The sequence below is a fragment of the Anolis carolinensis genome, chromosome 1, assembly GCF_035594765.1.
Source record: "Anolis carolinensis isolate JA03-04 chromosome 1, rAnoCar3.1.pri, whole genome shotgun sequence".
Lineage (NCBI taxonomy): Eukaryota > Metazoa > Chordata > Lepidosauria > Squamata > Dactyloidae > Anolis > Anolis carolinensis.
Window position 1 is genome coordinate 18,352,745 of NC_085841.1, and position 119,032 is coordinate 18,471,776.

The 119,032-nt window shown below is 40.8% G+C and overlaps 2 protein-coding genes across 2 annotated transcripts; both read right to left on the reverse strand.

Moving 5' to 3' along the window:
• Nucleotides 1-6,000: 6,000 nt before the first annotated feature.
• apmap (adipocyte plasma membrane associated protein) lies at nucleotides 6,001-25,984 on the reverse strand. The gene is made up of 9 exons (XM_062970482.1): nucleotides 25,810-25,984; nucleotides 19,834-19,950; nucleotides 16,091-16,206; nucleotides 13,749-13,841; nucleotides 11,165-11,281; nucleotides 9,594-9,768; nucleotides 8,882-9,016; nucleotides 7,875-8,067; nucleotides 6,001-6,754 (listed from the first exon to the last, which is right to left on the reverse strand). Exons 1-9 carry the CDS (start codon nucleotides 25,899-25,901, stop codon nucleotides 6,545-6,547), a joined length of 1,248 nt encoding a protein of 415 aa, XP_062826552.1. The 5' UTR covers nucleotides 25,902-25,984; the 3' UTR covers nucleotides 6,001-6,544.
• Nucleotides 25,985-36,584: 10,600 nt separating this feature from the next.
• On the reverse strand, nucleotides 36,585-100,704 carry acss1 (acyl-CoA synthetase short chain family member 1). Its single transcript, XM_003216121.4, has 14 exons — nucleotides 100,381-100,704; nucleotides 81,381-81,477; nucleotides 72,452-72,651; nucleotides 69,921-70,096; nucleotides 57,413-57,565; nucleotides 55,960-56,107; nucleotides 54,480-54,617; nucleotides 53,699-53,791; nucleotides 46,078-46,190; nucleotides 44,757-44,883; nucleotides 41,570-41,697; nucleotides 41,111-41,174; nucleotides 39,510-39,628; nucleotides 36,585-37,726 (listed from the first exon to the last, which is right to left on the reverse strand). The coding sequence occupies exons 1-14, from the start codon at nucleotides 100,643-100,645 to the stop codon at nucleotides 37,550-37,552; spliced, it is 1,998 nt and encodes a 665-aa protein (XP_003216169.2). The 5' UTR covers nucleotides 100,646-100,704; the 3' UTR covers nucleotides 36,585-37,549.
• Between the last annotated feature and the right edge of the window lie 18,328 nt (nucleotides 100,705-119,032).

Sequence of the window (119,032 nt, forward strand, 5' to 3'; positions counted from 1 at the left end):
AATGATTGTTAGTTGTTCATTGATCTTTTGTTTTGCCGGAACTGGAGGAATACTGCACAAGGAAGAAAATATCTTCTGGAACAGGCATGGGCAAACTTGGGCCCTCAAAGTGTTTGGGACTTCAACTCCCATCATTCCTAACAGCCTCAGGCCCTTTCCTTTTCCCCCTCAGCCACTTAAGCTTAAGCGGCTGAGGGGAAAAAGGAAAGGGCCTGAGGCTGTTAGGAATGATGGGAGTTGAAATCCAAAACACTGGAGAGCCCAAGTTTGCCCAGACTTGATCTACACTGTAGATCTACACGTTACGTTCTGCTAAAATATCCATGAGATTGCAGTGTGTAAAAGCTCCACCTCTTCAAGCCTGGTTTCTGGGTGGAGACCTGCCATGAGTCACAAATGTCCGACTTTTCACACTTCATAAATTAAAACATCATCAGATTTCCCAGGGGCTTAACAGAGAAGGCAGACATAGGAGCACCTATATTTCTGTTTGACCCATTAACATAACATGCCAAGTGATTATTATGACCAGTTAAACATGCCTAAGAAAGTGTGACTTCTCCAAAATGTACGTATGGGGTTGTTGCTGTTGTTAGCTGCCATCAAGTTGACTTCAACTTATGGTGACCCTATGAATGAGAACTGTCAAAGGCATTTATTAATTGCCCTGGTCAAATTTTGCAAAGTCAAGGTCATGGCTTCCTTGAGTCTACCCATCTGGTAATTGTTTCTGACCCTTTTCCTACTGTCTTTTACCTTACCTAGCATTATGGTCCTTTCTAGTGAGTCATGTCTTCCCATATGTCCAAAGGACAACAGTCACAGTTTAGTCATCCTTGTCTTCTAGGGAGGGTTCCAGTTTGATTTGTTCTTGGGCCATCTATTTGTTTTGAGTGATTTTTTTCCCCTTAAGCTTTCTTCACTGTTTAGTTTTCACAATTGTACGTGGACAATCCTAACTTTAATATTCCTTGTTATATCCTTTTATGATCTGGTCTAGTTTCTTCACAGCTGCCCTTCCAAGTCCTAGCTTTCTTTCAATTTTTTTAATTTTAGTCCCCATTCTGATTTTTTTTTCATGTCAGTACAGTAGCAACTAGAGAAACTGCAAGTCATTTCTGGTGTGAGAAAATTAGCCATTTGCAATGACCTTGCCCACGGGACACCCGGATGTTTGATGTTTTACCATCCTTGTGGGAGGCTTCTCTCATGTCCCCACATGGAGCTGGAGCTGATAGAGGGAGCTCATCCACGCTCTCCCCAGATTTGAATCGCTGACCTGTCAGTCAGCAGTCCTGCCAGAATAAGGAGCTCATTCTGATTAATGACTAACCCAAAATATTGCACAATGATGCTTTACTTTATGAAGTGTGAAAAGAAGCACAAATTTTCTGAAAATATTTTTTACCATATTTGATTTAGAATCATAAAATCATAGCTTTGGAAGAGACTGCAAGGTCCATCCAGTCATACACAAAGCACTACCAACAGAGGGTCATCAATCCTATTTAAAAGCGTGCAGATGTATTTAAAAGCAGGCAGCATATTCCACTGCTGAACAGTTCTTTCCATCAGGAAGTTCTTTCTATTTTCAAATGGATTATCTTTTCCTATAGTATGAATCTATTGCTTTGTGTACTTGTCTGTAGAGAGAGGAAAATATGCCTGCTCCATCTTCAACGTGACATCTTTTCAAATATTGGTCCATTTATTTATTATGTCATGTCTTAACTGGCTGTTCTCTAAACATACCCAGCTCCCTTCTCATAGTATTGAACATATCTCAGAGTAAGCATTTAAATTTTGCTTAGAATCTTGTAAACTTGGCTAATCTGAATTTCCTGTTTCCTTGTCTGTCTCTGCCTCCTTCCTTCCAAAGCCAGTAGTGTCCCACATGTTCTACAAAACAAAACCTTAACACATAAGAGTATGAGACGGGAACTCCCCCTTTGATTTGTAGACTTTATCGCTAACATCCCATTTTGGGGTAAGATTCTGAAGCATGCGATGGCCTCCCAGCTCCAGGGATTTATGGAAGAGAACAACAGATCCATTTTAAACGTAGCTATTGGAGAGCAATCACTTTTGTCAACATGCAATACATGCAGTCCCCATTACAAACATCTGACTTACAAACAACTCATAGTTAAGAATGGGGTTGAGACAACAGGAAGTGAGAGGGATCTACCCTGAGGAAGAGAAATTCACTTCTGGAAGAGTTATCATGGGGAAAAGGTGTCTCCACTGAAGCTTTATCACCAATCCTTTTTTTCCACAACAAGCCATTTTTTCAAAATCCAATTATCACAGGGACAGAAAGTGAGGTGAAATCTTCTGAACAGGGGCACAAACTGCAAAACAAACATCACAGGGGTGTTAATCCTTCCCTATGCTATCCAAACCTATAGAAACTTTCTTGTTTATAGCTCAATGACTGCCTGTAGTATGAAAGAATGGATAACTGGATTTGTTCTTGGTTCCTTGTGTGTTTTTCTGTATCTTTCTGAAGCAAATGTATTAAATGTATGCCGATCTATTTTGCTATGAAGTGGGGTTAATCTTTATTGATTGCCATCTTACCTGGTTGTGCTCTGATGTTTTCAGAGCTGGTATTAAACAGCTGTTATTTAAAGAGCTGTTTTCTCCTAGATGGCTTCCTTCCAGCATTGGACATAACAGCATAAAGTATGGGTTGCTGTGAGTTTTCTGGGCTGCATGGCCATGTTCCAGAAGCATTCTCTCCTAACATTTTGCCCACATCTATGCCAGGCAGCCTCAGAGGTTGATAGGTTGTTGAAAACTGTGCGAGTGGGGTTTATATAACTCTGAAATGTTAAGGGTGGGAGAAAGAACTCTTGTCTTTTTGAGGCAGGTGTGAATATTTCAATTGGCCACTTTGATTATTATTGAATGGCCTTTCAGCTTCAAAGCCTGGCTGTTTCTTGCCTGGGGAATCCTTTGTTGGGAGTTGTTAACTGGCCCTGATTGTTTCCTGTCTGGAATTCCTCAGTCTTCTGAATGTTGTTCTTTATTTACTGTCCTGATTTTAGACTTTGAAGCTGCCAGGCTATTCAATGCTAATCGAGGTGGCCAATTGCAACATTCACGTCTGCCTCAGGCAGCCAAGAGTTCTTTCTCCCATCCTGGACATCCCACAGATATATAAACATCAGTTGCCTGGTTTCCAACAACCTCACAACCTTTCTATTCTCATTAAAGACATATGAAGCACATTAGGTTGAAAGTGGTACTGTTGTGTGGCAGTCTATTGAGCCACATTATATGATTCCAGGGCTTCTCTGTTCAAGCTCAAATACTAGCCAAAGTCCAGTTTCCAATTTTGGGTTTACAATTTACAATATTGTGTACAAGTTTCCAATTGAAGCCTGTACGCATGTTTTCGGCAGCACCTCTACAAATGGCCATATCAAAAATATTATATTAAAAATGCACAGCAGTGTTCAGAAATCTTTATTTTGCAAACATAAACTAAAAATTTGGCCACAATGGGCTATCCAAGACAGCACTGGATAGCTGACAAAATGATGAAGTAAGCTTGCAGCACATCAGCTACGAAATCCAGTTTTAACTTGGTTCATTGCAGACTGAATGTGAGATGGCCCTGAGCATTTCAAAGACTGTCCTTCCCACACACTTTTTCACTGCAACAAAAAAACTGAGCCAATGTGTTGTTTGCTGCCAAATGAGCCTTTCTCCTTGCCTTAGAAACTCTCATTGCACCTGCGTTGTCAATAATTAATCCCAACAGAGGATGAATCACAAAGAGGCTGTTGAATGCAACCTGTGGAATTTGCTTTCTTGCTGAAAAGGCTAAAGACAAGCGAGGGTCTCCAAATTAGCCCAGAGATAAGTCCACAGTGAATGCCAATTGCAGAGAAGCAAGTTTTTCCTTATATTTTCTATGCATATATAACATACTAGATGTGCCCGGCCACGCATTGCTGTGGCGAGGTATGGTGGTATGGGAAATAAAGTATTGAAGAATTGGTGGTAGTTAAGGTAAAGGGTAAAGGTTTTCCCCTGACATTAAGTCCAGTCATGTCTGACTCTGGGGGTTGGTGGTCATCTCCATTTCTAAGCCAAAGAGCTGGCGTTGTCCTTAGACTCCTCCAAGGTCATGTGGGATGACTGCATGGAGCGGCGTTACCTTCCCGCCAGAGCAGTACCAATTGATGTACTCACATTTGCATGTTTTTGAACTTCTGGTTTGGCAGAAGCTGGGGCTAACAGTGGGAGCTCTCTCCGCTTCCCCAATTCAAACCTGCGGCCTTTCGGTCCAGAAGTTCAGCAGCTCTGCGCTTTAACACGCTGTGCCATCAGGGGATATTATTTCCTAAAGCTTGTGAATATACAATATTTCTGATTGGTTTTGTTTGTTTGTTGGAGGCAAGTATGAATGCTGCAATTAGGGGAAATGATTAGGATGTAATGGCCTTGCAGCTTTAAAGCCTGGCTGTTTCCTCCCTGAGTGAATTTTTTGTTGGGAGGTATTAGCTGGCCCTGATTGTTTCCTGTGTGGAATTCCCTTGTTTTCAGAGTGGTGTTGTTTGCGATATTTTATGTGCTTCTACTGTCTGTGGCCCTGAGGAAACAGAGGATTTGGCAGACTTTGATGATGGGAATACTTTGTTGGGAGGTGTTAGCTGGCCCTGATTGTTTCCTGTGTGGAATTCCCGTTTTCAGAGTGTTGTTCTTTATTTAGTGTTCTGATTTTAGAGATTGTATTGTTCTGTTTTATTATACCACAGTAATTTTTATATATTCTGATTTTAGTGTTTTTGAATACTTGGAGCCAGATTGTATTCATTTTCACGATTCACAGCAACACAATAATAATAATAGTAGTAATAGTAATAATAATAATAGTAATGATAGTAATAATATTGACTTTGGTAATACACACTGCTTCACTCCCTTTTCAGCTTCCTTTCTGGAAGAATCCTTTCTTGGGAGGTGTTAGCTGGCTCTGATTGTTTCCTTTGTGGAATTCCCAATTTCCCTGCTTTCAGAGTGTTGCTCTTTATTTACTGTCCTGGTTTTAGAGATTATATTGTTCTGTATTATTCTATCACAGTAATTTTTTCATATTAAAGTAGAATCTCACTTATCCAACATTTGCCAGTCACTCATTCTTTCTTCAAAAACCAAGTTGCCTTAGAGTTGCCATAAGTCAGAAATGAATTGAAATCCAAAACGTAGAAACAGTTTGAAATTTTTAGTCTCCCATCTTGGATCAGCTGGCATGAGGGAATATCCCAACGCTCACAAATTACTTCTTCATCCCTCCTGAGAATACTAAAATGTCTACATCGTAGAAGCACTTAATTTTAGATGCCAAAACCATAGAATAAAATGTCCATAAAGTAGTAAATATGAGTTCATTATGTGTTTACAGAAGTCATTCTGGTCATAAAGTTAATAAACACTGATGTCTATTGCTAGGTGAGTGCAGCTTTTGGACAATCCAGGACAGAAATGAAAACTGCATTAGAGATGGTTAGAATTAAGACAGTATTATACACCATATTATATACCAATCTTGTAAAAAATCTCTAAAGTTCAGGATGTAAAAACATGTGCTGGTAGCGACTGCATCAACAATTCAGTAATTAGGTTGGCTGTGAGTTTTCCGGGCTGTATGGCCATGTTCCAGAAGCATTCTCCCTGATGTTTCACCCACATCTATGGCAGGTATCCTCAGAGGTTGTGAGGACCTCAAAGATGTGGATGAAACGTCAGGAGAGAATGCTTCTGGAACATGGCCATACAGCCCGAAAGACTCACAGCACCTCAGTGATTTTGGCCATGAAAGCCTTCGACAACAAATTCAGTAATTTATTTAGAGACAAAATAAGACTCTTCAAAAAATAGTTGCATTATTCTGAAAGGACATTTTCAGATTTTGTATAAGCAATTATGCAATGAAGTGATTTCATGCCATCAAACATATCTATGCAAAAAAACAGCATTGACAGGAAATGGAATTGTAATATAATCCAGTTTATTAATACATCTATATGTACATAGATGTTACAATATGCGTGCTTTTAAAACATGCCTAGAAAGACCCAAGTTGGAAATAAATGCATGCAACATACCTAAGATTAACAACTTGATTTCACCAATTTCCAGTGTAATAGTTTGATGTACTGAAAGCAAATCAAGTGTATGTATGTACAATATCCTTCCATAGTGGAAGCAGCTTCTAAATAATGTTAGTAAACATAAAATTCCGTTTCATGAAGCAAATTTTTGTTTGCCTTGAAGAGATGGAAAAAGGCCATAGGCCTGCCAATTTAAATGCTAATTGCACAAAAAGTAGTGGATTGTGTCCACAGGTCTAAAGGTATAGCATGCTTTTAAATTAAGCGTTGAACCTTCGTATCTTTCTAGATAATAGTGCTACAGTGCTCGTGACTGACTGTGCTTTCATTCTTCTTCCTTGGCTCAAATTTGTCATTAATCCTCTTTTGCTCTCCAGAGTATTGCAAGACAACAGCGGTGTTGCTTTTGGCTCAGAGATTTAAACATCCTTAAGATTCAGTCTACAAATGAAAGGAGACCGGAAAGAGCCCAAATAGAGATGTCCATTATGTTCATGTGCTTCACTGATGTAGGATGCCACCATTCCATTTGGATCATGGAAACTTCTTCGGTAGGATCCAGTGTCACTTAGTTCTACCAGAAGGCTGTACTTTGGCACAAATTTTATCACAGTTTCTTGACTAAGAAGCTGAAATACAAAAAATCACTTTATGGATAATGTCTTTTAGCCATAAGTATTACATGTTTATTGAGCTGATAATTTAAGAACAGTGATGTAGAAATTCTCTCTTCAGATGTGGATAAACTGAGACTAGCTGCAATGTGTCTACATGCTATCATTAAATGAAGAACATGGCTTTCAGAGGCCAAATCCCACTCAGCTCACCAAACACCAAGGGAGCAATATGTGCCAGTTACAATCAGTGCAACTATCATAATTATTACACTGCAATTTGTCAGACTGGACTGTTTTTACTGCAGATGCAACAAATGAGTGAAAGTATAGGGAGGTTGTTAGAAAGGATCTTTAGCAGTTTTCTGGTCCAGGTCTGACTTAATGAAATACAGCCAGCCTTCCACATTTAATGGAGTAGGTGTACAGTGAATGTGAATGCTGTTTTTTTTTAATCTGAGAGAACACCTCTAGCGATTTTTAGGTCATTTGCACAGTTCTATGGTCAAACTTTCATTGAAAGATGCACACAATGACATTAGAAAATCTAGATTCCCAGAATGTTCTTTAGTAATCTCCAGGTCCTCCACCATGACTGGAGGATATTGACCACATAGTCATGCTGGAAGATATAGAGATTCCCAAAGAAGGCATTTTAAATCAAATCTAGGAATAATCAAATCCCCCAAAGTCAAAACTGTAAGTGTGGAGGGGTGAGTGCAGTTCTTCTTCTTATTATTATAGTTATTATTGTTGTTGTTGTTGTTGTTTATTTATATCCCATTTGTCTCTCCAACAAAGAGACTCAAAGTGGTTTACATTACCAAAATGAGTTCTAAATTCTTAGCATTTATTACAAATCTTCCAAAAAGTGATGCCCCTATCCAAGATATATTAATGTTTCCAAAAGACTTCACACCATTACAACAGGCAAGTTACAGATCTGTTTTAAAAAGCAACAGTACCAGTGATAGCAGCAGGAATATTGGTGAGATTGGAAAAAGGAATGAAAAAGTCTGCCCCAAATACACTTCTTTGCCAGTCACAATTAACAAAAGGGCTAAAGGAGCTCATTCTAACATAAACACCAAAAAGAATGGAAGTAGACTTAATTTTTGAGTTGATTCGTTTTTACCTTAAATATTATTCTTTTAATCCATGGCTTTTCAGATAAGAAATCCATCATAGAAAATCCAGGGTTGGCTCGAATAGCTGACATAGCCACCCAATAACCTCCAGAGCTGCTTAAACGAATGTTGTCTGGAAAGCCAGGCATATTTTCTACAAACATATCTTCTCCACCTTTCATTAAGCCAGACACATAATATCTAAAAATTTAAAACACATAATATGTTTTACATCACAACAAAATAAAAGAACCGTAGAAATAAAATCTACGAGGGAACAAATACAGTAAGAGTAGTGGCAGAACACTTCATAAAGACTGAATACATTCACAGGAGTTAGGGGCATAGGACCCCAATGAAAGTGGAAAAACATGTATGCTACAGACCTCTTTCTGACCAACATCCCCAGCCTCTCACTTCCACAATGAAGCCTTAGCCAACTTGTAAATTTCTTTCCTGTGGAGCCCTTGGTGGCGCAATGCGTTAAACCCTTGTGCCAGCAGGACCGCTGACCGAAAGGTAGGTGGTTCGAATCCAGGGAATGGGGTGAGCTCCCCCCCCCTTTGTCAGCTCTAGCTTCCCATGCAAGGACATGAGAGAAGCCTCCCACAAGGATGGTAAAACATCAGGATGTCCCCTGGGCAACATCCTTGTAGACAGCCAATTCTCTCACACTAGAACCAACTTGCAGTGTATCATTGGTAAAAATGTTTAAAATCAGGCTGAGTGTTTGTGATATGTAGGTGGTAAATTGATTAAAGGATTTGTGCTTTTGACACAGAAAGACAGGCAGAGGAGCAGCAGAGTGGGACAAAGAAGTCAAGCTAGTTAAATTATATATGTTAGGGTTGATAACGAATATGAATGTAAAACCAAACCACTAACCACAACTCCACACAAAGATCAGAAAACCTTGTACCAACTTTTAAAAAACAGTTGAACTCAAAGCATATGGCTAATGACAAACACACACATCCATTTAGTATACAGTAACCCAGGCAAGCATCCCATTTACCTTCGTATTCTTGCCATGGTTGTTTCAGCCACCAACACAAAATCTTCAGAAGGTGAAAGCTGCACTCCATTTGCAAATCTGAGTCCTCCCATTAAGACCTTCACTTCCTTTGTCACTCTGTCATATTCAAACAATCTAAAGGCATAATCATTACCCCAGCATTAATGATGAAGGCCACAGGATTAGCATGACATTTTCCACTTTCTACCTTCTCTAATCATAAAAGATTCAGAGAGCGAGCAGTACATTACTTTGTATCTATTTACAAAGAGCAGGAATACATAATTTTGAATCCAAACACAATGCTAAGACTTCTTGCAGCATCCAAGATGTTTAAGTGTAGTAATAACTCAAATGGACTCTCAATAAATATCAGAGATAAATTTGTTGAATACAGTCAATAGTCATATGACATCATGAACAACAACCTCTTTTTGGCACAAGCATCTGTGGACCTGAAGCCAAATAAAACATATGATGCCACAAGACTCTTTGTTGCTTTCTCTGCTAAGGGAATAATACAGTCCTCCCTCCACAAGCCTCTGGGAATGTTCTTCTGCCAGGTTATTTTCATCTTCAGACTTACATTGTCAATGCCAGGTCACAGCCCTCTTGCTAATATAAGGACTGACACATTCATAAATCTGTGGCCCTGACTATTTTTGCCCATAGTTTCTAACACCACTTCCAGCCTAAGGATGACTTCACTTACCGTCCATCATCTGATGCCTCCATAATTAATAAGGAGTAGTCTTTTCTGTGCCATTTACTGCTAGAGTCAGTAAAATAGATTTTCCTTCCATCTCGAGTCAGTGTAAGGTCATTAATGAAGGACAGGTTCTTCCCCTCAATTGGAGTCTTTGAAGACACAAGTGGTATCACTTCACCTGATCACAGAGAGAGAGGTTTTTATCTCCTACAGCTAAAACTGAAGGAACCATGGTGCTACATGTTTGAAAGTCAGAATTGGATACTGGGAGACAGGATTCAAATCCCCATTCAGCTACGGAAACTCAACTGAGTGACTTTGAGACATTCACACTCTCTCAGCTTCAGAGGAAGGCAAGAGCAAATTGCCTCTGAACAAAGCTTGCCAAGAAAATCCTGTGGTAGATTTATTAGGGTCACCATATGTCAGAAGTTACATGATGGCACACAAGTTATAACTACTGCAGACCTAGTCATTTGCTTTTCATCAATAAAAAATCTCTGCTTATGTATAAAAATGGCAGAAACAGCAGAAAAATAATTTATCCATATATATGTCAAAAGCATGTGTTCATATCTGGGCTAAGACAAAATGTGTGCATAGATGGATAGTTACCATTTTAAAGTTTACATTTTCTCTTGAAGTTCTTAAAATATACAGATCCATTAAACTTCCTAGCTTCACAAATCAGTTGCTGTCAAAAGTTCAGAGAACATTGCATGGGCTCTAAAAACAGAAAGGTTGCCATTTTCCCAGGAAACCCAAAATATTTACGCTAGTTTAGTGATGGAAATTAAAATTGCTCATCTCTATTAGAAACTAGAAAATTAAATGTGAGAAACAGTACACATTTCTTTTAGACAAGAGGTGTGTTTTTCCTGTGCTTATTCTGGGACATAACCACAAGAAAAAAAAATGACAGAGCAGGGAGAATAATAAAAAGAAGCAGTACAAAATGAGAAGCAGGAGTAAAGCCTCAAAACCATGCTTCTTCATTTTATGCAGGATGCTGACGCTTCTTCAGGAGCAATGTGATGTTACATCAGCTTACTCAAGTACGTTACTAAAACAGATTACACTCCAACACTACATCTGCAGACATGTGCAAGAACACTTATGTAACTTTTGTGCCATAATAAATATATTTTACACCTTCACAATGCTGAGTACCTTATGTACTCTAAGAGGTAAATCTCAATTAAATCCATTACATTTCCAGGTTGTAACACAACAAATGAGGAGATTTTAAAATTGGTTAAATACTTTTGCAAGGCACTATAGCAAGGCTTCACCATTGAGACAACCTTTATAGGAGCTGGTCTTTATGTTGTGAGCCTATGCTACAAAAAATCAACACTATCAACCAAAGCTTCATTCATATAAACTACAAAAAAGTAACTATTAAGGGTGAGCTGTTCAGGTCTACTTAATTAAGTGCTTTTAAAAAATTATTTATTATTTCTGGACTCAAACAATGACAAAAATTGAAATCAGATTGAGTCACAAAAAGTCAAAGAAGCTACCAGAATCATTAACAACTAACTGGGTAGAGAAAAAGAAGAAGAAAGTCATACCTGACACGGGATTAATTTCAAAGATTCCATAGTAAGCATCAGCCACAAATAATGTGTTCTTTGGTCCAACGCGGATGCCAAGAGGTCTCCCACATGTTGGTTCGTCTTCTCTGCCAGCTTTTAAAATACATATACTGATGGTTCATAAACAACAATATATACATAAAAAATTCTATTCTCTTCCAAACAAATAATGACAACAGTCTAGCATTAAATCCATAGACAGACAAATGAAGACAAATTTTGAAGAACATACTGTCTCAACAACAATACTGATAGTATATGGAATCACTACGCTCCAAATTAAGAATTTTAGAGAATTCCAAAGGCAGGCAAATATATAAATTTACCCCAGCAAAACCAAATCATTTTGTGATATTTTAAAGATAAGCTTTTGTTATTAAACATTGCTTGTTTTACACATAAGTTTTTGTTACTAAACACTACTTGTTTTACACATAATAATTTCTAGTTATTCGCTTCAAGTTGACTTCTACTTATTTTCCATTAGTGCTGAAATCTGAGTTTCAATCTTTTTTGGATTGTTTTCAAAACAGATTTTCTCCCCAGAGGCAAAATGAATATAAAACCAGGGAATCAGTAAATGTTTTGAACTCATAAATATGTAGAGCCCTCTACTGGTGGTTTCAAACTGTTAAGAAATTGTTAAGTGCCATTAGCAGCACAAAATCTAAAGGAAGCAAATGACACTATATTTTCCCAAGTTATCCATTGATACCAACACACTTCCCTCCACTTAGGTACTTGAATACCTAAGATGATATTAACTCATATCACAATCAGTCACATTCAACTGATCCAATGCTTAAATGCCTTAAACCTACACCTGTTGATAAACTCTACAAGTTAGCTGGCATTGCCCCTCCTGACGTGCGACGGGAAGTTGCTGCTAATGGTGAGAGAAAAAAGGTCGAACATTGTGAAAGCCACCCACTGCATGACTATCAGCCTCCTCCCACCAGACTCAAATCAAGGAAGGGCTTCATGAGAACCACCACTCCTCTTGATGTTCCTCCAGCAGCTGCAAGGGTGTCTCTCTGGGCAGCTAAACCTGGCAATTCTAACTGGATGCCCCCCCCCCCCCATGAGGGTCTTCCTCCAGGAGCAAACCAAGAATGGGCAACTTGGAAGTCCCTGAACAGACTCAGAAGGGGAGTGGGCAGATCAAAAGACAACTTGGCAAGGTGGCACTACCTGGAGGAATCCTCCACCTTGTGTGACTGTGGAGCTGAACAAACAACTCAGCATATGTATGCTTGCCCACAATGCCCTGCCTCATGTACAGAGGAGGAGTTGTTTAAAGCTACAGACAATGCAGTTGCTGTTGCCCGCTTTTGGTCCAAAACTATTTAGTTGCTTGTGATTTCTTTTTTTTCTTTTTTTAATTTTTTTTTATTTCCATTATTTGAAATGTACAATGCTTTTGACACAAAATAAATAAACATTCAACTGATGTTTATTGAATTCACAGTGCACAACACATGAATCACACCTCCCAGCAGTTTTCTTTCTTTCCTGAGTACATGGTGCACTTCTTGTTTCCATCAGCAGCATCTGAGTGCTACACTGCCTGGACTACCTGCTCACCTCATTGACCCATCAACCAAAGGAAGATCAAAGCTTCTGTCATCCTTGCTCTCTTGGGCTGCCTCAGCCCCGTTTCTCAGCCAGAGAAATTTAAGGCAAAGCCATTTGCAAGTAATGTTTGGCTGCAGTTCAGCAGGACAAACTCACGTGGCCAGAAAGTTAATGAGGCATTACGAATGAACAGGCTGACACTTGCTTAGAATCATAGAATCATAGAGTTGGAAGAGACGTTATGGGCCATCCAGTCCAACCCCCTGCCAAGTAGCAGGAAAATCGCATTCAAGTACTCTCGACAGATGGCCATCCAGCCTCTGCTTAAAAGCCTCTGCTTAATTGAAACAACAATGGATGAAAATGTGTAGTTTGTTAACCAGATGTGTTATCTACAAGGATATCTGTTCTTAATTATTTCTATTCAGTTGTTGGCAGAATTTGCACACTAAACCTCTAAACCAGATCATTCCAAAGAGTGTGTTGCAACACATTAGTGTGTCAGCTGGAGTGTGTTGCCCAAACATAACGGGAAACCTGTGAGTCTATGTGAAATAAGCAATAAATCATATATTTTAAATATATAAATGAAAAGTTTTCATCTGATATGTTGTGTCTCCATACATTTCATTACTACAATTTATGTATGTTTCTATATGTCTCATAAGGGATTGGTTTTGGTTTTCTGGTAAAACTAAATCACTATGAGGCAAAATAATGCAAGTCTAAAAAGCGTGTCACCAACATGAAATGTTTGGAAAGCTCTGCTCTAAACACACGTCAAAAGTGAATTCCAACTTCTACAGAAGAATACTATCCTTATTGTTTCCATATAGAAAAATGTCATTAGTATACTTTCAAGTTATCTACATACAGTACATCTATGTATCCATCCCATAAAGCTAGACATGTGGAGAGAGAGAGACACACACACACACACTTCAGGTTACAATGTAACATCAATGAATAAACAGTGTTGACTTACTACATGGACCGTGTCCAAGTCGGGCTAATGTGTGTATTTCCCCATTTTCTATCTTCAGAATTTTTCCATCAGCAGTACCAGTGAACAGCACATCTACAAAAGACAAGTAACAAGATGAGAAAAAATCAGGATGTTGAGAATACTAATTGTGAAAAGCATGTGAAGCGTAAATATTATGCCAAAACAAATATTCCTCAAATATGAGGTCTACCAAGTATCCACTGGTCAAAGCTATATGGAGCTCAAGGATTTATAATTACAGAATAAGTCTATCTTTTACAGTAACTGTGATTCACAGTATGGGGCTAACTAGATAACTTATTGAAGGAAGAGCAGGGGTCTGGTAAGTATAAAAAACAAGTCAACTCATCCATGGAAGTTGTGAGACAGAATCACATATATGTTTTTCCAGAGAGCTATAAAATCTTGCCAAAATATGGGAATGTGACTGTTTACATTTCATTCCACTAATAAAATTGTTGTCCCAGTAATCTATATAGTAAGGGACACAGCAAAAGAGTATTCTGGAGCAGTGTTAAAAATACTATCTAACAACTACTCCAAAATAGCCAATTGGGATGCTCTCATTCCAAGAATATTGTAGTTGATCCTCTCAGGATGAATCATAACTTTATGTATGACCGCTTTCCCTCTGGAAATCTATGTCCTTATTGTGAAAGACCACGTAGATCCAGAATAGGTCTCCACAGTCACTTACGGATCCAGTGCCATAACTCTTATCCTTGGAAGCCAGTCATACTCAGTCACAAGTGATCGCCTATAGACATAGTATACTTTAGAATGCATGTTTTCTACATGTAAAGAACCAGTTTCTTGCCATCACTATTTTAAAAACACCTCAAACAGAAGGCTTGTGAATAATCTGTCAATATCATGAAAAGCCAAGAAGAGTCAACACAGATAACACTAACCTAAACAATCTAAAAGGCACGTCTGACCTTAGAAGTCAGACGTGATTACTACTTGGATAAGGGACCTCTAACAATACCAGATGATGAAGATTACATTTCAGAGAAGGAACTGGGAAAATCACTCCAGTATTCTTTGCTAAGAAACTCCTATGAAATTCATGCAAACCAGAGTGTGGTTTGTATTATGTAGTTTAACAGTTTTTAATGATTTTGTCGGTTTTAACTATGCATTTTAATAACCCCTATATGTAATTCTACTTTAATGTTTATATGCTTTATGTTTTAATTTAGCCATTGTGTAATTTTTAGTGTCAGCCACTTTGAGTAACCTTTGAGAGAAAGCAGGATATTATTATTTATTTTTTTATTTATACCCTGCTTTATCTACCCTGCCGGAGACTCAAAGTGGCTTAACATAAAAGCATCAGCATACAATTTAAAACATACAAACCTGCAAATATGCAAACTAAAAACTTGGCTCTGCACCCAGGCATTCAGCCAATAAGCTCATTGGCTGATGTAATCGGGTCGCAAATCGGTAATTGTAGCAGTATTGAATGACTGAGGATGGTGCAATATCGCTGCCTTGCAGCGTTTTAATTTTTGTATACTTTTTATCATGTTTTAAATGTTTTGTTTTATAGTATACTTGTTGCTGGCCCTCGTGGCAGAATGTAAGCTGCTCTGAGTCCCCTCGGGGAGAAGGGCGGGGTATAAATGCATGTAATAATAAATAAATAAATACATACATACATATTTAAAAGGATTAAATGTAAACAGTATTAAAAATCCCAGTTAAAAACCATTAAAACAAATTCAAAGTTAAAAATATATGAATACTACAAATACCTAAATAATATGTCAACAAATAATTTGAAGGCACATACACACACATACATATGAACTAATAGTGTATGACAGTAAAGCAAACTACATTCACAGGTCAGTGGCAAATTCCCTATTAATATATTAGATTAAGTTAAGTCTTTCTTGCACTAAATATTTTACTCTGTCACTGCACTGCTATATAATTTTTTGAGAAACCAATTGTACTATGATTTAGATGAAGACATGCTTAGTTATGCTACGGTAAATAACTATTGTAACAGACATTGGGGAAAAGCAGGATCTGGAACAGGTCTTCACAACCAGCTGCTCTCCAAATATTTAGGACTCCTATCGGTTCCAGTCAACAGTTATGATGGAAATTATAGTCCAAAGAATCTAGAGCATACTAAGTTGGGGAAACAACTTTTAAGAACTTACGTTTCATTCAAAATTCAAGCATTGAGAGGATAACGCAGAATCCTTTACATGCAGCATGCAGAAGTTGTTTTTGGAAAAAAAAAACCTTAACTATGAAGCAATGATTAAATAAACACCTTAGATCACCATTTGTTATGTGCTTACCACCAATATTTGCAATGGACTCTGGTCCAACAAGCTGATTTTCAAATAGCCTTTCTGCTTGTCGAAGTTTAAAGTTTGGTTCTAATGGTCCAGTGAGAACGGGAGGTTCTTTGAAACTAGAAAAAAAGAAGAAATTTCATCAGTGTTCCTCTAAGTATGTTAATTGTCAAGTGCTCTTGAGTAATATGGAACAATCTCTTCAGTAACTCAGTCTGCAAGCATCAAAATATTTTCAAAATATCATAGCTGATTTTCTGAGGTGTCACTTGTTTAATCTAGCATTTTTAAAACATCCCTACAGTTGAAATAGTGCACAGATAAAGTGCACTTGGTAGTTAGTTGGCACAAACAGTTTGGAAATAATTAGTAATCAGAGTTTGGGTAAGTTAATTTTTGGACCATAAATCCCAAAACACCCCCACTCCCATCTCAGCTAGCATCACCACTGGGGCATGTAGTTCCTAGTATATGGAACTATTCCAATTTAATGAATGCTATACCATCCACTATAAATATAGTATGCCCCACGTTTCACCAAGAAACCAAATGTTTAATTTCTGTAATAAGATAAATTAATACTTTAATTGAGGTTCAGGTTATATAAACAATCAATAAAATCATGGTATCCAAATTAACCTAAGCAAGTGTATTGCAAGATAGTAGGGTAAAAGAAAAAAGCAGGTAGAACGAGAAGCATCCAACTAATCCAATGTAAGAGACCAAGTCTCTAAATGTATAAATGATTGTATGCCTCAAATTAGCCTAATGTCTTTCAACCAATAAATATTGGTGATCTGGCTGTCTTGTAGGGCTAGGATTCTTAAAAGAAAAGAAGAGGAGACAACACAATACATATGCACTAACAATTATAGGAAGATATAGACTAAAGAATTACACACATTACAAGCACACGCATTTCTATGTACTGTATATATAAAATTGCATACACATATATGCTTCATATCAAATAACTATACATACAGAGTTACAGCAATTCAAAATAGTCTCTGTGTGTATATATATATATATGTGTGTGTGTGTGTGTGTGTGTGTGGCTGGTTAAGTGAAAAAAATCACTGCTATTTCCTTTTCTGTTTTTTTGTCACAAAGAAACCCTGCCACTACAGATGGCAAAAACTGGCCTCAGTTGATATTTTTATTTTTTCCATTTCTTCTTTCCAAATTCATTTTATCATCCATAGGTTCCTTACATTCAAACTGTACTGTATAACACAACGTGATTACATTACATACCATCCTACATTCAACATTACATGCATAAGTGCCTACACGTATGTAAAACAATACCACAAAAGTTTATTACCTATCTAATACAATACAATTTCCTAGTTAAATTTACCTGACCCTCCACCCATATTCATAAATTTGGTCTTCCACTCTCTGGGCAAATATATATTAAAAAAGATAAAGCTGAGAAAGAAACTGGAAATAACCTATAGATATTTTGAAAGTGTATCTCCAAAAGCCTGCCAGCCGACAGCTCCCAGATCAGGAGGTAATTTTTCCTCTCCAGTGGGAATATGGAAACACCTGAACTCCAAAGTAAATGGACTTGTACCTCTAAATTTAGCAAGTCCGGAAAAATATCTGAAATAGATGCCCCAATATCTAAGGCCATGAAGTATGTTAGTGACAGAACTAGAATAAGAATGTTAGCCCAGGCCAATGTGGAGGTATGAAAGCCAAGAAGAGAGGATCAGGAACAAAACGTAAGTCCAAAATACTTTTCTTTATTTCTTCCAGGTGGAAGGAGAAGGGGGAAGATTTGCAACTACAATGAGAGAAATGAATACTTCTTCTGTTTCAATACAGTAATATTATACACGGTGTTTGAAAAATAACTCATGATTCACCATTTATTCACCAGCTGGGCTGCAGTTAAACATCAAGAAAACCAAGATTATGGCAACCAGACTGACTGATAACTGGCAAATAAAGGGAGAAAGTGTGGAGGCAGTGACAGACTTTATATTTCTAGGCACGAAGATCACTGCAGATGCAGACTGCAGCCAGGAAATCAGAAGACGTCTACTTCTTGAGAGGAGAGCAATGGCCAACCTTGACAAAATAGTGAAATCACACTGGCAACGAAGGTCTGCATAGTTAAAGCAATGGTATTCCCCATAGTAACCTATGGATGCGAGAGCTGGACCATAAGGAAGGCTGAGCAAAGGAAGATAGATATTTTTGAACTTTGGTGCTGGAGGAAAATCCTGAGAGTTCCTTGGACCGCAAGAAGATCCAACCAGTCCATCCTCCAGGAAATAATGCCCGGCTGCTCACTGGAGGGAAGGATATTGGAGGCAAAGTTGAAATATTTTGGCCACATCATGAGAAGACAGCAAAGTTTAGAAAAGATCATGATGCTGGGGATAATGGAAGAAAAAGGAAGAGAGGCCGACCAAGGGCAAGATGGATGGATGGTATCCTTGAAGTGACTGGCATGAACTTGAAGGAACTGAGGGCGACGACGGACGACAGGGAGCTCTGAAGCAGACTGGTCCATGAGGTCACGAAGAGTCGGAAACGACTGACCGGAAACGAAGAAGAAATTCACCATTTAATTTAAATGGTGAATAGGGAGTTCTTTTTCAAACACCATGTATTTACACTCAGATCTCTGTATCCATAGATTCTTACCCATGGAAGTATTTTTTTAAACTCCAAAAAACAAACATTTCTTTTGCCATTTTTTATAAGGAACACTGTTTTACTATGCCATTGTATATAACGGAACTGGAGCATCCACAGATTTGTGTATTGGGTGGAGTGTGTTGGAACAAAACCACAATGGATACCAAGGGCCACCTTGAAGACTTCTTACAAAATATATTCAAGATTATGTACTTTTTCTTTCACCCAGCCTCCACTTTTTTATGGCAGGGATTTGGACTGGGTGGCTTTTGCAATCTCTTCCAACTCTATATAAATCTATTTCATCAATATATATCAAATAAATAATACTTTACGAGAATAGTAATATGGTAATGGTATTATCTGTAACAAGTTCTTAACCTGTGGTCTACAGACCTCTGGCACCCCCCGCAATGTCTTCCTAAGAAACCGAGGTAAAGTCTTGAAAAATTGTTATGAGCTTCTACAACAATAGGGAGGAAAGGGGGGGGAAGGGGGGCAAGACATATATCATAATGCATCTCTTGCTCTTGAGCTTTTCTCATCAAATACACCTGTACCTCCATTTGTTTGAAGTGTAGAAGGCTGGAAAGTGGAATGTAAGGTGGAAGGAGGAGGAGGCAAGGAAAGAAAAGAGCTGGTAGGAGCTGGCAGCATCTCCTTCATATGACTTTGCACAACCCAGGTGAATCTGGGGTGAGGGCTGGGTGGGAAGAAAGGGGTGCAGATCACTTTCCACTGATTTTTCTTCCTATTGGGCACCCACCTTCAAAGAGCTTTTTGAGGAACCTGGACAGCCCAGTCATAATTCACACTTTCACCATGAACTACCTATCAATTAAGAAAATTATTTTGACTCACCCGTGGCTTCTTGTGAAAATGTTAAAATATCAAATTCATGAAAGCTCCTCATTTAAGAAGATTACAATGATTACCTGTTTTATTTCACCATTCCTCCTTGCAAATTCCCTAATCAGGAAGGACCAGGGACATTTATTGCTGGGTGAATTTACATATTTTAAATACAAATTAACAAGACAAATACATAAACTGTATGCTAAATTCAGACATCATATTTAAGCACTCACCTAATGGGTTGAGGGTCTATTGGACATTTCAGAAGAATTATTGCTCCAAATAAAGGAATAATTACAGCTACAGCTAAAGACAAAAAAGTCACACTGAACACTTTGTTGCTGTAGGTACTGTAACAAAAAAGAAATAAAAAATTAGAATCTCAGTGCATCATTAATGACAAATATTACAATAAAACTGCCTGTCCATATTAGGTCAAAATGAAACTAGTTTATGAATGCATAAAGGTTGTATGGTACAAATAGGCACAATAATAAATGCGGAAGGGTTGCGTATACACAAAAGTCCGTTTATATATGCCTTTGCTTTTCTAGATGAACATTTATGTTAAAAATGCTATTCCACTAATTTAATATAATTACTGGTCATAGCACAGTTCAAGAAATCAATTTTTAAACAAATTAATCTGTCAATAAATATAAAGCTAAGCAATACATTCATAAAATAACAATGCAAGCTATTAATAAGCTGTTAATACTTCCCAATAACATTGAAATGCTCATACAGTCAAAAATCTCTGTGTGGAAACTAATTTTCCTGGAAAGTCTCACCCATCCCTGTTTGACACACACATCAGATTTCCACAGATAGGGATTTCTTTATTTTTATATGGGAGATTTCTAATTATAATTGATCTTCCACCTTCATTTAGTAGAGGTACAATCCCATATAGTACTGAATGGTCCGACTTAAGATGCAAAGCATAGCTAAGTTTTATGTAAAGTATCAGGATGCAAATATTATTATGATGTTGCACAAAACAACAGAACTCTTTACTACTGCTTGCTTGGTAGCAAGATGTCTACTGACACAGTCACACTCAATAATGAATTGTGTTAATAATATCTTGCAGAAAGTAAAAACAGTTTCTGTAATAAATAGAAAAATACCTCTTTTCAGTATACAAGAGAGGAGGTTCACATTCATTATGTGCTTCCTGCTATTCATGGGAAAGCCATTTCTATGCTAGTATATAGAGCAGGGACATTTTTTGGGATGCGTGTGCTGATTGAAAATTCTTAAATGGATTTAACAACCCCTCACATTATATATTACTTGATAAATCTGTTTGAAATAGTAGTTACAGATGCATCAATCTCACAGCTTCAACCCAAATATTCTTTATATCTGCTAAAAAAAGATAAGTACAAGAAACGGGACAGAGGTTCTGAGGATGAAACCAGCTTAAACTTTCTTTCTCAGGGCAAAGGTTGTATTTCTGACCTTTAGTGAGCATTTTAATTACCAACAATGATTAGAAAAAGGAAAAGAGGCAAAGAAAATGGACAAATCTAACTCAGAACTTCATTTTCTATTATATTTATCTTCAGCTTAGCACAGTGAAACACACTGAACTGCTCTTCAATAAGAGACAGTGGAGTTGCTCAGATGTTTGGTGCTGATCACAATTTTTTTTAAAAAGAGATCAAACTGTTCAAAAACACTTCAGCTACCTGAAGACCACCAACAAAATGGATTTGTAGAGGCCAATTCAGCAAGAAAAACACAAATGGAGCAAAAAGCCACTGTCCTGTTAAAGCAAAATAGCACAAATACACTCATAATTTTGTCCCATGCACACTGAAAGAGCAATACTAGCCAGTACTACAGTATCACTATAAACAAGACAGCAACATTTCTCTTGAGGACTATGTCTGTATTGGTGCTCAGGTGTTCCAGACTGAGCTACAAAGATCATTAGATAGTTTTCTACAAGTCTCCTGCAATCATATTTTAAACCTTCAACTGGTCATTAAAATGCTGCTTTAAGAGAATGAAGAATTACAACTATATGCCCAGGAGTAAATGTGATAGGTTCCAGGGTCACCCGCAATAAGTGAAAATTTGCGAAGTAGGGATGCTATATATTTATACATTATTTTAGTAGTTATACACTATCTTAAATCTTTATCAACCAATGTGTTGATAAATCACCTCCTTCTCCTCCCATTGCCGCTTGGGCTCCTTTTCTCCCCTTTCGGCTTCTCGTTCCTCTCTTCCTTGTGCTGTAAATTGTAATTTTTTATGATTTATAATATTCTTTTAGAGTTTATTGAAAAACCGCAAAACAGCGAATCTGCAAAAAGTGAACTGCAAAGTAGTGAGGGAACACTGTAAACACATTTCTGAAATACTTGAGTTTTGATCAAAGGCAACCTTGCTTAGGCAACTAAATTTGGCATTTTCTATAACAGATCAAAACCTCTTTAGCTGTATCAACCATAAACCTATAGCTGCAACAAGTTATTTTCCCACCATTACAATTCCAGCATGATAAAAAGGTATGCATGACTCAAAAGCTTCCTTCCAGAACTTTAAGAAATAACCAGTTGACACTGGCAAACAAGAGTTCCAAATAATTTTGCCTCATTATAAACTAGTTGTATGCTAGTGTAAACAGCCTCATCATTCCTGCGCTTGACCCCTTCCCACTGACTAAAAACTGGCCAGAACCTTTACATGTATTCAAAACCAGATCTACTTGGCTTACCTCATCCCTATAAACCAGGATCACAAACAGGAAAGGCAAGTTTTAAGAACAATTTTTAAAAAGCATATCAAATGCACTTACCAACAGTGCCTAACATTTCATATTGAAATTATGTAATATTTGAGAGAGAAAAAAGTTTTGCCCCTCTTCAGGTTCTTCACTTAAGTTTCTGAAACAGGGAAAGCATTTCGAAATGTAGTCACATTCTAACCTATTCAAGTAACTTTAAGTTCTCCCTTAAGAAAGCATTTGACCAATGAAATTAACAAGGTTAACTCAAAAGTAAAGCCCACTGAGTTCAGTAGGATTGAATTCTATATAAAAAAAGTAGCCACAGTCCACACCTAATCAGAAGTGAGACATTTCTTTGCATTATATTCTTCGTAACCTCTTACCCAGTTAACTCTCCCAGTCCAGGCTGCACTGCTTCCTTTTAGTGTTGAAATCATATTGCAACACCAGAACTCTAACCCCTAACATGCATAACACATCTTCCTCTTGCACCTACAACCAGCTACCACACATTTGGAACTCAGAAATGATGCATTCTGCCAGTATGCTGCAATTTTATTACTATTTTTATTGACCTTATCATAGCATTGTTTCTATTTGTTTAGCACCAACTTTTTTTCCAATTTACAGGCTCCAATAATATTTTTAGAAGTCAGGCTTACTCATCCTAGCAATCTAGCTTCAAATGGGTGGCACAGGGGTTAACCAGTGAAGGGGAACAATTGCAGTGAGACACCTGCAGAATAACTAATTTATTATGACTTAGGCGTGTAGTGATAGTTGTGTTGGACGAGGACTCTGGAGACCACGAATCGAATGCCTGCTCTGTCATGGAAACCCACTGGGTGAGTCACACACCCTCAGACCCAGAAACCATGTGATATTGCCTTAGGGTCCTAACTAGTCAGAAATGTCTTCAGGGAACACATCGACTAAGTATCCATTAACAAGAACGTATTTCATCAGATGCATGGAATCTTATCTTTGCTTGGCGTGCATGTGCAAAGACAGACGTGGTATGCATGCACACATTAGATATCCATACACACATGGCCCCAGGGAGAAAAGTAAATATGTGATAATGCAATGTCAGGCACAGTACCATTTGTGCTTATTTTACATTATTTCCTTTACAGCATTTTCAATTAGTGTTGAAAAGAAGTAATTCAAATAAGGTAAAGAAAGAGGCCCTCAAGACAGGCTTGATTTCTGAAATATTTCATAGGTTCTGTAGCCAACTCAATCCAGAGAAATCCCATTTAGGTATGTTAAGGTAAGTCATGTCCCATGTTGGTTGGAGAAAGACAGAAAGCAAGCCATCCGCCCAAACCAGTCCCTAGATGGGCCGAAAGATGTCCCTCCCTCAGGCAACAGCCTCTCTTTGGGGCCTAAATATCCTAAATATCCCAAGTTTGATCTTGGAAGCTATGCAGGGTCAGCCCTGGTTAGGACTTGTGTAGGGAAACCCACAATGAAATACCTGGTGCTGAAGACTATATGTCAGAGGAAGGAACTGACTATTCCTGTCACCAAAAATTGAGACAATGTTTGAAGGTAAACATACATATACACTCAGGGGAGGTTTGCAGCTTATCAGCATCTGGATGCCAGAGTTTAATTGTAGTTTTAAATTTATTTTAAGAATTTTATGTTCCAAGACACAAAAGCTTTAATGTTCATAGCCACATTTTAAAGTTGGTGGGAACGAGAGAGCGGGCCTTCCTTCTTGCTGGCAATGCCCTTCGACTCTGGAACTCCCTTCCTCCCAATAAAGCCAGAACTGTCCTTCTGTCCTTCCAGCGACAGGGTAAAAGTTTTCTATTCAGGCTGGCTTTTAAAGATGAAGGTGTTTGAGATCTATAGTAGATCTGTTGGCGGGGGGGGGGGGGGGGGGGATGCTGTGGATTTTGTGTGTGTGTGTCAGGAGCGACTTAAGAAACTGCAAGTTGCTTCTGGTGTGAGAGAATTCGCCGTCTGTAAAGATGTTGCCCAGGGGACACCCGGATGTTAGATATTTTTACCATCCTTGTGGGAGGCTTCTCTCATGTCTACACAAACACAAGATGGTCTATGTACAAAGAAAATATGTCCAAATAGCATATAGTATTATTAAAGTTTCCCGTACAAAGTGATTATGTATCCCTGAAGCCTATATATATTGGAACCATTATCAGACTTGGATAACTTTTGTGTTAGAGCTGTTGCTCCTTTTCATTTTGTCTGATACTACCAAATTGAGCTTTGTACGGGGAACTTTAATAATACTATATGCTATTTGGACATACAGTAGAGTCTCACTTATCCAACACTCGCTTATCCAAGTTTCTGGATTATCCAAGCCATTTTTGTAGTCAATTTTTTCAATATATCGTGATATTTTGGTGCTAAATTCATAAATATAGTAATTACAACATAACATTACTGTGTATTGAACTGCTTTTTCTGTCAAATTTGTTGTAAAACATGATGTTTTGGTGCTTAATTTGTAAAATCATAACCTATGATTTTTAATAGGCTTTTCCTTAATCCCTCCTTATTGTCCAAGATATTCGCTTATCCAAGCTTCTGCCGGCCCGTTTAGCTTGGATAAGTGAGACTCTACTGTATTTTCTTTGTACATAGACCATCTTGTGTTTGTGTAGATACTTTACAAGTATTCTGGGATTTTGTATAGTAGGCTTCTCTCATGTCCCTAGCATGGGGAGCTGTAGCTGACAGAGGGAGTTCATCCGTGCTCTCCCTGGATTTGAACAGGCAACCTTCAGGTCAGCAACTTAAACCTTCAAGTCAGCAGTCCTGCCAGTACAAGGGTTTAACCCATTGTGCTACTGGGGGCTGTGGTTTTAACTTTGCATATATTTGATGGTTTTTAACAGAACTTTTAATACTGTATGTGTTTAATTTTGTATGTTTAAATGCTTTTAAGTCAAGCCGCTTTCTTTGGGGAGATAAACTGGGGTATAAACAAACATCATAATAATAAGCATATTTTAAATTGAATACCAATGTTTTTAGGTCAAGCTCTTTGGGGAATACTGTGTCAAATACTGCTGTTAGAGCAGGCCTGTGCCAACTTGGGGCCTCTAGGTGTTTTGGACTTCAACTCCCACCATTCCCCACAGCCTCAGGCCCCTTCCTTTTCCCCCTCAGCCGCTTAAGCGGCTGAGGGGGAAAAGGAAGGGGCCTGAGGCTGTGGGGAATGGTGGGAGTTGAAGTCCAAAACACCTAGAGGCCCCAAGTTGGCACAGGCCTACAGTATCACGTACTGGACGCCATACAAAATCAAGTAAATCCATAATAATAAACATATTTCTGAGGAAAGCCCTATCCAGATCCTCCTTCCCCGCCTCAGGAAGCAATGTGCAATCCATGACAGGTCGCCATGACAGGTGCGTTCCCTCCCCTCAGCAATGGTAACAGTGGGAGCGGGAGAAAGACAAGGCGCTCTTGGAGATCATTCCCTGACCTGACGCTCTTGGTCTGCTGGGCCGCGCTGTCCTCGGTCACCACTTGTGGGCGGGCAGGGCGCCGCTGCCGCAGGCCTTCCGCCTCATTCATCTCGCCCCGCGCTGCTTCTCGCCCTCACTAGAAGAGGGCCCGGCGCGCGCCCCCGCGGAGCCCCGCCCACCTGCCGGCGCCCAACCAACCCGCAGGCTCCTCCTCCCTGCCCCGCCCACCAGCCATCGCTCTCGCGCTGTCTGTATAGTACAGTCCTTTGCCTCAGCTCTTCGCTCCTCCCCTTTCTGAGCTACGTCACAAAGTAGTCTCCTCCCCACTACCACACAGCTCGGCTTCGGCCCAAAGGCCACGCCCCCAGCTGTGTACGCTCTTTGATTGGCCCTTGCTGTCCAATCGCAGCTTGAGTTATTTGTTCGGGGGCGGAGTCAAGTAAACGCGCCTTTTCTTTTTCCATTCATTTTATTGGAGCCTGCGATGGCCTAGGGCAGGGGTCCCCAAACTAAGGCCCGGGGGCCGGATGCGGCCCTCCAAGGTCATTTACCTGGCCCCCACCCTCAGTTTTATAATATAATATTTTATATCAGTTTTAATAATATAATATATTGTATACATATAATATTGATAATAATCTTATGTTATACAATATAATACTAATAGTAATACCATATAATAATATTAATTATATGTTATATATTACATATTATATAATAGTATAGTGGTATAGTTCAATATAGTAATATATAATGCTAATATTGTGTTATGCTAATAATATAATATTTTGTATGTACATACAGCTGCTCTGAGTCCCCTTCGGGGTGAGAAGGGTGGGATATAAATGTAGTAAATAAATGCAGTAAATAAATAAATAATTTTAGACTTAGGCTCAGCCAAAGTCTGACATGACTTGAAGGCACACAACAACAACAACAATCCTAATTAACTTGACTATCTCATTGGCCAGTAGCAGGACCACACTTCCCATTGAAATCCTGATAAATATATGTTGGTTAAAATTATTTTTATTTTTAAATATTGTATTGTTCTTTCATTGTTGTTGTTGTTGTTGTTGTTTTTGCACTACAAATAAGACATGTGCAGTGTGCATTGGAATTTATTTGTATTTTTTTTAATGAAAATCCAGCCCCTCAACAGTCTGAAGGATTGTGGACCGGCCCTCGGCTTAAAAAGTTTGAGGACCCCTGGCCTAGGGGATAAAAGCCTTGTGACTTGAAGATTGGGTTGCTGACCTGAAGGCTGCCAGGTTCGAATCCCACCCCGGGAGAGCGCGGATGAGCTCCCTCTATTAGCTCCAGCTCCATGCGGGGACATGAGAGAAGCCTCATAAGGATGGTAAAAACATCAAAAACATCCGGGCGTCCCCTGGGCAACGTCCTTGCAGACGGCCAATTCTCTCACTCCAGAAGCAACTCCGGTTGCTCCTGACACGAAAAAAAAATCATTTTATTTATTTAGATCCCTCCTGATAGATCTCTCAATACTGATGGTATATTATGCTATACTAATAATATAATATATTGTATATACTGTACATATAATATTGATAACATCATAATGTAATACAATATCATAATATACTATTATAATTGTATATTATATATTGCATGTAATACAGTAAAGTCTCACTTATCCAACATAAACGGGCCGGCAGAACGTTGGATAAGCGAATATGTTGGATAACAAGGAGAGATTAAGAAAAAGAAAAAGCCTATTAAACATAAAAACATCAAAAAAACATCACCAATGGACGCTCCAAGACCAGAGGAACGGGGAGAGCCAGGAAGATAGTTCCATCTTGTCTCCTGTGCCATAGCAACATGCTATGTTAATTTTATATACATATATATAATATACAATAATTTATAAATATACGATATATTGTATGTACTTATAATATTAATATTATAATGTAATACAATATACGAATTAATAATACAATATAATATTAATTATATATTATATATTAAATGTAATATTACTAATAATATCAACATAAAATTATATAGTACAATATAGTAATTTAATGCTTATATTGTGCTATGCTAATAATATATTGTATGTACATTTGATTTGTAAGCCACTCTGAGTCCCCTTTGGGGTGAGAAGAGCGGCATATAAATGTAGTAAATAAATAAATAGGTTATGATTTTACAAATTAAGCACCAAAACATCATGTTAAACAACAAATTTGACAGAAAAAGTAGTTCATTACACATTAATGCTATGTAGGAATTACTGTATTTATGAATTTAGCACCAAAATATCACAATGCATTGAAAACATTGACTACCAAAATGCGTTGGATAATCCAGAACGTTGGATAAGTGAGACTCTACTGTATTACTAATAATATTGCAGTATAGTGGTATAGTACAATATAGTAATATATAATGCTTATATTATGCTATACTAATAATATAATATATTGTATATACATATAATATTGATAATATCATAATGTAATACAATATCATAATATACTATTATAATTGTATATTATATATTGCATGTAATATTACTAATAATATTGCAGTATAGTGGTATAGTACAATATAGTCATATATAATGCTTATATTATGCTATACTAATAATATATTTTATATACATATAATATTAATAATAATATTATAATGTAATGCAATATAATAATACAGTAGTCTCACTTATCCAAGCTATACGGGCCGGCTGAACGTTGGATAAGCAAATATGTTGGATAATAAGGAGAGATTAAGAAAAAGCCTATTAAACATCAAAATAGGTTATAATTTTACAAATTAAGCACCAAAACATCATGTTATACAACAAATTTGACAGAAAAAGTAGTTCATTACACATTAATGCTATGTAGGAATTACTGTATTTATGAATTTAGCACCAAAATATCACAATGCATTGAAAACATTGACTAAAAAAATGTGTCGGATAATCCAGAACCTTGGATAAATGAGACTCTACTGTATTACTAATAATATTGCAGTATAGTGGTACAGTACAATACAGTAATATATAATGCTTATATTATGCTATACTAATAATATATTTTATATACATATAATATTGATAACATTATTATATTGTAATACAATATAATAATAATACACTATTATAATTGTATATTATATACTACATATAACATTACTAACAATATTGCAGTATAGTGGTACAGTGCAATATAGTAATATATAATGCTTATATTATGCTATACTAATAATATAATATATTTTATATACATATGATATTGATACTAATATTATAATGCAATATAATACTAATAATAAAATATAATAATATTTATTATATATCATATATTAAATGTAATATTATTAATAATATTGCAGTACAGTATAGTGGTATTGTACAATATAGTGATATATAATACTTATATTGTGCTGCGCTAATAATATAATATATTGTATGTACATATCACTTGTAAGCTGCCCTGAGTCCCCTTCCGGGTGAGAAGGGTGGGAATATAAATGCTGCTAATAAATAAATAATAAACGGAAATATTTCCTCATTGTGTTGTCGAAGGCTTTCCTGGTTGGGATCACAGGGTTGTTCTATGTTTTCTGGGCTGTATGGCCATGTTCCAGAAGTATTCTCTCCTGCCATAGATGTGGGCGAAACGTCAGGAGAGAATACTTCTGGAACATGGCCATACAGTCCGGAAAACATACAACCCTATCTTCTCATTCCCTCAAAATAAACTGAACAGTTTTGTAAACAATTCACATAAATAAATAAATAAATAAATAAATAAATAAATAAGGTGTTGTGGTATAATCATATAGTGCAATATAATAATATATAATGTTAATAATATATAATGTTTAATAATAATAATAATAATTATTATTATTATATAATTATATATCATACTAGCTTGGGGTCCCAGCTGTGCCTGGGTTATTAGAAGAAGGCCTTGTTTGTTTTGGGATGTTAGGTAATATCACTGAAGTTTGGTCCAGATCTGTCGTTGGCTAGGTTCAGGGCTCTCTCGATAAGGGTGAACTACAACTCCCAGATGCGAGGTAAATCACCCCCAAACCAGGCCCATATGCACTGTTAGCCATGTTGGGTCTGTGTGCCAAATTTGGTCCAGATCTGACATCAGGTAGGCTCAGTGCTTTCTGGATGCAGGTGAACTATAACTCCCAAAATCAAGGTCCATTCCAAGTAACCCCTACAGTATGTTAAGTTGGTCATGGGGCTTCTCTGTGCCAAGTTTGGTCCCAGTCCATTGTTGGGGGGGGGGGGTGTCACAGTATCAGCGAAGGCACTGCAAGTCCCATTATCCATGGCCAGTCTGGTCCAGATCTATTGTTGGTTGTGTTAATAGTGTTCTCTGGATGTAGGTCAAGTACAACTCCTGTAAATCATGATGAATTCTCCCCAGACCTCTGGTTCAGTTGCTGATCAATTCCTCTGTTCACTGTGTGCCATAGGAAAGGGTAGGAAAGGGTTAAGGGAGAGGCAGTGGGCGGGGTCATCCAAATTAAGGAACCTTGGGATGTGCATTCTGGAGGAAAAACAGAACATCTAGGATGAAATGGTCCCGCATGAAAGCCTTCACTTGGGGGGGGGGGGGGGGGCAGAATGGTGTTTGTGGAGGACACGAGCAGGGTTTGGGCTACATGTTCATGGCACTCACTATAAACTGTATGCCAGTGGGGGGAATGCCATGGGTGTCTCCTGCCCAGTGGGAATTATTGCTGTTTGTGGAGGTGGGAGGTTGTCTGTGTAAGTGGACACCTTCTCCATATACACATATACACATTTTCACTTTTATTATGTGTATAGAGACTATAGAGATTATGTGTATATAGATATTACATTACATATATATATATATATATATATATATATATATATATATATATAAAAAATATATATTGTATTTATTTATTTATTTATAGTATTTATATTCCCCCCTTCTTACTCTGAAGGAGTAGTCTCAGGGCAGATATATATATATCGCCTAAGATAGATAGATAGATAGATAGATAGATAGATAGATAGATAGATAGATAGATAGATAGATAGATAGATAATTACTTAGGCGATCCCTCGTAGTTCGAGGATGATGGTCCTCCGTCTTCGCTATCTTGGGGGTGTGTCCGTAGATGGCTGAAGAGACCTATTCTCAACCCGCATGTTCTCCCGCAGTGAGGACATCGGTTTCCAGGTGGAAGGCAGTCTCGGTCAGGGTTGGCTTGACGGGCCTTCCTCTTGGCATGTTTCTCCCTTAAGCCCTCCATTTGTGCCTCTTCGAACTCCGCAGCACTGCTGGTCACAGCTGACTTCCAATTTGAGCGCTCAAGGGCCAGGGCTTCCCAGTTCTCAGTGTCTATGCCACAGTTTTTAAGGTTGGTTGCTTCTGGAACATGGCCATACAGCCCAGAAAATTCACAGCAACCCAGATTCAGCTTGTGGTCCACTATGACTCCTATCCCTAGAAGAGGAACCTTTTCTGAGTGCACCATTCATGGGTTTTGCCAGAATCCTCACAACACAAGAATTGCAACTACACAGTGACCATTGAAGTTTAGATCCGGGACACCCCCAACCTTCAGATGATATTCAAGTCCCATTTTCTACATATAAAAGAGCAAATCAAGGCTTTTTATTAAAAAAAATGTCAAGCCATAAATACAAAATATGAAAGGCTGACTGTACAGGTTCCTGCTCAATAATGTACTTTAGGTCCCGTCTACACTGACCATTTCATGCAGTTCATAAATAGCTTCAGTGTGTGGTATCCAAACAAACTCCCACAGCATCACTTGGAAAAAGTCCTTAATGTGCGTCAATAGTTGATGGTTTGTGTAAACACCATCTGGGCCTCAAACTGGGTCCAGGATTTCCTGGGTAATAATCTGGACAGCAAAACCACTTACTTCAATATCAGTTCAAATGATTAAATTGTCATTGTAGATGGGGCCTTAAACTTAAATAGCCCTCCTCAGTATACAGATTTCTGCAATTTTGAATATATGTGTAGTGCAGCTAGCAATAGTACTTTTTATTTAACTTCCTCCAACATTTTGGGTAAGGACATGATTCTGATACAGAAACTTGTCTGAATGTGCCTACTTGGCTCTAAACAGAATGAGAAATTATCAAAATTAAATTTATAGCAGTTTTTCCTGCACATATCACCTGAAAAGCACAAGATTCTTTAATGAACATTTTCATGAACATAGTCCTAAAATTTGGTTACTAAGCATTAAATATTAAGATTTGCAACTATGATTGTCACAGGGCCAAACATGTGCAAGAAATGTTACATTTTCCACATAAAAAGACTATTTTAAAAGAGAACAGTTTTGCTCAGATTGGCATCATGTTGTCTATATACAAAATATAAAAAGGGTTAAAAGTTGCTTTCAGTTGCCAACAATTCAGGTGTAGAATGAAAAAGTCAAATCCAGAGTAGGAATGAATAGCAATCATTGGGATTAATATACATAATTTTCCCATGAAAAAGTTTCTTTCAAACGTCATCTCCATGAATGGCTGATACCTATATTTTTCTATAATTTTCCAGATTATAAGAGGCAGGCTGCTTATTTCAGGCTACAAGGACAAGCAGGAGTGCCTTCTGAGCTGTTTGTTTGCAAGTTGGAAAGGGTATAACCCATCATAAATATACATAAAAATAAATCTGTACAGCAAAACGCTAATTAAAACAATGATCTGAAATCTGAAGTCACATAAAGGCCTGAGGAAATAAGGCACACTTTAGGAAGGTGCTTAAAAGAACAGGATACGTGCTAGGAAGGAATCTCCAGGGAAAGTATGACCCGCCTCACCACCAACGGCATGAAAAAAAGCTTAAGGTAAAGGTAAATGTTTTCCCCTGACATTAAGTCCAGTCATGTCTGACTCTGGGGGTTGGTGCTCATCTCCATTTCTAAGCCAAAGAGCCGGCGTTGTCTGTAGACACCTCCAAGGTCATGTGGCTGGCATGACTGCATGGAGCGCCATTACCTTCCCGCCGGAGCGGTATCTATTGATCTACTCACACGGGCATGTTTTCGAACTGCTAGGTTGGCAGGAGCTGGGGCTAACAGCGGGTGCTCATTCCACTCCTGGGATTTGAACCTGGCACCTTTTGGTCCGCAACTTCAGCAGTTCAGCGCTTTAACACACTGTGCCACCAGGGGCCCCTGAAAAAAAAAAGCTTAGACAGACACTTATTTAGGACCCTGATCCTCTCAAATATAAAGGTCAGCACCAGTATACAGTTCTCAAAAATAACTGGTAGATAGCGAAGTTCTTTTAATACTGTGCAAACTGGTTTCCCTTTATAACAGTGCAAGTAGTGACTGAGAAAATCCCGAACCCTTCCCATTATTCATTGGGTGGGATGGGTTCAGAAATGTGTTCATACATGTACTGCTTGTATCTTGACACATGGTTTATGCGTCTTGTTTCAAAACCGTGACTTCAAACATTATTTTAATAAATGGCACTATAGGCTTGCTTAAGGAATGTTTAATTTTTACCATATAGCGACAGTAGAGGCAATTTTTGTTACAGCAACTTCACCGGACATAACAAATATTAGAGAACCAGTATGGTATAGTGGTTTGAGCCATTGGTCTATGGGAGCATGTTTACCAGGCATGGGCAAACTTGGGCCCTCCAGGTGTTTTGGACTTCAACTCCCACCATTCCTAACAGCCACAGGCTTTTTCCTTTTCCCCCTCAGCCGCTTAAGCGGCTGAGGGGGAAAAGGAAAAAGCCTGTGGCTGTTAGGAATGGTGAGAGTTGAAGTCCAAAACACCTGGAGGGCCCAAGTTTGCCCATGCCTGATGTATACTATAGAATTAATCAAGTCTGACACTTTACCTGCCATAGCTCAATGCTATGGAATCCTGAAAGCTGTAGTTTGTTAAAGATCCGCACTATTTGGCAGAGGTTAAAGACCTTGTAAAACTTCAACTCCCATGATTCCACATCATCTTTTAGCCATGACAGTTAAAGTGGTGCCAAACTGCATCAACTCTACAGTATACATGCACTCTATGAGGTGGTTGCTGAGGATTATGATTTACTGGACTGGGACTAGGATTTGTAAGACATGTATCAAATGACGCCACTTCTTTTTTACATGAAGTGTTTTTGGTTATATGATAATGGTCCAGTAGAGGGTGCTCCTGTCATTTATACAACACACTAGAAAAAGCAATCCTTTCCATCTGCTAATTTTTGAGTCCCTGCATAAAGGCAAGTTTTACCTCCTCACTCACTGCCATATAAATTGAATTTCTATGCATTCCCATAATAAACATAAATAGAAAAAGGAGCATTACACCACAAACTTTAACATCATTATTTTGCGTTGAGCCAATGACATTGCTCAATATGTTCTTGATATTATGATACTTTCATAGACTTTTGAGTCTATGGAAATTCGTCCCATTCATAAATGGCTAAGTTAATTCAGAATACCTTTTTCTGATTTAAAACAAATGGAAGGTACAGTACCAAACAACAAAATAGGACTGCTTTATACTTAATCAGGCTATTTTGTTTTGGAGAAAACAAAAAGCAGGTGCAGCATTAACAAGTCTCTAATTGATCCCTCCTCCAACTGATCTACAAGAAATTCATTTTATCATATACTAAATTACTGTAACAGCATGGAAAGTTTTATTTTGGACGATAGTTTTCAGAATTAGTCTGCACGCCTCCTGAAGGGCTGATTCCAAAACTGTAGTCTGAAAAAGTAAGCATCATTTATTATTTTTAAAAATAGCCACAGCTAGGTTTAAAATAGGATTTGATTAGCTGCCGATACCTAAAAACTAGAAAAATGTTTTCTCTTTGTAATTTCAAGACAGTGAATGCCATACTTCCATAACTGTACTGGTGCAGTTAGAAATTAGAAATTCCTGGTGTGCTAACAAATATTCAAGTATTGAAACATTCAATATACCTGAATGGCTAGGAAAGGAATGTTTCTGTGATGTGTTTGATTTCAGAGTTGATGGAGGATATCTTTTCCTTCTGCCAGAAGAAAGCTTCATTGAAATTCTGCAGCAAAAAACCCTACCAGTTGAGAAGGATGTTCACTTTTCTACTGCTGAAAATTAATGTGTTGAATATAGACATTCCTTTCTCCAGAGCTGGAAAGAGGACATGAGGACATGAAATATACCAGAGCTTCCCAGAAAACAGTGTGAGAAGATTGCTGGTGCCTGCAGGATATATTTATGCAGTTCTAATAACTTGCCAAAGTACATGACCACTGAAGAAGAGTTCGTCAAAACAGACATATCCAGCTTGTATTGTCTCATAACAGACATGGAAATAGAAATTCACTTCCATGTATTTGGCTCTACATGGACGAAAACTTTTTTTTGCAGCACCTGATGCTCTCTTGTAGGAAAGGTTACTGTTCATTTCATGAGAAGCCTGCTACAATATCTCCTTGCTCAAATATGGATCTTTGACTAAAATGAATAGGGCCGAGACTCCACTCTTAGAGGGGAAGAACATGTCCTAACTTACCAATTAATGTGTGCTTTTGCAATAATGTTTGTGTGGACCAAGATACCTTTCAGCTATGTGAGGATCATAATCCCAGTAACCATGTTCTATGGTTTCCTGAATCATGTGTACTTTCCCTTTCTTGGCTTGTGAATCAAGTCAGAACTATCACCTTAGAGACTGAATTACAGGCATTCAGTCTGGTGCTTGTAATCACTACAGTTGTCTGGCATGGAAATGAGCCCCAAGGCCAGTGTGTCTTCAAACTCATTGGGATCTGCAACCATGACCAAAGGAGGGGATCCGAGCTGGCAAAGAAATCAGAGCTGTCCATTTAGCAAAGTCTCTGGATTCTTGTCCACAGGATGAGAAACTGGACCAGATTCTGGGTGAATAACTTGTGCAAGCCGCTGTATCTTCTACAAAGCAGAGACGTCTCTTTCCAAGATTTCTAAAGAAACCAGGTTCTGAGAAAGATGTTAGCATCACACAGATGATGTTTGGAAAGTGATCACCAGGGCTTATTTTTTTCCACTTCCAACCCCTTTCCGCCCAATAAATTTTTACGCAACCCCAGGTATATAAAATATTTACTAATAATAAACCAGCAATTTCAAGGCTTACTAAACTAGCTGATTTTCCCTTTTTGGAGAGTACATCTGAAGCATTTTCTCTGCAGAGTTCAATGTAAACTCTGCACATTATTGCTGACTGATTTGTGTAAATGCATGGCACCCTAAAACTTTTTACTGTTGCCAATTTTTTCATGAACCTAACATTGAGCTAAGGAGACCCCATTTGCAGTTGGGACCCCCAGTTTAAGAAGCAGTGGTCTGGTAAAGGCAGACATGAAAAAGAGGGTTATCCAATAGGCAGGAACCGCAGTGGCACAATGTTGGTTAAACCCTTGTGCCGGCTGAATTGCTGACCTGAAGGTCGGTGGTTCAAATCCGTGAGATGGGGCGAGCTCCCATCTGTCAGCTCCAGCTTCCCATACAGGGACACGAAAGAGACCTCCCACAGGATAGTAACACATCCAAGCGTCCCCTGAGCAAAGTCTCTACAGACAGCCAATTCTCTCACAACAGAAGCAATTTGCAGTTTCTCAAGTCGCTTCTGACACGATTAAAAAAATCCAATAGGCCACCAGGGGAAACATCTTTATGAACACTGAGAATGACAGTGTAACTAGAGGATGCTGTCGTTGCAAACTCTTGCTAAAAAAACAATTGTAATCATAAAAAAATGAAAAGAAAAGATCTGGTGGAAAGTTTTTCATCATCATCAGAGGAGAAAATGCAAGCTGCTCTGATGCAGATTTATTAATGCCCAAAATATATGAAATTCTCAATTCATTTCAAGACTTGTTTTGAGACAGGTGGCAGGGATGCAGAACAATTAGCTTGGCCTTAGATTATTTACAGCAGTCTGTTGCATTCCCCTCCCATCAACCTTTCACCATTGGATGTGATCCTACTTTGCCTGTACTTGAAGCTGTGTGTGTGTGTATGTATATGTGCGAGAGATAGAGAGAATAACCCAGCATATCGACAAAGTCCTTCTTGTTGAAAGATAACCCAGATAATAAAATGCACAATGAGGAAAGAGACGGGAAGAGGAGAAAAGGAAATAAAGTGCTCTTTCTTTCTTCTCCACCTCCTTTTTTGCAGAAAACATAAGAATTAGAAATTGCTAACCAGAGCAGCAGAATGTGCGCTATCAAGAGTGAGAAGCAAGAATGAGGCTTGGCTGATCTAAGCTGCTCACCATTAAAGGGCATTTCTCAAAGCTTTCTATTTCTAGTTATTTGGATGAGCGGGGGGTATGGCCACCATTCCTTCCTAACTCCATTGCTGGAAAAGGTACAGACAACTTCTTTGATACAAAGTTTTAAAAGATGCTTCATATCTTCTAAGACACAGACATGAAAACAAAGCTCATGCCTTCTCTTTAGTCTCCTCCCCGGAGTATTATTTCAACAAAACCTTTTTAAAATGTTAGAGAAAGCCTGTAAACTTTCTAGATGTAAATTATGTCTGAAGTAGTTTCAAAGATAGGTAAGGCACGGTGCACATTATGCATACACAAGAGTCTAACTTGTGATGTACAATATTGTTCGGAAGGAAAAATCTTCTGATCTGTACTTGAATTAAACAGAATTTCCTCACAGAGCATGAGGGAGTTTGGCAATTCCTTTTGTCATTTTGGGAACTAACTTCCACAGCTTCCCATCAAAATGTAGGATGTTTAGCTTTGTAGTTCTCATATGCGTCAACTATTTCTGTAATGACAGTGGGATCGTCCAATGTGGTGAGATCTCCCATATCAGTAATGCTGCCTGCCACTATTCTTCGGAGCAACCTTCTCATGATTTTCCCAGAACGTGTTTTGGGGAGCCGTTTCACTACCTGTTTGAAAAAGAAAAACAGTATAGTAGTGAATGATTGCAAACATTACATAAGCCAACAAAATCAAACTTTTTGTAATCATCAGAAATGAGAGTAGCACAGTTTAAATCAATTTTTATGCTGATTTTAAATGTCTTTTTTATCATGTCAATTTTTAAAAATATGATGAATGATACATTACAGCGGACTACTGTAAAGTCTACACATTTCACATCGTATTTGTGTAACACAAGCCAACAAGTGCTTTTCATCAGATATAATTTTAGGTCATTCTTATAGAGTTTTTTGCACTGAATTTAGATCTGTGTTTATTTTTTCTCTATTAACATGTAGTTTTTGCGATGAGGATAATTGAATAATTAATGCATTTACGAACAGATATCAGCAAAATCTAATTGATATCAGTGTGTAAAAGCATTAATTTTTTGATTAGCATCATGACAAAAATCCAGAGAAAAATAAACACAGATATGAATTCATCACAAAAAACTCCATAAAAATGACCTAAAACTACATCTGATGAAAAACACTAGTTGGCTTGTGGTTTATTAGACTCTATTGATATCAGTGAAAAAATGCATTAATTATTCGATTAGCCTCATTGCAAAAAATATACGTGTTAGAGAAAAAATAAACACAGACCTGAATTTGGCGCAAAAACCAAAAGAATGACTTAAAATTATATCTGATGAAAATAATGATAATAATAGTAACAATAACAACAACAACAACAACAACTTCATCTTTGTACCACACTTCCATCTCCCCGAAGGGACTCGGGGCAACTAACATACGGCACAAGGTGTCTAAAACAACGCATAAAATAAACACACAATACAGTACAAAATAAAGCCAGTAGTATTAAGACAACAATTTGAAATCAGAACAGTGCCCGATAACTTATAGTGTCAATTGTTGTAACAACATGGCCAACTGTAAACAAGAAGAAGGGAAAGAGATAGTGCAAGTTGTAGCTAAGGAAAAATATTTGTTGACTTGTGTTATTATTACTTTAAATGAAATCAAAACTCATTCAGCCTTAAGATACTAGCTTAGTTCAAGCACTACAAAATGGAATAGGTAAAGGTTTTCCCCTGACGTTAAGTCCAGTCATGTCTGACTCTGGGGGTTAGTGCTCATCTCAATTTCTAAGCCGCAGAGCAGGCGTTGTCCGTAGACATCTCCAAGGTCATGTGGCCGGCATGACTGCATGGAGCGCCGTTACCTTCCTGTCGGAACGGTACCTATTGATCTACTCACATTGGCATGTTTTTGAACTGCTAGGTTGGCAGAAGCTGGAGATAATAGCGGGCGCTCACTCCGCTCCTGGGATTTGAACCTGAGACCTTTCGTTTTGCAAGTTCAGCAGCTCAGTGCTTTAACACACTTTGCCACCGGGGCTCCTACAAAATGGAATAACTAAACAAGTAATCCATCCCTAACCCATACTCTAAAATTAAAATAAAGGAATTTCCTGAAACATATTTTGAACTATGCCTCTTTTCATATAGGGACTCCAAAATCCTTCTCTTCCATCCTGAATTGTCAACAATCCTTATTAGTCAATAATAAACCTCTCCAAATGCTGCTCCCCCCCCCCCCCCCCGTTATTGATGACAAAGAAACAAACAGATGTGCGGTGGATCTATTCAATCAAGAGAAATATATAATGTTTCCACTATCTTCAGAGAGATTCAGTTGCCCATTGTGCATTCCCTGGAGCTTGGAGAGAGGCAATGATTCTATGCTGTTTTAAAAGTTGACTATCATCTGAGTGACTTACCAGAACATGATCAGGCACTGCATATTTGGCTATCTTTAAGGCAACTATTTCTTTTAACTCTTTGGTAACAATTTCTGGGTGTGCGGTTTCATCTTTTAGCACAATGAAAGCAAATGGAACTAAAAGAAAGAACAAAACACGTTTACTATTTATTCAAGCAGTTTTCAATGTATATTAGGTACTCTTTTTCACTACAATAGAGAACACTGGTATAATAATCCATTACTCTGCGTGGGAGAAGTGCCAATGTGGTCTGAAAAAATGTGGCTCTAATGATATTTTCACAAAGAAATGCTAGGAAATACTACTATTTTGTTCGGTGCAGCTGTTCACTGATTTTTTTTTTTTACATTCAAGTTCCAACAAAATAAATTCATCCAATTGTGAAAGCAATTTTATGCATGTCTACTACAAAGGAAGGCATATTGAGTTAAATACAAGATTGTTGTTATTGTGTGTTTTAAAGTCATTTCCAACTCATGGCAGCCCTGAGGTGAAACTATCATGGGGTTTTCAGGGGCTGAGAATGTATGACTCCCCAGTGGGTTTCATGGCCAAGCAGGGAATCGGACCTTGGTCTCCAAAGTTGTAGTCCAACGCACATTCTGGCTTTCCTAAATACAAGCATTGGCCTAAATACAAGCTACTCCACGGCTAATGGGCATAGAATAGAAGCTCTGAAGCCAAGTGGCATCACACTTCAGTCCACTGAATAAAATTATTTTACATCTATTTCCACATGTAAGAAAAGGAAATAAAACATCAGAAGTGTAACGTGCTTTCTTCTCATGCATGAATACTCAAATCAAGTTGTTAACCTTAACTGAATTGGCTTGCTGTGAGTTTTTCGGGCTGTATGGCAATGTTCCAGAAGCATTCTCTCCTGGCAGGCATCCTTAGAGGTTGTGAGGTCTGTTAGAAACTAGGCAAGTGGGATTTATATATCTGTGGAATGATGTCCAGGGTGGGAGAAAGAACTCTTGTATGTTTGAGGCAAGTGTGAATGTTACAGTTAGCCACCCTGACTGGCATTGAATGGACTTTCAGAAAACAGGGAAATTTCAGGAATGAAACAATGAAACACCTCCTTCCCCCAGGCAGGAAGCAGCCAGGCTTTGAAGCTTGAAAGGCCATTCAATGCCAATTAAGGTGGCTAATTGCAACATTCACACTTGCCTCAAACATACAAGAGTTCTTTCTCCCACCCTAGCCATTCCACAGATCTATAAACCTCACTTGCTTTGTTTCCAACTGACCTCACAATCTCTGAAGATGCCTGCCATAGATGTGGGTGAAACGTCAGTAGAGAATGCTTCTGATTCCAGTCACAAAAGCCTTCAACAATACACTTAACTGAATTTATTAAGCTGCTCTTGTTAATATCTAATCTTTGATCCTGGTTCTAAATTCAATAAAGTACATGAATGAGGCAGCAAAATCAATCACAACCATACTAGTTTGAGTGATCCTATTGAGCCAGTAATACTGAGAATGAAATCATGTTTTTCTTCTTTAACCCACATGCTTCCATGCCTGGATTTTTAAAAGCAATGAATGGTTAAATATCTGAATAAGGACATTAATATGTTTCATCCACTTACCTTCCCCTTTGATGTCATGAGGATAGCTAATCACAGCTGTTTCAGGTACGGCAGGATGTTCATCCTTTTAGAACAAATGAATTTAAAAGCAAAGTAAACAAAGCAGATCATTTAAATTATGCCATTAACTAATTCGTTTGTACTGTGATTTCATAATGTTATCTGTTTTAAGCATGAGTTTTTAGTAGGACGAGTGTCAAAAAGCTTGTTCATACCCACCAAATATGTGAGCTGTCTCCATTGTAAGCATTTATCTGAGTTTACATTGATTGACAGATAATCAATTGTGGTAGTTAATCCTTAACAGCACATTCGCACATACAAGTTATCTCTTAATGTCACAATGAGAGCATAAATGAATGTCCACAGGTGAGCCAACCCTCAAACCAAAATCTTATGCAATAAGTTGTTTTGTTCAGATCAGTTTACAAGAGTGAATTCTTGATGCTCAACAATTACCATGGCGTCTTCGATCTCAGCAGTTCCAAGTCTGTGTCCACTGATGTTCAACACATCATCCATTCGCCCTGTTATCTGGTAATAGCCTTCTTTGGTTCTGTAAGCTCCGTCACCCGTGAAATAATAACCTACAGTGACGAAACAGGCGTAATGTCAGTAAATCCTAGTGCAAACATTTCTTAAGATCACAGTGCTCTTGTAGATGACACTGCCAATTACTCCTGTGGAAAAAAAATCACAGTGTTTATATTGCAGGCAGATTATTATGAATCACTGATATTTATCACAGTGGAAAGAAGATGACTTCACACAGTACATGTTTTTATGTTAACACAGACGCAAACAGTGGAACTTATTCTGTAATACAATCAGTCTTCCATATTTGCAGATTTGATTATTTGATCAGCAAAGTCTCTCTAGGTCCCCCAGAAGTTATGCTAGAGGATCTGGAAATTCCCAGAAAGGTGTCCTTTGTTTGAAAATAATATTCTTTTTCTATTCAGGGGCTTTCCACTTTTATGGACATCCCAACCCCAGTGAATGTGGAGGCTGGCTGTATATGCATGGTATGGGACACATTTACACACACACAGTCCGAAAAATCCTGCAAATCTCATGGGAAGACAGGCAGACAAATGTCAGCATGCTGGAAGAAGCAAAGACCACCAACATTGAAGTGATGCTCCTACGACATCAACTCCGCTGGATTGGCCATGTTGTCTGAATGCCTGATCACTATCTCCCAAAGCAATTGCTATACTCCCAACTCAAGAATGGGAAATGTAATGCTGGTTGAAAGGAAAAGAGATTGAAAGCATGGGCTTAAAGCCAACCTTAAAAACTGTGGCATAGACACCGAGAACTGGGAAGCCCTGGCCCTTGAGTGCTCTAACTGGAAGTCAGCTGTGACCAGCAGTGCTGCAGAATTCCAAGAGGCATGAATGGAGGGCTTAAGGGAGAAACGTGTCAAAGAATCTGCGGGTCAAGAATAGGTCTCCACAGCCACCTACACATCCACCACCAAGACACTACACTTGGAGGGCCATCATCCTCGAGCTACAAGCTACTGCCTAAGTAAGTAGTAAGTAAGGGACACATTTATATATGTAAATAGGTAATTATAAGACTAAGATCCAAAAACATGAAAACTGGAAGTGGAAACTTTGTTTACTGCAACACACAACTGTTTTCCAAATGGGTGAGGCTACTGGAAATATTTCTGCTTTCATTTCTGTGCCATTACAAAAAAAAATGACATAGAAAGCCTGTGCTAAATACAAGGGAAAACTATGGAAGGATAGGAGAAGAAATAAATAGGAGAATTAAATATGTAATTTTTTTGGAAAAGTTGAAAAGGTAAAGGTAAAGGTTTCCCCTGACGTTAAGTCCAGTCATGACTGACTCTGGGGGTTGGTGCTCATCTCCATTTCTAAGCCGAAGAGCCGGTGTTGTCCGTAGACACCTCCAAGATCATGTGGCTGGCATGACTGCATGGAGTGCCGTTACCTTCCTGCTGGAGCGGTACCTATTGATCTACTCATATTGGCATGTTTTCGAACTGCAGGGTTGGCAGGAGCTGGAGTTAACAGCGGCCGCTCACGCCACTCCCGGGATTTGAACCTGGGACCTTTCGGTCTCCAACTCAGTGCTTTAACGCACTTCGCCACCGAAGTCATACAGAATGTTTGTTGAAGTCATACAGAAAAGCTTTTTCCCCCCTCCAGGTTTTATTTTAATGCAGATTTGGGGGGGGGGGGGGGGAAACCATGCAACATCAGCATCTTTTTCAGATTGAAAGTCGTTGTTATATATAACATAATTTGGCATAAATCATGTCTGATATATTAAAAGTGCCATTTACTCAGAAAATAATTACTTAGTATTATTTCTATTATCTTACTCACTAAGGCAAAATTTCCCAAACGTCATCGTTTTGTTGCTTCATGAAAATCAATTTAAAAAAAACAACTCTAATAAGTACAAAATAAACCATTTACATTCATTTTAAAAAAGGAAATTATTTTATCACTTGTAATCCTCCATAGCTTCATTTCTCTATGGAAAATGAACTGTGGGTGGAATTGTCAGATGTGACAATAAACATCAGCACTGCCCTCGCCTGGTCTAGAGATAAGAGCAAGCCTTATGGAATCACCATGGACTGAAATTATGCTGTTTAGCCGGCATTGCACTACCCAATATCCGTCGGGAAGTAGCAACCTGTAATGAAAGGACCAAGGCATTGACATCTCCGGCCCATACTCTGTTTGGATATCAGCCAGCATGCCAACGTCTTAAATCAAGAAATAGCTTCCTAAGATCTACAGGGATACTCACAGGAACACTTCAGCAAACAAGAGTCCAAAAGTAGCAGGTTAAAACCTGGAACCTCAATCAGTAGCTGAGACTGGATGAGAAACTCCCTCCTGGGCACACAGAAGACTGGGCGACTTGGAAGGCGCTGAACAGACTGCGCTCTGGCATCACAAGATGCAGAGCCAATCTTAAGAAATGGGGCCACAAAGTGGAGTCCATGACATGCAAGTGTGGAGAAGAGTAAACCACAGACCACTTACTGCAATGCAGCCTGAGCCCTGCCACATGCACAATGGAGGACCTTCTCACAGCGACACCAGAAGCACTCCAAGTGGCCAGCTTCTGGTCAAAGGAAATTTAGTATAATGCCAAGTTTTTAATTTTGTTTGTGGTTTTTTCATACATTATAACTGTAGTCTCAATTCGCTTCTGACACGATAAATAGATAAATCATGGACCATACCTGTTCAAGATCTCACATTGTTTCCAAGTCATCACCGATTTCACCTGATGCAACAGAACATTAACAACAATTCTAACAGAATCCTTTATTCTTTTATTTATGTTTTGCAATCTTACTCTATTTTCCACAAGCTCCTTTTCCTAGAATTCAATCCGGTATTAAATAAACAGAGATGTTTCAGAATGTTTATTTGTCTCCATATTGTCTTTATATAATAAAACTTTGCTTAACAGGCATGACTAGTGCTGAATACAGGTTTCAACATTCCATAAAACAAAATTCCCTTAATATTTTTAAAGGGAGCAAAAGCACGCCATATTGTTGTTGAAAGAAGAGGAAAATAGTAAAAAATTGTGCAAAAGAATGCTGTGCACATGTTACACCCATATTTCCTTTTATCATTCTTACCTGGGTAAGTTTTAAAATAAGCTTCTATGAATCTCTGGTGGTCTCCATAGATAGTGCGTGCCATGCCAGGCCAGGGCTGGGAAATACAAAGGGCGCCAGAAACATCATTGCCTTCTAATACATTTCCCTGAAGAGAAGGGGTGCAAGCAAAAAGAAGACAGTTAGCAAGACAATTAAATCTACCAGAAACAGGAGCAAATGGCCTAACAATACATTAAATTCACCTCTGGGACTCAAATACAATGGTTCTCAACCTGTGGATCCCCAGATGTTATGGCCTACAACTCCCAGAAATCCCAGCCAGTTTACCAGCTGTTAGGATTTCTGGGAGTTGAAGGCCAAAACATCTGGGTAGCCACAGGTTGTGAACCACTGCTCTAGTACATGAGCAACATGAACACTTTTGCAGCTACAGACTACCAAGATTAAACACAAGATTTAAAACTTTAAAATGCATGAAATATTTACTTAGTTATTCATCAAATTTGGAGAGAAGGGAGAAATAAGTAAATGTTCCTACTAATATAATAATACATTTTTGGAATGATCCCATACAAATTTTTAAATACTCTATGAACTAATATTACGTAATATTTTGTAATTAAATGTGCACAAATGGTATCTATCACCAGCAAAATACTCCTGCATTTGTGAATAATGAAAGGCCATCCATCTATCTATTCATCTATCTTCCTTTCTTCCTCTCTCTTTCATGGACCAGACTGAGAACAGCTGTTTAGAACATGTACAGGCCATTTACAGCCAGCATGTTGTAGTGCAGTGGTTCTTGACTTGTGGGTCCCCAGGTGTTTTGGCCTACAACTGCCAGAAATCCCAGCCAGTTTACCAGCTGTTAGGATTTCTGGGGGATGAGGCCAAAGTATCTGAGGACCCACAGGTTGAGAACCACTATTGTAGTGCTTTGTGTATTAGACTGACTCTGGAATCCAGAGGTCAAATCCTCACTCAACCATGAAAACCCACTGGGTAGTCTTGTCACATTTTCTCAATTTCAGAGAAAGGCTAACCCCCTCTGAAGAACTCTTGCCAAAAAGACTGCATAATAAGTTCGCCTTGGGGTCATCAAAGACTTGAATAACTTGAACGCACACAACACCTACTACAGGCTATTTATTCAGTAGCTTCCTTAACAAAATACATGCAGCAGTCACTGCACATGGCAATCTTGGAAAAATATATCTAGGTTTTATTGGTTTTAAACATGTTTTCAATGTTTTAGAGAGATTATTTAATTGCCTCAGTACCAGGCCTGAATATATCAACTCAACTTCATAACTACTGTATATCTCCCTGTTTTCACCTTCTCATCCATCAGTACTGGGTTAATCCCATAGAATGGTCTCATTGCTATAGCTGGAATTATCTCATCTTCTTTTTCTGAAGGCCGAGGTGCAATGCAAATCCCACCAGTTTCTGAAAAAACAATGGGGAAAGAAAGGTCAGCTGAAATTCATACATGGTCTGTTCTTCTTTCATGGAAAAAATGTAACAACATTGAACAAAACATATTTGCCATCCATTGTAATAGGAGGTGATAATAATATTATAATGTAATACAATATAATAATAATAATAATAATAATAATACACTACTATAATTGTATATTTATATTACATGTAATATTACTAATAATATTACAATATAGTGTTATAGTACAATATAGTAATTTATAATGCTCATATTGTGCTATGTTAATAATATAATATATTGTATGTACACATCACTTGTAAGCCGCCCTGAGTCCCCTTCAAGGTGAGAAGGGCGGGAAATAAATGTTGCTAATAAATAAATAAATAAATAATAAACTGAATTATCTCCTCATTCCCTCAAAATAAACTGAACAATCTTATAAACAATTCACATTAAAAGGAGATTTTTCATTAACCATTTTCACATATTTTTCCTTTAGGATCCCCATCACTCTGAACTGCCAGGATGCATAAAGTATAATGCCTAGAATGGTCATATACCCAAATGTTCAACTTCAAGAGATTTTTATATACACAGATGTTATTACTATTGGTACAAATTTACACTGTTCCTTAAACAATTAAAGGGGCCATGATTAGGTAAGCAGGAAATATAGGTTTTAACCCCATTCGTGATTTTACCTTCTTGCTTTGATAGTTCCTTAGTTAAGGTCAGAAAGAAAGTCAACTTAATAGCATAGGGGTGAACAATAATTGTCATGGATAAAACAAACAGATCAGAATCAGAGATGAGCTCAGAGAAAGACATTCCAGGTGCTCAGTCTAATGAGCAGTCAGATAGGAGATTTATGTTCCATCAACACAGAGCAGCGCAACAGAGTTTGCGAAGGTCAAATTACTTGTTAGCCAAAAAGTCCTTATCAGTTTCTCAGGGGAAAAGGCATGATTTTCTGTCTATATTAGCAAGCTCAAAAGGTTTCTTTGCCAGTCTGGGCAACGTTGGTTTTTGAAGATACATCTCTTGTCAAGTCAAGCTTTCTAAGGGATTTCCAGTTCCATGTTTCCTGTTGCTCGTGCTCCATGCTGTCAAGTTTTAAGGATTGTCATGGATTTATCAATAGTTTTTAATGCTAATCTTGAACTTTGAATTCTGTGGACTATTTTTGAAATTTTGACTTTGGTTTTTATTCTATTTTGCTGATCTGCTTTTTAGATATATTCTTCAATACACTGCTTTGCTATTTCACCCTGGACCTGAGTGTGGTGTTAAGAACATAGGCTCTTCCCAGCCTTGGAGTGCTACAATAAAGGCTGCCAAATTATCATACTAGAAGAAAAATGTCTGATAATGTGAAAGTGATGGCCACAATTCTAGAGTGGGAAGGAGGCATAAAGCTGCTCTATAAAAATGTGTTGTCGAAGGCTTTCATGACCAGAATCTCAGGGTCGTTGGGAGTTTTTCGGACTGGCCATTTTCCAGAAGTATTCGCTCCTAACGTTTCGCCTACATCTATGGCAGGCATCCTCAGAAGTTGTGAGGTATATTGAAACAACTAAGCAAGGAAGGTTTATATATCTGTGGAAGGTCCAGGGTGGGAGAAAGAACTCTTGTCTGTTGGAGGCCAGTGTGAATGCTGTAATTAATCACTTGATTAGCATTAATGGCCTTGCCAGCTTCATGTCCTGGCTTCTTCTTGCCTGGGGGAATATTTTGTTCGGAGGTATTAGCTGCCCCTGATTGATTCATGTCTGGAATTCCCCTGTTTTCAGAGTGTTGTTCCTTATTTACTGTTCTGCTTTTAGAGTTTTTTAATATTGGTAGCCAGATTTTGTTCATTTTCATGGTTTCCTCCTGTTGAACTCCTAGGCTGAACAGGCACCTCAAATGCACACTGGAGCCCCAGAATATAAGCAAGAAAGCTGTTTATTGAAGATTATATGCAAGAAATAGCACATTAAAGTTCAAAGTCAATAAAATGTATTTATTTATTTATTTACAGCATTTGTATTCCGCCCTTCTCACCCAGAAGGGGACTCAGGGCGGATCACATTACACATATAGGCAAACATTCAATGCCTTTTAACACAGAACAAAGACAAACAAACATAGGCTCCAAGCAGCCTCGAACTCATGACCTCCTGGTCAGAGTGATTCATTGCAGTTAATTGTAGCTGGCTTGCTCTCCCGCCTGCGCCACAGGTTTAAATCCACAAGAACAAAGTACTTAATAAACTTGAAGAGTCTATGAAAATCACTCAAAGAACTAGATATCAAACTAGATATCAAAGTAAGTCCCACAAAAAGATCTCACTAATAGTCCAAACAAGAGTTTCTAGGATTAATCCAAGGCATGAATCAAACTGGAAACACAGGAAAGTACACTGGAATGCATGAACAAGACTCCAAATTTAGTCCAAGTACAGAGTCCAAGCTGGATCACACAACAAGGTTCTCGGCTGGAACATAAGGCAACGGTCTTGGCTGGAACACAAAAACAAACTGCAAAATCAACTGGAAACACAGGAAAAAAGCAAGGCTGGAACTTGAATCAAGATACAAGACCACAAACATACACACGAAGCAAAGATCTTCCTTTTTGAATTAGAAACGTTACCACCTCTGGCTGTTTCAGAGAAAGCAAGGCTTCTTATGGGAAATTCAGGGTCTCATACCGTGAGAAGGTAGCTCATTATTTCATTTCAAAAGATCCGACCTGTGAGGGATGCAGTTCAAACTGCCTTCTTGCAACAATTCTGTCTCTGGTCCCAGAATCCGCTGAGACAAACTTTGGCTGCATCTCAGGCCCAAACCCAGAGTCCTCTGGCAAGGCAGGTAGGGGAACAAACTCTGGCTGCACTTCTGACAAGGCAGATGCAGGGACAATCACAGGCTGAATGGGGCCAACCTCATGCTCACCTGACAGCTTAGATGGAAGGCTGGGCTACAACACCTCCTTTCTGTTGAAATTGTCCACATATTTGTGGATTTCAATGGCTTCTCTGTGTAGTCTGACATGATCGTTGTTAGAGTGGTCCAGCATTTCTGTGTTCTCAAATAATTTATTGTGTCCAGGTGTGCTCCTTGTTCTGTTTTTCACCTTCTGCCTCCAACCAATGAGCTGGGAAGCTACCTAGAGAATTATATTCAACCCAATTTTATGTACTTAGCAAGTGATTTCGACAGCAATGATAGAAGTGTAAGGACATTATGGAATGTGCTTCCTTCTGCTGTTTTCACAGCACTTCAAATGGTTTGCCGAAAAGCGGTTTATGAGACTAAAATGCTATTATTGTATAGGATTAGATTCTCCCACCCATTATGGGCATTCTGCGATTATTTTCAATTCAGGATTGAGCCTCTTAATCATTCTTTCCTCATTTCTATCAGGATAAATGTTAAATCAGATCAGAGATTTCAACCTTAATCAGATCTTTTATAGCCTAACACTAGCAAATACACAAAAAGAAACAACAGTAATAAAATCAAAGAAATTTTAGGCCTTGCATTAATAAAAGCCACACTCCACAGCTGGCATAAATATATGCAGTTACCCTGATACCAGCAATTTACACCAAATTAAGATCTACTGCTAAAAGTCTATAATTTATTAGTACTCTTATCTCAGGATTTTGCTCCTTGCTTGCCCTCTGAAGGCTGGAGACGTAGAAAGAAGAGCTGCCCTACTTGGCACAAAACAGCAATCCTCCATCTTTTTTCATTTATAGAGATCAAGGCTCAAACAGGGCTTATACGCTAATGGGAAAGTTATTTGGGAAGCCTAAAAGGTAATGGATGGCTGTGTGCCCTAATTACAAATCACTCAAAATATCTTAAAGCCATTGTTACTGTTTATAGTGTATACAGTACTTTAAAGGCATTAACCTCTTTATCTTGTTTGTCCTTATCAAATTCTAGGAAAGTAGAAGACTACGCCTTCAGAGGACAAGAAACAGTGAGATGCCTCATTTGACATTACAGTGATACCTTGACTTAAGAGTTTAATTTGTTCCATTACTGAGCTCTTAACTCATAATGCTCTAGGTTGTTGTGAGTTTTCTGGACCGCATAGCCATGTTCCAGAAGCATTATCTCCTGACGTTAACCCCCATCTATGGCAGGCATCCTCAGAGGTTGTGAGATCTGTTGGAAAACTATGCAAGTGGGGTTTATATTCTCTGTGGAAGGTCTGGGGTGGGAGAAAGAACTCTTGTCTGCTTGAAGAAAGTGTGAATTGTGCAATTTCCCAGACTGATTAGCACTGAATGGCCTTGTAGCTTCAAAGTCTGGCTTCTTCCTGGGAGAATCCTTTGTTGGGAGGTGTTAGCTGGCTCTGATTGTTTCAATGTCTGGAATTCCTCTGTTTTCTGAGTGGTATTTTTTATTTACTGTCCTGATTTTAGGACACTCAGGAAACAGGAATGCTTCTGGAACATGGCCATACAGCCTGGAAAACCCACAGCAACCCAGCCTTCAACAACACATCAAAAAGCTCTTATCTCAAAGCAAATTTTCCCACTGAAATGCTACTGATCCGTTCCGCCACCTTCCCGAAACCCCTCCATTTTTTGTTCCATGTTTTTAAATAAGAAAATGTACTTTATAAATAACAAATAATGTATAAATGCACATTCACATGGAACAATAAAAAAGGAAGAACAACTTTAAAATGATAGAAGCACAAAGTTGTGGCAAGGAAGCACAAAGTGAAGAGGCAGAAATTCCATTTTCTTCACACTGTACCCATCCCAGCCTCCCTCTCTCTCTTGCTCTCTCTCCCTATCTCTTCATGAAGCCAAACATACCAGGAATAAAAACCACACAAAATCAACTAACCCAAAGTTCCACAAAGCAGTCAAGAGCAAAGCAAAGAGCAATTTCCCAGAACAGACAAGATCACGAGGCATAGAGGCTGCTCCCTAAAGCCCCCTACTCTTGCGTTAGTGCTCCCTCTGTCATTAGCTCTTAACTCAAAATGCTGCTCATATGTCAAAGCAAAACCAGACACACAGTGGTTCTTAACTCAAGGGGCTCTTACGTTGGGGTGCTCTTAAGTCGAGTTTCCACTGTATCTCTCATGGATATGGGGATCTTACTGTATTACATTTGAGGCTTCTATATTATGTCTTGAAGGAATAAGTTTAACCAGAACATAAAATATGAAAGTTATGCTGCCACACAGAGCCTATCACACTTTCCAAATATAACAACAGTTAAGATTTGAACTCTGATCTCTCTGTCAGTCTGCCTACCTTGCTGCTCCCCCTCATTGCACCCCACTGATACACTCTCTCTCATAATCTCCTTCTCACTTATCCACTCACCCCAATGCTTTCAAATGGATTTGGAAAGCCTGATTTGCTAATCTTTATGCTTGTTCAAGTTGATTATCTTGTGGCACACTGCTGCTTCAGAGAGCAATGTTCCAGAGAGGATAAACAGCAATTAACGGGCTATTTTTAAATTGATTATGAGATGTGCAATTGAAAATCAACACACATTATGCATCTTCAAAAACAACATGAATTATTGTTATAACTACCCTTTATATCCACAGGAAACAATAAATCCCACAAAAATGTGTAGATTTACATTGAATACACTGCATAATCAGCTTTTGAGACATTATGGTTTTCCACCAGCAGTCATTATTGGGGGAAGGGGGAATCATTCTACTTTAAATAATTAGTTTATAAGTCTGGGTGGACCAATATTACTATTTTAGAAATTGAATCTGAGGCAAAAAAATTACAATATAAACAGGGTTTCTTGGAATATAAACTCTTTAGTGGCTTTCATGCCTGAGGAATGTTACTTCAGGGAAAAGGAAAAATATTTCCTTCCTAAAATGCTAGATACTTCAATTGCTGTGTTAAATAGTGATGGAATGCTTTCAACATGAGCATTTTTACAGCAATTGTATAGCTCTTTTCAATCAATAAAAAGGAGAACAGGGCAGGGAGAGATCAACTCTGGCACTGTTCCTTTTAAGAACCTGCTATTTCATATATAGAATAGCTTGGGTACCCGGTGTTGTCTGGTAATTTGCTCTGGATGACTCATTGGTGGAGTTCAGTGTGCTCTCCGGCTGTTGGGTAAACTATAACTCCCACTATGGTGAGTCAATCCCCCTCAAATCCCTCAGTAGGTTGAGTTAGGTATGGGGTTCTGTGTGCCAAGTTTGATCTAGGTCCATCTTCAGTGGAGGTCACCGTTTCCCTGGTTGTGGGTGAACTACAACTCCTGGAAAGGAAGGTCAGTTCCCCCCAAACCCCTCCAGTATGTTCAGTTGCTGATGAGTTCCTCTGTTTGTTGTGTGCCATGGAAAGGAATAGGAAAGTGTTCTGGGAGAGGCAGTGGGCAGGGCCATGCAGATTTCACACCAATGGAGAGAGTCAGAAATACTGAGATGTCTGTGGTGGAGGAAAAACAGAAAATCTAGGTGGAAATTGTTGCCGTATGAAAGCCTTCACTTGTGTGGTGGGCAGTATGGTATTTGTGGAGGACATTGGCAGGGCTCTTGGACATGTTTACTGCACTCTCTATAACCTGCAATGTCATTGGAGGGGGGGCTATTAGTGTCTCCTGAGTAGTGGAAGCTATAGCTTTTTGTGGAAGTGGGAGCTTGTCTGTGTAAGTGCACATCCCAGCCACACACATACTGGTACATATATATTTTCACTTTTATTATGTGTATAGATATAGTGCAGGAGAAGGCATTCTGGAATGTGGGAAATATCTTTTTCCTTTCACTACTTCTGAAAGTTCAGTGTGTAGCAGAAGACAGGAATGTCTTTAACCTCATATCATTACTCCTCAATTTCAACTTGCCGCCTGAAATTCAGCTTCTTCTTCTTCTACATCCCACACACTGCACCCATCTTGAAAATTAGCAAATCCTTGCTATCCACATTTTTAAAAATAATTTACATACTCCTCTTTACCTTAGAACCAAGCCCACCCCTGCAACCTTATCATTTTTCCCTTCAAATGTATAGACACTCAATCACCTAAATTGGGTTCCAGAGGAAACCAGTGGAACATGGAACAAATACTGGAATGTATTCATACACCCAAAGGAGAGAGTTTCAATTGAGAGTAGCATTCAAGGTATAAGATGTAACAAGAGAAAATTGTCATAGTGATTTTACATGTCCCAGAAATTCCGTCTCTTAAAAATCTTTTCAATTTTAGCTACATTTCCTTTTGAAAATAGCATATCAATAACCTTGGAAATCATTTAAATCTATAGCCAAGATAAAGATATAGCATACACTGAAAACATAAAACATAATCTAGTTTTCAAGAAGACATAATTGTACACTCGCCTCGAGTGACTGCTCTATCTGGAAAAGCAGCTCATCTAATATATCCAATATCATTAGCAAATGGGATGACTATGATCAAGTTGTCACTTAAGCAGATAAGCCAGATAACACAAAGCACACTGTTTTGCTTTTTTATGAACACATATTCACTGCCATTATTTTACCTGTTTGCCACCATGTGTCCACAACCATACATCTTCTATCTCCTACCACATCGTAGAACCACTGCCATGCTTCATTGTTTATTGGTTCTCCCACTAAAATACAAAACATTTTTTAAAAACTGTGATTTCTGAACAAAGAGCTCAAAAGACTAACTGCCAAAAGGAACCCTATAGCTATATTCTCTCCTGACATTTCACCCACATCAGGAGAGAATATTTCTGGAACATGGCCATACAGCCCGGAAAACATACAACAACCCTGTGATTTCGGCCATGAAAGCCTTTGACAGTAGGCATAATTAGTTCGTCTGTTCAGAGGGTTGGGAGCCATGTTTGGATCCTCTTGAACTATTTTGCCAGATTTAGGAGTAGGGTTCCATAGATTACTTTTGCAGTTGCGGAGGGTCTGGAGAAGGGTAGAGATAAACCTGTGATGAAGCTGAAAGAAAGAAAGAAAGAAAGAAAGAAAGAAAGAAAGAAAGAAAGAAAGAAAGAAAGAAAAAAAGAAAGAAAGAAAGAAAGAAAGAAAGAAAGAAAGAAAGAAAGAAAGAAAGAAAGAAAGAAAGAAAGAAAGAAAGAAAGACTACATGCAAGCCACACAATTACCACCCCTTGGCTTAGACGGAAGCTTAGGAATGTTTTCAAGTTATTCAAGTTTCTTCCCTCTAACCACCACCTAATCTTTAGAATGAATGCAGGCCTATGGAAATTCAGCATCCAGAAAAAATAAACCGAACTAGGGACTTCAAATGGAGATATAGATTAAGTTGCCCATCCTCACCTGATCCAAGGGTAGTTAAAGAAGACCTGTCATATTTCTTCACATATTCATCTCCATACTTCAGTAGCAAACGTAATGCAGTGGGAGCACAATAAAACTGATTTATTTTTAATCTTTGCACAGTTTCCCAATATCGACCTGCAAAAATCCAAAGTTATTTCAAGTTAGTGGTGTAAACGCCATAAAACACAACAAGCTCTGAATCTTTCTAGCTCAATGAGAACAAAAAAGTAGTAATAGCTAGATAGCTGGGGTGACCTCAAATGTATCCCCTTCTTCCCTACCTATACTAACCCTTTTATGATATAAACTGACACTATTATGGATGTTTTGCATTTCTTCCTGCCTGTCCCCTTTAACTTCCCCTCTAGCAATATGCAGGTAATTCATCTTAGCAGTCTAGGTAATTTTTGGTATCTTTATAAAAAGAGATGCACGACTTACTGTGCACTTAGTTTGCAGTTTGGGACAAAGCTCAGTAATAACGTCTAAACAGATATTTGGCATTTCATTTGTACTCCTTAAACAGTGGTAAAACAGTAGCTGAATAGCAGGTAACCATAGTCAATCCAGCCTCAAAAAAAAAACAAAACCCAAACCTCAGTTAAAACTTGGTCTTTTTATCAAACCCTGCAAACTTCCAGTTCTTTTGCACGACACAGTTATAGCACTAAGATTTCTTTTTAATTGCCATGACCATATCCTGTTGAATTCTAGGATTTGCAGTTTTAAATTAAGGGAAGGGTATTTAGAGTTTAGTCAGAAAGCTCTAGTGCACCACCAAACTACACAAGCCAGCATTCCATAGGATATTGCTGTGGCAGTTAGGATTATGCAATTATGCGGTGTGGAAGGGTCTGTTATGATTTCATCATTACCAGTTTTAAGTTTTTAAATTATTCAGTCATTTAAGATGGTCTCAAAATTGTTTTAATTGTTCTTGTTCTAAATTATACATTATTATACATTATTTAAACTGATTTTATTGCAAGCCAGACATACTGCTTATGTTATGGGATGGGATACAAAATACACAATCCTCTTTTAAATAAAGATACGTAATTGCTATATCCAGCACTTAGTTTTAATTTGTTTTTTTATATTATTTCCCCGAGAATGATTATGTTATCCTAAGGAATATCCTGACATAATATCAGAGTTAGGAAGAGGTTTTGTAGAACGTGACACACCCACATATACACACCACCCCCTTCCCGTTCCTTATCGGCAGGACTGACTCAGATCTCTGGGCTTCCAGAAAGAATTTGAAAACACAGCCTGAGATCATTTGCAAGCAAAAGTCCTCTACTAAAAAAACTGCAACTGTTCCCTACGCACAGTAGTATGTTTACATATAATAATAATAATAATAATAATAATAATAATAATAATAACAACAACAACAAACTTTATTTATATCCCGCATCTATCTCCCCGAAAGGACTCAGGGCAGTTTGCTAGTATTAGATTTGAAAGTCACCTGGATCAGGATAAACGGGAGTACTTTCAAACAGAACTGTGGTACATCCATTGCAGAGTGGTCCATACACCACATAGCTGTGTCCTGTGATCCAACCGATATCAGCTACACAACCAAAAATATCATCTTGCTTGACGTCAAATACATGCTGTAAAAGAACAGTACAGAGAGGTAATTTTACACAGTTCCTTTCTGAGGGATGTTATCACCATGAGATCACTAGGCTTCAGCAGTTACTTGTATGATGTGGTGAAGACAAGACCAAACCTCATACTTTCCCTTTCAAGGTCTCCAATTCATGGTTTCACATGAGGTATGAGGGAAAAAAATCCAATCAATAACTACAGAAGAATTAAAGGACTTCTGCTAGCTTTATTTTCTTAACAGAACACACTACTGTAATTTCAAGCGCCCATCTCTAAATTGCAGAAAATGCACAAAGATGTTAAAATTAATTGATGACTGCAATTTAAGCTTGTTTATAATATAATGTTAGTGAAACCAGCATTTCAAAATTCATTAGTTTCCCTACTGACAATTACAACGAACAGATATTTGTACATATAAAAAGTTATATGAAACTTAAATATATTTTAATAAAGCATTTTTCAAATATTAATAATACTGCCTTTCTTATATAAACATTTCTAACAATAGGGTGCATCTTAGAATCACAGGGGTATCTTATGTATTTTTGTTGGTGGTAGTGGTACTGAGATTGATTGTAGTGGCATCTTACAATCAATGGCATCTTACAATTGAAGAAAAATTGTATACCCCTTGAAGGTTTTCAGTTCAATTAGTCAATACGTAAACATATGCAGTAGTACTCAGCTGGCTTGGGCATCACAACAAGTGACAGCTTATTATAATGGTATGATCTACAGTGAGTTTTGAGTCTGCATATTCATACTTCCCACCTTTTCTCTAACACAATTACAAGGAGACTAGCTTTTGTTTTTTAATTAACCACAAATAAGCATTTTGGTCAAACCTGACTATCTTAACTATCACTGATATGGCACAAAAATGCATCCAACATTTTTTAGCTTATTTCAACCAAACCATGTTTTTTTAAAAAGTGTTATTAACAATTCTAACATAGCATCAAAAATAAAACTGCATGACAAACCAACATAAATCCCACACCTAACCACCAAACACATTATATTCTCTTCCACTTACACACATATCTACGTCCTATGTCCTTCCTAAATAACAAAAATGATGGATGAAATATTCATCCAACGGAGTTATCGTGAGCATGGAACTATTTTCAGGTTCTGGAGTTCACAGAATTTAAACTAGAACTATTAGAATTGGAGAATTTTTATAAGACATTATAATCAAAATGCCTCAACACATGTTCAAACATGTTATAAAGTTTCCCTACAGTTACTACTATGCTTAAAAACAAGAGATGTGCTTTCCCCAACTATGGTTGCTTAAATACCTTGTGCGTTAAAGCAGCATAAAGCAGGTATCCTGCCTGGGTGTGAACAATTCCTTTAGGTTTCCCTGTGCTTCCCGAAGTGTAAAGCATAAATAGCATATCTTCACTGTCCATGATTTCAGGGGGACAAACAGAAGCCGCCTTTGCCATTTCCTAAAAAACATACAAAGATGAAAAAAATCATAAAAGCTAAAGCAATGTTCTGGTTTCACAAAGTCTGTTTCTTCAATTACTCTCACGTTTCTGTGCGGAAACAGCTGCAAACCCAAATTTGCTATGTTACCCTCTGAAGCTCAATTCGGACAACAATCAGTCATGCAGTCTTGTGCATCAATCTCACATGCATCCTTCTTTAGTGTTTTCTGCAGTACAACACAATGACACCTTTAAGACATTATTCCAAACCCTGGGATGAACAAAACACAAAAATGATGTGACTGAGTTACAAGACATATATCTGGTTTTTCTGGAAATATCATAATATGTTTCTGTTGGGTTTCATCCCTGGACTGCACAAGTTTTTGTGTCATTAAATTTCCAGTCCTCAATGAGTAGCTAGACTAGAGACATACTGCATGTTTCCCAAAAGGGCTTTGTCTTTCCGGCTAGCCACTGTCTCCTCCCCCTTTGATGACGTAGTAATGGAATTTCTGTGAGGGAACTTCCTCTTAAGTTTAAACTGCTCTGGATTGACCATGCGGTCTCCACCAAATAAAATAAAGACTACTGCTTTTCCTTTCTCCTTGTGAGGATGCACATTTTGTCTCTCTCTACGCAAAATGTAGCTGCATTGATATTTTTACCTTTTACCTTCTTTAGAAGATGAGATTTAGTAGCTAGTTAGCTCCAAAACCTTTTCTATCAAGAATGTATTTCTTTTACTTCAATAAATATTTTTGAACCAAACTTCTGACTCTGCAACCCTGAGCCATCCTAAGGAATAGAAGCCTATCCCTTCTCACCACACATAAGTTTCTGCTGGTTATGGAGTTTACTCCTGGTCCTCTGCTACATTTTGACGGAATTGCCCCCAACTGAGGGTTATTTTTTAGCTTAATAGCTCAAATTCCCCAACAGTTTCAGCCTGTAAAACACTTAATAATGAAATACAGTCAAATGCTAACTATAGCAAAGTCTATTAAAATATCTCATCAAAGGAACTAGAAGTTTCTGCTTGGCAAGGGTGACTTGTAACTCAAATGGGAGGGGGGAAGTCTTCCAATCTGGTCATGAGTCATCACAAGATGCTTGGCGTTATCTTATGAAATAGCAGAAAGGGAAGTTTAATCTTAAAACCCTGCAATTACTGTTACAGAAAGTACATGGCTGATATAAAAAAACATCTGCTGCCAATGTCTGGCAAATCATAACTTTCCTTTCAGAGGAATACAATTATCTGACAACAATATTGCTTTTGGTTCTGTGATATGCTGTTTGCACTACCCCTCACCCAGTTCTTTTATAGTTAACTAGCTGTGCCCGGCCACGCGTTGCTGTGGCGAAGTATGGTGGTATGGGAAATAAAGTATTGAGGAATTGGTGGTAGTTAAGGTCAAGGGTAAAGGTTTTCCCCAGACATTAAGTCCAGTCGTGTCTGACTCTGGAGGTTGGTGCTCATCTCCATTTCTAAGCCGAAGAGCCGGCGTTGTCCGTAGACTCCTCCAAGGTCATGTGGAATGACTACATGGAGCGGCGTTACCTTCCCGCCGGAGCAGTACCTATTGATGCACTCACATTTGCATGTTTTCGAACTTCTGGGTTGGCAGAAGCTGGGGCTAACAGTGGGGGCTCTCTCCGCTCCCCCAATTCAAACCTGTGGCCTTTCGGTCCAGAAGTTCAGCAGCTCAGCGCTTTAACACACTGCGCCATCAGGGGATATTATTTCCTAAAGGTTGTGAATATACAATATTTCTGATTGGTTTTTTTTGTTTGTTGGAGGCAAGTATGAATGCTGCAATTAGGCAAAATGATTAGGATGTAATGGCCTTGCAGCTTTAAAGCCTGGCTGTTTCCTCCCTGAGTGAATTTTTTGTTGGGAGGTGTTAGCTGGCCCTGATTGTTTCCTGTCTGGAATTCCCTTGTTTTCAGAGTGGTGTTGTTTGCGATATTTTATGTGCTTCTACTGTCTGTGGCCCTGAGAAAACAGAGGATTTTCCAGACTTTGATGATGAGAATACTTTGTTGGGAGGTGTTAGCTGGCCCTGATTGTTTCCTGTGTGGAATTCCCCTGTTTATTTACTGTCCTGGTTTTAGAGATTATATTGTTCTGCATTATTCTATCCCAGTAATTATTTCATATTAAAGAAGAATCTCACTTATCCAACATTCGCTTATACAATGTTCTGGATTATCCAACGCAGTCTGCCTTTTCATAATCAATGTTTTTGTAGTCAGTGTTTTAAATTCATTGTGATATTTTTGTGGTAAATTTGTAAATACAGTACAGTAGAGTCTCACTTATCCAACATAAACGGGCCGGCAGAACGTTGGATAAGCGAATATGTTGGATAATGAGGAATTAAGGATAACCCTATTAAACATCAAATTAAGTTATGATTTTACAAATTAAGCACCAAAACATCATGTTAGACAACAAATTTGTCAGAAAAAGTAGTTCAATACGCAGTAATGCTATGTAGTAATTACTGTATTTATGAATTTAGCACCAAAATATCACGATATATTGAAAGCATTGACTACAAAAATGCGTTGGATAATCCAGAATGTTGGATAAGTGAGACTCTACTGTAAATACTACATAGCATTACTGCGCATGGAACTGCTTTTTCTGTCAAATTTGTTGTATAATATGATGTTTTGGTGCTTAATTTGTATAACGATTACCTAATTTGATGTTTAATTGGCTTTTCCTGAATCCCTTCTTAGTATCCAACATATTCACTTATCCTGCCGGCCTGTTTATGTTGGATAAGTGAGACTCTACTGTATATTGATAATTTTATATTATCTGCTTAGAACTGGATTATATGAGGCCCCTTCTTCACAGCTGTATAAAATGCACACTGAAGTGGATTATATGGTAGTGTGGAGTCAAGATAATCCAGTGCAAAGCAGATAATCTAAGATTATAAATGGGTTATATAGCTGTGTGGAAGGGCCTTGAGTCTACACTGCCATATAATCCAGTGCAAATTAGATAATCTGTGGAAGAAGTCTAAGTGAGGCCTAAATCTCCCTGTCCTCTAACTGAAACCTGGCTGTCCCCTGGACTGAGTTGGTTGCTAGGCAACCAAGTGGGCAGAGATTAGCCCTCTAAACTGGCAGCAATTGGATAAAAAAAATTATTGCTCTCCCTCTAATTAGGACTTTGTTTTTCTTTTCTTTTTGTTGTATCAACCTTGAGGCATGGATGATGGGTTGTGTTGTCAAATTTTGAGGTTGGGGGGCCTGTACTTTTGTTGTTTTGTGAATTGCCGTGATGCCATCACTCTTTTATATATATAGATTAGATCCTTTTTAGTACTCCTGTTCACTGGACTCCTTAAACTTCGCCTGATGGAGTTTCAATGTACTCGGTTTTATATATTTTATTTTTAATGTGTTTATCAGGGTTTTTGTATTTTATGATGTTTTTATTTTATTTTTTTCATTTTTAGTCTTTATTTTATTTGTTGTTATTTTGCTTATTAAGTTAGTTAGATTGTTTATATTGTCTAATGTGCTTTGTCTTGATGTAAACTGTTGCCATATGTTGGAAACCGCCCTGAGTCCTTTTGGAGAAATACGGCAGTATACTGTCACGACCCAGGCTACAGAGCACCGATAACCACACGCAGAGGCCAGATTCTATCTAATATCTTTATTAAGGAAATATATAAAGTTAATAAAAGCAAATGTAAAAGTTAGTCCAGAAGCAGACCTTTCAGGAAAGGTCAAAATTAGTCCAAAGAAACAATGTCCAATATGAAATATTAAGGTCCAAAGTTGTAATCCAATAACCGAAACACTCACTTTGCCAGGCAAAGTGAGGGGAGATGACAAGGTCCTTTAGTCCATGAACTTGAGCAAGGCTAGGAATTAACTTGATACTTGAAAACAAGGCTTGAATCGTGGCACAAGGTAACAAGGAACAAGAACAAGATCCGTGGAATTACTTGGTAAAATCCGTGAAACAAGGCAAGGCTTAGTCCTGAAAGACGAGGCAAGGTCCGTAGGTAAACAAGGCTGGGAAACAGGAGCGAAGGCTTGAAAACAAGAACAAGGCTTGAACAGGAACGAGGCTTGGATCGGAGCGCGCTGTCCAGACACAACTCGCTCCGGAGGCTGACGAATTGACTCCGCAAAGTTACTCCGCGGGTAAAACACCTATATAGAGTCTAACTTTCCCGCCGAGAGCAGTTCTCTGGGAACCAGAAATGAAAGCTAATCTCTGAGACCAGATGTTTGACTCCTTAAAGATTCTCATGGAAAGCAGGCTTAATTGGCTAAATTCTTAGCAATTATTCTAGCACTCCTGCGCGAGGCCGCTTCCAAACCTCTCTGTTGTTTACAAAACTCATGGCGAGAAAACACAGGAGATGTAGCCTCAGTGTTTGTTTGACATACTTCTGGAACATAACCCTCTTGCAGGTGCAAGGTTCCCAGATCTGGCTGGGAAGAATCTGTCTGGGAAGAATCCAGTTCTGACTGGGAAGGTAAAAAACCCAAGTTTTCTTCTTCATCAGGCATCACAATGTCATGAGCAGGACTACAAGGCCCATGGGTCATCACACTATCCCCCTCCTCAAGCCCCCTCCCAAACTGGGACTCTCTCCCCGAGGCGCGAGGTCGTGGCTTGGCGGGATAGGTCTGATGAAAGCGACGGGTTAGATCAGGAGCATGGACTGTGGAGGCGTCTTCCCAAGAGCGTTCCTCAGGGCCAAAACCCACCCAGTCAATGAGATATTGCAGGCGGCGGCGGTGAAAGCGAGAATCCAAAATGTCCTGAACCTCGAACTCGTCCTCCCCATCCACCAAAATAGGGACGGGGGCCGGCCGGTCTACATCTGGCCGCACACCATCCGCCGGAAGGAGCAGGGAGCGGTGAAACACTGGGTGAATGCGCATTGAACGCGGAAGTTGGAGTTTGAAAGTCACGGGGTTTAATTGCGCCACCACTGGATAGGGACCAATGAAACGGGCATCTAACTTCCGGCAAGGGCGATGGGAGGGCAAAAAGCGAGTGGACAGAAAAACCCGATCTCCTACCTTGATTTCGGGGCCCGGCTGGCGATGTTTGTCCGCGTGACGTTTATAGTCCTCCTTGGCTTGTTCCAGTTGCTGGAGCAAAAGTTGTTGCACCGCTGTGAGTTCCTGCAGCCAATCTTCTGCTGCGGGAACTTCTGAAGTTTCAATGACGGGGGGAAAGAAACGTGGATGGAAGCCGTAGTTTGCAAAGAACGGCGTTTCTTTTGTAGAAGCCTGGACTCCATTGTTGTAGGCAAACTCCGACAGTGGTAACAGAGAAGCCCAATTGTCCTGTTGGTAGTTTACATAACAGCGAAGGTACTGTTCCAAAGTGGCATTGGTGCGCTCCGTTTGCCCATCCGTTTGGGGATGATGAGCTGAAGATAAACGAGAGTCTATGCCCAATAGTTTTTGTAGTGCCTTCCAGAAACGAGAGGTGAATTGGGATCCACGGTCTGTGACCAAACTCTTGGGCAATCCATGTAGTCTGAAAACATGTTGGAGGAATAAATCTGCAGTCTCTTGGGCCGTGGGAAGGCCTTCACAGGGAATGAAATGGGCTAACTTGGTGAAAAGGTCCACCACCACTAGGATCGTGGTGAATCCACAGGAAGGTGGTAAGTCAGTGATAAAATCCGCAGAAATTATTTCCCATGGGCGAGATGGGGTAGGAAGGGGGTGTAGAAGCCCTGAGGGCTTCTCCCTTCTTATCTTGGAGCGCTGGCATACTGGGCAGGTGTTGACATATTTTTCCACATCTTTGCGGATTTTGGGCCACCAGAAATCTCTTAGGATCAAATGCATGGTTTTAAATAGTCCGAAATGCCCTGCTGGTTTGCAGTCATGACACAGACGAAGTGCTTTTTCCCTGCCCGGTCCGGGTGGGATATAAACATGATTTCTATAGCAAAGCAGTCCATCTTTAAGCGAAAAGGGAAAATGCAGACCTTGGCGAAGTTGGTCCTGCGCCCAGGCATCTGCTTGCTGACTAGCCCTGATTTCTTGAGCACAGATGGGTCCTGGAGTAGAGGGAGTTGAATCAATGGGAGTGGATTTGGTGTTCCCCACTGTGAGCGTGGCAAAGTTCTCGGGTTGTAGTAGTTGGGATTCAAAGGTCTCCTTGCGTCCTGCAGCGTATTCCGGTTTACGTGACAGGGCGTCTGCTTGCTTGGTTTGGGCTGGGGTCACATAATGAATCTGGAAGTTGAAACGTTCAAAGAATAAAGCCCAACGTTGCTGCCTCTGATTTAGCTTGCGGGCAGTTCTTAGATGTTCTAGATTCCGATGATCAGTGTGGACTTCAATGGGAAATTTGGCCCCTTCTAGCCAATGTCTCCAAGTTTCAAAAGCTGCCTTTATGGCTAATAGTTCTTTTTCCCAAATGGTATAGTTCCTCTCTGGTGCGGTTAGTTGACGAGAATAATAGGCACAAGGATGAAGGTGATCTCCCACCGGTTGTAGGAGCACAGCCCCAATTGCCACATCAGAGGCGTCCGCTTGCACCACAAAAAGGGTTTCAGGATCTGGATGCTGAAGGATTGGCTGGGATGTGAATAATTTCTTTAGTTGCTGGAACCCTTTCTCTGCTTGATCAGTCCAGCGGAAGGGCTGTTTCCCACGGATGCAGCTGGTGATTGGGTCAGACCAGCGGGCAAAATCTGGAATGAACTTGCGGTAATAGTTCGCGAACCCCAAGAATCGCTGCACCTCTTTCTTGTTGGTTGGCGCCCGCCATTCCAATACTGCTGAAACTTTTGCCGGGTCCATGGAGAGCCCTAGAGGCGAGATGCGGTACCCCAGGAAATCTACCTCTTGTAGATCAAAAGCGCATTTTTCCAGCTTGGCATAAAGTCCATGATCCCGCAATCGTTGTAACACCATTTTAACGTGGTTCTCATGTTCTGATTGTGATCTAGAAAACACCAAAAAATCGTCCAGGTAGATGATCAAGAACCGATCTAGATAGTCCTGAAAAATGTCATTGACAAAATGCTGGAACGTTGCGGGAGCTCCGCATAAACCATAATTCATAACTCGGGACTCGAATAATCCGAATTTAGTCTGGAAGGCGGTCTTCCACTCGTCCCCTTCTCTGATGCGAACTAGATTATAAGCCCCCCGTAGGTCCAGCTTGGTGTAGACCTTGGCTCCTCGAAGTCGGTCTAGTAGATCCGAGATTAAGGGCAGGGGATAGCTGTTCCGCTTAGTGATATTGTTCAATGCTCTGTAGTCCACCACCAAGCGTAATTCCCCTGACTTCTTCTTCACAAACATCACTGGGGAGGCGGCTGGGGATTGAGAGGGTCTGATGAATCCCTTGCGAAGGTTTGTCTCTATGAATTCCCTGAGAGCTTCTTGCTCTGGTTCAGTCAGGGAGTAGAGATGCCCTCGCGGGATCGGGGCCCCCTCCACCAAGTCAATGGCACAGTCATAAGGTCTATGTGGGGGTAATTTTTCGGCTTCTTTTTCATTGAATACATCCCAATACTCGGAGTACTTCTTTGGCAAGGTGATAATGGGCTCGGTGTCTGTGGCATGGCAGACCTTGGCTACGAGGCAACGGTTTTGGCAGTACTTTGAAGCAAACTGCAGTTCTCTGTTGGACCAGGAGATGCTTGGGTCGTGAAGTGTCAGCCATGGAATCCCCAAAATCACAGGGAAATGGGGAACCTCAGTAACAAAGAAGGAAATCTCTTCCATATGTTCTCTTATCCACATCCTGGTGGGTTCCGACCACTGGTTTACGGGGCCCGTCTTGAGAGGGCGGCCATCGATGGCTTGCACCACACGGGCATTCTTGAAGTCATGATATTGTAATCCCAGAGAGTCGGCATACTCTCTATCAATGAAATTGTTGGTAGCTCCCGAGTCTATCATGGCGTGGATCATGACGGGTCCCTTTTTTGCTGACCATAAGGTGACCACTAGAAGGAACAGGACCCCGGTTGGCGGCTCTTGAATGGGTTTCTTGACCGGGTTGGCGAGCCTCTCTACGCCCGGTCGTTGGCTTCCCCCGCCGGCTGTGTGCCAGCCGCCTCAGACGCCTTCGTCTCCGTGGAGGACGCCGCCGCAAGACGGGCGGCGGGCTTCCCTTTGGCTGGGCACTCTCTGGCGAAGTGGCCCCCATTCCCGCAATACCAACAGAGATTTAGGCGTTGGCGGCGGGCCTTCTCGGCGGCATCTAATCTGGGACGCACATTGCCCAACTGCATCGGCACCTCCTCGCTCCCTCTGGGGTATGGGGATGGTGGTGGGGGTCTCCACACTGGACGCGGCTGAACGCTGGCGGGAGCGGGGGGTTTTGCCCCAGCTCTACCGCTCTGGCCTCGTACCCACTGTTTCCTGTTGGCAATCATGACTTCAGCCCGTAAACATTGATCGATGAGTGCTTCAAGCGTTTGGGGAGGATCCACCTTGGAGATTTCCTCCAGCATTTCAATGTTGAGACCCTCCCGAAATTGTCCTCTGAGGGCAACATCGTTCCAGCCGGTGTTGTGGGCCAGCACCCGGAACTCGGCTATGTACTGAGACATGGGTCTGTCTCCTTGGAAGAGGCGGCGGAGTTTGTGACCGGCTGCCTCCAAATTGTCCTCGATTCCCCAAGTCTCCTTAAGGTGGTCCAAAAAGCGTTGCGCTGATCTTAGGTGTGGAGAGGCTTGGTCGAACAGTGCCGTCGCCCAGTTGGCCGCTGGCCCGTCTAGAAGACTGTAAACCCACGCCACCTTGATGTCTTCTTGGGGAAACTCGGCAGCACGGGCCTCTAGATAAGCTTGGCATTGGCGACGGAAAACATGAACCTTAGAAGCTTCTCCAGTAAACTTGGTTGGCAACGCCATGGCCGGAAGACGGATTCCGCGTTCCTTCAAACCCTTTATTTCCCCATCCTGTGCATTGAGCTTATCACGGATTCGGTCCACCTCATCCTTGTCGATGGTGTAGGTAATCGGCTGGCCGCCCGGTCCAGGTCCGGCTCCGGTAGACATTCTGGCCGAGGTTAATTGGTGCTTAGGGTGGCGGAGTCAAACTGTCACGACCCAGGCTACAGAGCACCGATAACCACACGCAGAGGCCAGATTCTATCTAATATCTTTATTAAGGAAATATATAAAGTTAATAAAAGCAAATGTAAAAGTTAGTCCAGAAGCAGACCTTTCAGGAAAGGTCAAAATTAGTCCAAAGAAACAATGTCCAATATGAAATATTAAGGTCCAAAGTTGTAATCCAATAACCGAAACACTCACTTTGCCAGGCAAAGTGAGGGGAGATGACAAGGTCCTTTAGTCCATGAACTTGAGCAAGGCTAGGAATTAACTTGATACTTGAAAACAAGGCTTGAATCGTGGCACAAGGTAACAAGGAACAAGAACAAGATCCGTGGAATTACTTGGTAAAATCCGTGAAACAAGGCAAGGCTTAGTCCTGAAAGACGAGGCAAGGTCCGTAGGTAAACAAGGCTGGGAAACAGGAGCGAAGGCTTGAAAACAAGAACAAGGCTTGAACAGGAACGAGGCTTGGATCGGAGCGCGCTGTCCAGACACAACTCGCTCCGGAGGCTGACGAATTGACTCCGCAAAGTTACTCCGCGGGTAAAACACCTATATAGAGTCTAACTTTCCCGCCGAGAGCAGTTCTCTGGGAACCAGAAATGAAAGCTAATCTCTGAGACCAGATGTTTGACTCCTTAAAGATTCTCATGGAAAGCAGGCTTAATTGGCTAAATTCTTAGCAATTATTCTAGCACTCCTGCGCGAGGCCGCTTCCAAACCTCTCTGTTGTTTACAAAACTCATGGCGAGAAAACACAGGAGATGTAGCCTCAGTGTTTGTTTGACATACTTCTGGAACATAACCCTCTTGCAGGTGCAAGGTTCCCAGATCTGGCTGGGAAGAATCTGTCTGGGAAGAATCCAGTTCTGACTGGGAAGGTAAAAAACCCAAGTTTTCTTCTTCATCAGGCATCACAATGTCATGAGCAGGACTACAAGGCCCATGGGTCATCACATATACAAATGAAGTTTATTATTACTATTATTATTTCTCTTCATAGCCACTACTGAAGAGTTCTTATGTGAGTACACAATACAAAAGATATTTGTAGGAAGAAGCTCAGTGCATATTACCAAAAATAGTATGGACCAGCTCAAATGTCACAATAAATCACAAAAAGAAGATACAAAGGGAATTCCAGAAGAAAATGGTAGCAGTTTCCTTCCACTTCCCTTCAGACAACAAATTCAGGCCTACAAATGCATTTCATGCCATTTTAATTAATTTCTTCATTCAAATTCCAACACTTCACATAAGATTGCCCAGGAAAGCCTGCCTGGTACTGTTTGCATTATCATTTTGATGCAACGTGTTATGTATAGTCAATATTTGTTAAAATGTACGTATAAATAGGCAATATGCATAATGACCTGCCTGTCATCTTGTGCTCCCTTCTACCTTGAGCCTCTGTTCACATTAAAAATGTTAAGAGTGCATTCAGAGGTTAGAGATCTTGATTTAAGGAGCAAATATGCCAATGACTTGGAGAAAGAAACTAAACTTTATTGTAGGAATTCAATTCTAAAACAGATTAGTTATTCAGGGTGCTAATCTAAGTCAGCTACATCTTGGAAGGTCAAGAGAGGACTCAAAGGAAAAGGAGGTGGAAAAACATCCTTAAGAGCAGACATCCTCAAAGTGTGGACCTCCAACTGTTTGGGCCTCTAACTCACAGAAACCTTAGCCAGTTTGTTCAATGGTCAGGAATTCTGGGATTTGGAGGCCCAAAATGTTAGAAATAATAACCTCCCACTTTCACTATTTACTTGTTAATGTATGTATTTTCTAGTCCCCGGTGGCGCAGCGGATTAAACCGCTGAGCTGCTGAACTTGCTGACCAAAAGTTCGGTGGTTTGAATCCGGGAAGCGGAGTGAGTTCCAACTATTAGCCCCAGCTTCTGCCAACCTAGCAGTTAGAAAACATGCAAATGTGAGTAGATCAATAGGTACCGCTTCTGCAGGAAAGTAACGGCGCTCCATTCAGTCATGCTGGCCACGTTACTTAGGAGATGTCTATGGACAATGTTGGCTCTTTGGCTTAGAAATGGAGATGAACACCAACCCCCAGAGTCGTATACGATTGGACTTAATGTCAGGGGAAACCTTTAACTATACTTTATATATTTGCTAACCTGTATTCTATGTGTATACTGATTTGCCAGTTTAACTGCACCTCTTTGTTGTGGGAGGGGTTATAGACATGTGATTGTACTGAGCATATTCAGACTCAGAACTCCATTTTATAGTCAGTCTGTCCTACACCTGAGTGGAGGTGGATGTCTGTTTGTATCACACCTCAGTGGAGGTAGATGTATGTTGCTGTTTGGACTTCAGTAGAGAAGTATGAGTTACGGACCTCAGTGAATGCAACTATACTTAAAGACTAGACTATTGATTAAGAATGATATCCTGTGTACTCAACACACAGAGAACTACATCATATCTATAACTGAACTTTAATATCCATATGAAAATTCCATACATTAAATTATCCAATTATACAATGTTTGTGAGTAAACAAGATTTCTTTTCCAAAAAAGACTTTGTTTTTATCTCTGAGTGCATATTTTAAACTAAGAGGTTTCAGGGGATGGTATATCTTTTGGCAATTACAATTACAACTGCAACTTCAACTTCAAAGAAACAATCATCCTCTACTAACCAAATATATTTTGTAGTGCTATGTCTTTGTCAGTTCAAAGACATGGTTCTTCAGTTTAACAGCTGAGTTACCTGTGTGTCATGAATGCTTATGAATATTACTATGTTCATGGAAATTTACCATTTGCAAATGGATGTGACATCATTTTTCCTTTTCATTAAGGTTATGATTGCCATTTATTTCCAAAGGGATATGTGCCCAGAGACTGGGTGCAGATATTTCCAATAAAACAGCTGGAAGGGTGCAGTTTAAGGATGCCTGTCTAAGAATATCAGTTTACATCACAGAGGGGTCAAGATAGGTAGATACAGAAGGACACTCATTCAAACTATCCTATTACTACTATCCACTGTGAGTCACTCTTCACTCTTCGGTGCTAAGCTCTATTATATTTCAAACCAAAAATAGTTCTGGAATCCCACAGTATTAGTAAAAAAGCAAGATTCCAGAAGCCTCCTTTCTAAACTGATCCCATTCCAACTTTCAGTTTAGCCTTTGCCATAATTATATGTTCATTCATGTGTTCTATATAAAGCCATTCACTGAAATAAGATAATAAATTTCCTATGGGAATACCTGATTAAAATAAGTACATCAAACATCATGAACATACTTCTTCGAGGAGAATATCTTGATTTCTCATGTGGATCTTGTTGGCAGTTCTTTGAGCCACAAAGACACACTTGATGCTTGGACATTTTTGTACAGCTTCATCCACAGTCTTCTTCAGTTCTATGATCCGTCCTCCCCTCAGGCCCTGGTTACAAGTGATGACTGCTTTGCATTCAGCTAACAAGAGAAACAATTATGGGGTTACCAGCTATATACACTAGTATGAGTCACAATGTAAACAGCACTTAATATTGTAAGTTGATAAAGCCAGCTACAGTAGAGTTTCATTTATCCAACATAAATGGGCCAGCAGAATGTTGGATAAGCGAAAATGTTGGATAATAAGGAGGAATTAAGGAAAAGCCTATTATATGTCAAATTACATTATGATTTTACAAATTAAGCAGCAAAACATGTTTTACAACAAGTCTGCCACTTGTTTGGAAGTGTGGCTGCACTTTTGTTGTTAGGCGTGTTGGCCCGCTGCGTTTTGCTGCTGTGGATCCAGGCGGGAGGCAGACTGCGTTAGATAATACAGAATGTTGGATAAGCAAAGGTTGGATAAGTGAGAGACTACTATACCTAGAAGAGCTGTGTTTATCAGTTGCAGCATAAGGAATCTTATAGTAAAACTAGAAATGTACACCTAGACCCCAAAGGCCTTATACATGATTGATCACATTTGTCAGTCTTTACAATACTACTATTCATTTTTTGGTTTTCCTCATACAGTTTAGAGTATGTTAGGACCACAATTAATGTGTCAGTTTTTACAGTGGCACAACTTCTTCCTTGTTTTTCCCATACAATTTATATCATACGAGGGGTCTCCAAAAACTTTGTGAACTTTTACATTTTTGTTGGAAACAGTGAGGGAGGCAGTAGTAGTAATCAGTGGTGTTTGAGATTTTCAAGTGACTAGTCCCTCTGGCAAGCCGGCTGAGCTTGCAGTTTAGTATGCTAAGGTAAGTTTAGTATAACTATGAAATGTATGCATTGCACCGAAGAGAAACAGTGTTCTATCATACACTTTTTGTGGCAAGAAGATGTGCTGGGAGCATAAATTCATATCTGCATGTGCTCTTAGCTCGTATGAGGACAAAATTCTCTCTCGTAGAGTTAACCACAAGTAGATTGAAATTTCAAAAACAGCCATACTAGTGTGAAGGATGTAGAGTGCTCCAGACATCCAGCCATGGCCCCGAGGAATGAAGAAAGAACCCTGGAACTCAATTGCGCCAGTGCATCAGTAGCTATGTTGGGATGCAGATGGGCAAAAATGCATCACAAAGGAAGGTGATTATATAGAAAACTAATGTAATGTAATAAGTTTTTAAAAGTGCGGAAACCTTTTGAAGAACCCTCGTAGTACTAGGCTTTGCCTCTGACCTAGTTATGCAGATAGGTGAAGTAGAAACACAATGACTTGAGACTTAGTCCACATTTATAAGTACTACAGAGTTTTACTGAAGAGTTGTTTGCAAACCCTTGCAACAACTGCTACATAAATAAAAATATAAATATATGCTGTTTTGTCAATACAAATCCCTGCAAAAAGCTGTGTTATAGGAAGCCATGATCTTAATAGAACACAAATGACTGTACTTCTTCACATAACTCGTTCCTCATTACTGCTCACAAAATCATAATCAGGAGGCCCATGTAATATCAATGATAAAACAAATTAAAACTGATCCACAAATATTGCTTTGCAAACCTCTAGATGGCCTGAAGAAAGGGAAAAAACTTAAAAACCCCACATTTATTAATACATTATTATTACATTTATCAAAAACAGAATTACAGTGTGTTACTTTATCCCTTATCTGGATTTCAGCAACTTGAAATCTTCCAGACTTTGAAATAGTCCACATGGGTGACTGAGATGGTGATATCTTTGTTTTTCCGATAATTCAAAAAAAAAAAAACACTGTGGAGAATATTGTCTTCAGACTATGTGGATAAGGTGTAAGAAATAATCATAATAATCATAATAATAGCTTTATTTATATCCCGCCACCATCTCCCAAAAGGGACTTGGGGCAGCTTACAAGCATGTAGTAATGCAATAAAATATACAATAGAGTAAAAACAGCATAAATCACATAATAACAAAATGCAGTGAACACATAAAGAGTTATACACAATACCAATATCAATATTATAACATAAAACAAAATTATTTTAACAGCATAAAAGTACCCAAAATGCTCAATAAAATGCAGCTTAGCTGCGGATAAAATGGTCATATCAATTTGAGACACATTAAGTGCCTGAGTCAAATAAGCGCTTGGTCTCAGGTATGACTAATGTTAACCCAGTTGGAAGGCCTGCTTAAAAAGCCACGTTTTTTTTAAAAAAAAAAACCAATGGAGTATGGGGGCTAGCCTAATTTCTCTGGGGAGGGCATGTATATGAAACATAAATGAATTGCATGTTTAGACTTTGTCCCATTGCCAAGATATTTAATCATGTAGTATCCCCCCCACACCACCACCACCACCCCTTTCCTAACCTTTGAAAATTACTCACAGTCATTGATCCGCCCTGCTAAAGATTCTGCACTGAAGCCAGCAAAGACAACTGTATGGACAGCACCAATTCTGGCACATGCCAACATTGCAGCCACTGCCAGTGGAGACATTGGCATATAGATAGCGACTCGATCTCCTTTTGTGATTCCATTTTTCTTTAAAGTGTTTGCGAGGCGGCAGGTCATGTCCAGAAGTTCCCTGAAAATGAGGAAAAGGACTCTACATCATTTTAAACATATAAAATATATATGTTTCTTTTTTAGAAGCCTTATAGAAGTGGTTCTCAACCTTCCTAATGCCGCGACCCCTGAATACAGTTCCTCATGTTGTGGTGACCCCCACCATAAAACTATTTTCATTGCTACTTCATAACTGTAATTTTGCTACTGATATGAATTGTAATGTACTAAATATCTGCAGGATGTATTTTCATTCACTGGACCAAATTTGGAACAAATACCCGATACCCCCAAATTTGAATACTGGTGGGGACTGATTTTGTTATTTGGGAGTTGTAGTTGCTGGGATTTATAGTACACATACAATCAAAGAGCATTCTGAACTCCACCAACGATAGAATTGAACCAAACTTGGCAACCAAACTCCCATGACCAACAGAAAATACTGGAAAGATTTGGTGGATATTGACCTTGAGTTTTGGAGTTGTAGTTCACCTACATCCAGAGAACACTGGGGACAACGATGGATCTGGACCAAACTTGGCACGAATACTCAATATGCCCAAATTTGAACACTGCTGGAGTTTAGGGAGAGTAGACCTTGAAGAGAAGGACAGGTGGAGAGATCTTCAGCCGGGCTGTGGCGCAGGCTGGATAGCAGCCAGCTGCAACAAATCACTCTGACCAAGAGGTCATGAGTTCGAGGCCAGCTCGTTCCTGCATCTGTCTCTGTCTCTGTTCTATGTTAAGGCATTGAATGTTTGCCTTTATGTGTGCAATGTGATCCGCCCTGAGTCCCCTTTGGGGTGAGAAGGGCGGAATATAAATACTGTAAATAAATAAATAAATCTCTGCCAAAGGGGTTCCTAAGACCATCAGAAATATGTGTTTTCTGATGGTCTTTGACAACCCCTCTGACACCCCCCTCGCAACTCCCCCAGGGGTCCTGATCCCCAGGTTGAGAAACGTTGTCTTATAGCCTTTACCAGTGCTTAATGTATAAAAAACTCCAGGATAATATTTCAAAAGAACGCAGTAGAAATTGATGTAAAGCAATTTCTGAAACATTGCTGAGTCTAAATGTGGCGTGTTGGGGATTGTGGATGATAAGATGGAAACTCTTACGTGTGCCCGTGACCCAGAGACACCCTGCAGAATGATGCACCACACAACTTTGCAGAACAAAGTAACACAGGAACTTTTACTAAATCCAAGAGATCAACAGAACAATGGTATTGACAATAGTCCCTCTGATTGCTTACAGAAATCAGTAGCAAACAAGGCCCTAGAAATAGTCAGGCCTCTCTCTTTCCAGCCAATACTCAGAAGACTCTCTCACACACACATATACACAGAAACCTGTTCAAACTGGTTCTCCAGCAGCAGGATAGCAACAGTTACAAATGAATTCCTCTGGTCCTTGCAAACTCAGTTAATTGGCTTCCTGCATTTGATTTTCCAGTTAACACAGTTAGTATCTTTGCGAACCCTGACATGGTGCATGATCAGTAGGAGGGGGAATAGGAAGGACACAAGGGTGGAGGGAGTGAGGGAAACTTGGGATGTTTCATGTAAGTTGCAATACAAAGTCATGAATGTGAAGGTACAATCAAAACAAAAAGAACTAGAAAGTTTCAATGCTTCTATGGTCTTTATTCCTACCCAGACAAACTTGGATTTAAAAAAAAATCTATAAGGAACACTCCATAGATATATTGTGTTGTTGCTGTTGTATTTGCCTACATCAATACAATAATAAAAAACTTTATTTATAAAACTTTATTTATACCCCGCCACCATCTCCCCAACGGGGACTCGGGGCGGCTTACATGGGGCCATGCCCAGACACCATACAATATAACAAAATAAAACAACATATCATAACACAATATAACAGTGCAAAAATAATCATATACATTACAGCACAAATCAGAGAAAACAGTAAAAAACAGGGCGGGCCACATGAACACTTAATTAAAAACTCGGGAGAGAGAGACATAGGAATAGGGGGAAACAGGGAAATAAAATGGTGGAGCAGTCTAAAGGATAAAAACCAAGGGGAATGGCCAGAGCAATATATTACATTTACTCCCCAAAGGCACATCGGAAAAGCCATGTTTTTAGATCTTTCTTAAAGGCTAACAAGGTGGGGGCTTGCCTAATCTCAGTGGGCAATGAATTCCACAGTCGGGGGGCCACAGCAGAAAAAGCCCTCTCCCTCGTTCCCACAAGACGGGCCTGGGACAGAGGCAGTGGCGAAAGGAAGGCCTCCCCGGATGAACGAAGGGAACGAGCAGGTTTATGGTAGGAGATACGGTCCCTAAGGTAGGTGGGTCCCAAACCGTTTAGGGCTTTATAGATGATGGTCTGCACCTTGAATTGGGACCGGAAAGTGAACGGCAGCCAGTGGAGCTCTTTAAACAGGGGAGTAGATCGTTCCCTGAATGTTTGCCTTTATGTGTGCAATGTGATCCGCCCTGAGTCCCCTTCGGAATGAGAAGGGCGGAATTACTTGTTGTAATTCAATCAATAGATGCATTCAATGAATGAGACACATTAAGAGTCTTCAAACGTATCACCTGTCCCTGTTTTATTCTTGGCTTTAAAATGCCTCCATGTTATATGCAATTATAAGAGCTAATGGCTACAAAATATGCAATTGCATACATGTCAGCTAAATACCCAAAAGGCACCAAATCCCATCTGATCTTGGAATTTAAACAGGATCAGTCCTGGTTAATATTTTGGATGGGAGACTGCCAATGAATAGTAGGTGCCATACGTGGTATTTCAGCGCAAGGAACTCACTAAATCACCACTCGGGTATTCCCTCACTAAGAAAACCACATAAAATGCATGTGATCTTCTTAAGTTACTGCAATGTACACATAAAATTGACAGAAAAATACTTAAACAATATTGGCTATTGACATTTGCTGTACCAAACAACCAGTGTGGTATTTTTGAAGTATCAAAATTGTGGGGAATAGCTGCATTCATCAACCTTCCTAGATTGAAGACAAAGAGAAAACTTGCAAATATATCAAAGAATGCATTTAAGTGGATTTTACTATGATTTTATATAATGAACAACCAATTCCAACGCAAGGCACGTCACTCTAGAGTCTAGGACAAAGAGTATTTCTGTTCTTGTTCTACTGTTGAAATAGAATCCAAAAGGAATTAAATGAGACCTGGTCTAGATTTGGCATCTTATTAAAAGCTACCAAAAAGCTTCACAGCTAAGCTGAAAATAGAAGTGGACTTTCCCAGTGAACCCAGCTGCTTCATGCCACTCTGTGCGTGCCCTGAATCTTGCAGTATCCAAATGAACCAGAAATGTTTTCAAAATCTGGCATAAAACTGTTTTCACGAGTGATTGTAATGGCGGGGCCACAACTTACAAAGTAAATGAAGAATCTGCAATCTAATGTTTTCATATTTCTAATATGAAGGCATTTGCAAGAGAAAAATGGCACTGAATGTCTGCCATATGTTTGGAAACTGCCCTGAATCCCTTCTGGGAGATAGTTTTAAAGCAATAAATGTAAAAGCAACAACTGAAGTCAATAAATTACTAATAGCAATTAACATGTCTATAAAAAGGTAAAGGTTTTTCCCCTGACATTAAGTTTAGTCGTGTCCAACTCTAGGGTTTGGTGCTCATCTCAATTTCTAAGCTGAAGAGCCTGCATTGTCCATAGATGCCTCCAAAGTCATGTAGTCGGCATGACTGTATGGAGCACCGTTACCTTCCCACCAGAGCAGTACCTATTAATCTACTCACATTTGCATGTTTTCGAACTGCTAGGTTGGAAGAAACAGCAAGAGCTCACCCCGTTCCCTGAATTCGAACCAACTACCTTTTGGTCAGGAAGATCAGTAGGTCAGCGGTTTAACGCGCTGCGCCACTGAGGGCTCCCATAACAAGTCTATATTAACAAGTTATTTTTATTTTTTTTGTAATCTAAACTATGACTGGACGAGAAAGAATGCCGAAGAGACTAAGGGAGAACATTCTCTTTCAAGAAAAACTGGGCTCACATCTACTCTATTGCTGACTGTGCCCACGACATTCACTGATTTCCAGTGAGTATCGCAAGTTTTCTTGTTTACTCCAATTTTGGCCTAGTTTTGGCAAAAACAGGGAAAACCCAGGAGCTTCCTAGAAACTGCAGAATATCCCAGGATTAAAGAGCAGTCTAAAGAGCTGGATTGTGTCTGATTCAACCCGATCCATCATCTAGAGCAGGCATGGGAAAACTTCAGCCCTCCAGGTGTTTTGAACTGTTAGGAATTGTGGGAGTTGAAGTCCAAAACACCGGGAGGGCCAAAGTTTGCCCATGCCTGGACTAGAGCAGTACTCTCCAACCTGCAACCCACTAGCTGTTTGGGCCCCCAACGCCTAGAATTCCTGACCGAAATCTGCCCATGTAGTCGGCATGAGGGATACTGCCCCATCATCCTTTTCCTATAAATTCTCCACTCCTTCATGCTGGTTGCATGAGTGTGGTAGTCTGACACCAGTAAAGATTCTCAACAGCCAGGAGCTTGGCTGGAGTTTCATGGCCGGCAGGGAACGGAAGGGTAAACATGGAGGGTGAGGTGACAGTGCAGCTATGTGGTCTTGGCATGATTGGCTGCCCAACGCAGCACCGCAGCAGGTTCAGCCAGATGCATCCAGCCCTGGCTTCAGCAGCTAGTATAGACTCACCCTATGCCAAGTTTCTTGAAGATTTAGTGGTTTAGGATGAAGACCAAAGAGGCAGAAATAACAACATGTACACACAAAGGGGGGAAAGAAAGGGCATTGGATTTGTTATATGGGGAAGGAAGGCAGATGGGGAGAGGTGATGAAATATGTAATGAGAACACATAATGGGAGCATATCTGATGCGAGGGTGAGGAGAGGTCAGAACTCTAGATTATTGTAGCAATGATACCCATTATTTTCGAGGCGTTAGAGTAACTTAACACATTCCTTTTCAAACCAACTTTCCACGTTCCTAGAGTTAGTAGTGATGAATTCTCCACTGCAGCAAGGATGCAATGTAATTATTAATATTTTTGGGGGGGGGGGGTTGTATGGCAAGGGATCTTTTTCCTATGACGTATACATTGACACACAAGAATTTATTTATTTATTTATTTACAGCATTTATATTCCGCCCTTCTCATTCCGAAGGGGACTCAGGGCGGATCACATTGCACACATAAAGGCAAACATTCAATGCCATGACATAGAACAGAGACAGAGACAGAGCACAGACCCCCAGAGTCGGACACGACTGGACTTAATGTCAGGGGAAAACCTTTACCCTTTACCTAATTGGTTCTATCAAAAACATGGAAAAGGTCTATTAAACTGCAACAACCTTGTTTTTGTGGAACATTCTGAAACATATTTTGCTATAGTTTTTCAATGAACATCTCATCGAGTCTCAACCAACTCAACATAGCTTGTGACAGCTATAAAAACGAAGTTTCTGGAGTACAACAAGTATTTTCAAAGTAAGTACTGCATAATTAAACAAGAACAATACTTTCAAACCAGGAACAGATTTTTTTTTGTTACATAGTGTAATAACTCACTCAAGTGGACATGCCATTTTTCATCATCTTTCACATGAAAGAAAAACCTGCTTTCAGCGGAGTCACTTCTATCCAGTCAAATGCTCCCTTGAAACAGAGACAACAAGCTTGGAATCAGATGAGAAGATAAAATCATCTCTCTATGTATTGATATGGTGTTTAAACACTCACAGTGGTTCTCAACCTGTGGGTCCCCAGGTATTTTGGCCTACAACTCCCAAAAATCCTAGCCAGTTTACCAGCTGTTTGGATTTCTTGGAGTTGAAGGACAAAACATCTGGGGACCCACAGGTTAAGAACAACTGTTCTAAAAGCACCAAATATCACCTGATCTTGGAAGCTAAGCAAAGTCAGTCCTGGTTAGTACTTGGATGGGAGATCAACTATGACTCCCAGGTGCTGTAGGCTATATTTCAGAGGAAGGAACTGATAAAACATCCTCTGAGCATTCTTTGCCTAAGAAAACCATATGTTGACGGGGACTCCTACACATAATAATATTAATCATAATCATAATCATAAACATAATTTTATTTTTGTACCCCGCCTCCATCTCCCCGAAGGGGCTCAGGACAGCTAACATGGGGCCAAGCTCAAGCAATTATAGTAAAACAAAATAATATACAGTACATACAAGACATACAACAGCATCTAATAAAAGTGCTTATACCATAACATAGTGAAACAAAACATAATAACAATAACAATAACAAAATAAAACAGAATATAAAAACAGTATAAAAATTAAACGAGGGTAAGCTGGGCCAGTGCAATGAGTGAAAATTGTAAAGCCCATGAGTGAGGTAGATAGATAAAGTGCTGCATTTAATGGGAAACTCAGGTGGGATAACAATGAGGTTATTCTCAACTGAGAGATGAGATACAGTGCATCAAAAAACAGTTGCCACTGGAACGGGACCTGGCATGGGAATTAGTTATTCATTCTTCAAAAGCATACCGGAAAAGCGAAGTTTTTAAATACATACACACGTATTGATGTTTTTCAACAAATCTCCATATACTGACTTTCACTAGCCTTACATACATATTGAAATTAGAGTTAGCAGATTAAAAATGGGAGCAGGTTCCTTTTCCTTCAATAGTTGAGAAGAAGTGGGAATTTCAACAGGTGCAGCTTGTCATACGATCCAACAACCAGCAACACCTGCTGAAATTCCCTCTTCCACACAACCAACAAAGGAATGGCAGCCCCCTTCACCCGCTCTCATTTCCTAACATATTTATGAAGGATACATTCTTTCCTGTTCAAACATGTTGACACTGCTAATAAGAGAGGATAATAATCCAGCTGTGTTCTATTTACATCTTGCTTTGTTGTCAAGGTAGATGTACCCAAGAAACACACATACAAATATTGTATATGGTTAATAACCTGTTCCCTCCATGACAACGGCTATGTCTGACTCTTGCTAGCAACAGCTGATTATAGACAAAACTACTTTAAGCAGTCAGTACATTTCTGTAGCACCCTGGTTAAACAGATGGGAGATAGTGACTATTAATAACTTAATTTTAAATAGCAGAGACATTAGAATAGCTTGCTGTAAAAAGTGTCTTGCTCAGTCAGGGTGCTCTAACAATTCAGCCCGAGGGTCAGAGCAGGAGTATACAAAGGGGAAGGGTTGGAGCCAAACATACAAATGCAGACACACAAATGTAAATTTTAGCAATTTAGCAGCCAGCCCCAAGGCAGCAGCTTTCAGACATACAAAGGTAATTCTGGGTTGCATTTAAAGTTAAAATAGTTTGATCTTTAAACAGAGCTTTAGACCTAGAAGAGACCACAAGGGCGATCCAGTCCAACCCACTACCATACAGCAATACACAAAGCATTCCCAACATCCAGCCTCTCTCTGAAACCCTCCAGAGAAGGAAACCACTACACTCCAAGGGAACATATTACACTGTCAAACAGCTCTTACCATCAGGACATTCTTCTTAATGTTTATGGAATCTCTTTTCCTGCAATTTGAATCCATTACGCCATGTTTTAGTCTCTGGAGCACCAGCAAACAAACTGGCCCCATCTTCAATATGACATCCTTTCACATATTTAAACATGGCTATCATGTCACCTCTTAATCTTCTCTATGCTAAGCATATCCGGCTCCCTAAGATGCTCCTCATAAGGCTTAGTTTCCACATGCTGTTGAACATTTTGGTCAAACTCCTTGATGGAATAAGGTGTGCGGAACTGGACACAATATTCCAGATGAGGTGAGGTTGGAACAAAGAATAATAAAATGAGATGATTAGGAGATACTATGCTCCTATTGATGAAGTCTAGAATCACGTTGACTTTTTTAGCTGCTGAAAACTGTTACTTAAATACCTTTTGAAAATTTAATGAGTAGAATATTAAAGTTGAAATGCCTCTCAGATTTTCAATCATTGAGAGATACTCTATATCTTTTCTCAAATAAGGAAGACTTACTCTCTAGTTCAGGAATAATAATTTTTCTTCACTTCTTTTAACCATACATATCGCTTCTAGCAGAACCTTTAGCAATAAATCTTAATCACATGTGACACAGGAGAGATGCCTCAAACCAAAAAGGTCCCAATGAGGAAGGACTGAAATTCACTATCCAGGCTCAAAGGGGCCCCCAATGGCGCAGCGCATTAAACCACTGAGCTACTGAACTTGCTGATTGAAAGGTCGGCAGTTCGAATCCAGGTAGCAGAGTGAGCTCCCGCAATTAGCCCCAGCTTCTGCCAACCTAGCAGTTCGAAAACATGCAAATGTGAGTAGATCAATAGGTACCGCTCTGGCGGGAAAGTAACGGCGCTCCATGTAGTCATGCCAGCCACATGACCCTGGAGGTGTCTATGGACAACGCCAGCTGTATGGCCTAGAAATGGAGATGATTGCCAACCCCCAGAGAAAACAAGACTGGACTTAATATCAGGGGAAAACCTTTCTTCTTCTTCTTCTTCTTCTTCTTCTTCTTCTTCTTCTTCTTCTTCTTCATTCGGTCAGTCGTTTCTGACTCTTCATGACCTCATGGACCGGTCTACGCCAGAGCTCCCTGTCGTCCTTTACCTAAACTCATGGTGTGCTATGTGAAAGGGATTAAATCTGCTCCATATGTTATATAGCACACACTGACATGTAAAATGAGAAAGGTAACTTACCCATAAGTGACTTTCTCTTCAGTTCCAGGTTCATCTTTTTCCCAGATCAAAGCCACTTTGTTTGGAGTATGTTGTACATGGCGGTCCAAGCAATTCACTGGATAGAAATAAATTGTAAAGGAAATTAATCATTTAGAGCTTTAAGCACAACAGCTGTGTATTATATTGAACTATCAGGACAAGATACTGTAAAAAAAAAACCCCATAAAACAATTACAGGCCACAGTCAAGGATAAGAGATAGATGTTAGCACATAATTGCCGAAAAGAAACTATGAAGGTGATGCAAGACAGATAGGTAGGTGCTGACATTCACATTTTGCCAAGAAGCATATTGGATGCCAAGGTGAGTTAAGATCAGAAGTATTAATCTACAAGCATGATTTCATTACAAATCCAATATAGGAATCTGTGAACAAAAGGCCAAAATAACTATTTTAAAAGCTGCATTTTCCAGAGAACAGCTATGTTAGTATTTTGCTATACATGGATCTGTGGTATTTTAATGACTAAAAGATTTATAAAGCCACTAGCTGTGCCCGGCCACGCGTTGCTGTGGCTTAGTCTGGTGGTGTTGGTCAGTCTACATTAGGTTGTATTGATGCTGTGACCTCCACCCTTCTTTATACTCACATTAGTAGTAGTATTTGAAGTCTGTTACCTTCTTCAATTTTTGTGTTGATTGATAATTGCTTGAGATCCCTGTTGTCTTTGGTTTGTTGTTAATTGTAATGTCTGATTCTGCTGAGTGCGGTTTATATTTTTATTGTGGTACAATAGTCTTTTTTTTGTTTTGCCTGTGTAGGTGTTTATTATTATTGTTCTTGTAGTGATTATGAAGGTTGGATAAGTTAGATGCTGCTGTATTGTTTTTTGGAGGCCCAGTGTAGCACTGACTGGCCTCTCAGCCTCAGTGCCTGGCTCTTTCTTGCCTGTGATGGTGTTGATTCTTATTGTTGTTGTTGTTGTCATTGTTATTATTGTAATTGTTTTTTTGGAGGCCAAGTGTGAATGTAGGGATTGGGGAGGTGGATGAGTTGTGTTGTCAAATGTTGTATTTGTTATAGTCACAATGCGTTGTTGTGAGTTTTGTGGGTCTGGATTGTGGTTTTGTGGTGTGGTTGTGTTGTTATAACTGAGAGGCAAGGCTTTTGTGTTGTGTTGCGAAGTTTTGTATTTCTGGGTCGTTTAGTTGTGTGCCAAGTTTTGTATTTCTGGGGCGTTTAGTTGTGTTGTTATAGTCACGATGCATTGTTGTGAGTTTTGTGGGTCCGGATTGTGGTTTTGTGGTGTGGTTGTGTTGTTACAATCGGGAGGGAATGCTTTTTTGTTGTGTTGCCCAGTTTCGTATTTCTGGGGCGTTTAGTTGTGTTGTTATAGTCATGATGCGTTGTTGTGAGTTTTGTGGGTCCGGTGTGGTTTTGTGGTGTGGTTGTGTTGTTACAACCGGGAGGCAAGGCTTTTGCATTGTTTTGCCAAGTTTTGTATTTCTGGGGCGTTTAGTTGTGTTGTTATAGTCACGATGCATTGTTGTGAGTTTTGTGGGTCCGGATTGTGGTTTTGTGGTGTGGTTGTGTTGTTACAATCGGGAGGGAATGCTTTTGTGTTGTGTTGCCCAGTTTCGTATTTCTGGGGCGTTTAGTTGTGTTGTTATAGTCATGATGCGTTGTGAGTTTTGTGGGTCCGGTGTGGTTTTGTGGTGTGGTTGTGTTGTTACAACCGGGAGGCAAGGCTTTTGCATTGTTTTGCCAAGTTTTGTATTTCTGGGGCGTTTAGTTGTGTTGTTATAGTCATGATGCGTTGTTGTGAGTTTTGTGGGTCCAGATTGTGGTTTTGTGTTGTGGTTGTGTTCTTACAACTGGGAGGCAAGGCTTTTGCGTTGTGTTGTCAAATTTTGTATTTCTGGAGCATTTTGTTGTGTTATAGTCACGATGCGTTGTTGTGAGTTTTGTGGGTCCGGATTGTGGTTTTGTGGTGTGGTTGTGTTGTTACAACCGGGAGGCAAGGTTTTTGCGTTGTGTTGTCAAGTTTTATATTTCTGGGGCGTTTAGTTGTGTGCCAAGTTTCGTATTTCTGGGACGTTTAGTTGTGTTGTTATAGTCACGATGCATTGTTGTGAGTTTTGTGGATCCGGATTGTAGTTTTGTGGTGTGGTTGTGTTGTTACAACCGGGAGGCAAGGCTTTTGCGTTGTGTTGTTAAGTTTTATATTTCTGGGGCGTTTAGTTGTGTGCCAAGTTTCGTATTTCTGGGGCATTTAGTTGTGTTGTTATAGTCACGATGCATTGTTGTGAGTTTTATGGGTCCAAATTGTGGTTTTTTGGTGTGGTTGTGTTGTTACAACCTGGAGGGAAGGCTTTTGCATTGTGTTGCCAAGTTTTGTATTTACGGGGCGTTTAGTTGTGTTGTCATAGTCACGATGCGTTGTTGTGAGTTTTGTGGGTCCTGTGTGGTTTTGTGGTGTGGTTGTGTTGTTACAACTGGGAGGCAAGGCTTTTGCATTGTGTTGCCAAGTTTTGTATTTCTGGGGCGTTTAGTTGTGTTGTTATCGCATGATGCGTTGTTGTGAGTTTTGTGGGTCTGGATTGTGGTTTTGTGGTGTGGTTGTGTTGTTGTAACCTGGAGGCAAGCCTTTTGCATTGTGTTGCCAAATTTTGTATTTCTGGGATGTTTAGTTTTGTTGTTATAGTCACTGCGCAAACAACTTTATCATTTTATATATATAGATAATATTTAAGGAATCTAATACACGGTCTTATAATTCCCAGAAGGGCAACCATAGTAATCTGTTAAGTTTGTTTTTTATCCTGCATTCTGCCATAAGCTTTTATGGGTACAGGCCATTGTATCCCATTCATAAAAAGCCATACAGAATTTCATGTACATATAAAAAGTACATTTTATTAGTGCATGTTCAATTTCAATTGATTGAATCTAGATGTCTTTTCTCCCTAAAATTAAGAATCTTAAACTGGTTTAAGCAAATTAAGCAAGTTGAAAATCAATGAAATCTTCTAAGTAAGAACAAGTAACTGTGATACAAAGTGGATTTAATATAAAATGGAACAATTTCCATTACTGACTAACATGTTATTTATGTGGGTTTCATTCAAATAAATGGATTTTGGCATCAGCTCTAACTTTAAACAACGACATTTGAAAACTGTTAAGAATTATACTGCACATTAGTCAATGATCAATCCGAAATGGTTTTCAATGCATTTTCCATGCAATCACACATAAGAATGTATCTATGTGCAAGAATATACTGTAAGCTGCTTACTCTGTAGAATATTAACTTCTAAAAAGCCTCATTTGAGGCGTATTTTATGACTTCTGTGTGACCTTGAAAATGCCACTGATTTCTCCAGAGGCTTTTTTTACAACCAGTCATTTGTCATGATTAAACCTCAACACTGCGGTATCACAGGTAGTTCTTGTACATATAAACTCATATTCAGAAGGTGATAGGCACGCCTGCTCTTTATTTTCCCATTAGGTCTATAAAGCTCTATTGAAGCATGATTGATACAGGAATGATTAAGCAATTACTAAGTTCTGCTGAACTCTCTGCTGAACTCTCTACCTTGTTTGGTATTGGGCAAAGTATTAATAATGATTTCACAATTGTAACAAATGATATAAAGATGGTATTTTATGGAAACCAACCTTACTTTTGTATTAACGGAATAATATCAACATGTACAACTTTGTTTAAATTAACAGATGGAAGAGAAGGATCTCAATTTTGTCACTAATTGGTTTTGACTTTTTTCATGTACTGTACAGTGATCTATGGAACATTTTGACATGCCCACCAGTAGGCTCAAGTCTTGGAGTGACTGTAGCCTCTGCTTGTTGGAAATAGCAACCTTCCAAGCCCTCACTATTTATTTGTTAATGTATGTATTTGCTAACCTGTATTTTATGTATATGTTGATTTGCCAGTTTGACTGACCTCTTTGGTGTGGGAGGAGCTACCGACGTGATTGTACTGAGTATGTTCAGACTCAAGAGTCCATTTTGTTATCAGTATGTTCTTGGACCTCAGTGGAAGTGGATGCTGTATGTGTTTGGACTTCAGTAGAACCAGTGTCATGAAGACTTTTAAAACAAAAGTTAAAACACTCTGCTCAGACTGAACAGAATATCCCACTTCTGACACCAAAAATGTTATGAATAACTTTTCAATGACTTTAAAGCATAGGTTCTTTTTATTGCAGTTTCAGTCTGAGAGGTATAGCAGAACTTTTACAGAACAACAAAGAACAACATTTAGACATACAGACATACAGATTCTATGCAACTACATTGGATTCACAAACAACCTGCACTTACATTGGCTAAGAAACAAACAAGGGGGTTTTTACATTTTCATTCATCATTCACACACAACATGCATCCATCTTCATGCACATAAATATTACCATATTCTTTCTCCCTTCTTGGAGAAGCACCTGCTTAGGCCAGACCCAGCTTCCACTGCTGCCTGCCAAGACATAGTTCCAAAACGCCAAAACGCTAAAACTTCAAAAAGACCATGACTTCAAAACGCACTCTTTTCTCTTCCCATGAGAAAAAGAGGCCCCAAAAAGTGAACAGAATCCTGCTTTCCCATAGCAGATCTGTCACTCCCAAGTACACCATCTCCACTGAGCATGGCGGGTGAACAGCGTCGCTGTCTGTCACACCTTCTGGACTGTCATAAGGTCACTTATATAGCAATATTTTGCTGATGATGTTATCCCAAAGTTGTAAATGAATCATAGACGTCTTTTATCATGGAATATCCTCAGTTTCCTGGACCAGATGTTGATTCCTCTTGATTGGTGTTAGCAAACACAAGCAGCTCTGCCTCAAAAGTTCGTCAAGTTCATCAAGTTAGCAAATGTTGACAGATGTTAACAGATGTAAACATTTCTCTTATCAGTCACAGTTCTTATCACAGTTTGCCAGGCAGGTCAACTGTTTCAGGTCTCATTAGCAGGTTTTAATTACAATTCCTGAGCAGGTCTTAGTCTACAGACTGGTGTCTTCAAATGTACTAACTCATTCATTCTTCCATTCATACCACATATCATATATGCATATTTTGGTCACACCAGTTGCTTTTGGACTTCAATGGAAGCAGATTTAGAATTTAGAATTATGCAGGAACAGTTTACTATATGCTTGCTTTGAGAAGCAGTGAGTACAATTATACTTTGGACTATGGGGTATTGATTAAGAATGATACCCTGTGTTCTCAATACAGAGAAACGACATCCTGTCTATACCTGAACTTTAATAAGAAATGTGCCTGTATGGTGAATTAATACAAGATGTTTGTGAGTAAACAAGATATGTTATTTTTCTAAAGAAGACTTTGGTTTTTTTTTTATCTCTGAGTGCATATTTTAAACTAAGGTTTTAAGGGAGATTATATATTTTGAGCAACTGCAATTTCAACTTCAAAGAAACATTTTAAAACTCTGCTATCTAAATATATTTTATGCAGTGGCATGTCTTTGTTTCCTGGCAGTTCAAAGACATGAATCTTCAGTTTAACAGCGGAGTTACCTCCTCCAGCGGAGTGCCATTACATGAATGGTTGTGAATATCGCTTGTTATTGTTTATCAATATTTATTTTGATATTATTAAATATCACTTGATTAACTCGCTGTGGCTAGCACAGTGGGTTAGAATCATAGAATCATAGAATCATAGAATAGTAGAGTTGGAAGAGACCACATGGGCCATCCAGTCCAACCCCCTGCTAAGAAGCAGGAAATTGCATTCAAAGCACCCCCGACAGATGGCCATCCAGCCTCTGCTTAAAAGCCTCCAAAGAAGGAGCCTCCACCACGGCCCTGGGGAGAGAGTTCCACTGTCGAACAGCTCTCACAGTGAGGAAGTTCTTCCTGATGTTCAGGTGGAATCTCCTTTCCTGTAGTTTGAAGCCATTGTTCCGTGTCCTAGTCTGCAGGGCAGCAGAAAACAAGCTTGCTCCCTCCTCCCTATGACTTCCCTTCACGTATTTGTACATGGCTATCATGTCTCCTCTCAGCCTTCTCTTCTGCAGGCTAAACATGCCCAGCTCTTTAAGCCGCTCCTCATAGGGCTTGTTCTCCAGACCCTTAATCATTTTAGTCGCCCTCCTCTGGACGCTTTCCAGCTTGTCAACATCTCCCTTCAACTGTGGTGCCCAAAATTGGACACAGTATTCCAGGTGTGGTCTGACCAGGGCAGAATAGAGGGGGAGCATAACTTCCCTGGATCTAGACGCTATTCCCCTATTGATGCAGGCCAGAATCCCATTGGCCTTTTTAGCAGCCGCATCACATTGTTGGCTCATGTTTAACTTGTTGTCCACAAGGACTCCAAGGTCTTTTTCGCACACACTGCTGTCAAGCCAGGCGTCCCCCATTCTGTATCTTTGATTTCCATTTTTTCTGCCGAAGTGAAGTATCTTGCATTTGTCCCTGTTGAACTTCATTTTGTTAGTTTTGGCCCATCTCTCTAGTCTGTCAAGATCGTTTTGAATTCTGCTCCTGTCTTCTGGAGTGTTAGCTATCCCTCCCAGTTTTGTGTCGTCTGCAAACTTGATGATCGTGCCTTCTAACCCTTCGTCTAAGTCGTTAATAAAGATGTTGAACAGAACCGGGCCCAGGACGGAGCCCTGCGGCACTCCACTTGTCACTTCTTTCCATGATGAAGACGACGCCTTGGTGAGCACCCTTTGGGTTCGTTCGCTTAGCCAATTACAGATCCACCTAAAGCGTCAACTATAGAAGATCCTACTGACCAAAAGGTTAGCAGTTCAAGGGTGAGCTCCCGCCGCCAACCTAGCTTCTGCCTATCTAGCAGTTTGAAAACAGCAATGTTAGTAGATAGATAGGTACCGCTTTTAACAGGGAGAAAAAAGGCACCCCTGAAAAACATATTAAGTAAATGGGTTCCTGATTACACACTGAAAAACATGCCAGCGGTCCTATCAAGAAGGTATCTATGAACGACAAAGCTCCTTGGCATGGAAGAATAGAGCAACAACACCTTCCCATGGCCAAGTTCAACACAGCCTCCAAATGCTAGAGATGGAAAAAAGATGGAAGCCTACCTCTGTTTAAGTACTGTTCTGTCTTTGTCAATGTATAACGGCATTGAATTTTTTTTAAAAAAAATTTCGTGTCAGGAGCAACCGGAGTTGCTTCTGGAGTGAGAGAATTGGCCATCTGCAAGGACGTTGCCCAGGGGACGCCCGGATGTTTTGATGTTTTTACCATCCTTGTGGGAGGCTTCTCTCATGTCCCCACATGGAGCTGGAGCTGATAGAGGGAGCTCATCCACACTCTCCCCAGGTGGGATTCGAACCTGGCAGCTTTCAGGTCAGCAACCCAACCTTCAAGTCACTTAGTCCACTACGCCATCTGGGGGCTCCTATAGCATTGAATGGTTTATATATATATCTATATATATAAATGAGTAATGGCATCACGGCGACCCACAAAACAACCAAACTACAAGCCCCCCAACCTTGAAATTTGACAACACAACCCATCATCCACGCCTCTAGGTTGATACAACAAAGAGAAAAGAAAAATAAAGTCCTAATTAGAGGGGGAGCAATAATTGTTTTTATCCAATTGCTGCCAATTTAGAGGGCTAATCTCTGCCCACTTCGTCTCCTAGCAACCAGCTCAGCCAAGGGACAGCCAGGGTTCAGTTAGGGGACAGGCAGACTTAGGCCTCACTCTTCCACAGATTATCTAATTTGCACTGGATTATATGGCAGTGTAGACTCAAGGTCCTTCCACACAGCTATATAACCCATTTATAATCTGATATTATCTGCTTTGCACTGGATTATCTTGACTCCACACTACCATATAATCCACTTCAGTGTGCATTTTATACAGCTGTGAAGAAGGGGCCTCATATAATCCAGTTCTAAGCAGATAATATAAAATTATCAATATACAGTAGAGTCTCACTTATCCAACATAAACAGGCCGGCAGGATAAGTGAATATGTTGGATACTAAGAAGGGATTCAGGAAAAGCCGATTAAACATCAAATTAGGTAATCATTATTATTATTATTATTATTAAACTTTATTTGTACCCCGCTAGCATCTCCCGAAGGACTCGATGCGGCTTACAAAGGCCAAGGCCTCAACACACAATATAACAATACAAAACAAAAGCAAATTAAAAACAATTAAAACAGTATAAACAACAAGCAATAACAATACGCTAAAACACAATAGAACTGGGCCGGGCCAGAGTAATGGGTACAAGATTAAAAGTGCTGATGTGACAGGTGATATATAAGGCTTATAGGGCAAGAGCAGAGTGCGACAAATTATGCACCAAAACATCATCTTATACAACAAACTTGACAGAAAAAGTAGTTCCATGTGCAGTAATGCTATGTAGTAATTACAGTAGAGTCTCACTTATCCAACATTCGCTTATCCAACGTTCTGGATTATCCAACGCATTTTTGTAGTCAATGTTTTCAATACATCATGATATTTTGGTGCTAAATTCATAAATACAGTAATTACTACATAGCATTACTGCGTATTGAACTACTTTTTCTGCCAAATTTGTTGTCTAATATGATGTTTTGGTGCTTCATTTGTAAAATCATAACCTAATTTGATGTTTAATAGGCTTCTCCTTAATCTCTCCTTATTATTTATTTATTTATTTATTACATCACTTCTACCCCGCCCTTCTCACCCATCAGGGGACTCAGGGCGGCTTACAGTATAACCATACACATTAAAAACAGTTGTCATCAAATTTAAAAATCCATCAAGATTAAAAATTACAATAAAATTAAGAATATCCATTAAAATATACATAATTATACATTTAAATATACATTTAAGGCGCTTTCCATGTTCATGTGGGGTCTGTCAGTAGGTCATATATTCTTATCTCATTTTTGCTGCTACTCATGCTCAAATGCCTGGTCCCATAACCACGTTTTTGTCCTCTTTCGGAAAGACAGGAGGGAGGGAGCCTGCCTGACTTCAATGGGGAGGGCGTTCCATAGGCGGGGAGCCACCACTGAAAAGGCCCTGTCTCTCGTCCCCACCAGCCGCACCTGTGAGGCTGACGGGACCGCGAGCAGGGCCTCATCTGACGATCTTAAGCTTCGAGGTGGGTCGTAGCGGGAGACACGTTCGGACAGATAAGCTGGGCCGGAACCGTTTAGAGCTTTATAGGCTAAAGCCAGCACCTTGAATTGTGCTCGGTAGCTAATTGGCAGCCAGTGGAGCTGGCGTAACAGAGGAGTAGTACGCTCCCTGTACGCCGCCCCAGTTATTAATCTGGCAGCCTCCCGTTGGACTAATTGAAGCTTCCGAACAGTCTTCAAAGGCAGCCCCACGTAGAGTGCGTTGCAGTAGTCTAAACGAGATGTAACAAGGGCGTGTACCACCGTGGCCAAGTCCGGCTTCCCAAGGTACGGTCGCAGCTGGCGCACAAGTTTTAATTGTGCGAAGGCTCCCCTAGCCACCGCTGAGACCTGGGGCTCCAGGCTCAACGATGAGTCCAGGATCACCCCCAGACTGCGCACCTGCGCCTTCAGGGGGAGTGTGACCCCATCCAGCACAGGCTGTAACCCAGTACCCTGTTCAGCCTTCCGACTGACCAGGAGGACCTCTGTCTTGTCTGGATTCAATTTCAATTTGTTGGCCCTCATCCAGTCCGACACAGCGGCCAAGCACCGGTTCAGGACCTGGACAGCCTCCTTAGTGACAGGTGGGAAGGAGTGACAGAGCTGGACATCATCTGCGTACAGATGACACCGCACCCCGAAACTCCTGATGATCTCTCCCAGCGGCTTCATGTAGATGTTAAACAACATGGGAGATAACACAGAGCCCTGCGGGACCCCACAACTCAACGGTTGTGGGGCCGAGCAGGCATCCCCCAATGACACCATCTGGGACCGACCCTCCAGGAATGAGTGGAGCCACTGCAAAACAGTACCTCCAAGTCCCATTCCCGCGAGGCGTCCCAGAAGGATGCCGTGATCGACGGTATCGAAGGCTGCTGAGAGGTCCAGCAGAACCAGCAGGGACACACTCCCCCTGTCCAGTTCCTGGCGTAGATCATCGACTAAGGCGACCAAGGCTGTCTCAGTACCATGCCCCGGCCTAAAGCCAGACTGTGCCGGATCCAGAAAATCAGTGTCAACCAAGAAACCCTGGAGCTGCGAAGCAACCACATGTTCCAAGACCTTGCCCAAATAGGGGAGATTGGAAATAGGCCGAAAGTTTCCGAATTGAGTGGGATCCAATGATGGCTTTTTCAACAGCGGCTTGATCACAGCCATTTTTAGGCTCGCTGGAAACTTGCCCTCCCGAAGGGAGGCATTTACCACCACCTTCACCCACTCGGCCAAACCCCCTCTGGCTTCTCTCACCAGCCAGGATGGGCAGGGGTCTAGGATGCATGTGGTCGGTCTCGCCTCTCCCAGGATCTTGTCCACATCCTCGAGCTCAACCAATTGAAATGAATCCAACAAAACTGGACAAGCAGGTGCACTCGTTACATCCTCAGAGACTGCCGTTAATATGGTGTCAAAGTCGGAACGGATCAGAGCGACTTTGTCCGCAAAGAACCGAGCAAATGCTTCACAGCGAGCTGCCGAGTTATCAGGGCTCCCACCTTGATTGGTGGGAGTTAACAACCCTCTGATGACACGGAACAGCGCCGCCGGACGGTTCTGTGCGGACGCAATGTTGGTGGACTCTCCTTGCAGCTTTGATTGCCGCGGCATATGCCCTAAGATAGGAGCCTAGCCATGTTCGGTCTGACTCGTTATACCCTGATCGCCACACACACTCTAGTTCCCTCTTCTTTCGCTTCATCACTGCCAGCTCCTCAGTAAACCAAGGAGCTGGTTTAGCTCGGTTACTCGAGAGGGGACGCTCCGGAGCAATCGTGTCTATTGCCCTAGTCATCTCTCCATTCCAGCGAGAGACCAGAGCATCAACAGGATCACCTGTTGAGGAGGCGGGAAATTCCCCAAGAGTCGTCAGGAATCCTTCTGGATCCATAAGTCTCCTGGGGCGAACCATTTTAGGTCCACCACCCCTGCAGAGGTTGGGGGCGCAGTAAGTCTAAACCTGATCAGGTGATGGTCGGTCCATGGCAACGGAGCGATGGTGAGCTCCTCCACACCGCCACCTTCCTCCCATCCCTGACAGAAGACCAAGTCCAGTGTGTGTCCCGCACTGTGGGTGGGGCCTGTTACTAATTGGGACAGCCCCATGGTTGCCATGGCGGCCATGAAGTCCTGAGCTGCACCTGAGAGGTTGGTCTCGGCATGGACACTGAAGTCCCCCAGCACTATGAGCCGCCGGGACTCCAACGCCAGGCCCGAGACCACCTCAGCTAGCTCAGGCAGGGAGACTGTAGTGCAGAATCCCTAATCTGTCCCGGTCTCCCACCCTCAGGTGGACACATTCAGACATGGTCGACTGTGGGACGGGGCACCTGGTCAGGGGGATGGAATCCTTATAGACCACCGCGACCCCACCTCCTCTCCCTCCAGATCTCGGCTGGTGCTATACGGAATAACCCGGCGGGCAGAGCTGGGTGAGATTAACTCCTCCCATCTCGTCCAGCCAGGTCTCCGTAATACATGCCAGGTCTACATGCTCATCCAAGATGAGATCTTGGATGAAAGATGTTTTTCCGTTCACTGACCTGGCATTAAACAGCACCACCTTTAACCTGGAGGGACCGCCATCCTGGCTACCCAGATTAGCTATGTCAGGAGACCGTTTTGGAACTATTAATGTCCTACCAAAAACCCTAGGCCGAATTAAATGATTTGGTCTCCCTTTCCCGTATCTCCCCCTCCCAGACACCACCTCTATAGGGGCTCCCCACCCATCAGAACACCCTCCTCCCCTATCACACTGTCCTTTCCCTTTCTCTTCCCCTGGTCCAAACGATGTTATTTGGTTTACTAGTTTTCTGTTATAGATTGGCATCCTTTCACACCCATTCCCTTCCCCCACCCTGCAGTCCCCATAACCCTCCAGCCTCCCCCACCCCCCTCCAACAATACAAAGTGCAAATGCAGTTGTAAAGTGCAGAGGGTGCATGAGCAGCATAGGTATAGGGGTCTGAGATGACTAAAGTGCAAGGCAGGCAGTGGGGATTATGATGGTGAACTAATTCAATATGGTGCAATATGGTATTATAAGGTGCCAGGGCAGGACCAATTAGAGATGATAGACTTAGTAAACTAGTCAGGGGGACCAGGCTTCACAGTGCATAATAGTTATTATAACAGCATTTAAAGATTGTTATAGCAGCAATATATAAATAATGAGTGGACCTCAGTAAGACAGACTCTTAGTTCAATAGCCAATGCTGGGGAAAGCGAGGAGGGCAGTAGGCCTGCAGCAGGAGACAGAATGATTTTAAAGTCAGTTCCTCTGCCTTCTTCTTCCTCCGGATGGCTTTGGAGTTTTAAAAGTCTTCCCTCCCTTCTTATGTCTACTCACCAGCGCTGGGAAAAAGGGAGGGGGGCAGTAGGCAAGGAGTCCCAGAGGCAGCAACAGGCAGACTGGCTGGAGATGTTTCTGGCCTCTTCTGCAGCACAACAGCAGGCCTCTCAGCCCTGCCAGGGCCTTGTGGACTCAGGCTTTATAGATGGTCCTTCTTAGGAAGTGCTGAGTCACACCCAGATGGAAAGGGCCTGGGGCTGCAGTCTACTCACAAGGAGTCCCAGAGGCAGCAACAGGTAGACTGGCTGGAGATGTTTCTGGCCTCTTCTGCAGCACAACAGCAGGCCTCTCAGCCTCTCAACATATTCGCTGATCCAACATTCTGCCGGCCCGTTTATGTTGGATAAGTGAGACTCTACTGTACTGTATTTACAAATTTACCACTAAAATATCACAATGAATTTAAAACACTGACTACAAAAACATTGATTATGAAAAGGCAGACTGCGTTGGATAATCCAGAACATTGTATAAGCAAATGTTGGATAAGTGAGATTCTACTTTAATATGAAATAATTACTGGGATAGAATAATGCAGAACAATATAATCTCTAAAACCAGGACAATAAATAAAGACCAACAATCTGAAAACAGGGAAATTGGAAATTCCACAAAGGAAACAATCAGGGCCAGCTAACACCTCCCAAGAAAAGATTCTTCCAGAAAGGAAGCTGAGAAGGGAGTGAAGCACTGTGTATTACCAAAGTCATTATTATTACTATTATTATTGTTGTTGTTGTTGTTGTTGTGCTGCGGTCAACCGTGAAAATGAATACAATCTGGCTCCAAGTATTCAAAAACACTAAAATAAGAATATATAAAAATTAATGTGGTATAATACAGAACAATACAATCTCTAAAATCAGAACACTAAATAAAGAACAACACTCTGAAAACAGGGGAATTCCAGACAGGAAACAATCAGGGCCAGCTAACACCTCCCAACAAAGTATTCCCATCAACAAAGTCTGGCAAATCCTCTGTTTTCTCAGGGCCACAGACAGTAGAAGCACATAAAATATCGCAAAGAACACCACTCTGAAAATAAGGGAATTCCAGACAGGAAACAATCAGGGCCAGCGAACACCTCCCAACAAAAAATTCACTCAGGGAGGAAACAGCCAGGCTTTACAGCTGCAAAACCATTACATCCTAATCATTTTTCCTAATTGCAGCATTCATACTTGCCTCCAACAGACAAAAAAAACAATCAGAAATATTGTATATTCACAACCTTTAGGAAATAATATTCCCTGATGCTGCAGCGTGTTAAAGCGCTTAGCTGCTGAACTTCTCGACCGAAAGGCCGCAGGTTTGAATTGGGGGAGCGGAGAGAGCCCCCACTGTTAGCCCCAGCTTCTGCCAACCCAGAAGTTCAAAAACATGCAAATGTGAGTGCATCAGTAGGTACTGCTCCGGCGGGAAAGTAACGCCGCTCCATGCAGTCATGCTGGCCACATGACCTTGGAGGAGTCTACAGACAACGCCAGCTCTTCGGCTTAGAAATGGAGATGAGCACCAACCCCCAGAGTCAGACATGACTGGACTTAATGTCAGGGGAAAACGTTTACCCTTTACCTTAACTACCACCAATTCCTCAATACTTTATTTCCCATACCACCATACTTCGCCACAGCAATGCGTGGCCGGGCACAGCTAGTGTGTGTGTGTGTGTGTGTGTGTGTGTGTGTATATATATATATATACACACACACACATACATACATACACACACACACACACACACATACACACACACCTATAATCCGCTCTGAGTCCTTCGGGGAAATAGAACGGAAGATAAATAAAGCATATTATTATTATTATTATTATTATTATTATTATTATTATCATCATCATCATCAAAGCTTTTGAAACTCCCTTATGACAAGTCTTTTGCCCATCTAGCCCTTTTTTTCCTGCTTGTTCCTGTCTGCCAAGAGTTTTATGTGTCATGCTATCTTCCTAGGTAACGGTAAAGGTTTCCCCTGACGTTAAGTCCAGTCGTGTCCGACTCTGGGGGTTGGTGCTCATCTCCATTTCTAAGCCAAAGAGCCAGCGTTGTCCGTAGACACCTCCAAGGTCATGTGGCCGGCATGACTGCATGGAGCGCCATTACCTTCCCGCCAGAGCGGTACCTATTGATCTACTCACATTTGGGAGAAAGAACTCTTGACAAGAAACAATCAGGGCAGCTAACAACTCCCAACAAAGGATTCCCCCAGACAGGAACCAGTCAGGCTGCAAGGCCATTAAATGCTAATCAAGGTGGTCATTGCAACATTCACACTTGTCTTTCTCTCACCCTGGGCATTCCACCAATATATAAACCCCACTGGCCTAGTTTCCAACAAACTTCACAACCTCTGAGGATGCCTGCCATAGATGTGGGCAGAACGTCAGGAGAAAATGCTTCCGGAACATGGCCATGCAGCCTGGAAAACTCTCAGCAACCCAGTGATTCCAGTCATGAAAACCTTCAACAACACAATATAACATCATTTTAAAATATTCCTCCCACCACCCATACAAGAAAGCAGCTGAAAGGATATTAAAATCAGCAGTCATCACACAGACTCACAGTCCTATGACAGCAAAAACAACAGTCTTGTGATATGTTAAAAAATAATATTTTCTATTATATATGTCTGAGTCTCTGCACCAGGTTAACATGGCAAAACCTCTGGAAGTTACATGATTAGAAATTATGACCTTTTAACTTGGGTGTATGAAAATACTTGCTCTGACAGCAAACAGTTAAAAGAAAACATCTGGATTCTTTAAAAGCAAATGAATAACATGTGTGCTTTAACTGTGTGATAAAATAATGAATTCCTCAAAAGGTTCTCCAAGACAAATTTTAACTCTCCTCCACGTGTCCCATTCAAGGATCACATTGTCTTTTACAAATGCACAGTGTGAAATATGAAGACGTATAATTATCTGAAAGGCAGCAGTCATTTAAGGTCAGTACTTCCTATTCCACACAGGCTACAGCAAGCCAGAGTCTCGCTAGGAAAGCTTTCCTGGCAGAAGCCAGCATTTTATTTGCCAAGAATGTTTAAATTCAGGATTTTCTGCATAAAAAGGGGGTGCCCGGAGCCTTGCCAATGAATGGGCCCGTAATTCCAGCCCCACAACCGGTGATTCAAGATCCCAGATCATTAGAATAATAGAGTTGGAAGAGACCACATTGGCCATCTAGTCCAACTCCCTGCAATGCAGGAAAAGCACAAACTAGCCTTGACAGATGGCCATCCATCCTGTTTAAAAGCCTCCAAGGAAGGAGCTTCCACCACACTCTTAGGCAGAAAGCTGAACAGCTCTTACAGTCAGAAGTCCTTCCTATTGTTCAGCTGGAATCTCCTGTAATTTAAACCCAATGCTCCATTGAGTCCTAGTTTTCCAGGGCAGCAGAAAACAAGCCTGCTCCCTCTTCCTTATGGCATTCTTTCACATATTTATACATGGCTAATGGCTATCATGTCTTCTCTCAACCTTCTCTTCTGCAGGCTAAACATCCCCAGCTCTTTAAGATGCTCCTTAGAGGGATTATTCACAATCTCCAGACTTTTGATCGTTTTAGTCGCTCTCCTCTGGACACCTTCCAGCTTGTCAGTATCTCTTTTGAGTTGGAATTCAACCCCACACTGCCCAAGCCTGCAGTCCTCCATGAGGAACAGTTAGTTAGCTTTAGAATAGTCTGAGGAAATCCCTTCCATCGCCCCAATCCCGAATATCAGTTGGAATGTATCTATTGTTCTCTCTCCTCTCTCTTTCTGCTCTCATCTTGATTGGTGGTGTAGAATGGATACTCTTCAGGTAGCATGCCTTTGTTTAGGAATTCTGGGTTTTTTTATCCATCTTTGCATTCTGACCTCTCTGTAGTCTGTGTGTTTGAAGAGATGTAAGGTTTGGAGGTTCTTCCTCTTGTTTTGGAACTTTGGAGTTAAGAGAGAAGCTTAGACCCAATTCATTCCTATCAAGGAATGCAGTTCTTGGGCTGTTGTGAGTTTTCCGGTCTGTATGGCCATGTTCCAGAAGCATTCTCTCCTGACGTTTCGCCCACATCTGTGGCAAGCATCCTCAGAGGTTATGAGGTCTGTTGGAAACTAGGCAAGTGAGGTGTATATATCTGTGGAATAATGTCCAGGGTTGGGAGAAAAAAAACTCTTGTCTGCTGGTGGCAAGTGTGAATGTTGCAATTAATCACCTTGATTAGCATTGAATAGCCTTGCAGCTTCAAGGCCTGGCTGCTTCCTGCCTGGGGGAATCCTTTTGTTGGGAGGTGTTAGCTTGCCCTGATTGTTTCCTGACTGGAATTTTTCTGTTCTCTGAGTGTTGTTCTTTATTTACTGTTCTGATTTTAGAGTTTTTTTAAACACTGGTGGCCAGATTTTGTTCATTTTCATTGTTTCCTCCTTTCTGTTGAAATTGTCCATGTGCTTGTGGATTTCAATAGCTTCTCTGTGTAGTCTGACATGATAGTTCTTACAGTGGTCCAGCATTTCTGTGTTCTTGAATAATATGCTGTGTCCAGGTTGGTTCATTAAGTGCTCTGCTATGGCTGACTTCTCTGGCTGAGTTAGTCTGCAATGCCTTTCATGTTCCTTGATTCGTGTCTGGGCAATGCTGTGTCTGGTGGTCCCTGTGTAGCCTTGTCCACAGCTGCATGGTATACAGTAGACTCCTGCAGAGCTGAGAGGATCCCTCTTGTCTTTTGCTGAATTTTCTTATTGAGTCTGTAGATAGTTTGTAGGTTGTGTTTCTTCATTAACTTCTCTATGCGGTCAGTGGTTCCCTTGATGTATGGTAGGAACACTTTTCCTCTGGGTGGGTCTTTGTCTTTATTCTTGTGGCTTATTTTTGACCTTGCAGTTCCTCTGATGTCCCTGGTGGAGTATCTATTAGCCTATTAGTTTAGGTCATTCAGTTCACCTTGAAGGAGATGGGCTTCGCAAATTCTTTGTGCACGGTCTGCCAGGGCTTTAATTGTGCTTCTTTTTTGACTTGGGTGATGGTTGGAGTTTTTATGCAGACATCTATCTGTGCGTGTACGTTTTCTGTAGACTGTGTGGCCCTATTGTTGACTTGGATTGTGGATGCCTAGGACTTCTAGAAATGGCAGTTTTTCCTTCATTTTCTTTTTCCACAGTGAATTGGATGTTTGTGTGGATGTTGTTGAGGTGGTCCAGAAACTTGCTTAGTTCTTCCTGTCCATGACTCCAAATGATGATGGTGTCATCCACATACCTGAACCATATATTGGGCTTTTTTGTTGCTGTTTCTAGGACTTGTTTTTCAAAGTGTTCCGTGTAGAAATACCAAGCTGAGAGGGCTCCCCATGGCTACCCCATCTTTCTGTTCATAGAATTCATTGCCCCAGCTTGTGGTGAGCTTGTGGTGAGGCAATGGAGAAATCCACAAGCATGTGGACAATTTCAAGAGAAAGGAGGAAACCATGAAAACGAACAATATCTGGCTACAGGTATTAAAAACCTCCAAAATCAGAACACTAAATAAGAAACAACACTGAGAAAACAGAGGAATCCCAGACAGGAAACAATCAGGGCCAGCTAACACCTCCCAATAAAGGATTCCCCCCTGTCTACTCCATCTTTCTGTTCATAGAATTCATTGCCCCACCAGAAACGGCTTGTGGTGAGGCAATGGTGAAATCCACAAGCATGTGGACAATTTCAACAGAATGGAGGAAACCATGAAAATGAACGAAATCTGGCTACCAGTGTAAGACAGTATTTTAAAAAACTCTAAAATCAGAACTGTAAATAAGGAACAACACTCTGAAAACAGAGGAATTCCAGACAAGAAACAATCTGGGCCAGCTAACATCACCCAACAAAGGATTCCCCCCAGGGGGGAAGCAGCCAGGCCTTGAAGCTGCAAGGCCATTCAATGCTAATTGGAACATTCACACTTGCCTCAAACAGACAAGAGTTCTTTCTCCCACCCTGGACCTTCCACAGATATATCAACCCCACTTGCATAGTTTCCAAGAGACCTCACAACCTCTGAGGATGCCTGCCATAGTGTGGGCGAAACGTCAGGAGAGAATGCTTCTGGAACTATACAGCCCGGAAAACTCACAATTCCTAACAGCCTATCACAGCCGTGGGCAAACTTGGGCCCTCGAGGTGTTTTGGACTTCAACGCCCACCGTTCCTAATCGCCTCAGGCCCTAACCGCCTAACTGCCTCAGGCCCTTTCCTTTTCCCCCTCAGCCGCTTAAGCGGCTGAAGGGGAAAAGGGCCTGAGGCGATAGGAACGGTGGGCGTTGAAGTCCAAAACACCTCGAGGGCCCAAGTTTGCCCACGCCTCATATAGTACAGTTGGATTTTGAAGTACACCACACAGAGCAGAGTAGATGAGGCCTTAATAATCACCACAGCCTCGCCTCAGAACCCGTCTTTGGCACAAACCTCGACGGCAGTGACAGGCAAGCGCTTCTTGCAATGCTTACCGGCCACGTTAAGGCGGCCGCCGAGGAACCACCGGACGCTCCCGCGGCTGAAGTCCGCCTCGCAGTGTTCGCGGTGCGGGGCCTCCCATTGGAGCGCCTCCCTGGCCTGCGCCCCCCAGAAGGCGCCCGGCTGCTCCAAGGCCGCCCGGCGCAACTCTGTGGGGCTTCCCTTCGAAGGCGAGAGGCGGGAGAAGGAGGCCAAGGAGAAGAAGGAGAAGGAGAAAGGCCGGCCCCACAGCCTGCCTTGCCGGGCCAAGGAAGCCATCGGGCCGAGGGAGGAGAGAGGCAAGGCTGCTCTGCACCTTCCCTTCGTTCTCCGTCCTTCCTTCCTTCTTTCCCGCCGCCCTGTTCCCGCCCTTTCCTCCTCCTCCTCCTCCTCCTCACAATCCTACACACCCCTCTCAAAGTACTGTAGTTTGCTTTCAAGTTTGAACATTTTTCTCCCCTAGTGTCAAAAAAAGGAAGAGAGAAACAAGAGGCTCAAGTCGCACTAAGACCCCCTTTTCTTCCCTTAGATATTGGGTTGCTGTGAGCCTTCCCGACTTCATGGAAGCATTCTCTCCTGATGTTTCGCCTGCATCTATGCCAGGCACCCTCAGAGGTTGTGAGGGATGTTGGAGACTAGGCAAGTTGGGTTTATATATCTGTGGAATAATGTCCAGGGTGGGAGAAAGAACTCTTGCCTGCATCTCATTCCATGCATCTGACGAAATTTAAAGCAGTCTATGAAAACTTATGAAAAACAAAATATGTGAACATATAAGGTGCCACTAAACAGTTTGTTAGACTTTTCTGCAAGAAACTAATGCAGTTGGGTTGCTGTGAGTTTTCCAAGCTGTAAGGGCCAGGCTGTGACGCAGGCTGTTGAGCAGCTGCAATAAATCACTCTGACCATGAGGTCATGAGTTCGAGGCCAGCCCGTGGTGGGGTGAGCACCCGTCAATTAAAAATAAAAAATAGCCCCTGCTCGTTGCTGACCTAGCAACCCGAAAGATAGTTGCATCTATCAAGTAGGAAATAAGGTACCACTTATAAAAGTGGGGAGTCAAGTTTAACTAATTTATGACCTGGAATGAGGAAGTGCCATCAGAGTGGATGATGAAGCAGCTGTTCCCCCCTGTGGCCAGAATCGAACATCCCCTCAGGAGAAGGTTAAATTGCCTCTGCGTCTGTCTATCTGGGTCTCTGTTTAATGTGTTTATGGGCATTGAATGTTTGCTCTATGTGTGTATAATGTGATCCGCCCTTCGGGGTAAATAAAAATAAAAATAAATAAAATAAATAAGGTCATGTTCCAGAAGCATTATTTCCTATCGTTTCGCCCATATCTCTGGCGGGCATCCTCAGAGGTTGTGAGGTCTCTTGGAAACTAGGCAAGTGAGGTTTATATATCTGGAATATCCAGGGTGGAGGAAAGAACTCATGTCTGTTTGAGGCAAGTGTGACTGTTACAATTAGCCACCTTGATTAGCATTGAATAGCATTGCAGCTTCAAGGCCTGGCTGCTTCCTGCCTGGGGGAATCCTTTGTTGGGAGGTGTTAGCTGGCCCTGATTGATTCCTGTTTGGAATGCCTCTGTTTTCTTTTTTTAAGTTGTTTTTATTGTACAATTTATAAGCAACTTGTATCTTTCTTGTTACAACCAGTAATCGAGAGTCCTTTTTTCATTAGAATAAAAAACAGCTCTTGGATACCACAACCCAAATACCAACAGAAAGTGTGGGAGGACCAAAGAAAGAGAAGAAGAAAAAAGAAGAAGCCTCTGTCTTCTGAATATTGTTCTTTATTTACTGTCCTGATTTTACAGTTTCTTTTATACTGGTAGCCAGTTTTTAAATACTGGTAGCCAGAGGAAACCATGAAAATGAACAAAATCCGGCTACCAGTATTTTAAAAAACTCTAAAATCAAGACAGTACATAAAGAACACTCTGAAAACAGGGGAATTCCAGGCAGAAAACAATCAGGGCCAACTAACAAAGGATTCCCCCAGGCAGGAATCGGCCAGGCTTTGCAGCTGCAAGGCTACTCAATGCTAATCAAGGTGGTCAATTGCTACATTCATGCTTGCTTCAAACAGACAAGAGGCTTTTCTCCCACCCTGGACATTCCACAGATATATAAACTCCACTTGCCTAGTTTCCAACAGACCTCACAATCTCTGAGGATGCCTGCCATAGATGTGGACCAAACATCAGGAGAGAATGCTTCTGGAACATGGCCATACAGCCCGAAAAACTCACAGCAACCCAGTGATTCCAGCCATGAAAGCCTTTGACAATACAATCTTAGATATGCAGATTTTATTTATCGTGTCAGAAATGAATTTAGACTGCAGTTATAATGTATAGAAAAACCATAAACAAAGTTAAAAACTTGGCATTGTACTGAGTTTCCTTTGACCAGAAGCTGTCCTCTGGTGTCGCTGTAAGAAGGTCCTCCTTGTTCATGTGGCAGGGCTCAGGCTGCAATGCAGTAAGCGGTCTGTGGTTTGCTCTTCTCCACACTTGCATGTCGTGGACTCCACTTTGAAGCCCCATTTCTTACGGTGAAGTCTGCATCTTGTGGTGCCAGAGCTCAGTCTGTTCAACACCTTCCAAGTCGTCCCATCTTCTGTCTGCCTGGGGGGAGTCTCTCATCTGGTCTCAGTCACTGATTGAGGTTCCTGGTTTTAGCCTACCACTTTTGGAATCTCACTTGGCGAACAGTTCCTGCGAGTATCTCTGTGGATCTTAGGAAGCTGTTTCTTGATTTAAGGCATTGGCATGCTGACTGATATCCGAACAGAGGATGGGCTGGAGATGTCACTGCCTTGGTCCTTTCACTTTCGGCAGATATCCGGTGGTGCAATACCAGCTAAACAGTACAATTTCTCCAGCGGTGTTGGGTGTAGACGTTCTGTGATAATGCGGCACGTTTCATTAAGAGCCACATCTACTGTTTTAATATAGTGAGATGTATTCCACACTGAACATGCGTACTCAGCAGCAGAATAGCAAAGCACAAGAGTAAATTCTTTACTGTATCTGGTTGTGATCCCCAGGTTGTGCCAGATATGCAGATGCTGATAACACTTTGATGCCTGAAACCAAGGAGAAGCAGAGGAGCCAAGGTGAAAGAAAGAACAAAGTACAAAAGCAGGGCTGCAGTCAGGCCCGAAACATTTTTGAGAGGGATTTAAACTTTTTCCCCATGATGACTTTTCAGGGCCATGTGTCCTGATCTGGCAAGATATCTCAACAAGGCTATGAAAGTACCACCATTGTGCAAAGGTTCTTCACAGATAATAGGTCCTGAATCATTGCTCCCTCTTTAAGTCAGTTCTTGTCGGCCATAAAACACAATAGTTTCAACAATTGGCCGATGTTTCGTTCTGTTTTCTTCTGCTTCCTTCTTATTTTCTTTATCATGATGACGGGTTACATCAAAAAAATTCCACTTGAATTAGCAAGAGGTTTTCAACCAAGCACAAGTTGTTCAGATGATACTCTGTTTTTTAATATCTATTAAAGACTTCTATTGCATTTGGCCATCGCACAAGTGGTTTAGCAATCAATACATCAAGCTTCTGATGAGCACCTTTGCCCCCAACTTCTCCTCCAAACACCACACCGTACTTGCAGAGTGCACCTTGCACATGAAATGAGTAGGCTAACCAGGGAAATCTGCTGAACCATTTGGGTTGAAATCTTAGATGCCTCTTCTTATCTACAGGAAATACATATCTTGGCAAAGGAGCCTGTGGATTTTTCACTAATTGAGCTTTCACTTGTTCATATAAAGTCCAAGGACTAACAATGACACAGCTTCTCTTTGCTCCTGTTCCATCGTTTCTTTGGCAGGGCTTGGATTAGATGAACCAATGGGAGACACTTCAGTTTCCACAGTTTCCTCAGTTTTCATCTGCAATCCAAGTAAAATCCCCTGTCTTGTCCCATCAGCTTTGCCTGCCAGCTACTGTTGTATTATACCTGCAGCTAGTGCTGTGTTTTGATTATTTTAACCAGGACGTTTTATGAAGTTTTGATATACAGTATATATTGGTTGTTCATTGTTTTATATTATTGTGTTTGCACTTTTTGTAATTTGCATATTTGCACCTTTGAGTGCTTTGTGAGCTGCCCCGAGTCCCTCTGGGTGATAGTGGCGGGGTATAAAAAGTTTATTATTATTATTATTATTATTATTACCAAATAAGTGTGAAAATGAGGCTTACTCTTAAGTCACAAGGGAATGTTCCCTCATGTATATTAACTGTGTGAAATCTTTGGTTCCATTAGTATTCAGTTAACATTGTGGTAGATAATCAATACATATTACTTTTTCTGCTATTGTTAAGATAAGTACTTGTGCATTCAAGTCACCTGTTGACTTATGGTGAAACCATGAATTTTATAGTGTTTTCTTTGCCAAGGAATATACTCTGAGGTAGTTTTGCCAATTCTTTCCTCTAGACTTAAAATATAGGCCACAGCACCTGGTCTTCATTGGCAGTCAACCATCCAAGTACTAATCAGGGTTGGCCCTACTTAGTTTCCAATATCAGATTGGATCTCATTCCTTAGGGTGTTTAAGACCTTCTGATTCACCTAACTGTTGCTTCCTTACTAATCAGTTCCACTTTATCTGATAATCAGTTCTTCTTTATACCCATTAAGGTTTCATCATTAAAGTCAGAAAGCCTGTTGGCAATAAAATGTATGCTGTTACCTGAAAATAATAATATTATTATTTTATAATAATAATAATAATAATTGTATTATGTTTTATGGGATCTGCTTTTATTTGGATGTGTTTTATTTACAATGACTGTAACCATCTGGGCTTGGCCTCATGTAAGCCGCCCTGAGTTCCTTCAGGGAGATGGAGGCCGGGTATAAAAATAAAGTTGTTATTATTATTATTATTATTATTATTATTATTATTATTATTACTGATGTAATTATCCAAGTTAATAATGACAATTGGTTTTGTTTTGTGAAAATTGAACCATCACTACTGTTCTTTATGTAATAACACAATCCTATACATGTCTACTCAAAGGTCAAACCAATTCAACGCATTGTGACTTAGTCCTGGGGAAATAGCTATTTTGTTGTAGCCTATGAGTATTAGTGGGTTCCCCCCCCCCCCCAGCTTTAATGCGATAAGAAAAGAACATGGACAAATAGAGTCACAGCTAGAACGAACGTACCAAAAGCTAGTTGTAGAAATTATTATGAAGGTATAAAGAAGTTGATTGTTATTCATTTTCAACCATGGAAATATGTTACAAGAGGTAGTTGAAAGCTCTATTGCTGCTGTGTGCCTTTCAGTTGTTTCTGACTTATGGCGAAATAAGGCAACCCTCTCACTTTTGGCAAGATTTGTTTTGCTTTTGCCTTCCTTTAAGGCTGAGAGAGTGTGACTTGCCCAAGGTGACTTTGTAGATATCCATGGCCAAACAAGGATTTGAATCCTGGTCTCTAGAGTCATCCAAATCACTATACCACTCTGGCTAGCTTTCTCATGGGCACACAATGGGCATATACATTTAGGTCCTTATCAATTCAGGTAATTGAGTTCTGTTTTGAGATTTCACACAAGTAATGAATTGGAATTTAAGAACCTAATTCAGCACCATCAACATAAATGGATTTTATTTTGCAATGTGTTGCACATTTTAAGAGTTATACATTTTAACGGCAGTGCAAACATATAAATACTCATATAGATAAAAAATAGTGTATATATTAAAGTTTGCCTGTCAGAAGGAACAAATCTGCCCTAAGGATGATCTACTATGCTTTACAGGTGAACATGGGAAAGCAGGTGCTCCCAATGGCTCGGGAAGAGTGAAAATGCAAGCCCCCACATTGATGCATATGTACGTGCATGCACATGTGTTCACATATACCACAGCTCAAGATTATCCAGAAATTCCAGAAGTGTTTTATCTCAAAATCAGAAAACTTGTTCCAGTAGTTTACTGCAGTGCCTCTTGTATTTTGTTTAACTACGGGTTGAAAAAAAATGCTGTGTTCCCTCCACATTTTCAGTTTTGACCTCTGTGGTTCTGATTTAAAATATTTTCTCTAGGTCCTCCAATGATGTGACTTTGTCAACTTCATCTAGTCATGCTCTCTAAGACCCCCTCTACACAACTGCATACAATCCAGATTATCTGCCTTGAATTGGATTATATGGCAGTGTAGACTCAGATAATCCAGTTCAAAGCAAATAATGTGGATTATCTGCCTTTATATTCTGGATTATATGGCAGTGTAGAAGGGCCCTAAGAATACCTATGTCCTCCAATTAGATGCTCATGATAACCATATGTGTGGGTGTGCGTGTGTTTACACACTCACACACACATACATACATACATACATACAGGGATTAGACCTTTGGGCATTGCAAGTGGAAGCTAATTTCAACTTCATGCTCAGCAGAGTCCTAGAATGTAAAAAACGAGAATAGAGAAGAAACATATTAAGAATGCATTTCTTTCAGCACTGAAGATCTACAGCAGGATGATACATACATGCATCCCTCAACAAATATAACTTAAGATTAGATTTTAAAAAATGTAAAATAAATCTAACTAATTTGAGAAAATATAGACATTAAAATTGCATATATATAATTCAAAAAAGAAAAATATGCCTATTTCATGCCCACTGCAACATTTCCACCACCAGACTGTATAAGACAAATTAATTATATCTCTCCCCTCCTTTTCTTAAAAATATACAAATATAACTTTTAAGGGATATTTATCTAATTTATAAATCATGCCAAAAGTCCACTGAATCTGGAAAAGCAAAGACAAGCACAACAATGAGAGTTGGAATTTTAAAATCCATTTCTTAGAGAAGGCGACACAATAAGAGTTTATAGATAAATCAGCATCTTTCTTGCCTATCAGTACATCAATGAGACTAAAGTACAATCTGTTCTCAAGATCAAAGGACTATCTACTGGGTTTGTGTGCTACAAAAACATGTGTTCATATTGCAAAATAAAACAAAAGGGAAATTACCTTTTCAAAAACTTGTTTTTCATGTCCTTGGTCTTAGATGACTCTTAAAGGGCATGTTTTTGCAAAAGCACAGGAGAGCACATTCTGTTTAACCGGTTCCCTACAGATTAATACTCAGATTTTTCCAGCTGCTAGCTATTTTTTTAAAGCCACTGTTAATGAAAATAAGATTAAATCTTTGTGTAACATATTTTTATTATCACCAACAAACGATAAGTTAGCACATGCTGAAAAGTATTCCAAATTGCCTTTTAACACGGAGCACTGGGCATTGCTGAGAAATAAAAATGTACTCTAAACACTAAGGAAGTCAGATACTACATATAAGATCTTGAAAGGTGGAGCAAAATGATCGTTTAAAAGCCACTTGACTAAAATGGCTATTTGATTATATGTTGTCGAAGGTTTTCATGGCCGGACTCAGTGGGTTACTGTGAGTTTTCCGGGCTGTATGGCCATGTTCCAGAAGAATTCTCTCCTGACGTTTTCCCCTCATCTTTGGCAGGCATCCCCAGAGGTCGCTTTTCACACCAGAAGTGACTTGAAGGTTTTTAAGTCACTCCTAACATGAAAAAAAATCCTCAGAGGTTGTGAGGTCTGTTGGAAACTAGGCAAGTGGGGTTTATATATCAGTGGAATAATGTTCAGGGTGGGGGGAAGAACTCTTGTCTCCTTGAGGCAAGTGCAAATGTTGCAATTGGCCAGTTTGATTAGCATTGAATGGCCTTGCAGCTTCAAAGCCTGGCTGCTTCCTGTCTGGGGGAATCCTTTGTTGGGAGGTGTTAGTTTGCCCTGACTGTTTCTTGTCTGGTTTCAGTAGGATGTTAGGAATTGTGGGAGTTGAAGACCAAAACACCTGGAGGGCTCAAGTTTTCCACATCCAAACAGAGTTCTGCTTTTAAAACCTAATCCTTTATTAAAATAAAGTTGAAGATATTGACAGAAGTTCAAGGGAGTACACTAAGTACCTCAACAAACTACAAATCCCAAAATTATGTAGGATCGAGCCATAGTTACTGATACCACAGTAAAAGACTTATAAATGTGTGGTGTAAATCTACTCTTCTGACATTAATAATTCCTTATCCAGCCTTGGGTGTTTTTTTTCCACTGTAACAATGAAAAATAACAGAATATTGCCCCCTAGTGTTGACTATATGCACAACATTTTTGGAAGCACTGTTGGCTGCTGTTTCTGAATGTTTCCTCCTGCAGTTTAACAATGAAAAGTATCATTTTTGATACAAAAAGGTAAATTCATGGGGAAAGCCCTTGAAGCTTTCTCACCAATTCTTGTTTCCACAACAAGCCAATTTTTTTCAAAAGCCAATTATCTTAGGGACAGAAAGTGAGGTGAAATCTCCTGAACAGAGGCACAGACAGCAAAACAAACATCACGGGGGGTTAAAACCATTCCCTATGCTATCCAAAGATAGATAGATAGATAGATAGATAGATAGATAGATAGATAGATAGATAGATAGATAGATAGATAGATAGAGATTTGGTTGGAGTTACACTTAAAAATGTTCTGACATATACAAATTCACCTTAAGAACAAATCTACAGAACCTATCTTGTTCATAACTTGGGGAGTGCCTGTACTAAGCATGGCTTAATGTATTAAGCATGGCTCAGAGAAAAGAAAATTGGACTCTGAAATTGAGCAGAGGAGAAAACAAGATGTTCACATTGCATAACAGAGGAATTCGAACAATATCCTGGACTTCATGTATTTTCTGTGGGGAAAGTACAACATATTTCTGTATGGTCACCTTAGATCAGGCATGGGCAAACCTTAGCCATTTGAGAGTTTTGGACTCCAACTCCCACCATTCCTAACAGCCTCAGGCCCTTTCCTTTTCCCCCTCAGCTGCTTTCTGCCTTAGATCATGGCTTCTTAAGCTGTGGATCCCAACTCCAAATGGGGGACTTGAGAAAAACCTTTGCTTTTTACCCCGCAGAAAATGCTTCAGCTGTGGTTCATAAAAGGGGAAATCAGCCTGTTTAGCAAGCTTTGCAAATGTCGGTTTCTTATCAGTAAATGTTTGAATTGTGTACCTATCTTAATATACCTAAATACCTGAGGTCATATAAAAAAATCCTGGGCAAAAAGGGGTCAGGAGTGGAAAAAGTTTAAGAAGCTCTACACACATTTCCCCGTCTGCAATGTCCTATTCTATCCTTTGGAGGGCAGTCCTTTAAAACATCACATTTACCGTACTTAATCTTTCAATCTAAAACTCCATCAAACCGCAAGATGGGATAAAGCTAGATAAAATGCCAGTTAAAAATTAATATCACTAAGCCATTCGGTAATGGCACAATACAGATGTTTCTGCCACAAACACACACAAGGCTTTCCTGTTACAAAACGTGAACTCAGGCACAGGGGTCTCGTTATTAAAAAGAGGGGAAAGTCTCTCCTTAGGAAAGCTAAAGAAATGCATAATCCAGTCAATCTCATAACAACCCTCCCCCAAATTAAAATCTAAATAATCTCATTTTTTCATGTTTCATTTTTATGCACCCCCCCGGGCACGGCCTCTGTTATCATTAATTCAGTAAATACTTTTAAATCCTAGGATCTAACGGTCCATATGGCAAAGTGAAAAGATGTAAATATGACAGAAAATGTTGTTGTAACCCAGATAAATTAAAAAGAATGTGGAATTACTTACAGCATTATGCATGCTTCTATTTTAAAACATTCCAGATGGGGAGGAATGTGTTGTTGTTTTTCTAGAACAGCACTTATGACATTTATTCTTGCTGTTTGCTAGCCCTGCCTGACAGTCACATCCGTCTACCGACCAAACAACGTATGGTTCAACACAGCAATCAGGAGGAGAGCCATTGCAACCTTAAAGCAATACAGATAATCATTGAGATAACAATAATATGCAAGAATATGGTTTCTAAAGGCCTTTTGATTACATTTTATTTCTGTTTGCAACATTTCTTGCAATTGCCTCTCGCTAATTGAGGTACCGGGCCAGCTTCTTTCATATTAGAAGCTAATTTAAGTTTTCCATTATTTCCACATATAAAAAAATGGCAAAAGGTTTACATGGCAAAAAATATGGACTGATTCTTGCCAAGACAGTTACCACCATTTATATTTTCTGGATCTGATTTCCTTCTAATCATACACAACCAGAGAAGGTATTAAGAAGTCTAACTCTGGCTGGGGAGCCACAGTGGCGCAATGGCTTAAACCCTTGTGCCGGCTAAACTGCTGACTTGAAGGTTGTGGTTCAAATTTTCAAGATGGAGTGAGCTCCCGTCTGTCAGCTCTAGCTTGCGGGGACATGAGAGAAGCCTCCCAGCAGGATGGTAACATATCTGGGCGTCCCCTGGGCAACGTCTCTGCAGACGTCCAATTCTCTCACACTAGAAGCGACTTGCAGTATGTTCTCAAGTCACTTCTGACACAATGAAAAAACAAACCTCTGGGTTCATCTACACTGTAGAGTAAATGCACTACTTGAATTGCCATGGCTACTTACTTGCTATGGAATTTTTAAATTAAGTCAGGACTAAACCCATGGTAGATTTGCTATCCCACTGACATAACGGGAACCTCCACTCAACAGTACAGACAGCTATTAAAAGTTAATGGCAACTCTTAATGTAGACTTCACAGACCTAGCCATATTATTCTGAGATATCAGTATGCGAAGGGAACTTGTCAGTGTTGATGTAGTGATTATTGTACTTCTTTACTTTTTTTTGCATTTTTTTGTTTTTGCTCCATTGAATAAAGTTCATCAAATAATTTGCCAACCAATAAAGCATTCCGTGCATCTGACTAAATTTAAAGCAGTCTATGAAAGCTTATGCCAAACAAAATATGTGAACATAAAAGGTGCCACTAGACAGTTTGTTAAACTTTTCTGCAAGAAACTAATGCAGTTGGGTTGCTATGAGTTTTCCAAGAAGCATTATTTCCTGTCGTTTCGCCCATATCTCTGGCGGGCATCCACAGAGGTTGTGAGGTCTCTTGGAAACTAGGCAAGTGAGGGTTATATCTGGAATATCCCGGGTGGGAGAATGAACTCTTGTCTGTTTGAGGCAAGTGTGAATGTTGCAATTGCTCACCTTGATTAGCACTGAATAGCATTGCAGCTTCAAGAGCCTGGCTGCTTCCTGCCTGGGGGAATCCTTTGTTGGGAGGTGTTAGCTGGCATTGATTGTTTCCTATCTGGAATCCCCCTGTTTTCTGACTGTTGTTCTTTATTTACTGTCCTGTAACAGTAAGGAGAGAATGTTTCTGGAACATGGCCATTGCTGTGAGCCTGGAAAACTCACAGCAACCCTATGTTATTATTGTTGTTCAACATTTACTGCCAGGGAGGGAGAGATATGCTTCTGGATTTTCCTCAAATACTGGAAAAAATCAAGTGGGTTTGGCGGGAACTATGACCCTTGACTTCGGTAGATAAAACATAACCACAAATGTCTCCACAAATGATCTTGGGCTGGCCCTGGTTTCTGTAAAGAGAAATCCAGTGTAGAACCAGTGTAATGGTTTAATTGTTAGAGAAGAAGAAATCCAGTGTAGAACCAGTGTAATGGTTTAATTGTTAGATCACAACTCTTGAGATCAGGATTTAAATTCCTGCTCAGCCATGGAAACTCACTGGACGACCTTAGACAAGTCACACAATCTCACACTCAAAGGCAGGTCAAGGCAAGTGTTGCCAAGAAAGCCCTGTGATAGTGATGACCGTCACCCCGGCTCTCAAGTTGAATTGAAAGCGCAGCGGAGAGTTCCGCAGATCACTCGCCAAAGGAACGGGACGGGACCGCAGCAGACTATTATTAAAAGATCTTTTTTTCTTCACTTTCCCCTTCCCTGAACTATGTAACAAATCCCCCAATAAAAGTAGCATTCATTTTAACAGTAACACTCTCTATCTGGTTATTTTGTATCTTTCTCTGACTCCTTCCTTTGCATGCAATTTCTCTCTCTCTCCCGTCCCTTTAACTCCGGCTGAGGTTTCTCCGCCATAGATTAATATGGCGGACGATACAAATCGGCTCATATCTCTATCAAAATTACCCCTAGAACGCTCCTCTTTTAGTCCTAACCCTTTCTAAGGCTCCTGACTCGAAGACAACCAGCGGAACCGAAATCGGTCCAGTTCTCGGCACCTCAACAGCTGACTGTCAAACGGGACCGACTGCTCCTTTCAAGCCAAACTGCTGCCTTATCCCGGACTTTCCTCTCCCCGCGGAAGAGATCCCTAGCCCCTTTCTGTGAACTGGGGATGGGGGGATCGCTCTCTCGCTGGGGAAACATAGATCTCCAAGTACCCTCACCCTCTCTGCGGCTGCCAGGGGGTGCCCGGACGGGTGCCCTCCATGTTTCATTCATACTTTCATGATTTTATGAAGGAGAAGAACACTCTTCCCCAGACCTACCCCTGGACTTATGAAATCCTATACTTCCAAAGACTGCAACCCACATGTGCCTCTTCCCCATGCCATCTCTACGAATTCCTCCCATCACAGATGAACTCTTTTCCCTCATGTATCCATGAATTTGCATATTCTATGTACCTGGACACCCTCATGACCCACTGTTGTATGAATTTCTAATCGTTGGGCTAACTTCATGAATTGTGAAATCATGCTGCTTGAACTCCACTCCTATGACTTTCCATATTGGGTTCCCCAGATGTTGTAAACCTCATTCTTATCAAATGTTTTCAATTGTTTATATCATCCATGATTCCCCTTTATGCAATGTAACCCCCCCTCTATGGATTCCCCCCTTACTTCCTTGAAATCTGTCTATCTGCCTATATGTATTTGTACTCTTTGGGATCCCCGGAAATTATGTGTTTTTCCCAGCTGGGTTTATGTTCCAACTTTATTTTAATTTTCATCCTATCCCATATAATTGTTAATTCATGAAATCAAATGGGAAATATTATGACCCCAACATGAACCCTAGCCCTCCATGACCCAGACCTCCCTTCCCAAAAACAAAAGGATAATCTGCCACAGTTTAATCCAATCTCATTCCGATCGCATGGACAATATAGGGCTTGAGTCACCAAATTCCTAAAGGTGATTCGACCCCAAGGTAAACATTGTCATATCCCAGGCCAGGACACCTCAGGAAGGCACCCTGTGGGGCCCGTCAATGACGGCTCATCACCACCCTTCTTTACCTCCCCCTGTCACCCCAAGGCATATCTAAAACCTGTGAACGTGACAGGACCCCGGACACCCTTGATGGGTGCCATTAATTCCTTTAGAAATCGGCCGGGCCAGGATTAATCTGATATTTCCTGTCCGGACACTTCATTGTTTCAATAGCTCCCGCCTCCTCCTCCCTGATTGGCCCGAGTGGGGACAAAAAAAGCGGCTCCCCATTGGGCCAGCAGAGCGAGGCGGGAAACGAAAGCCCGCCTCGTTCAACCTCCTAGCCTATCCACGATCAGATGGGCAGGGGAGCGGGGCGGGAAATTCAAAGGGCTGTCAGACCGAAACATTGTATAAATATGGCTTTATTTTGAATGTATGTTACGCTAGTAGATTGAATGATCGCTATTAGCGTCCTTTTCAGCTGAATTGCTCAATAAAGACTCCTTGGCGGATTTTCCTTCAACTTTGGCGAACCTTCTTCATTTCAGGCTTCAGGTTGTATTGCGGCTTATATTCTCCTTTTGGCTTCGCCAAGGTCCGTTCCCTCTGGACCAGGTCGGGTCTCTCCTTAAGGGCCCGATCCCCTAAAACGCGGTCGACAACATAATTTGGCTTTACCACGAAGGGACTTGCTTGGAAGTTCCAAAAATCAATTCTTTAGGCTAAAATTCCAAGCGGCGACCTTGGTCCAGATATTCTGGAACAGGTTGGGGAGAGAAACGGCTGCAAGGAGGGCCCTCCGACCAACAATTTGACCTCATTTCACATCCAAATTTCTCTGGCAGTCCCTTTCTCTCTCTAGATCTGATTCAGGGTACTGAACAAAGGAGCCAGATAGGAGGAAGCAGATTTTTAGCTCCTTGAAGGAAAGGCGCCAACGTGAAACAGGGGACGCCCTGGAAAAAAATAAAAGGGAACCGGCCCTGTTGTTGAGACCCAGGTGGGCGGAGCTCTGGAGGTATTGCACTTCGGATCAGGGCTCGGTAACAAATTCCTGGTGAAACACGGGAACATCTGGCACCCGGGGGGCGTGTGAGAACAGTCTGGCTTGTAAGATTACAGGTTCAAGGATCGTGGGGTAGGGGAACGGTTGTGTTCCCGGGGCACCTGCGGATTCCACGAACGCCAGCCATTCAGCCTTGGTGGAAAGAACTCTTGAAAGGACGAGCTGACCTGGCCGGTTGGGTGAGTCGTTACTCCATTAACTGTCGGGTCTGGGCAGGGGCTGAGCCAAGGATGGGTGTTTGTTCAGCACGTCTAGGGTGTCCCACCCCAGCAGACATCCCCAGGGATTCTCCATTGGGCAAGATCCTGGCCAATTGGGGTGGGCTTTGCATCGAAAAACATGGTGCAGGCCAGGTTGGGCTAACTCAGAGCACATAAGTGGCCCCTTGTGGCCCTTGAAGGGGGAACAGCTTGCCCCCCCCCCCGCTCGAGTCGCCGAATTCGGAGTGTTGACCTAAGGTGACTCGCCATGGGGAGGGCAGGTGGTTCCAGCTTGCTTATGCTGCGATGTTCATGGCCTTAAGCCAGAGGGAGAGTGGAAGGGGGGAGGGGGTCCAAGTCTTCCCATGCAGGGACGTGGGCTCCAAACCTACCCTCCTCAGAAGCTCCCCTCTAGACCTACTTCCCCTCCCGCCTCCACCAGAAGAGGAACTTCTGGAGACATTTGCTTGCCCCCCACCTTACCAACCCCGACCCCCATCCCTTGCCCCACCTCATCCCCCGCTTTCTCCCCCTGTTCTGAGTCCTGCACCGACCCAGAACCCCCAAATTGACCCTTCAAGGGAACCTCTGCTTCCCGGGATCCCCACTCTCCCAGACTCACTCTCCCAACTCCCTGCCATTTCCCCCCGTCCCCCCTCCGTTTCCCAGCCCTCTGTTTTCTCTCAGCCCCATCTCCCCTTCGTTTCCCAACCTCCTATTTCCTCTCCACCCCCCCCCCAACCGAATCCCTCTAAGCCTTTTTCCCTTCCACCCCAAGACTTCTTCCCCCTTGCGGCCCCCCCCTCCCTTAATCTCTCCCTCTCTTCCTCTCGCTCGTCCTTTTTTGGTCAGAGGAACAGGGGGAAAGGAGGGGCCGTGGGGGGGATGAGGACCATCAGAGGAAGGAGGAATTGACTGTTCAGAGACCATAAAACATCCATTGCCATCCTCTGTTTTATCTGAAGCCTGAATATTGGGTCAATAGCTTTCCAAAGAATTATTTTCCCCTCTCTCCCTCCTTTTCAAAGCAATCTGCTTCTGAATTTTTGAGTCACAGTTCAATCCCCTTTTTCCCTCTTCTTTTCTGTTTGTTTTCAAAACGTTACCCATAACTCCAGAGACTCCCCAAAGATCCCAGAGGAACATAAATTTTTAGACTGTCAATTTGCATTTTTGTGGGTTACAATTTGCAAGTGGGATCTTTGATCTGGCATTCTTTCAAAATTCGTCAGGTCACATCTTGAAATTAGCACAAACTAAAGGATCCTGTGTCCCCAAAGACTCTTTTCCCTTTTCCTCTTTTTATCTCCACCTAATCCCTTTGGACAACCCTGCAAAACCCCTCCCCTTTTTGAATCTCCCTCTCAGCCCCCCCCTCTCTGGGGGATATTGTGTATCTTTGGAAAACCTTCCATCTTCAGAGACTGGCTGAGTCCTGCCTGGGGCTTCCCTGTTCTCTGAGTAGTATTCTTTGTTTGTTGCCTTGACTTTGGAGTTTTGTCTGTCCTTTAAATATGGGGAACCAAGTTTGGTTCCTCTTTCTCATGGTTTTCTTCCTTGAGCTATCCTTTCTGTTCCTCTCTCTCTCTCTCTCTCTCTCTCTCTCTCTCTCTCTCTTGTTTGCTATTCCTTGAATGACTGTGTATACGATGGGTTAGGGGCTTTACTAACACTCTCTCAGTATAAAAGGGACCGTTGAAAGATGTAGAATGGGAACCCTGGCACCCCACATGGAAGGCACCCCACTCTGACCTGGACTACCAGGACCATCATCCGCTCCTGTGGCTGTAAAAGGGACTCTGAGAGACCCAGCAAGAGCAACCAGTGGGGTGCCATCACGGTGATGAGGCCCCCACCCACGAGCTGGCTCCAACCCCTGGCAGGGGTCGTAAGACTGACCCTGAGCAGAAGAACATCCCCCTTCAACTGCAGGGAGGAAAGGGCGCCCCCACGAGACCAGGAGAAGGCTGGCAGGTAAGGGCGACCCCCCCCCACCTGAGAAGAGGCGGCAGATGCTGAAAGTGCGTCCCCATGGAGCCACAAACAGGACCCTCGCTGGGTCAGGCGCGAGTGGGGAGCCCTAACATGGCTGCGAGGGTGCCAGAGGAACCCTCAGTATTGGAAATGTCCCAGAAGGTATAAATGATTTATTTCCAATTTTTCCTCTTTTTTCTTCCTTATAAAATTAACCCTCCACACTTAGGGTCTTGGGGGAAGGGGAGTGGGGATGGGACACGTGATCTCTTTTCTTTGCTGTCTTGAGGCATTCTCTATCCCTCGGACCCCCCTTCCCGGGTGGAGGTGCTGGACCTGGCTGTGGTCACTAGGAGGCGCCTGGTGAAGATGGCATCCCGACCTCCTCGAAGTCCTCCTGACCTCCTACACCGCTTGCAAGGTTGCTGGAATCCGTGCCTGGATCCATCACACCAGGCTCAAGAGCGCTCCTGAACCAGAACCAGCCCCCACCAGCGGTGAGGAAGACAAAGACCTGTGGACTACTGAGCTGGGAGACGACCTGAAGGTGTTGTTCCGGAAGACACCCCCTCAGGGCCCGCCGCCCGCGAACTGTCCTGACCCACACCCTCCCGAGGCCCGGAGAAAGACCAAAAGCCAGAGACCTAAGCACAAGACCCCCTCCAAGGACCCCTCCAAATCCCATCCCTCTAGCACCACAGGAACACCCCTATTTGGACCTACAAACATTTGACAGCTCACTTTGACAGCTGTCAAATCGGCCCTCACTTCAACCCCCCCCCGCTCGGAAGAACTGACACCGCGGTTCCACTGGGAGCTGTCCAGCATGCTGAATCAGGAGCCGTGAGTTCTAATTTTCTCTCTATTTTTCTCTCCCTGTTCCTTCCCTATCTTTCCCCGCTGGGAGCTGTCCAGCGTGCTAACCCTAAAATGCTAACCCTACTTCTCATTGTTTCTCTAACCCTCGCTGTCAATTCTAGTCTGGTTTTGTAAAAGATTTCTCCTCTTTCTAGCTGTAATCCTTTCTTCTAATAATAAGCTACTGCTGGTCGCATTTGCCCGCTCTGTTCCAAATTTGTCGCAAAAAGAACCATTCGAACCCCTCTCAGCAGATGGCCATGCTGCCGCTGAGAGGTTATAATGCTTATGCGGTAGGGCAGGGGCGAAATGGGCTCCGCCCACCTCGCCCCGCCCTCCCGAGTGGGGAATATGATGACCGTCACCCCGGCTCTCAAGTTGAATTGAAAGCGCAGCGGAGAGTTCCGCAGATCACTCGCCAAAGGAACGGGACGGGACCGCAGCAGACTATTATTAAAAGATCTTTTTTTCTTCACTTTCCCCTTCCCTGAACTATGTAACAAATCCCCCAATAAAAGTAGCATTCATTTTAACAGTAACACTCTCTATCTGGTTATTTTGTATCTTTCTCTGACTCCTTCCTTTGCATGCAATTTCTCTCTCTCTCCCGTCCCTTTAACTCCGGCTGAGGTTTCTCCGCCATAGATTAATATGGCGGACGATACAAATCGGCTCATATCTCTATCAAAATTACCCCTAGAACGCTCCTCTTTTAGTCCTAACCCTTTCTAAGGCTCCTGACTCGAAGACAACCAGCGGAACCGAAATCGGTCCAGTTCTCGGCACCTCAACAGCTGACTGTCAAACGGGACCGACTGCTCCTTTCAAGCCAAACTGCTGCCTTATCCCGGACTTTCCTCTCCCCGCGGAAGAGATCCCTAGCCCCTTTCTGTGAACTGGGGATGGGGGGATCGCTCTCTCGCTGGGGAAACATAGATCTCCAAGTACCCTCACCCTCTCTGCGGCTGCCAGGGGGTGCCCGGACGGGTGCCCTCCATGTTTCATTCATACTTTCATGATTTTATGAAGGAGAAGAACACTCTTCCCCAGACCTACCCCTGGACTTATGAAATCCTATACTTCCAAAGACTGCAACCCACATGTGCCTCTTCCCCATGCCATCTCTACGAATTCCTCCCATCACAGATGAACTCTTTTCCCTCATGTATCCATGAATTTGCATATTCTATGTACCTGGACACCCTCATGACCCACTGTTGTATGAATTTCTAATCGTTGGGCTAACTTCATGAATTGTGAAATCATGCTGCTTGAACTCCACTCCTATGACTTTCCATATTGGGTTCCCCAGATGTTGTAAACCTCATTCTTATCAAATGTTTTCAATTGTTTATATCATCCATGATTCCCCTTTATGCAATGTAACCCCCCCTCTATGGATTCCCCCCTTACTTCCTTGAAATCTGTCTAT

Coding starts and splice junctions, on each gene's coding strand:
- apmap (XM_062970482.1), bottom strand. CDS start 25,901: ATGAATGAGGCGGAAGGCCTGCGGCAGCGGCGCCCTGCCCGCCCACAA. Junction 9,017..9,593: donor GAGGCATCAGATGATGGACG/GTAAGTGAAGTC, acceptor TTATGCCTTTAG/ATTGTTTGAATATGACAGAG. Junction 8,068..8,881: donor ACCATGGCAAGAATACGAAG/GTAAATGGGATG, acceptor TTAAATTTTTAG/ATATTATGTGTCTGGCTTAA.
- acss1 (XM_003216121.4), bottom strand. CDS start 100,645: ATGGCTTCCTTGGCCCGGCAAGGCAGGCTGTGGGGCCGGCCTTTCTCC. Junction 70,097..72,451: donor AGCAGGGCGGATCAATGACT/GTGAGTAATTTT, acceptor TTCTCTTGTTAG/CTGAATGCAAAGCAGTCATC. Junction 46,191..53,698: donor GGACACATGGTGGCAAACAG/GTAAAATAATGG, acceptor TTGTTTTTTCAG/AAACTGGTGGGATTTGCATT.